Source organism: Crinia signifera, chromosome 2 (genome assembly GCF_055691185.1).
Source record: "Crinia signifera chromosome 2, ASM5569118v1, whole genome shotgun sequence".
Classification (NCBI taxonomy): domain Eukaryota; kingdom Metazoa; phylum Chordata; class Amphibia; order Anura; family Myobatrachidae; genus Crinia; species Crinia signifera.
In genome coordinates this window covers 196,715,460-196,841,589 of record NC_139218.1, presented here as the reverse complement: position 1 = coordinate 196,841,589, position 126,130 = coordinate 196,715,460, and the positions used below count along the sequence as shown (strand labels likewise).

The 126,130-nt window shown below is 43.8% G+C and overlaps 1 protein-coding gene across 1 annotated transcript; it reads right to left on the bottom strand.

Moving 5' to 3' along the window:
- Window positions 1-26,467: 26,467 nt before the first annotated feature.
- On the bottom strand, window positions 26,468-124,881 carry CSF3R (colony stimulating factor 3 receptor). The gene is made up of 16 exons (XM_083173535.1): window positions 124,704-124,881; window positions 82,375-82,458; window positions 79,313-79,591; window positions 74,978-75,101; window positions 74,692-74,891; window positions 62,830-62,981; window positions 56,544-56,697; window positions 55,740-55,822; window positions 54,212-54,419; window positions 53,734-53,913; window positions 46,594-46,695; window positions 38,796-38,942; window positions 36,318-36,458; window positions 36,114-36,207; window positions 34,850-34,928; window positions 26,468-32,665 (listed from the first exon to the last, which is right to left on the bottom strand). The coding sequence occupies exons 2-16, from the start codon at window positions 82,433-82,435 to the stop codon at window positions 32,195-32,197; spliced, it is 2,475 nt and encodes an 824-aa protein (XP_083029661.1). The 5' UTR covers window positions 82,436-82,458; window positions 124,704-124,881; the 3' UTR covers window positions 26,468-32,194.
- Window positions 124,882-126,130: the final 1,249 nt, after the last annotated feature.

Below are 126,130 nucleotides of genomic sequence, written 5' to 3'. Positions count from 1 at the left end.
ACATCTAAGGTTACCAGTATGCAATTTTTGATTGGCTGACCAAAATTCTTCAACTTATTCAAAAAATCAGTGGTGTCCTTTAAAAAATAAGGACTTGCTTGAACCACTGGTTGTAGGAAAAAATCGATATACTGTGAAATAGGTTGGCTCAATGAGCCTATGGATGAAATTATTGGTCTCCCAGGTGGGGAGACCAAAGATTTATGCACTTTGGGCAGACAGTATATCAGGGGCGTGATCGGGTAATCCTGTACAAGAAATTTCATGGTTGTCTCATCTAGCCATGAATTATCAACCCCCATTTTTATTATAGAGTCAAACTCTTTTTTATATTTTTGTGTGGGGTCATAGGTCAACTTCAGGTAGCAGTCTGAATCCGCTAGCTGACCTTCAATCTCTTGTACATAATATGTGCGATCCAGTATCACAATCCCCCCACCTTTGTCGGCGGGGCGGATTATGATATCTGGATTCTCACGTAAAGACCTGACCGCCTGTGACTCAAGTTTTGTTAAATTAGAGTAAAATCTCTCAGGTTTTTTCAAGACGGGCTGCCCGTCTTGAAAAAACCTGAGAGATTTTACTCTAATTTAACAAAACTTGAGTCACAGGCGGTCAGGTCTTTACGTGAGAATCCAGATATCATAATCCGCCCCGCCGACAAAGGTGGGGGGATTGTGATACTGGATCGCACATATTATGTACAAGAGATTGAAGGTCAGCTAGCGGATTCAGACTGCTACCTGAAGTTGACCTATGACCCCACACAAAAATATAAAAAAGAGTTTGACTCTATAATAAAAATGGGGGTTGATAATTCATGGCTAGATGAGACAACCATGAAATTTCTTGTACAGGATTACCCGATCACGCCCCTGATATACTGTCTGCCCAAAGTGCATAAATCTTTGGTCTCCCCACCTGGGAGACCAATAATTTCATCCATAGGCTCAATGAGCCGGATTCAGTATTGAATCCCGGCGGTCGGGATCCCGGCGTTCAGAATCCCGACGCCGGAATCCCGACAGCCGAAATGCCGACAAGGGGGGGACGTGGATCGCCCCCCCTTGCGGGCTCGCTGCGCTCGCCACGCAGCGGGCCCGGTGCCTCGCTACGCTCGGCACACTAATTTATTCTCCCTCCAGGGGTGTCGTGGACACCCCAGGAGGGAGAATGTGTCGGCATTTCGGCGGTCGGGATTCCGGCGTCGGGATTCTGAACGCCGGGATCCCGACCGCCGGGATTTTAACTGCATCCCCATTGAGCCAACCTATTTCACAGTATATCGATTTTTTCCTACAACCAGTGGTTCAAGCAAGTCCTTATTTTTTAAAGGACACCACTGATTTTTTGAATAAGTTGAAGAATTTTGGTCAGCCAATCAAAAATTGCATACTGGTAACCTTAGATGTTACCAGTTTGTATACCAATATTGTGCATGAGGAGGGTATCAGTGCAGTGCGCAGTATTCTCAGTGCCAGTCCAATATACAAGGGTCCACCTATTGAGTTTTTATGTTTAGTGTTGGAATTGGTTCTTAACAAAAAAAAATTTTTGTTTGACAACGCATTTTTTCTACAACGCCGTGGTACTGCGATGGGGTCTAATATGGCCCCATCGTATGCCAATTTATTTATGTACCAGTTTGAAACCTAGCATATCATATCCCATCCTATTTTTTCGCCCTTTGTTAACTGCTACGTGAGTTTTATTGATGATCTGTTTTTTGTTTGGACTGGCACTGAGGAAATGCTTATGGAGTTTGTAGATTACTTAAATTCCATCCCAGGTAAAATAAGGTTTACCATGAACGCAAGTTTTGCCAGCATACATTATTTGGACGTTTTGATCAGTATTGACCAGGGTGAATTTAAGACATCACTATTTAAAAAAAACAACAGACAGAAATACGTTGCTATTGGCAACAAGCTTTCATCCCCAGCCACTCAAACGTGGTCTTCCATATTCGCAGCTTTTAAGAGCAGTCCGTATTACTTCTAGTCCTGAGGATGTCGACACGGTGCTTGACAGGATGTGTAAGGAATTTCTGGACAGGCTGTATGATCCAAAGGAGGTGCGAGAAGCCAGGGACAGGTGTAAAAACTTGTCTAGAGAAGCATTGCTGATACCCAGGCAAAAAGAGGAAAGCAGCACGAGGCTGCACTTTGCCAGCACCTTTTCTGTGGCATCAAAAGCAATAATAATAATCATATAATCAAAAGCAATAATATACTTAAACACTGGCACATACTAAGCACCGACACTGTTTTAGGTGCAGTATGCAGCATCCCACCTCTATTCTGCTACAAACGCAGCAATAACTTAAAACAGCAACTTACATACTCTGACATCAGCCCTAAAGGTGACAAAACCAAACACTGGTTAACCAGACAAGCCGGGGCTCATCGATGTCCAGGATGTGTCAACTGTCGACATATGATTGTTTCAGACAAATTCCAACACCCAATAACAGGCAGAAGCTATACTATAAGACATCATATGGACTGCAATACTAAATTCATTGTATATCTTATTAGATGTCCTTGCAATAGGATCTACATCGGGAAGACCATGCGCATGCTCAAAGAGCGCATAGGGGAACACAGATCATCTATTAAGAAAGCTTGCACCAAAATTGATGCCAATACGCCTCCAGTGGCACGTCATTTCGTCCAGTGTGGACACTCCCTGAATGACTTCCAGTTCATGCCCATTGAACATGTGCCCCCATTAAAAAGAGGTGGGGATCGACACAAAATTCTCCTTAAAAATGAGAGCTATTGGATATATGAATTGGAAGCAATGAGTTTAATTGGCCTCAATGAAGAGTTCACCCTGGTACCTTTTCTATGATCAATTTACCTTAGCATAGTCGCACTGCACTGAATGCCTCTATTTATTATAGATTGCTTATATATACCCTGTATCTCTTATGTGTTGTTTGTCTCTTCGTGTTTGTAATTGTATTTTTTGCATTTGTATTGTTAACATGGTGTGCGCAACATATTCACATGTTGTTGTTTTAGGTCGCCATGGCAACCCTGTCACTGATGACGCGCACTTCCGGGTTGGTGGAACCTTTCTTCCTTCCCCTGCATTCCGGCCGGCACTTTGGTTCCGTTTCTGGCGTCACTTCCGGTGCGGCGATTCCGAGATGACGGCGGGAGGCGGAGAGGCGGGAGAATAGGTGAACCATGACGGTGAGTGGCGCTGATTACAGCAGGTGAGTGCTAATGCTGAGACCCTATTTAATGCCTGTCCTCTGTGCATGTTTTGAACGACCCCTCTTGATGAAGGTGCTGCATAGCACCGAAACGGCCGTCGAGGATGACGATGTGTTTCTGGCGTATGATGTAATGTATAGCCTGTTGGGTGTCTACTAATACCTCTTTGCTATGAGGATGTGAAGTATTTTGAAAAGATTAAATGGATTATTTAATTTATCTGGACTGGTGCTGGTTTCTCTGTTACAAGGGACACTGAGAATATCTGATTGATTTACCGTGCACAGTCAACTATCAACTTTGTGGAGTGTCTGCTGCTATATATATATATATATATATATATATATATATATATATATATAAAGAGCAAAAAGAAGAGGGCACTCACCAATTGTAGAATGTAGTTTGAAGAGAAAAATTTATTTATGCTTACATGACAGGGCTAACGTTTCGGTCTTGTTCAGACCTTTGTCAAAGCCAAGCAATACAGAGAGCAGGTCCTTCCACCATGAACACCCAATGCATACTGGCCACCACAGCAGTATATATACCTGTTGCACATCACATGGTATAACAAACAGCCAATCAACATAACCTGGTATTAAACTCATATTCTAGCAAAACTGTATAATTGCTACACAAGTTATATGGCACATAAGCCTAGCGTTATGCTAATCAAGGTAATCTTAAATGAAAACAAGGAAAGAATAATGTAACCAGGGAAAAACAAACTCACATCGTATTAGCCGGAAGTTGTGTGTGCTCCATGTTACTGGAACGCACATCAGATCCCGGAAATGCCCATAAACAATGTGGTGTGGGTACTGGAAATAAGCTAACAGGCAACCTAAATAATGCAGATAGCGTCTTACCTCAGGCGCTATTGGAATAACATACAACTTTGCAGAGAAAACAGGGGACAAGCAGTATCTTGTAAACTGCCTCGTATAACCAGGAAGTGGCATGCGCTCCACGCTGTTGGAACGCATGCCGGAAACCAGGAAGTGACGATAGCGCTGTCAGCGCAACCCTGGTAACCTGACCAGCCTCAGGGGGAACTAAAGAAATAGCGCAAAGAAGCGCATGAGGACATGTTACAAATATAAGCATGTAACTTACTAAGGGAGTCGCTGGAAACACATTTAAAAACTAAATATACACTGGGCAATATGTTGAATTAATAATATAACCTTTGATTAGCAAACGCTGCTATGTTGCCAAGACAGCCAATAAAGACATAATATATGATAAACAGGCTAAATACTGTTATAATGGTGGTCAGAAAAATCTCATGATATGCACAAAAAAACAATTTATACAAAAATACAGACAAGACACACAAATAACACATATATATATATATATAAAGAAGGCAGATGTCGACGATGTCGACCATAGCCCTCCACTCAACAGGAGTGGGTAAAATGTAACATAGGATGCCTCATCAGTATCCTATCTGACTCTACCAAAACCAGCCAAAGTTCACAAAAAAACATTCAAGGAGTTGTATTCGTTCAATCCCTTCGGGGTAACCGTCCCCAACGTAGCAATCCATTTTGCCTCTCGTTGCTTTAATTTTCGTTCCCGATCGCCTCCTCTCGGGAGTGGGGGTATATGGTCGATGACCATACACTTAAGACTTGAGATGGAATGTCCCATACGGAGGAAATGTAATGCCACTGGCTTGTCACTTTTGTTTGTATCGAGCGCTTGTCGAATTGAGTGGCGATGGTTCGCCATGCGCTCTCTAAAACTACGTGTCGTCATGCCGACGTACATCTGGCCGCACGGGCACGTTAATGTGTAGATCACATGATTGGATGTACAAGTCAGCCTGTGACGTATCTGTATTGACTTGCCACTATGAGGGTGGGCAAATGTCGCACCCGAGGACATTGACCTGCAAGTCGTGCAGTCAGCACACCGGAAGCAGCCCTTACGGCCAGGAGTGAGCCAGGTTGATGCCCCCTTCTCAGGTTGTAGGGTTGGTCTCATAAGAAGTTGTTTAAGGTTAGGACCCCTGCGATAAGACAACATAGGAGGCTTCTTGCTGATGTTCCGAAACTTGGCGTCGGACGTAATCACAGGCCAATGTTTTCTGACCACTTTTTCAAGGTGGTGGGAATCGGTGTTAAAGGTGGATGTGTAGATCATACGATCCTGGTCAAACACACGCTTTGTATCCGTGGCATCGAACCTTGCTCTCGCTTTAGTCAGACAACGCTGGATAGTATGGGGTGAGTACCCTCTTTCAAGAAAGCGATGTCCCATCTCAGTCAGCTGTTCTTCCGCTAGAATATCAGAGCTATTATTTCTCATAACCCTGAGAAACTGAGAGATCGGAAGGCTCTCTTTGAGAGAGGGGGGGTGGTGACTCGTGGCGTAAAGGACCGTATTCCGGTCAGTCTCTTTCCGAAAAAGGGTGGAACTTAGTGTGTGGCCATCCTTGTACACGGTGACATCAAGGAAGTTCATTTTTTCACTGTCGATGTTGTATGTGAACTTTATCGGGTTGTCTAGCTGGTTAAGAGACTGTACCATCTCAAAAAATTCTGCCTTGGTGCCATCCCACAATAAAAACACATCGTCTATAAAACGTTTATAGAACCGTATTTTAGAACCAAAGCGTGGTAACAGAATAGTACTCTCGTACTGACCCATATAAATGTTGGCATATGCGGGTGCCAGGTTGGAGCCCATGGCGGTGCCCGTCCGTTGGATATAGTAATCCTTACCATAACAAAAGTGGTTTCTGCTCAGTATCACTGATGCTAGTGCCAACAAAAATTCGGACGGGGGACCACCATGAGCACCAACCTGGAGTGCCATGCGTAAGGCCTCAACACCTCCCTGATGTGGAATTACAGTATACAGAGAGTTGACATCCATTGATGCCAACCACACACCCTCAGGGACAGGCCCCAAGTCCTTGATTTTAGATAAAAAGTCAGATGTATCTTTGATAAAGCTTGGAAGTTGACATACCAGAGGCTGAAGGAAAGTATCAACAAAAACCGCTAGAGGCTGCAGTATCGAACCCATGGCCGATATAATGGGCCTACCGGGGGGTGCCTCTAGCGATTTGTGCACCTTTGGGAGCGTATATATGATCGGGCAGATGGGGTTATCCACTTTAAGATAGAGGGCGATTTTTTCATCTATCCACCGATGTGTCACCGCTTCGTCAACAAGTTTATCAACCTCTTTTTTGATCATGGGCATCGGGTTAGGGGACACCAGTTCATATGTGCCCTGGTCGTTCAATTGCCTTCGGATCTCACAGTCGTATTGGGACCAGTCTTGAACGACTATGGCCCCACCCTTGTCAGCCTGTCTAAAAACGATCTGGTCGTTTTTCATCAACCCTGATAGTGCATCTCTCTGACCAGGTGTCAAATTGTCAAAGGTTTTTGTAGGGGTTTTTTTACTCATGTCATGTTCAACCAAGTGTAGGAAATTTCTAATACTTGGGTTGTAGGATTGCGGATCAAACCTACTCGGTCTATGGAGATCAGAGAGTGTCACTGTTTCATCCATTTTCTCACTGAAAAATTCACGCAGACGCAATTTGCGCCCAAATTTATAATTATCAATGGTGAGGTCAAAATGATCCGGCCTCACTGTCGGAACAAAAGAAAAACCTAGAGCCAAAACCTCACACTGAACCGGAGTTAGGGGGGTACTCGAGAGGTTGAAGATTACTTCGCTGCTTTCCTGTCTCTTGTTCTTTTTCCACCCCCTACCACCGCATCTTGTTGGGTATTTCCTGGCCCGGGCTGTGGGTGGCCTGATGACTTCTGAGTGCCACGGCCTAAAAAAGGAACCCTGGGTGGCCTAGTAGAGATGGAGTCACTATCAGAGTTGGAATAGTTGCTCTCCGAGTCCTTGTTTGATCTATAACTATGAAAAGCTGCAGTACGTCGGGGATAAGAGGGTCTTGTGTCTCCCTTTAGCCACCGATATACTTGGTGATTAGCGTAATCAGCGTTTACAGTACTTAGCTTTTTTCTCTTAAATGTGACCAAGTCTGCCTGATACTTGCTAACTTGTTCCCCAAGTTTGAGTAACCAATCCTCAGATTTTTCGGTTTTGAGTCGGGTCAGGTGTACTGTATTAAATTCAGTAATCTCAAGTCGGACCTTGGCTAATTCAGTACCGACCTCTTCAATAACTAATAAAACTAAATCCAGGGAACACTTATTCAGCACACCACACCAACGGGTGCAGAATGCCAAATTGTTCCTACCCAGAGTGGGTATGTTCGACACTCTAAAACCCCTAGGGATTTTTTTATTTCTATAGTACTCGGACAAAAATTGCCCGTGTAACGTTAAGTCAATTTCCCTACGTCTTAATTTAAGAATTTTATGATAAAGATCAATAGGGGTATCAGCCGGCAATCGACCGAACTCAGTCAGGTCAAACAACACTTTATCGGCGTCGTCGTCAGTGAGAGACACCAAATTCTCCTGTGCACGATTCAATGTAAGTACATCAAGGAATTGGCTCTCCTGAGACATAGCCTACTCAGTAGATAGAACAAAAAACAAAGGTACAGATAAACACCAAGGCAGAGGCTTACAGAGACAGATGGAACTTCCAAACAGTGATCCTTTGAAAAGTTGGTAGAGTCAGGCAAAGAAACAATTAAAAAAAGTCCAAAAAACAACTCAAAGAATTTTCTGAGAGATTTCTAGAACAAAAAGTGTCCTGGTGTGTATGGTTTCCTGTATGTTATAGGTAGTCGTCCAACCAACAAGGGTATTTATAGAAGTATAGTGCTGGAACAAGGGGCTCACACAATGTCGTAAAACAGTATCACAGTCCCGTATGTAAATTCCAGGCAGTTCCGCACCTATCACCAAAAGAGTCACCACGGCGGTGCTCACTCCAAGGATAAATATCCAAACAATAAAGAGCAAAAAGAAGAGGGCACTCACCAATTGTAGAATGTAGTTTGAAGAGAAAAATTTATTTATGCTTACATGACAGGGCTAACGTTTCGGTCTTGTTCAGACCTTTGTCAAAGCCAAGCAATACAGAGAGCAGGTCCTTCCACCATGAACACCCAATGCATACTGGCCACCACAGCAGTATATATACCTGTTGCACATCACATGGTATAACAAACAGCCAATCAACATAACCTGGTATTAAACTCATATTCTAGCAAAACTGTATAATTGCTACACAAGTTATATGGCACATAAGCCTAGCGTTATGCTAATCAAGGTAATCTTAAATGAAAACAAGGAAAGAATAATGTAACCAGGGAAAAACAAACTCACATCGTATTAGCCGGAAGTTGTGTGTGCTCCATGTTACTGGAACGCACATCAGATCCCGGAAATGCCCATAAACAATGTGGTGTGGGTACTGGAAATAAGCTAACAGGCAACCTAAATAATGCAGATAGCGTCTTACCTCAGGCGCTATTGGAATAACATACAACTTTGCAGAGAAAACAGGGGACAAGCAGTATCTTGTAAACTGCCTCGTATAACCAGGAAGTGGCATGCGCTCCACGCTGTTGGAACGCATGCCGGAAACCAGGAAGTGACGATAGCGCTGTCAGCGCAACCCTGGTAACCTGACCAGCCTCAGGGGGAACTAAAGAAATAGCGCAAAGAAGCGCATGAGGACATGTTACAAATATAAGCATGTAACTTACTAAGGGAGTCGCTGGAAACACATTTAAAAACTAAATATACACTGGGCAATATGTTGAATTAATAATATAACCTTTGATTAGCAAACGCTGCTATGTTGCCAAGACAGCCAATAAAGACATAATATATGATAAACAGGCTAAATACTGTTATAATGGTGGTCAGAAAAATCTCATGATATGCACAAAAAAACAATTTATACAAAAATACAGACAAGACACACAAATAACACATATATATATATAAAGAAGGCAGATGTCGACGATGTCGACCATAGCCCTCCACTCAACAGGAGTGGGTAAAATGTAACATAGGATGCCTCATCAGTATCCTATCTGACTCTACCAAAACCAGCCAAAGTTCACAAAAAAACATTCAAGGAGTTGTATTCGTTCAATCCCTTCGGGGTAACCGTCCCCAACGTAGCAATCCATTTTGCCTCTCGTTGCTTTAATTTTCGTTCCCGATCGCCTCCTCTCGGGAGTGGGGGTATATGGTCGATGACCATACACTTAAGACTTGAGATGGAATGTCCCATACGGAGGAAATGTAATGCCACTGGCTTGTCACTTTTGTTTGTATCGAGCGCTTGTCGAATTGAGTGGCGATGGTTCGCCATGCGCTCTCTAAAACTACGTGTCGTCATGCCGACGTACATCTGGCCGCACGGGCACGTTAATGTGTAGATCACATGATTGGATGTACAAGTCAGCCTGTGACGTATCTGTATTGACTTGCCACTATGAGGGTGGGCAAATGTCGCACCCGAGGACATTGACCTGCAAGTCGTGCAGTCAGCACACCGGAAGCAGCCCTTACGGCCAGGAGTGAGCCAGGTTGATGCCCCCTTCTCAGGTTGTAGGGTTGGTCTCATAAGAAGTTGTTTAAGGTTAGGACCCCTGCGATAAGACAACATAGGAGGCTTCTTGCTGATGTTCCGAAACTTGGCGTCGGACGTAATCACAGGCCAATGTTTTCTGACCACTTTTTCAAGGTGGTGGGAATCGGTGTTAAAGGTGGATGTGTAGATCATACGATCCTGGTCAAACACACGCTTTGTATCCGTGGCATCGAACCTTGCTCTCGCTTTAGTCAGACAATGCTGGATAGTATGGGGTGAGTACCCTCTTTCAAGAAAGCGATGTCCCATCTCAGTCAGCTGTTCTTCCGCTAGAATATCAGAGCTATTATTTCTCATAACCCTGAGAAACTGAGAGATCGGAAGGCTCTCTTTGAGAGAGGGGGGGTGGTGACTCGTGGCGTAAAGGACCGTATTCCGGTCAGTCTCTTTCCGAAAAAGGGTGGAACTTAGTGTGTGGCCATCCTTGTACACGGTGACATCAAGGAAGTTCATTTTTTCACTGTCGATGTTGTATGTGAACTTTATCGGGTTGTCTAGCTGGTTAAGAGACTGTACCATCTCAAAAAATTCTGCCTTGGTGCCATCCCACAATAAAAACACATCGTCTATAAAACGTTTATAGAACCGTATTTTAGAACCAAAGCGTGGTAACAGAATAGTACTCTCGTACTGACCCATATAAATGTTGGCATATGCGGGTGCCAGGTTGGAGCCCATGGCGGTGCCCGTCCGTTGGATATAGTAATAGTAAGTGATATTCTAGCGGAAGAACAGCTGACTGAGATGGGACATCGCTTTCTTGAAAGAGGGTACTCACCCCATACTATCCAGCGTTGTCTGACTAAAGCGAGAGCAAGGTTCAATGCCACGGATACAAAGCGTGTGTTTGACCAGGATCGTATGATCTACACATCCACCTTTAACACCGATTCCCACCACCTTGAAAAAGTGGTCAGAAAACATTGGCCTGTGATTACGTCCGACGCCAAGTTTCGGAACATCAGCAAGAAGCCTCCTATGTTGTCTTATCGCAGGGGTCCTAACCTTAAACAACTTCTTATGAGACCAACCCTACAACCTGAGAAGGGGGCATCAACCTGGCTCACTCCTGGCCGTAAGGGCTGCTTCCGGTGTGCTGACTGCACGACTTGCAGGTCAATGTCCTCGGGTGCGACACTTGCCCACCCTCATAGTGGCAAGTCAATACAGATACGTCACAGGCTGACTTGTACATCCAATCATGTGATCTACACATTAACGTGCCCGTGCGGCCAGATGTACGTTGGCATGACGACACGTAGTTTTAGAGAGCGCATGGCGAACCATCGCCACTCAATTCGACAAGCGCTCGATACAAACAAAAGTGACAAGCCAGTGGCATTACATTTCCTCCATATGGGACATTCCATCTCAAGTCTTAAGTGTATGGTCATCGACCATATACCCCCACTCCCGAGAGGAGGCGATCGGGAACGAAAATTAAAGCAACGAGAGGCAAAATGGATTGCTACGTTGGGGACGGTTACCCCGAAGGGATTGAACGAATACAACTCCTTGAATGTTTTTTTGTGAACTTTGGCTGGTTTTGGTAGAGTCAGATAGGATACTGATGAGGCATCCTATGTTACATTTTACCCACTCCTGTTGAGTGGAGGGCTATGGTCGACATCGTCGACATCTGCCTTCTTTATATATATATATGTGTTATTTGTGTGTCTTGTCTGTATTTTTGTATAAATTGTTTTTTTGTGCATATCATGAGATTTTTCTGACCACCATTATAACAGTATTTAGCCTGTTTATCATATATTATGTCTTTATTGGCTGTCTTGGCAACATAGCAGCGTTTGCTAATCAAAGGTTATATTATTAATTCAACATATTGCCCAGTGTATATTTAGTTTTTAAATGTGTTTCCAGCGACTCCCTTAGTAAGTTACATGCTTATATTTGTAACATGTCCTCATGCGCTTCTTTGCGCTATTTCTTTAGTTCCCCCTGAGGCTGGTCAGGTTACCAGGGTTGCGCTGACAGCGCTATCGTCACTTCCTGGTTTCCGGCATGCGTTCCAACAGCGTGGAGCGCATGCCACTTCCTGGTTATACGAGGCAGTTTACAAGATACTGCTTGTCCCCTGTTTTCTCTGCAAAGTTGTATGTTATTCCAATAGCGCCTGAGGTAAGACGCTATCTGCATTATTTAGGTTGCCTGTTAGCTTATTTCCAGTACCCACACCACATTGTTTATGGGCATTTCCGGGATCTGATGTGCGTTCCAGTAACATGGAGCACACACAACTTCCGGCTAATACGATGTGAGTTTGTTTTTCCCTGGTTACATTATTCTTTCCTTGTTTTCATTTAAGATTACCTTGATTAGCATAACGCTAGGCTTATGTGCCATATAACTTGTGTAGCAATTATACAGTTTTGCTAGAATATGAGTTTAATACCAGGTTATGTTGATTGGCTGTTTGTTATACCATGTGATGTGCAACAGGTATATATACTGCTGTGGTGGCCAGTATGCATTGGGTGTTCATGGTGGAAGGACCTGCTCTCTGTATTGCTTGGCTTTGACAAAGGTCTGAACAAGACCGAAACGTTAGCCCTGTCATGTAAGCATAAATAAATTTTTCTCTTCAAACTACATTCTACAATTGGTGAGTGCCCTCTTCTTTTTGCTCTTTATTGTTTGGATATTTATCCTTGGAGTGAGCACCGCCGTGGTGACTCTTTTGGTGATAGGTGCGGAACTGCCTGGAATTTACATACGGGACTGTGATACTGTTTTACAACATTGTGTGAGCCCCTTGTTCCAGCACTATACTTCTATAAATACCCTTGTTGGTTGGACGACTACCTATAACATACAGGAAACCATACACACCAGGACACTTTTTGTTCTAGAAATCTCTCAGAAAATTCTTTGAGTTGTTTTTTGGACTTTTTTTAATTGTTTCTTTGCCTGACTCTACCAACTTTTCAAAGGATCACTGTTTGGAAGTTCCATCTGTCTCTGTAAGCCTCTGCCTTGGTGTTTATCTGTACCTTTGTTTTTTGTTCTATCTACTGAGTAGGCTATGTCTCAGGAGAGCCAATTCCTTGATGTACTTACATTGAATCGTGCACAGGAGAATTTGGTGTCTCTCACTGACGACGACGCCGATAAAGTGTTGTTTGACCTGACTGAGTTCGGTCGATTGCCGGCTGATACCCCTATTGATCTTTATCATAAAATTCTTAAATTAAGACGTAGGGAAATTGACTTAACGTTACACGGGCAATTTTTGTCCGAGTACTATAGAAATAAAAAAATCCCTAGGGGTTTTAGAGTGTCGAACATACCCACTCTGGGTAGGAACAATTTGGCATTCTGCACCCGTTGGTGTGGTGTGCTGAATAAGTGTTCCCTGGATTTAGTTTTATTAGTTATTGAAGAGGTCGGTACTGAATTAGCCAAGGTCCGACTTGAGATTACTGAATTTAATACAGTACACCTCACCCGACTCAAAACCGAAAAATCTGAGGATTGGTTACTCAAACTTGGGGAACAAGTTAGCAAGTATCAGGCAGACTTGGTCACATTTAAGAGAAAAAAGCTAAGTACTGTAAACGCTGATTACGCTAATCACCAAGTATATCGGTGGCTAAAGGGAGACACAAGACCCTCTTATCCCCGACGTACTGCAGCTTTTCATAGTTATAGATCAAACAAGGACTCGGAGAGCAACTATTCCAACTCTGATAGTGACTCCATCTCTACTAGGCCACCCAGGGTTCCTTTTTTAGGCCGTGGCACTCAGAAGTCATCAGGCCACCCACAGCCCGGGCCAGGAAATACCCAACAAGATGCGGTGGTAGGGGGTGGAAAAAGAACAAGAGACAGGAAAGCAGCGAAGTAATCTTCAACCTCTCGAGTACCCCCCTAACTCCGGTTCAGTGTGAGGTTTTGGCTCTAGGTTTTTCTTTTGTTCCGACAGTGAGGCCGGATCATTTTGACCTCACCATTGATAATTATAAATTTGGGCGCAAATTGCGTCTGCGTGAATTTTTCAGTGAGAAAATGGATGAAACAGTGACACTCTCTGATCTCCATAGACCGAGTAGGTTTGATCCGCAATCCTACAACCCAAGTATTAGAAATTTCCTACACTTGGTTGAACATGACATGAGTAAAAAACCCCCTACAAAAACCTTTGACAATTTGACACCTGGTCAGAGAGATGCACTATCAGGGTTGATGAAAAACGACCAGATCGTTTTTAGACAGGCTGACAAGGGTGGGGCCATAGTCGTTCAAGACTGGTCCCAATACGACTGTGAGATCCGAAGGCAATTGAACGACCAGGGCACATATGAACTGGTGTCCCCTAACCCGATGCCCATGATCAAAAAAGAGGTTGATAAACTTGTTGACGAAGCGGTGACACATCGGTGGATAGATGAAAAAATCGCCCTCTATCTTAAAGTGGATAACCCCATCTGCCCGATCATATATACGCTCCCAAAGGTGCACAAATCGCTAGAGGCACCCCCCGGTAGGCCCATTATATCGTCCATGGGTTCGATACTGCAGCCTCTAGCGGTTTTTGTTGATACTTTCCTTCAGCCTCTGGTATGTCAACTTCCAAGCTTTATCAAAGATACATCTGACTTTTTATCTAAAATCAAGGACTTGGGGCCTGTCCCTGAGGGTGTGTGGTTGGCATCAATGGATGTCAACTCTCTGTATACCGTAATTCCACATCAGGGAGGTGTTGAGGCCTTACGCATGGCACTCCAGGTTGGTGCTCATGGTGGTCCCCCGTCCGAATTTTTGTTGGCACTAGCATCAGTGATACTGAGCAGAAACCACTTTTGTTATGGTAAGGATTACTATATCCAACGGACGGGCACCGCCATGGGCTCCAACCTGGCACCCGCATATGCCAACATTTATATGGGTCAGTACGAGAGTACTATTCTGTTACCACGCTTTGGTTCTAAAATACGGTTCTATAAACGTTTTATAGACGATGTGTTTTTATTGTGGGATGGCACCAAGGCAGAATTTTTTGAGATGGTACAGTCTCTTAACCAGCTAGACAACCCGATAAAGTTCACATACAACATCGACAGTGAAAAAATGAACTTCCTTGATGTCACCGTGTACAAGGATGGCCACACACTAAGTTCCACCCTTTTTCGGAAAGAGACTGACCGGAATACGGTCCTTTACGCCACGAGTCACCACCCCCCCTCTCTCAAAGAGAGCCTTCCGATCTCTCAGTTTCTCAGGGTTATGAGAAATAATAGCTCTGATATTCTAGCGGAAGAACAGCTGACTGAGATGGGACATCGCTTTCTTGAAAGAGGGTACTCACCCCATACTATCCAGCGTTGTCTGACTAAAGCGAGAGCAAGGTTCGATGCCACGGATACAAAGCGTGTGTTTGACCAGGATCGTATGATCTACACATCCACCTTTAACACCGATTCCCACCACCTTGAAAAAGTGGTCAGAAAACATTGGCCTGTGATTACGTCCGACGCCAAGTTTCGGAACATCAGCAAGAAGCCTCCTATGTTGTCTTATCGCAGGGGTCCTAACCTTAAACAACTTCTTATGAGACCAACCCTACAACCTGAGAAGGGGGCATCAACCTGGCTCACTCCTGGCCGTAAGGGCTGCTTCCGGTGTGCTGACTGCACGACTTGCAGGTCAATGTCCTCGGGTGCGACATTTGCCCACCCTCATAGTGGCAAGTCAATACAGATACGTCACAGGCTGACTTGTACATCCAATCATGTGATCTACACATTAACGTGCCCGTGCGGCCAGATGTACGTCGGCATGACGACACGTAGTTTTAGAGAGCGCATGGCGAACCATCGCCACTCAATTCGACAAGCGCTCGATACAAACAAAAGTGACAAGCCAGTGGCATTACATTTCCTCCGTATGGGACATTCCATCTCAAGTCTTAAGTGTATGGTCATCGACCATATACCCCGCCCGAGAGGAGGCGATCGGGAACGAAAATTAAAGCAACGAGAGGCAAAATGGATTGCTACGTTGGGGACGGTTACCCCGAAGGGATTGAACGAATACAACTCCTTGAATGTTTTTTTGTGAACTTTGGCTGGTTTTGGTAGAGTCAGATAGGATACTGATGAGGCATCCTATGTTACATTTTACCCACTCCTGTTGAGTGGAGGGCTATGGTCGACATCGTCGACATCTGCCTTCTTTATATATATATATATATGTGTTATTTGTGTGTCTTGTCTGTATTTTTGTATAAATTGTTTTTTTGTGCATATCATGAGATTTTTCTGACCACCATTATAACAGTATTTAGCCTGTTTATCATATATTATGTCTTTATTGGCTGTCTTGGCAACATAGCAGCGTTTGCTAATCAAAGGTTATATTATTAATTCAACATATTGCCCAGTGTATATTTAGTTTTTAAATGTGTTTCCAGCGACTCCCTTAGTAAGTTACATGCTTATATTTGTAACATGTCCTCATGCGCTTCTTTGCGCTATTTCTTTAGTTCCCCCTGAGGCTGGTCAGGTTACCAGGGTTGCGCTGACAGCGCTATCGTCACTTCCTGGTTTCCGGCATGTGTTCCAACAGCGTGGAGCGCATGCCACTTCCTGGTTATACGAGGCAGTTTACAAGATACTGCTTGTCCCCTGTTTTCTCTGCAAAGTTGTATGTTATTCCAATAGCGCCTGAGGTAAGACGCTATCTGCATTATTTAGGTTGCCTGTTAGCTTATTTCCAGTACCCACACCACATTGTTTATGGGCATTTCCGGGATCTGATGTGCGTTCCAGTAACATGGAGCACACACAATTTCCGGCTAATACGATGTGAGTTTGTTTTTCCCTGGTTACATTATTCTTTCCTTGTTTTCATTTAAGATTACCTTGATTAGCATAACGCTAGGCTTATGTGCCATATAACTTGTGTAGCAATTATACAGTTTTGCTAGAATATGAGTTTAATACCAGGTTATGTTGATTGGCTGTTTGTTATACCATGTGATGTGCAACAGGTATATATACTGCTGTGGTGGCCAGTATGCATTGGGTGTTCATGGTGGAAGGACCTGCTCTCTGTATTGCTTGGCTTTGACAAAGGTCTGAACAAGACCGAAACGTTAGCCCTGTCATGTAAGCATAAATAAATTTTTCTCTTCAAACTACATTCTACAATTGGTGAGTGCCCTCTTCTTTTTGCTCTTTATTGTTTGGATATTTATCCTTGGAGTGAGCACCGCCGTGGTGACTCTTTTGGTGATAGGTGCGGAACTGCCTGGAATTTATATATATATATATATATATATATATATATATATATATTTTTTTTTTTTCTGATTTTACCTTGATTCTTATTTTTATTGTTATTTTCCTTTAAGCAGTCAAAACATGGTAATGGCACGACAGATGTTTTGGTGCTAAAAAGCACCTTAGTCATGTGCTTCTGACCAAGTGTGAGCGCTGTTGTATTTTTACAGGAAGTAGGTGCCTCCAAACAGGGTGCACATGTGAAAAATGCGGCAAATCCCGTACCGGGAGTGCCGTGTTGCACATAAGCTGGAAGTTCCCAGACGCTCACTTCCGCCGGACATTTGGGACTCCATGGGTGGAAGCACAGCAACAGTATACAAACAACCAATTTGGCTATAAACATTACCAATGCATTATCAATGCATCAATATCTTCCAGAAATACTAAAGCAGCCATTTTGGAAAGTTCACAATCCTAATAACCATGGTAACAGATAAGCATAGCAAATTACAATATTAAGCCCTGTCACAGATGGACCTCTGTTCCCAGGACAAAAGTGTGTAAATATTGCAAGAAAGCCCTGTATCACTGGAAATCTACATGTACAATACAGCAGAGAATAGTATACAATGAAAAGCACCAAAGGACAAGAAAAGAAAAAGTGAAGAAAAGCACTGAAATATTACAATCATGACTATATAAATTATGGAACCTAATTTTGAAGCAAATACAGAGTATATATAATAGGGGTACCACCATTTGAATCACCTGCTGTAGATAAAACAAGTGATTGTTCCACATTCAAACAAAAAGGAGAAATGTTGTCTGTTTATCTCTTCGGAGGAGTAATTTATTCCTATTACCTCCACGTCTTATTGGTGAAATGTGGTCTATCGGCATAAACCTATATATATAGTGTGTTTCTTTAACAAAAAATGCCATGCAACAAGTGGAGTATTACAGTCCACAGACATCATTGCTTTTTTGATCGAAGATCTGTACAGCTTTATGTTCCTTCAGTAAATGAATGTTTTTTTTCTGACATAGACAAGTTTACAGGGACAGATAATGACATATATTACAAAGCATGTCTCACAAGTGAGATTAAAAGGATTGTTGTAACTTTTTCCTTTCATAGGATCAATAAATGTATCCCCCGAGCAGATAAGCTGACAATTGACACCGCCGTGGCACTTAGATGCGCTGATTTTAGATGACAACCATGTTGAATTTTTGATTGGTCCAATATCAGATTTTGCCAGCATATCCCTGTTGTTATGAGCCACTGCAGTGGCTCATTCCTGTTACATATTTATGTCTGTTTGCATACCATGTTTTCTGGTATATGGTTTTGGCACACTGGAGCTGCAGCCTGACTCCTATGCCCTCAATGTGTAATTCATCTGCTGTATATTTAGATCATTAGCTCTGGGCCTTGTGTGTCAGGCTGCTCACCCATAGTAAGTTTCATCTTTAAGGGAGCTTGTCATCCTTAGCTTTTCTGCCTTAGCTATTCTGATTGGGAATGGTCCCTTTATCTCCCATGCTTCCTTTCACCAAGATGCCGGTGATATCAGATTGTAAGCTATTCAGCTAGCCCCTGGTGTGCCTGGTTTGTTTGCTCCTGTTGTCCCAGTGTCTTTTACCCTATCTTCCAGCTCCAGGAGTTTCTGGATTCTGTGTAAACCCTGAATACCCTGCCTGGATTAGTATTGCCTGCCAAGATTCAGATAAGTGCATTCATTCCCCTGGTGCTTCTCAGTATATTCTCAGTATATCAGTATCTCTCCTACAGGCCAAAAGGTCTTCAAGGGGTATGGTGTTTTCATATTGTTGCATTAACTAACATGCCATTTGTGTATTTGTTTCGGTTTACACATTCATGCAATGTTGCATTCGGAAGCGCTGCACAGATGCATTTATTCCTGCATTAACATCTTCATATATGGTTGTATTGATAAGCGCTACACAGGTGTATATAGTCTTTAAATAACATCTTCATGCATTGTTGCATTTCTGTATTGGGTTCAGTTCTGATCTCCCAAGTAACACTTGTGCATTATTGCACCTGTGGGGTCTGTCACCCAATATTGGTAGACTGAGTGTGTCCATATAATTACCCCCAACTTGCAGTGTTTCCAACCTCCTGTCCCCCTAGCGGCATCGGTCCTCGGCCGGAACTAATCTGGCCCCACAAATGTGGCAATTATAGGTGAAGCCTTAGTCCGCAGGAGGCCAGCAGGACAGTTGGATCACTGCAATCGGGTCCTCTCACTCAGTCCTCCCTAACACCTGGTATTGTTACTTCTTTTATAACAGAAGAGTGGTGTATGACCTATATTCTCATCGGTCTGCTCTATATGCCAATGTTTGAGTATTGTATTCCGTATGTGTTTCGACGTGATGGAATAGGTTGAGGAAAAGATTAGTCTCTCTTTATCAGAGCCGCTATAGTTCTTCACAAAGGACTGCTCTCTTGGCAAGTACATACAGTCGACAATCACTTCCATGATCTCTTTAAAATGATATCCTCTCTGGATGAAACAAGAGCACATTTCTTCTGCTTGAGGTAGTTCATCCTCCTCAGATGTTATTCAAACCACCTCGACAGTTGCCGGGCATAAAAAGAGTGTTTTCGTAAGTATCTTTTCTGTAAACTTTGGTTTAAAGTTTATCCAAATTTTTAAAGACACATACTGTACATGGAGGTAGTGAATAGTTGTTTCACTAAAAGATAAGGTGAATCTAATGGTGGTAGGTAACACATTCAGAGCATCAATAAATTTGGTAAGTAGCTCGACCCCCCCCCCCCCCAGTCCACACCAGAAATAAGTCATCAATATAATAAACATAAAAATTAATAAAGCAGGAGAAAATAGGATGGGACATAATGTGTTCGGTTTTATATACATGAATAAATATATTTGCATAAGAAGAGGCCATGTTTGACCCCCATGGCTGTCCCTTGTAACTGTAAGAAATTTTATTAATTTTTTTTCAAAACAAAATCCAATAACAGAAACAAAAACTCAATTGTAGGACCCTGATAGTGTGGACTGGAGGAGATCGAGGCAGGAACCAAGTCATGTCCTCTTCATTTGTAATGTTCATACACAGACTTGTAATATCGAGGTTGACAAACAGGCTTGATGTGGGTAAAGTGCCAAGTGCATTAATCTTAGATATGAAATCAGTTGTATCTTTCAGAAAATATTTCATAGTATGTACTACCGGCTGTAGCCAGTAATAAATGAACTGCGGCACAGTTTGGCATAAGGATTCACAAGCCAATATAATTGGCCTCACTGGAGGTTTAACAAGAGTCTTGTGGACTATATATATTAAGGGGATTCTGGGGTGACTCTGTGCGAGGAATTGAGAAGCAGGTTCATCAATCCACCTATTGTATCTATTACAAGAATGCTTGTAAGCATATGCATGGGGTCATATGCTTGTTTTATAACAACCCTCATCAGCTAGCTATTTTATTAACATAATCATCCCTAATACAACAATACCTCCCCTCTTATCAGAGGAGCAGGTGATAATGTCGTTATTGTCCTTGAGGAAATTGAGTGCCATATTCTCTTCTCTGGTAAGGTTAGAGAAAGAGACTTTTTGATTGTTATAGCAATAGCAAAAGTAAATTTAACTGGACTATTATGCTGTTTCAGTATATAGATCAATTCCTGGTCAAGACTCGTCCAGAAGATCAAAAGGTCATCTATATAATTTAGGTACAATAACACTTTTTCACAGTGTGATTCCCAGTAGAACAAATCCTACTCAACCTGATTAAAAGCATTGGTGTACTATGGGGCCACATTCGAACCCATCAACCAAGCCTCTGCAGGTTTCTATGCCCATCAAATAGGAAATAATTCCTTGTTAATACTAGTTTTAGTAATTGTATGTACAGCGAGATAGGTGGACCATCATAGTATGTACTGTCAAAAATCAATGTCCGCACAGCCTCTATATCCTCCAAATGGGGTATACAGGTGTACAGACCAGTTATGTCTGAGCTGCATAAAATAACATTCTCAGGAAGAACCAGTGGCATAACTACTGTAAGGCAGCCGCACTTGCCGCTTGGCGGAGCAAGCCACAGTGGGGTCTGTGTGGGTGCCGGCACCCGCTCAACGCACTGATATGCTGCTGCCTGTTGCTGCACACTGGCTGAGCACCGGAGGCTAGACAGCCACAGCGCGGGTGCGGCCATGGCAGAGATGACAAATCCCTCCACTGATTCAGTTGACTGTACACAGAGCTGGCTATTGGCTACTGTGTACAGGATGGGCGGGCGGATGGACGTGCTAGGGCGGCCTGGGATGCATCGGAGCCAAGGGAAGAAGCATTGTTCTGCTGGTCTCTCTTCCTCTATCCTGCTTCAGCTTCTCCGTTATGCGCCACAATTTTTTTGGCTAGGGCAGGGGCGGATCCAGGATAAAATGACAGGGGGGGGCACCATGATAAAAGAGGGTTTGGGTGAGGGAGGGGCGGTGTTAGTGGTGCCAGTGTACATGCTAAGAGAGCGGCAGAGAGAGGGTGGGAATGGGATTAAAAATAGGCCCTGGCATTTAAAGTGCGCAGGCCCACCATGGCGACAAAAGTGAAGGATGTAGTTGTGCTCGCGCCGAAGGCGCACTTTGGAAAAGGGGGTGTGGTCACTCAACAGGGGGCGTGTCCTTGAGTGTAGTGTACAACACCATATACAACTTCTACACATTATGCAACAAAATACTAGACCCCATTATACTTGCCCCTTACACATGATGCCAAATGTAATGAGCCAAAATTCACATACTGCCACTCGGATTGAGCCAAAATTCACATAATGCCACATGGATTGTCACAAAATTCACATAATGCCACACGGATTGAGCCAGAATTCACATAATGCCACAAGGATTGAGCCAGAATTCACATAATGCCACACAGATTAAGCCAAAATTCACAATATGCTTCATAAACAGGGACATTGTCCACCAAATGCGCGCATTAAACATAATGTCCATTACATGAATACATGCTCTCAGTAAATGGGGGACAGCCGCCGCCAGGCAGAAGTGATAGCCACTGAAAGTGGCATAGCCTGGCTGTATTCAGAGCACTGCAGGTATAGGCTATTTGAAATAATACCCCTTTCACAGCAGAAAATGCATTCCAAGGTTGGCCCCTTTTACACCAGCCTAGTCCCTGCATTTTCTGGTGTGAGGGTGAGAGAAAACCACCCCTCCCCCCCTTTAACCAGTTATCTCATTTAACCGGCTATATCTTCGGAACTAACTGACCCATTTACATGAGACAAGTATCATATTGAAGAACTTTTGAGTGGGCTTTGAATGATTTTGGTCCAGTGAAACTGGAACGTTTGGTCCCAGAGTAATCTGCCCTCAAAGAACATGAACAGCATTAAATTACATTTAAAAAATAAAAAAATTGGTTTACATGCAATATCTCTGGAACCGATTGACCGATATGGACCAGCCTGGTATCATATTGAAGGCCCAGCGATTTGGAATTGAATGAGATCAAGTATAAGCTTTTGTGATGCCAGGGGGGGAACTGTCAGCCGTCGGAACCGGGTGGGGGTCGGAATTAACGGATCCCATATTATCCTATGGGGAAAAACGTTACAGCTTTGCCAGGTGATATCTCCGGTTCCTGGGGGGCTAGAGACACAGGGCTGGGCTCGTTGGAAAGCCCTGGTCCTTAGCTACAAAATGCCCGGGTGCCCCCCCCCCCTGAATCTGCCACTGAGCAGAAGGAGGGGGGAGCAAAATTTATAGTTACGCTACTGGGAAGAACCCCAAGTGCATAATGCTGTTTTATGAGCATATAATTGTAGCTTTAAGATAATATTTAGTCTGTTGCACACAAGGGTTCAAAAAGGTATCAATCAGGGTAAAGATTTTACAAAATTGCCCTACACTGTCATTTAAATCTGAGCTGGATAACATTATCACATGCACTCAGTATGGGACAGATTTCAGCTGATCTGGCTAAGGCTTTATTTGCTAAAAATTCGTTGACCCCTATATTTTATACCTTACCTAAGGTTCATAACAGCTTGGAGTGTCCCCCTGGCAGGCCTATCATTTCTGCCATTGGGTCACTTTACCAACCAGTTTCTACTCTGCTTGATGCCTTTTTGAGCCCTTGTGTGCAACAGACTAAATTGTATCTTAAAAATACAAATATGCTCATAAAACAGCTTGATGGGGTTCTTTCTGAGAATGTTGAGAATCATGTGCAGCGCAGACGTAACTAGTCTGTTCACCCCATTTGGAGGGTATAGAGCAGTAGTTGCCAACTTGTCGCTCGCAAGATACCGTTAGCTCATCTGAGCAAAACAGTTGGCTCGACCACTGCTCTCTGCCCGGTCCGCCTGCCCGCTGCTGCTGCCTTGCCTCGCTGCCCTCTGCTGCTGCCTTGGCCTGCACTCCTTGTTCCGGGGACTGGAGTAGACAGGCGCTAGAAGTCATATTTGACCTCTAGCGTCTGACAGGGAGCACTTCCGGGTAACGCTGCAGCGCTGTGTCAGATGCTAGAAATCAAATATGACTTCTAGCGTCATGTGGGGGAATACAACGGAGAACAGACTCCTTAAGCCAGCAGGGGGATGATGGAGCTGAGCTCCGAACACTGCAGAAGCCAGCAGCGACGAGTTTATTATGAAGGAATTTATTATGGTGCAATTGCCCACTATGCCCATATAAAAAAAACGGACATAGTGGAGGGGGCAAGATGGAGGGGGGAAAACAGTGCCCCTCTTGGCAACGAGCATTACCCCTGGTAATGAAAATGAACCCCAGGCAACAAAATGTAACCCCTGGCAGCAAGCATTGACCCCTGGCAATAAGCAGTTAATTTACATTCTATTTTAATAGAAGCCTTACTGTGGGACATTGTGTGCAGAATCTTGTGTTAGGGGCATTGCGGTGCATGGCATCATGTGTCAGGTATTGTGCTGTGTAGCATAATGCATTTTTGGGGGCTGTTCTGCATCCCACCTGTGTCCTGCGGTGAATAGGCTTTGTGTACATGTGCACAGCGTCTATTCAGAGAGGCTGCGGGCATGGCCAGCAGCTCTCGGAGCGCTGGCCATGGCCCCATAGTAAAAAAATGGGGGACGTGGCCTCGCAGTAGTACCACGGTAGTAGGTCATCCCCCCCTGCATGCGCAGTCTAATCCAGAAATCCCGGAATTGGAGTTACAATCCTGGGATTTCTGGATTAGACTGCGCATGCAGGGGGGATGACCTACTACCGTGGTACTACTGCGAGGCCACGTCCCCCATTTTTACACTATGGGGCCATGGCCAGCACTCCGAGAGCTGAAATTGGTAGTGGCCACCTTAATTGTGAAAGCGATATTTATACTTAATGACATAAGAAGTGACAACATATTTTTTAATTTGCTAAATATAAACACAGCACTAGATCTATAAAAAAAAGATCTTGCTATCAAACAATTTAGGACCACGCAAACCTGGCCTAAACTAGAATAAAAAAATATCACAGAGCAAGTTATTAATTGCAGCCGATAATTAAATGAATATATGATTGTGATTATTTATATGATCTTGTAAAATTAATTAGCTGCTACAAGGCTTTGGGCTACATTAAGGTTCTTATATTTTTAGATCAATTTTCTCATGATGCCTTATGTTGTGATATTTGCTATGTGCAACAGTTGTTGCCAACTCAGTTACATACAGAGCTAGTGATATCTTTTGGAGTTCAAGGTCTCATTATTTAGATAACATAAGTGGGAAAAAATGTATATTGCCACAATCAATTTGATACAACAGCAGGCAGCTTAATAAGTACAATTTAAAAGTTTTATCTAAAATAAATATAAATCCTCCTAACTTGTTTGCTGGGAAGCAACTACACTATACTTTTGAAACTCATTGATTAAGATAAAAGGAATGAGACAGCAGGAGTGATTAAATAAAGAAATAAGCACATATTGGCATTTTTAATCACATCCCGCTGTGTTTGTTCTACCTACGTACCTGTTGTGTGTGTTTTTATACTTCACATTTTTATTTACAACTTAATTAAAGTTATATTTTATGTGTATTGTTTTCTTTTGGTGCATCACACCTTGACAATTCTTTCTCTTTCTATATTCACTGTTCCAAACGTTTTCCAGTGATAGCACACCCCCATAAACCCACAAAAAGGACCAATTTAGAAATCAATATCTAAGGGGTGCTGTCCAATCAATTCAATTTATTTTGCTAAACTTTCAGTCCTGTGCGATTGACCTTTCTGTTACTATTTCTCCCAATAATTATCAGCCCAGGGACAACTCCGGGCTTCATCTCTCCCTTTATTGGGGGGGGGGGGGGGGGTCCCCACTCCCCCATGTACCCTGTCCAGGGCTGACCAGCCAGAGTGTTCATGTGACGGCTGGGGGATCTTATGCAAATAGTGTCCCCCGGCTGTGGCATGACACCGCTGGCTGTTAGAGCCTGATGCTGGTTCCAAAATACCCCATTAATACCCCATTATTCCCCCCCCCCCTTATTTGGGAAACCAGGATGGCTCAGTGAGCCCAGGGCTGGTTACTTTTAGACACTTTTTTTGGGATAGAACCACTCAAAGATCTCACTGATCTGTGTAAGGTTCTTTCAAACTCGCCAGCCTAGAACTAAAATATATTTTTTGTTTTTGCAATTTTTGGTAATGTTTAGAATGCGATTTGAAAATTATCAATTTTGATGTTTTCTATGAGAAAACATCAGGATGCAATGTTTTTGGTCACGGCAAAACATGTGATGTTAACTGCAAATCGCATGCTACTCTACATTTGCGATTTTGGGGGGGGGGGGAAAGTGCAAATTTGCGAGTTTTTGACCAAATAATTGCACTTGTCTAAAAATCGCACCCTAATACCCCCCCCCCCCCCGTATTCTCCATAAAACAATTCCAAAGACTCACTGTTTGTAAATATATTTTATTGAAAGGATAGCAAGATGCAATACAGAACACTTTTCCTGGTGATGTTGTGTCGGCCGACACAATGAATTCGTTCAAAATAAGGTTGGACAAACACTTACTGGTTAAAAACAGCCATGGTTACAAATAAGAATTATAATATGTCTCTAAACAACCTAGGTTGAACTAGATGGACGCAAGTCTTTTTTCAGCCTTATTCTAGTTCACTCTTAGAGGCAAATTCCTTCTCAGATGGACAAAACCATGTGCACTGCAGGGGGGGCAGATGTAACAGGTGCAGAGAGAATTAGATTTGGGTGAGTTATTTTGTTTCTGTGCAGGGAAAATACTGACTGCTTTATATTTACATTGCAATATTGATCTCAATTTGAAGAAAAAACCCACCCAAATCTAACTCTCTCTGCACATGTTATATCTGCCCCACCTGCAGCGCACATGGTTTTGTCCATTTGAGAAGGAATTTGCCTCTAAGAGTAAACTAGAATAAGGCCCTATGTAACTATGTAACACAATGTTATAACAATGCACAAGAGTTGGACAGTAAGGTATAGGGTGGGCCAACCACACAGAAGTGAAATGATAGCACTAAAATAAGCTAAAATATTTAAGATTTGTGACCTAACACCCCAGTAAAGTGAGAACAAACATTAGGTAATACAAAAATAACCATGTCCCTCCCATATATCTCTCCCGCCTACATATATATGTTTCTGTATGCAGTATGCCCAGTTTTACAAGTAGTCCGACACTGCAGAGCATTCTGGTGCCTTTCACAGACTATAGTTTTCAAATAAATGGTATGGTTTAGAAGTTATATTTTATTTTTGTACAAGCACTAATTCTCAATATATTTATATAGATAAAAAAAAGAAATTCATATAAGTACAATATAACATACAATTGATTTCTCATCCGTAATAGAACATACACTTTTAGCAAGAAACTGAAAATACTTAGCTTATACTGTGGATACTGTAATTATTTAATATATAAGTTTAGTAAACATAAAAGCAGCAAAAGTTTAATACAAACAGAAGTTTTGCTGACAGTTAACAACTACTAATAGAAAAATATATAAGCTATATAATTGCATTGCAAACATAGGTGCTGATGCAGAGATGAACGTTAATCAACCTTAATTGCTCCCACATAAAGGCCTTTATTCAGCGGTATTTTGCTGCTTTGTGAGCCATGTAACGCTGCCCGCTGGGCGTGCGAATGCCTGCCCCCGCTAGTTGCCAATTTTCCCTGCAGGCCTGTGAATGGATGTTTTGAATAAACATCCATTCGCAGGCTTGCGTGTGTGGCCGAAATCATCCGATGAACAGTGATCAATGAATGATTTCTGAAGCGCTCACTAATCTGTCACTCCCTGGTGACCTAGATTAGCGGCACCCTGCTCCGAGAACAGGAGGGGCAGCTGACATCCGGTGATGTCATCCCCCAGAAGGCAGGCGGCCGCCCCCGTTCACATGGGGACACCCAGCGTTTTCCTGGGCTCACCCAGCGTTTTTGTGGGTATGCAAATGCCCAAAGCACGCCTAATGCATGCTGCATGCCCCCCTGCGAGCGCCACAGAGACTATGCAAGTCTCCGAAGGCTCCCGCAAGACCTACACAGCAATTATGCTCACGTGCAGGCATAAAACATTGGTTGCCGTTGCGAATCCGCAATGTAGCGACCAAACCAGAATAACCACCTAAGTGCACAGACCATTGCAGACCGCCCAATTTATATGCTTGGTTTCCTAGTTTTTTTTTACTAAGATGGGAGTTCTATTGAAGATGGGATGTTGCTATGGGAAACCAATCAGAATGTATTTCTTATTTATGTAGCACCTTCTGCGAATGCCCGCCACCCTATCTCCACCCCCCACCCCCCCACGCTAGTCACCAAAGCAACATCCCCTCTTCAATAGAACTCTCATCTTAGTAATAAACAACATAGTCACAACCTTTGGCTGGTTGCTGAAGATCCATTTATTCATGCTGTATGTCTGCAGGAATCTACCAGTTTCCAATCCTCTGAACTTGCCTATGTGAGAATACTCTACATACACACTTAGGGGTCAGTCATATTACCAGTAAATCCATCCATGAGTCTGGGGTGAGATTGGGCCACGAGTGGGGTGAATTTGAGTGCTGTTGCTGGAATTTGCACTCAGCAGCAATAACAGCTCACACCCTTAGTGGGTAGCTTCCATTCAACTCTGCATCAGCAGTTAAATATCATGAAAGTACAGTATAAAGTGCACAGCAGCATTATTTTGTTGTATTCACTAAATTACTTAAAAAAAAAAAGTATGTGTATGTAATATCAGATATACAAAAAAAATCTAAATCGATGAAGTTTGACAGATGGGAACCTTCACTTTCTTCAGATGGGAAGAAACAGAGTCAAGAATAAGTGCCGTGAAGAAGATTCCGATTGTCAAGCTTCATCGGCTTTGCATTTTTTGTATATGTACGGTCACAGTTTTTAAGAGTGATCCTTTTGCATCCCTTTCCCCCTGTTTGGCATCCTCTGTGGATCTGCTATTATCACCGTATCAGCTCTCTCAGAACCTGAGCGAGGTTAGAATACTCCGGTATTTTATATCCACCACTGATGCTTACAAACATTTGAATACTTAGTTATCAAGAGCAACCCAGCCACTGATAATGACTAGGCACTTTAACTTTCTCTCACCTCCTCCCCCAGCAGACTGAATCTAGTATTCATCATGATGGATGCTGCCTTGATTTTCTTTTCTTCTTATTTTGTTTATTCTTTAACACTGGTTTCCTTTACGAGACCACTATTGATCATCTGCAATCTCCATGTTAACCAAGTCTACAAATACCAGCAAAAATCTCACTTGTATTCACTTTCCACTTTTAATTGCACATACCACATTCTCTTACTTACTGTACTTCTACATTCTCCTAGCAGTCACATAACATAATCAAAACTTTGTAACTTTGATGATTACTTGAATATGTTTCCATATATTCTCAACCAGTGGCATCACAAGATGGGTGTGGGAGGGTCACCCTTGGAGGCTTTTCTGCAGTCATAGGAGATGTATCCTCAGGGGATTTCTGATAGGCCACTCCCTTTGGTTTCAACCCTTCCACAGCACTACCTCCATCACTGCCCAAGCTCTGTGCCTTAATATTTTAAGGACATGATTGATAACATCTGGCATTCTCTACAATAAGCAACAACTTGCCACATCCTTTGCCACCTTATATTCATTTCAGCAAAAGTGAAATGGGCCTGATTCACTAGTATAAGCGTACACATCCTTGCTTCCGAGGGGACTCGTTCGTTTGATCAGCATTAAGCCACTTTCTAAGCAGGTACTGAATCAGGCCCAATATGCTGGCTATTTGTGTTTGTTAATATCAGCATATCTTATTTGTGTTTTTTCCAATCGTAAGGCGCTGCAGAGTATGTTGGTGCTATATAAATAAATGTTATTAATTATATTTGTATATACAGTTTATCATACCTTATTACATTTTTATTCAATATACTTTGCAAACTTGTAAACAATGGTGACTGTTGTTATTGCAGTCACCCAGGAGGTTTAACGGTACTTATATGTTAGTTGGGCAACCACTATAGTTAGTACGCTCATACCCCCACTATCCATGTCGGCATGGAGTTGATTTTATATAGCGAGCGCCACACTACACTATACGAAGCATGGCGAGCATAAAATGAAGCAAATAGTTAGTGGGGGCCCAACTAACATATAGGTACCGGTTTAACCCATGACTAAGCATTGGAATAAAGCATCAGATAAAGTAGCCGCATTTACAGTTGGATATATTTGCACTTTCATTGCATCCAGGAAATGACGCGCAATCCTATCTGTCAGGCACAACTCCAACTACCATATTATGAACCATAAATCTGTTGTTTTACATTTTACTGAAATGTGATTCTTCTTTCCTGCTGCAGTGTATATGGATTTCAATCAAGTAATTTATTTATTATCTATTAACAGTTTCTTATATAGCGCATACATATTACGCAGCGCTTTACAGACAATATTTGAACATTCACAGCAGTCCCTGCCCCAGTGGAGCTTACAATCTATATTCCCTACCTCATATACACACAAACACAGATATTCTAGGGTTAATTTTGTTGGAGCCAATTAACCTACCAGTATATTTTTGGATTGTGTGAGGAAACTGGAATACCCGCAGGAAACCCACGCAAGTACGGGGAGAATATACAAACTCCGCACAGTTAGGGCCATGGTGGAAATCGAACCCATGACCTCAGTGCTGTGAGGCAGTAATGCTAACCATTACACCACCCGTACTGCTCTAAGTAATGCAAATACTTTGCAACTTAATTATCATCGTGACTATATTATATTAAGAATTGTCATTCTGCAAACAGCCTATCAGAAACTGCTAGCTAGTACTGCTGATAGTTATCATTATTGAATATATTTTCACAAGCCCACGTACACTTGCAAGAAATGTGCCCATTGAAAAGCATACATGCATATGTATCCATGTCTAAGGGGGATATTCAATCCCGGGTCACGACTGTCGGGCTGGCCCGGCAGCTGTAACCCTGTCCGGTTTTTGGCTGGTTTAATGAAGAATCAGCAGGCGGAATTCAGTGTCCTGCTGCCGAACACCAAAAAGGGGTCATGGCCACGAGATATGGATGTGGATCATCGAGCTGCAACCGGGAGCTCGACAATCCACGACCATTCTAGGCAGAACGGGCCCGACTGCTTCTAAAGTTGGGCCCGTTCTGCCGAGATCCCTGTTCAATGCTGTCAGGAAAGACAGCATTGAATATGGCCCCGCATTATTTCCTCCATGGGGAATAGTGGCGGGAGATTGAATACCCCCTTTAATAAGTCTGCTTTCAGTAAACATATACTGACTATACTCAGCCCACACCTATCAATCTCCCCACTTCATTCTCTCTGTATAAAGGGGAGCAATTCATTGATACACACAGACAAAAATATGTTATGCATCAAAAAATGAGTCCCAGTATAATCAAAAGTAGCAAGATTTTCTAAGGAGATCAATTTCAAAGTTTAGTGATTTGTGTTAGTTCCCTGCTTATACCATGAGAGGTCAAAAACTGTCAAACCTTATCTTGGCCTGTGACAACATTTTGCATAATCTTTGGGATTATGCAGCAGCCAGCATGAGCTATGCACTCATAAATATGGACCTGTCACAGTTTCACTCACTTTTCGTTAACCCTTTGAGTGTCATTTTTGTGAGAGGTGCAAAATATCCTCTACAAATGCCAGTGTCACTCACATTTGTTATATTAATTCAAATAAAAAATGTTGTGTAAACAAAGATAATATTTCCTATAGAAGGTAAACATTACAGGTCATTATGATGAATACAAATATTTGCATAGCGCCCCAGTCCTACATGGGGGAGAATCCGTATCAGTGAACATAATGTGCGCTGATACCCTTTCTCCCCCATATCACCCGGTCATACAGTACATCTGCCCCACTGTATGCTATCAAACCCAGGATAGCACTATGGTATGCTTCTAGCTAATGCTCCGTACACAGGGAGCAATATATTGCTCAGAAGTATATTGCTTAGTGTCCTGTTTTCATCAGTGACCAGAGATGGTCGCAGATAAAAAGGGGACTCTCTGCTGGGGGAAACAGCTGATCACAGAAGCATGCTCCTCTGACCAGCAACCACCCCAGAGCCCCGTACACACAGGGATATGACCGATTAGCGACCATATCCCCAGCGATATAGACTAAAATCACCCCATGTGTATGGGACTTTAGTGTGATGGAGTGCCAGCAAAATCTAAATTTGTATTTATTTTTCAGCACAATATAATCTGTATGTTTACATGGAATGTTGTAGCTTTATAAATAACACTGCAAGTGAATGAAAGAAAATCCAGTGTGGGCAAGGATAGCTATCAGAATTACCTTTAGGTAATTGCATGACTTAGCATAGCTCAGCACATACAATTCTGAGTGGTTTGATATGCATTTTTGTGACACTGCTGTACTACTAACACTACAACTTAAGCAATCCCTTGATGATCAGCTGATGCTTTCAACTTCTGTTCATTAAGGACTGATGCAATGCACATGTGCATTACAGTTATGGTGCGCACTTAGACATGTTTTGCAGTATTATAAGGAAAAGCCATTTGTCTTTGCAATTATTTAGTTGAGCAAACTTAATGCTTCTCCATTCTCCTGGATTTGCAAAGCCTGGAGAAAAGGGAAGTTCGTCAAGTTTTTCTCTTCCACCAAAAAAACACTGTCTTCCTGGTTGTTGCAGTGAAACCACAGGTTCTCATAATTCTGAGGGGTGGGAGACACATCATAGAGAAGAGGTTGTGTGGAGTCAGATCTCACATACATAAAAGCTGGCGGGCTTTGTTCACGGTAGCCTTCTATAATCACCTTGGCATACTGAACAGTGTCAACATTGATGTAAGACGTCCCCATATTTGTATCTTGCATGGAAGGTGTTTGTTTATTGCATGTAAGGAAATAATCTTGAAAGAAGTTTGAATTGCCTTTTGTTTCACTTTCTGCCGGTGGTTTCTTTCCTTGACCCTCCTCCAAAATCACGATATCACTTGTAGTGGTAAGAGCAACTTCCTCGCTGGTAAATATCATCCTAGGTTTCTGCAAAGAAACCATAATTCAGTATATTGCCATTTAAAATAAGGGGTGAAAACTTTTTCTAATTAGACCAACATTTTCTAAATTGATATATCTACAAACTCAGCACAGTACATGGAGGTGGTACTTAAGGGTGTAACTATTCAGTTTGCTTACAAGAAACAATGCCATCTTCACATGGCACTGAATTTCAGAGCATTGTTTCTTCCTATTGAAAGGAGGCTTGTGGGATCCCTCCGCCACCTCCATAGAGCAACCTATGGCTGTACACATCAGAGACCTCAGATTACACATGCACAGTCAGTTACTAAGTAAAGAAGAATCAATAGAGGATAATCTAGAGGAAGCGTCAGTCAGCACAATGGGGATACCTTGCTATTATTTGTTACTTCTGAACTGTCCTAAAGCTAGCAGTTCTGTGGGCCTGTCATGTTGTTCCATGAGTCAGTTATGCACCCCTTTGTCCATCTAAAGCAGAGTCACATTAAGGCAGTGCAGAAACCAGTGATATGCATGAATGTAGGGTCTGGGAGGGAACTGGAGGAGGGATTGGGATTTCTTAAGCACAACCCAAGTCAGTAAAAGGCATACATCCCTATGTACCCAAGTAACTTCAATCTATGAATCTGAACTGACAGAAAAAACCTTCCTGTGAATGCCCATGTAAGAACATGTAAGGGTGTACGCTTTATGTATCTTTATGTTTCAAAGTAAAGACTTCTATCAAGTGTATTATAGCCAAGCTGAAGCAACAATAATTTTCTCACATCCATTACAAATGGTATATTATTGGGTAACACCAGGGGCATAACTAGACCTGTCTGGGCCCCATAATAGTTTTGAAAGGGCCTACAGCACAAGGGGTTCAGGGTGACTGATGGTGGGTGCCACTGGGCTAGAGATGGGGGATGGTAGTTTAGATGAGGGAACTGGGTTGGGGAGGGTAGGTTAGATGGGGTGCACTAAGCTGGGGACAGGGGATGGTTGATTAGAGGGGGGGCAATAGTCTTGAGATGGGGGATGGTTGGTTAGATGAGGGGTACTGGACCGGGGACAGGGGATGGCAGCACTGACCTGGGGATTGCGGCCCAGGCACAATGCAGCTTCTCAGCTCTGGCTGCTGCTGCTTGAAGCTCCTCCATGATCAGTGCCAGTGCCGGAGGGGGGGGGGAGTCGCCAAGAAGCTCCGTGCAGGGTCTCATAAACAGTCCTAGCACCGAGGGAGGGAGAAGCCGCCCATGGCAGTTCCCCCTGCCTGGTCTCATGATCTGCGCTGGAGCCTGCATGCTGGTGACGGAGCAGGGTGATGTCTCCCACTCATATATTCCAGCATTAGGAAAGGAGTGGAGACCACAGCCTCTGCCGGAGGGGGCAAACTTTTAAAAAAGTATTCCGAAACTTGGCTCCTGATTGGCTTATGAGCTGCCAATCGCACAACTTGGGGGGGGGGGGGGGGGGTAGCATTGCCCTGCTGGTTCTTTGGGCCTGGTGCTGGTTGTCAAAATACAGGGGACCCATGGTCACATTGTCCTCCATATTTTGGGAACCAGGACCAGCCCTTGAGCCTGGTGCTGGTTTTAGAAATTATGGGGAACCCCTAAGTTTGATCCCAGAATAGGCTTATTCATAGCCATTTCAGCTTAGTATATTTCCCCCTACAGCTTATCAGGGCTAATTGGATATTAACTAGTAAGCCAATTAGCCACAATCAACAATTGTGGCTAATTGGATACTGCTCTTATTTGGAGACCATCAGTGAAAACACAATAGTAAGGAATAATACATGCCATTTCAATTGCAAACAAATTCACATCATAGAAAACTGTAGAAAGGATTTAGGTAGGCTGTTGTATTCAGTGATTGTCACATAGATGCAAGAAGATTTCTGTTATATAAAATAAGTCTGATGTGTTCTACAGTCTTTCTTTTAAGTGAGAAGAAAAACAGGACCTTCTGCCACAATGATTTTGGTTGTTTCTTTTAATAGCTGAATTGAGACAAAGCAAATAACGTGGGGGTGAGGTTTATTGTAACGATACTGATATATTGTATTTATTACCTGTCACAATGTGTATTACTTCCCATAAAGTTCTCTTATTTACTGAAATATTAATATCTGTTTCTGTTGGGCACATGCAATTCACTACCTAAATCTCTGGGTCAGCATTTACCACATACATTTATTACCTCTTCTATAAGGGAAGCCCATTGCACCATTTGGCTTTTGGCTGGGTCAGGTACAGAAGGCCAGAAACGATTCTTTAGTCTGTTGACAAATGAAAACATTTAATAAACAGTTTTTAGTCATAGGGCAGTTATATAGGGCGGGATGCACTAAAGGAAAAAAATGAGTATGCACTAAAATCCGCACGACCGGTTTCCACTGTGTGTGTGTGTGTGTGTGTGTGTGTGTGTGTGTGTGGGGGGGGGGGGGGGTTATGGGCTCCTAGAAGCCTATGGGCTCCATAGAAACCTATGGGCATTCCAAACTGCCCCGCATGACCCACACTGCCCTGCGCCGCCCCCCTCATCTCATCTGATGTCCGGGCAGCCTCCTGTTGTGCTGCCCAGACCAGTGACTTCCTCCTCCTGCAGTCCCTGCAGCCATCTGAGCAGGGGGCTGCTGGGAAGATGAGGAGGGGGAGAGCACCTGGGACCCCCCCCCCTGCTGCTTCGCAAAGGGCAGATCTTATCGCAAGAGCTGCCCTTTGCGATGCTAATTGCATATGTTAGAGCATATGCGATGAGTATCACTACGGTTGCCACTGGAGGGGGGCAGTAACGGGATAGTGCATCCTGCCCATAGAGAGATAGGAGGGTTATATGGAGCAGTTATATGGAGAGATACAAGGTGTAATATTGAGCAGTTATATGGAGAGATAGGATAAGTCATATATAGAGCAGTTATATGGAGAGATAGGAGGCATTATATGGAGCAGTTATATGGAGAGATAGGAGGCATTATATAGAGCAGTTATATGGAGAGATAGGAGGGTTATATGGAGCAGTTATATGGAGAGACAGGATAAGTCATATAGAGCAGTTATATGGAGGAATAGAAGTCATAGAGCAGTTATATGGAGAGATATAGATGGAGAGATAGGATGTATTATGTGAAGCGATTATATGGAGGAATAGTAGGTGTCACATAGAGCAGTTATACAGTATGGAGAGATAGAAGCCACAGAGCAGGTAAATGGAGATATGGTAGGCATTATATGGAGCACTTATATCTAGAGATCGCAGAAGTCATAGAGCAGTTATATATATAGAGAGAGAAGCCATAGAGCAGATATATGGAGCGATAGGAGGCTACATGGAGCAATTATATGAATGTTTGTGGCAAAATTGAAAGAAAGGAATGGTACGGTATACCTGTCCAGGGCAACGCCACATTTATAGTATTACTACTGTGATTTGGGGGCCCTGCTATAGAAATTGCTGGATTTACCTTTTATGTTTCATGATGCAGATCACACACACAACAATGATCATCAGGGAGCATAGCAGGAAGGAAACCAGGAGTATCAGATTCAGGTCTTCATCTAGATAATATAGAATTCTTGTTGAAACTATGTGAATATGGCAGTCTCTCTACTTGTTTGACTACTTACATGCCCTGATCTAATTCCTCTGTCGACAACATGTTGCTTACCTACACTGTTGGTGTGAATCATTAGAGCCGTCCCATTAGCAGAGCCTCCAGCAGTTGAGCTGCTAAGAAACACTTGATATGTAGTTGAAGGGAGCAGATTTTTCATCTCAAATTTTGTTGATGATCCATCAACAGAAGAAGCTAATAAAGAGACAACAATCATTTATGTCAGACAATTCTTTTTTTTTTTGTCTTAATATGTGATCATGATATTTTACACTTTATCAACATTTTTACATTAAGGTGGTCTGAGTACAAGGCATAAGAACAAATCCTTATTTAGAACTGATCTTACAGTATACTAAATATTTTGGATAAATGTAATTGTGCAGACCACTTGCAGAGTTGCCAAGACAAAAATGATTTGCCACTGACAGCAATCTAAAAAGTACTCTAGGGCATAGACAAATCTAAGGGGTGGTCCGGGGGTGCACCGGACCACCCATTAGACCACCAGCACAAAGCAGAAGAAAGCAGGTCTGCCGCTTTTTTCATTTTTCATGCTTGACCGTGGTCCAGCAGTCAATCAGGAGTGGCATTGGTGGCTGATGGACCGCAAGCTCCTATTGGCTTGCGGTCCAGTGGGAGAGTTGAAAATAATGGTGGATGGGCCTGCTTTGACTATACAGCCGGGCAGCGCACCACTCTCTCTGCCTGGCTGTTGGGAGTGGGCCGCGGCAGCATTTCACCCTTCCCTTGGCAACGAGCAATATCAGTCCCTCTTGGCAACGAGCCTACAATCAGAAAGCATACTCCAATACTGTACACTTTTGATGCACCAGAGAGTCGCTTTATACTCTCCAGTATGTAGTCATTAGGTCGACATTAACAAATGTTGACAATCTTAATCTAAAAATGTATATCTCTCAGCATTTAGAAGTCTTGCAGCGTGTGGTCTTTTGATAAAGCGGCTTTGGTTTTGCATAATGCGGCATTCACAAGGCCACGCCTTCCTTTTTGTCTGTGAGCTGCTGCCCATTCCCACTCCATGCCCACTGCCTGACAGGGGGGACTCTCAACTGCCCCCACACACATACACATCACAGGACACTTACGGTCAAGGGTGAGCTGTGGGACAGTTCCAAAAAACCAGGACTGTCCCACGAAAATAGGGACAGTTGCTCAAATCTGGGCTTGAAAAGATCTCTGTACTTCCTAATGCCAGTCTGGCCCCCTAAACCCATGACATCATGGCGACAGGCCTAGGAGGCAGATTGTCAGTTCTACAAAGTAGAGGTTGCTCCTGGAAGCTCCACAGGCTTCATTATACCTGCCCTGAGTGCCAAAAGATCCATTCCAGTCAACCAGCAAGCCACATGAAGCTGCCGTGGGGCAGAATGCCCTGCTCCCTATGTGATAACACTGCTCGCACACCTCTAGTTATGTGCCTGCCCAGCGCTATTTTTCACCAGGAACCAGCAGGAACTCTGCTCTAAACCTCTTATTAAATATGACATCATCAGGAACTAAGGGCACCATTCAGATCTGCTCATTAGACTACAGAATGTATATTCTCTGCCTAGCAAGCAGGTAAATGCCACCCCGCCGATTGCACGCCTCCCGCTACCCGAATCTCCACATTAGGCTGCAAGCACATCCACTCGCATGCGCCTGCACTGAGGAAACATTATATGATGGTTGCTTACCAGCAAAGAATTTTTCCTCTGTTCGTTATGAGTATAAGTATGCCAGGACTTGCATGTCATTTAGACACTTTCCACCAAATTTGGGCCAGGCACTCCCCCGCATCGCAGCAGGCAGGGGCACTCCTGTGTTTGCCAGGGTCTTCCCAGCTTTTCTATGGCCACCGATTTTGAAATGCTGGGCGCACCACAGTGGGTGGCCTCTGCCTGCCACTGAGGCAGCGAGTATCTGATGGAAGTGCTCGCTGCAGGGATGAATTCGGACCTAAATAGGCCCCTAAGTGACTGAACCTGTTCTGGGCCAAAAATTTATTTTACAGAAAATATATTTGTTTTAAAGTTCTTTTTGAGTGTCTTTTTTTCTAAATAATATATATTTGGGCCTCCCAAACCCAAGTTCACAGTATTCAACATGGCAGTAGGTGACAGTGAGAGGCAGGAGGAGGCAAAATGTGACAGTGAAAAACAGTGGGTGACAGGAGGAGGGTGACATGGGCAGCAGTGAGTCCTCAGGGACCCTGGGTCACTGCACCTGCTGCACCAATGGTAATTCCATCACTGCATACAACATTACATGTATGTTTATATGTGTTAACTGGCCCCCCTCAGCATGCAATGTGTGGTGGGCAGCCGCCAACGCTGATTACATCTTATTTCGGGGACTTGCTTATCAGATTCATTAAATAATTGGGTCACACTGTGTGCCAGCAGAAAAATACTTCAAGTAAGAGAGCAGAGTCATTTGTGTATTACAATTGCAATGCCAGTTTATTAGACAAGTGCTCATATTTTTTTTTTTTGTATTGTTTACATAAAGGCATGAGCTAACACTTACAGTATTCTCTTCCAAGGGTATCAGTCCAGAAAATGGTGTATCTAGTAACAAACCCATTGCATTCCTCCAAGGGAATTGGCTTCCAGTGCACCTCTGCCTTTGATTTGCTAACTGCTGCTAATTTTAGTTTTGGAGAAAAATTTGGTGCTGTGGAGACAGAGTTTAAAGTAATATAGCATATATAAATACCCATTTCTTTCAAGGCCGCTGTAAAATTTGTAAAAAAATAAACATTAAAATATCTTAACCTTAATAGTTAATTACAGAAAACATTGTATTATTCTGTTAAACTGGTTTCTATTTTAATCACAGTAGTAGATAGGGACCCATGTTCCGTCAAACTAAAAGTGACAGGTACCACGCCCACACCACACCCACAAACACTCCCCTTTCACTCCCATTTTCACTCCCCATTATACGCCCACTTTTAATAGTTTTTTAAATAAATAAGCTTGCAAAGTTATAAACTGTGTTTAAACATTGAAATTTATTCCAAAGTTAACCCTTTGAAGAAGCATTAGTAAATATGCCCAGTGAAATTATGCGTTAGAGTTGCTTGATTTTAATAAGACTACAATATAGGAATATTGTTTATTTGTTTCAAGCTTGATATAAGCCTCCACGCTTGCAATCTGCTATGGCTGCGAACAAAAGATCCACGATGTTACGAAGTACGGATAACCGAAAAAAACGGATGAAGAGTGCGTATTACACGGTATTAAACCCGGGCAGTTATAGCGGCGTTGAAAAGTTTTATGCGTCGAATAAAGATGCTTTTAAACTAAAGGATATTAAAGAATGGCTACAAAATCAAGATACATATACATTACATAAGCCGGCCAGGAAAAACTATAAAAGGAACATGATCTGCGTATCGGATATAAATCAACAATGGCAATGCGACTTGGTGTCACTCATAGATCTTGCAAAGTACAACGATGGTTTTAAGTACATACTAACCATTATTGATATTTTCAGTAAGAGAGCATGGGCTGAAAGCCTAGCGGCTAAGAACGCTACATCGGTCGCTAGTGCTTTTGAAAAAATATTCCAGCAGGGTTGCATGCCAAAGAAGCTACAAACCGATCGCGGTAAAGAGTTTTTAAACAAAACCCTAAAAAAAGTCTTAGAAAAATATGATATACATAATTTTACGACAAATAACGACGTAAAGGCAGCTGTCATAGAACGATTCAATAGAACTTTAAAAACACGAATGTGGCGCTATTTCACGGCGATGAACACTCACAGATATATAGATGTTTTACAAGACTTCATAAGCAGCTATAATAACACTTACCATAGAACGATTAAGTGTACGCCGTGTGAAGTAAATCCCTCTAACGCTTTGAGAATTTTCAAGACGATGTACGGCAAATACTTTAATGCTGGCAAACATTAGCCGCGTTTAGCGGTCGGTGAACACGTACGCATCTCCAAATATAAGGATATATTCCAGAAAGGTTACGAACAGAATTTTTCTGAGGAAATATTTGTCATACAGAGTGTGAACACTAAAGGTCTTAAACCGCTTTACACGTTGGAGGATCTCTACGGTGAGACTATATCAGGCAGTTTTTACCCCGAAGAGGTTCAAAGCATACCAAAAAATTATAACAGGATTTATAAAGTGGAAACGATTTAAAAAAATAAGACGGTCAGAGGTCGGAAATACGCGTTAGTCAAATGGCGCGGATATCCCACAAAATTTAATAGTTGGGTCGACGCGACGGAGATAAAAGACATATAATCAAAGAGGAAGATGGATGACAAATCGTTCTACATATTGCTGCCGAGTAATGCTTCAGCCGCGACATTTCCGCAAAATAAGATTTCTAACTATACGACAAAGTTGGCTAAGCCGATAGACTTAAACGGTGAATGGGAAGTTGCGCTTACAGAAATACAATATCCACACACCTGGAATACAATCGATGTATGCGATTGTGTGTTGAAAGTAACAAGATGGGATAGTTCGAATGATGCTGTGATACGGGTTTGTGTGAAACCAGGTTTTTATGAAACTATCGAAGCGCTAATTGATGTATTTAATGCTGAAATTGACCGTCATAAACCGGATGGTGGATTAAAACTATGGTACGACCCGCTTGAACGTGCTGTATCCATCGACAATAAGATGATGTACCATATCACAGCCACCCCTAAGCTGACAAGAATACTGGGTTTACAACCAAAAACTAATTCTTTAAAACCGTGCGCAGACATCAACGGCGGACAATATACACTATACGTGTACACAGACATTATCGAGCACCAGAGGGTCGGTGACAGTTAGGTACCGCTGCTGCGGACTGTTGTAATAAAGGGTCGTAACAACGAGATGGTCACTATACGGTACGAGAAGCCCGATTACGTACCGTTGTGCAAAGCGCATTTTGACACCATATCCATAGAGATAAAGAACGACCAGAATGAGAACATCTCATTTAAGTTTGGGAAAGCGATCGTGAAACTACACTTTAGACGTTGCAAAAAAGATATTTATTAACTAAACAGAATGGTCGTTCTTTATCTCTATGGATATGGTGTCAAAATGCGCTTTGCACAACGGTACGTAATCGGGCTTCTCGTACTGTATAGTGACCATCTCGTTGTTACGACCCTTTATTACAACAGTCCGCAGCAGCGGTACATAACTGTCACCGACCCTCTGGTGCTCGATAATGTCTGTGTACACGTATAGTGTATATTGTCCGCCGTTGATGTCTGCGCACGGTTTTAAAGAATTAGTTTTTGGTTGTAAACCCAGTATTCTTGTCAGCTTAGGGGTGGCTGTGATATGGTACATCATCTTATTGTCGATGGATACGGCACGTTCAAGCGGGTCGTACCATAGTTTTAATCCACCATCCGGTTTATGACGGTCAATTTCAGCATTAAATACATCAATTAGCGCTTCGATAGTTTCATAAAAACCTGGTTTCACACACACCCGTATCACAGCATCGTTCGAACTATCCCATCTTGTTATTTTCAACACACAATCGCGTACATCGATTGTATTCCAGGTGTGTGGATATTGTATTTCTGTAAGCGCAACTTCCCATTCACTGTTTAAGTCTATCGGCTTAGCCAACTTTGTCGTATAGTTAGAAATCTTATTTTGCGGAAATGTCGCGGCTGAAGCATTACTCGGCAGCAATATGTAGAACGATTTGTCATCCATCTTCCTCTTTGATTATATGTCTTTTATCTCCGTCGCGTCGACTCAACTATTAAATTTTGTGGGATATCCGCACCATTTGACTAACGCGTATTTCCGACCTCTGACCGTCTTATTTTTTAAAATCGTTTCCACTTTATAAATCCTGTTATAATTTTTTGGTATGCTTTGAACCTCTTCGGGGTAAAAACTGCCTGATATAGTCTCACCGTAGAGATCCTCCAACGTGTAAAGCGGTTTAAGACCTTTAGTGTTCACACTCTGTATGACAAATATTTCCTCAGAAAAATTCTGTTCGTAACCTTTCTGGAATATATCCTTATATTTGGAGATGCGTACGTGTTCACCGACCGCTAAACGTGGCTAATGTTTGCCAGCATTAAAGTATTTGCCGTACATCGTCTTGAAAATTCTCAAAGCGTTAGAGGGATTTACTTCACACGGCGTACACTTAATCGTTCTATGGTAAGTGTTATTATAGCTGCTTATGAAGTCTTGTAAAACATCTATATATCTGTAAGTGTTCATAGCCGTGAAATAGCGCCACATTCGTGTTTTTAAAGTTCTATTGAATCGTTCTATGACAGCTGCCTTTACGTCGTTATTTGTCGTAAAATGATGTATATCATATTTTTCTAAGACTTTTTTTAGGGTTTTGTTTAAAAACTCTTTACCGCGATCGGTTTGTAGCTTCTTTGGCATGCAACCCTGCTGGAATATTTTTTCAAAAGCATTAGCGACCGATGTAGCGTTCTTAGCTGCTAGGCTTTCAGCCCATGCTCTCTTACTGAAAATATCAATAATGGTTAGTATGTACTTAAAACCATCGTTGTACTTTGCAAGATCTATGAGTGACACCAAGTCGCATTGCCATTGTTGATTTATATCCGATACGCAGATCATGTTCCTTTTATAGTTTTTCCTGGCCGGCTTATGTAATGTATATGTATCTTGATTTTGTAGCCATTCTTTAATATCCTTTAGTTTAAAAGCATCTTTATTCGACGCATAAAACTTTTCAACGCCACTATAACTGCCCGGGTTTAATACCGTGTAATACGAACTCTTCATCCGTTTTTTTCGGTTATCTGTACTTCGTAACATCGTGGATCTTTTGTTCGCAGCCATAGCAGATTGCAAGCGTGGAGGCTTATATCAAGCTTGAAACAAATAAACAATATTCCTATATTGTAGTCTTATTAAAATCAAGCAACTCTAACGTATAATTTCACTGGGCATATTTACTAATGCTTCTTCAAAGGGTTAACTTTGGAATAAATTTCAATGTTTAAACACAGTTTATAACTTTGCAAGCTTATTTATATAAAAAACTATTAAAAGTGGGCGTATAATGGGGAGTGAAAATGGGAGTGAAAGGGGAGTGTTTGTGGGTGTGGTGTGGGTGTGTTTGTGGGTGTGGGCGTGGTACCTGTCACTTTTAGTTTGACGGAACATGGGTCCCTATCTACTCACAGTAAATACAGTTGCACAGTGCAGTATGGCACCTATGCTGTACAGTAGATATGTTGATACATTCTAAATGTTTGGCTAGTTGAGAATGGATAAAGGGCCTTATTCTTGTTCACTCTTTCTGACAAAATCCTTCTTAGATGGACAAAACCATCTGTACTGCAGGTGGGGAAGATGTTACTTGTGAAGAGAGAATTAGATTTGGGTGGGGTTTTACTTCAAGTGAGATCTATATTGCAGTGTAAAAATAAAGCAGTCAGTATTTACCCTGCACAGAAACAAAATAACTCACCCAAATCTAATTCTCTCTGCACATTTTACATCTGCCCCCCTGAAGTGCACATGGTTTGTCAGAAAGAGTGAACTAGAATAAGGCCCAAAGTGTCTGATGACGTGGACGTAATGTCCATGTTGTACTCCACTGCGCATATGTATCAATTGCACTGCGCATGTGCCAAGATAGTCTTGTGACTGCGTTCACAGTGAGTATTTATTTACAAAGTGAGAGACCTACAGGGAGCTTTTGAAGAAGGTAAATCGGGGAGTACTAGCAAAAATGCAGACAAGTCATATCTTGCAACTTCGATCACATATGCAGTTACAATGGCCCTGGACAGGGGCATAACTAGTTTGTAAAGGCCCTTATATACCAACCAGTGGTGATAAATGTATATAACACATGTCACTTACACAGGTAAGAGCGGCCCCTCCCAGCTCTGAGCCCCATAGCAGCCAGAATCCCTTCACCTATGGTAGTTACACCATTGGCTTGGGAGTCTTAAGGTGCTGATAAATCGGCAAACACAATTTATTGTTTCACAGATCCAGAGACTTTCCCCCCCCCATATATACTGGGGAAAATGTACTTATAAAAATGAAAAACAGGAGATGTTGCTTATAGCAACCAATCAGTTATGTCTATCATTTATCTATTGACTCATAGGGCAGTATTCAATGAGAAAGTTCTCCGTGCATGGAGAGCGTTTTATTTCGCTCTCCATGCACTCTCCATGTTCCGGAGCCTCCTGCTCCCACTATTCAATGTATTTAAGACTCGCCGCCACTCGCGGCGAGTCTTAACCCCTGCAGCGGACGAGCGTCTGCGGCAGGGAGCTGGCAGGGAGCCGGGGGACGGAAGCAGCCAGAGAGATTAAAGTCTCCCTGGCTGCTCCAGAGGAATGTGGAGGGGAGGGGGGCTCTCCGGGACCCAGGCAGCACAGGCTGCCCCCCCCCCTATAGCCAGCTGGGGACCCAGTATTCACTGCACCCGATCGTGCATATTAACGATCGGGTGCAGTGAATATATGAATATCTAATGAGCGGCTCGAGCGCTCCGGCCCCCTGCTGGCTGTACTGTGTAAAAAAAAAAAAAATTAAAAAATATATTTTTCTTAAAATTAAATATATATTCATGTGCTATAAGCACATGAATAAAAATAACATGCCCCTTCACAGAAAAAAAAACCTGATTTTTTTACACCAAAATTAAAAAAAAAACCTTTTAGTTTCAAAGTTCACATTCCAGCTCCCCATCAAAAGATGGAGAATTGCTACACAGAGAGACACGGAGAAAATCACTTAGAAAGACGGAGAATATTTCACATTGAATAGGGTTGCTCGCTTTTGGAGAGCAAAATGCTCCGTCCAAGGCGAAAAAAGCAAAAATTCTCCATAAAACACAGAGAATTTTCTCATTGAATACTGCCCATAGAAGATGCTATGAGCAACTTCACCTTTTTTAATTTTTAGCAGCTTTAGTAAATTGACCCCATTGTTTCTACAACCACCGTCTTTGCCCATACAATACAGGATTGTTTCAGTGATCTGAAGATTTTTTTTCCTTCCTAGATTGCATCTTTAAATAATGAAAGTGCCCATACATCACCTCAATCCATTGTCTCTTTAAGTGTCACTTGTGGAAATTGAAATAGTGCTACTACTTCTATCCACAGCCTCCACCGGGTTAATTAAAAGGTTGATTAACGACTGATGTGCGTCTGATGTCTGTGTTTTTGTACACGGATCTATGACACCTCTAGCGCAACATTTTCATATTTTTTTACAGCAACTGCTAACTAATGTACATCTGCAACAGCATTTGTGTACATATCTGATACAACACATTGTGTACATATCTAAATCAAATACGATGGAAATTGATTTAGTGGCTGAGACATTTTTTTAACTCCCACAGTGCCAGTTGTTTGTTATTCAATTAAAGGACAGGCAAAACCATCTGAGGTCGTTGGCAGTGAGACTAATTGTACCTGCCATAAGGGCCCTTATTCTGATCTAAGCGGTAACGGCCGCTTGCGGCCGTTCCGCCGATGTTTTCGCTCTGCGCATGTGCAGAGGGCACTCTGCGCATGTGCAGGCGAAATCGCCACACATTTTATTTTACCGCCGCAAAGGGGGTGGATAGGGGCGTGAGGGGCTACCTAGCCTCATTTACCTATGCATACGCCCCGCGTTTCATGGGCGTTCCCATGCAAACGCGGGGCGTACGCATGGAAATGAGGCTGTGACGCATGTGTTGGGGGCGGGCATCTGACATCGCCGGATGTCAGCTGCCCGCCCCCATACATGCTTTCACACGGACAAGTGTCCGTGAGGTCTATGGGTGCGGGAGCTGGTGGAGCGTGCGGCCCTGCCTTCGATGGTCGGCGACCATCGAATGCAGGGGGCTGCTCCAAGATGGTGGAGGCGTATCCCCCGCCATTTTCATGCGGACCGCCACATGTCCGCGTACGGATGGCCGTGGCGATCCGTATGGAAGGAGGGGATTCGCCTGCACGGTCGGAGCCGCATATGCGGCTCCGGCCGCACCAACCAGAATAAGGGCCAAGGTTGGTGCAATTTTCAATGATGTGAAGGATGGTGAGATACCAGTTTTACAGTGTACACAGGTGATTAGAAAGAGCGTTTCAGTCCTTGCACATTTAGCCACACAGATGTACACAAAGTAGGCGTAAACATGCAGAGAGATGACCAACCCATGCTACAGTGTCTGCCTTTGCACAAGATTCAGTATCAGAGTATCAGGCCCTGAGTACTGAGTACTAGAGGTAGTAGCTGGGATCACCACATGCAATGATGGCACATTACAGGTGGGATTAAAATGAAATATACACAACTGTCACTTACCACCTTCTCTGGAGTAGACTTGAGTCTGTACTGGCAGCCCTATACCGTCTTCATACAGAGCATACAGACTGACAATATACAACTTGAATGGTTGGATATTATCTGAAATAATGATATAAGAAAAAAGTGTTACGTATGTACTCTAAATAAGGTGCTAGCATTTCCATGACTTTAAGGAGTACAAAAGGGCAAAAGTGAGGCACTGAGGACTTGTGTATTAATCTTAGCATTTCATTATCAGATTATTTTGAAACTAAAAGTAAATCTACTAGATAGATATATTGCATGTTTTTATTTCTTACCTTTTTATGCAGTATATTGAAATTTTATGCATGAGTGTGTTGAAACATTCTAGCCAGGTTTTTTTTTTTAGCAAATTTATTTTGACACGACTTGATATAAATATCCATGTGTTTAGTGATCAATGGTTAACCATCAATGCTTAACATTATGGCATGACACAGAGAACAATCAATGGCTAATGGTTGGCACTATGAAGGGCCATGCCTATGGTGTGCACCTGGTTAATCAGGTTTGGAGGTGAGGCCTAACTGCACAATAGTAGTAATTCTAAGCTACGTACTTCTTACATCCGCAAAAAAAGCCTCAGATTCTAACAAAAAAAAACCCGTAGAATAAAGGGAGACTGAAGAAAAAAGCAATATGATATAAGAAATACACATTAATATCAAATAGGTAATTCTAAAAAGAGAGACAGGTTATCTTTTGCACTTTTAGCTGAATGGTGTCCTCCATTATCGCATTTGGTGCAAAATATGGTTAGTGCTTGGGAGGTTAATACAGACGGACGACGATGAGATGCCAGCAGTCTTAAGACCGGCAGCGCCTTCCCAATGGAGAGAATACCAACATGAGCCAGTAAGTGTACTTACCTTCCCCCTGCTCCTCCTGATTCTAACCCTCCCTTCATGCAGCCTAACCCAACCCCCCCCCACTGCCTTACCTTAATACTCCCAGTTAGAGCCTAACCTTCCTACCCTGTGCAGTGACTCTACTCCTCCCCCCCCATAGCCTAAACCCCTTTACTTATTGCCTAACCCCCCCCCCCCCAGACTAGCCTTCCTCCACCTTAAACCAATCCCCTGGTGCCTAGACATACCTCCCCCTCGCCTATGCATGTGGCCTAACTGTAACCTGCCATGCCATACTTAAGATCGGGATGCCGACAGATGGTATTACAGTGTTGTCATCCTTACCATTGTCTGTATTCTGACGCTGGCTGCAAGTCGGGGTTTAGGTGACAGTATTTTGAATGCCGGTACCCCAAACATTGGGATGCCTACTGCATCCCCTTGGGAGATCTTGCTAAGAACATGTGATCCATCTCCATGTGCAACTGCAAAAACTAGAGGTAGGTTGTGTGCACTAAGTCTGCAAATATACATTTCTGTGCCCTTGGGTCAGATGCAATAAGCTTCAAAAGTGATAAAATGGAGAGTGATACATCACCAACCAATCAGCTCCTGCATAACTTTTCAAACACGGTCTCTGACATAGCATGTAGGAGCTGATTGACTGGCTGTTTATCACTCTCCATGTTATCACTTTTTGAAGCTTAGTACACCTGGCCCCGAATCTGATTTGTTGTACAGACCATAACCAAAATTGTGTGAAAGTCAAAGTGTAAACTATGTATCCCAGAAATATTAGTCACCAATTTAGATTCAGCGTAGAATCTTTGATGGCAACATCCATAAGTTTCATTAAGGGCAGTATTCAAATATACAAAGATAATCTCCCTATTCACATGATTGCAAGTGTGTAATAGGGAGATATAGAACGAAAAGATAGTGCACATACAGTACCTTCTATAATAACAAAGAAAAGACAGTGGTGTAACCTGGGTTACCAATTAGGGCGCTTGGTATGATATGTTTCTCTTAAAATAGCTGCTGCTTTAATTTAGAGGGTAGTCAGTCCTCTTAGAAGGAAATAATAGAAACATTTACTGATGTGTGGGTCACATCGGTATATATAAAGCAACGTGAACAATGTTAATTTAAAAATTGACAATATTTAATACAATATTTCATACAATTAAAACACACTATAAGATTGGCAATAACTAAGAAAGCATAAAAAAAGTGGACTTGAGGTACATTTACTACCACGATTTGGGGACATGTGATAAAGCCATGATGTTCCGTATATAGGGAGATGTAGGTGGTGTCTCCGGAGAGTTATAATATTAACCAAGCCGATCGCCACAGATGTAATGGGTGGATACTCCTTAGATAGCAGGCAGTCCCAAATACTCCTTGTGAGATTCCGCAATCGGCTCCTTTGGTAACAAATGCAAGTTCTCTAACAGAGACAGTCCTCCTTACAAACGTCCTCCTAATGATGTAAATTGTGGCTGGACCCAAAGATAAAGTTGTCCTCAGTCCAATAACACCATTTTATATTTAACATTGTTCAGCGCTGCTTTATATATACACCAATGTGACCCACACATCAGTACATTTTTCTATTTATTACCTTCTATAATAAAAATGTTTTTAATATATAAAAGCACTCACAATAAATGAGGGTTTAAAAACAGCATTAGACAAATTCCCACAGGCAAAAGCAGAAACAGGCCAAAGGATGAAGAAAGGTCCACAGCAAAAATCCAGCTTCTGGTCCAGAACAGGTGGTGAACTAGCGGTGACGACCCATACAATCGGCAATCATCAAGGGAATAGTTCAAGGCACATTTAACGCACTTCGGTAAGTCCTTCATCAGGAGTGGGAATAGTGGTTGTAATGATCCCATATTTATACCCCTATATCATAAAATAACAGTTGGTTCACATCCGCCGGTAATCAGTGTTTCCAATCAACTATGCATGCGCAGTGTAACCGGAAACAAGATGGCTCTGCGATCCACGGCCATCTATATCCGGACACATCACTTTCCGCAGTACTAAAATGGAAACCAAGATGGTCGTGCATTCCATGGCAATGCTACATTGGGCACACCAGTTTCCACATTGATAATGAGATGGCCATGCATTCCACGGCCCTCTTCCATAATATTGGGATCAAAATAAAAATGAACACCAATGGTCATAATCTATATTCTCCTGCTTTTCTGTGTGGTGGATTGAACATAATAATGCAATTACAAGTATATATAAAATCAGTGATACAATATAAAAAGGAATTCTGCAAAATTAAAAAAAATATATAAGAAATATATTAATACAACAAGTTACTACAATACATTAAGATATATACACCAAGAGGGGAAAACTAAAGTTAAGTGACAGTTCATCATGTATTATGGGTTTTTAAAAGTACAAGAAACTACAAAAGCTTTAACTAATATAAAAGAGGAATACTATGCAGCAAGTACTATAAAATGCTATGAAATAGTAGGGTCATATTAAAGATGGTTTGAGTTCGAATTCAATGTTGATTCCACCTGCTATTAGAGTCACCCAAAAAATTGATTAAACCACATTTCCTTGACTCATGATGCAGACAGTTTGAGCCATTAAAGATTTCCTAATATTATATAAATGCTCTACAAGTCATATTTTCAACTGTCTAGAGGTTTTCCACACGTCTGCAAGGCATTCCAGAACATAAATAATTTTCTTGCAATGACTCGTAATGATTAACAAAGTTTTTTTATTCACAACAAATTTAGTGAGATTTCTACTTGGGGATTTAACTGTTCTACACATCAAGCAAAAGCTGCAGTTATGAAAACCATTAGTTCTATCACTGCTGTGGGTCTCTAATGCAGAGGAACTTTGTACAATATGATTATTTAAGGATGGAGCCTTTCTACAAATAAACTGAGGTTCACTTGGCAATAATGTTCCAATTACTGGATCATTTAGTAATAATTTCCAATTAGTTTTAAAAATATTTTATATTTATCTATGTTTTAAATTAAACTAACTAATAAAAGTCCACTTAACTTTGTCATCATTATTATCCATTATACTCTTAATTTTCAATAAATTAGACCTATCCACCTTTTCAATTCTCGACCTAGACATTTGTTATAGGTTCTTATGTATCTTTTAGCAGATAGGTGCTGTGAAACTTCATCTAACTGTTAATTACATACAGTATCTTCCATATAATTATGTTTCATATGGGTAAATTGACCATAAGGAATGGCGTTAAACCAATTATTGTGATGCTGGCTGGTTTTATCAATAAAACTGTTAATATTATACTGTTAATATAGTTAATATTCGGAAAGTGTTTGTTATTATTTGGCCTTGATCTATATACATTTTCAAATCTAAAAGTGCTAGAAAGGTAATACATGAAAAACATAATGCTTTTCCACATAGATGTACTGGATTAAATTAATTACATGAATGATAAGGTGATGATTCTTCTTTTTTGGAGTGGGACCAATGGACTCTAAGAAGGAGTCGATATTAATTTATAATATTAAGACCAGGAGAGGTAAAAGATCTGGTGTTAAAATAAATAGAAATAAAAGTAAAAATAATAAGAATAATAAATCATCTACTAATGAGTGGTTGATAAAGATCTCCCTTCTACACCAGTAAGAGAGAACTCAAATTTTTAATTACCCTCTACTCTTAATCACACTTGTAGAGGTCCTTTTCTAGATTGTTATAATAAGGTTGTGTGTGAGGAAATTGACAACATTTTACATAAACAAAATACTAGAAAAATAAATCTAAGTAAAAATGAAGTTACTGCCCTTAAAGTTTATAAAGAGCATATGTCTATAGTTATAAAGCTGGCTGACATGGGGGGTTGTTATTATGACCAGATACTCTTATTTAATTGAGATAGATAAACAGTTAAAAGCTGATGGGACCTACGAATAAATTAAGACATAACCCACACAAAAGATTAGCACTATTGAATCTCACTATTAGACTATTAGAACCTTGGAAAATACCCCTATATCATAAAATAACAGCTGGTTCACATTAATTCCGAAAAAGGATTATGACTTTTTAAATATTGGGACTCCATCTATTCCATGTATTTGCGTACTAAAGGTTCACAAGAACCCCCTGAACCCCCCTGGAAGGCCTATAATTTTCGGATGCAATAGCATTACTAGCAACCTTTCAGTGATGGTTCATGTTGCACGCATGAAGTGTGATCTTGTGCGGCAGGGCTGCCCGCCTTCTCACGTCCCTGTCTCCGCCAGCGTCAGGTACGGGTGCTCAGCAACCAGGGACACCAGGGGAAGACGTGGCCAGACACAGCCTCCGGCGGAAGCTGCTGGGGTTGCCCGGCAACAGGGGATGCCGGCAGGAGCACGTGGCGGAAGTAATCTTCCCTGCTTCAGCGTTGCTGGGCAGCGTACAGGATGCTGTCTAGCGCGCACTTCCCAGCTGGGGGCAATTAGGCTAGGCTGGGGCTTCATTGTGATTGGGCACACTTCCTTTTTAAGAAAGTCAGCCCAGCTGAGCCCCGCCGGTGATAGCTTCTGTGCTAGCGCTATTCACCTGCTTGATCCTTCTGTCCCAGTGCCTGTCAGCTTCTGGAAATCCATCTCGGTGGTCGCTGCCTGCATAGCAGTCTGTCCTGGTTACGTAAGTTCCCCTGTTAGGGGACCTGGTTCTTTAATATTTCTGGTTGACCTCCTGGGCATTTGCCTTCCCTCCTTTTTTATAAGGGTTTTTTTCCAGCGTTATGCTGAATCCTTATTTGTCTCTGCCTGCGTGCTACTCAGCGGCGGTATATTTAGTGTTTATTGTCTAGTGTGTCGAGTTGTTGTGTGCCTTTGGTGTGGTGTATTTTCTCTTGTGTATGCAACTTGGTCGCTGGTGGTTGGCAAGTTGCCTTCTTTTTTATTTTCTAGTCAGGCCCTCTTAGCCATATTTCCTCTTGACCGGCTTTACTGATACTGTATGTGTTTATTGAATGCCACTAAAGATGTTCTTATTAAGAAACATACAGTATTGTTAGGGTTAACACACATCCAGGATTTCTGCAGACAGTCTGGTAATTAAGCCATTTGTCCAGAGTCCGGGTGGGTGGCGTCCCCGTACTATACATTTCCCGGGAACAGAGCACAGAGGGAGAGTCAGGCAGCTGCACTGCCGGCAGAGATAATAGCCACTAGCCCAATGAAGATAGAAGAAAATGGGCCAGATGCACTAAGCTTCAAAAGTGATAAAATAGAGAGTGATAAACAACCAACCAATCAGTTCCTGCCTGACATTTTTCAATCACTGTCTGTGATATGGCAGGTAGGAGCTGATTGGCTGGCTGTTTATCATTCTCCATTTTATCACTTTTGAAGCTTATTGCATCTGGCCCCAGGTCTGCAGACAATTTAATTCTCGCTGGTTCGAGATTCAACTAGTGCTGATGCGGGCTGCACTTCCTTCAGTTCTCTGCCCAGCTGCCTGCCTCACCGCTCAACCTGCCTGGTTCACCGCTCTATCCCTATTTACTTTGTCTGGCTCCTACATTTGAAAAACAATTGCCAAGCCCTGGCATAACATGTAATGGCCATGTGTGGTGTAACGTGTAATGGGCATCGCAGTGTATGGCAAAACATGTAATGAGCATCGCAGTGTGTATCAAAATGTGTAATGGGTATCGCAGGTGTGTGGCAAAATGTGTAAATGGTATTACGGTGTGCAAAATCAAGAAAAAAAGTAGAGCAAAAAAAATCTGTGATAAGGCAGGTCAAGGGGCAGAGCTGGGGGTGGGTCAATGGGTGGGTTGTGGGTGATCAAGGGGCAGGCCACTGTCTGGGAATCTCTCAACAAAAAGGTGGTAACCCTAAGTATTGTGTTTTATCTTGGATAAAGAGCAAATCCGAAACTTACATTTCTAAACACTCTTGAATTTGGTCCTAACAGTAATATCAATTCTCATCCTGCACGTGGCATTTGTTGTTAATAGGGGAGGTTGTTTAAATCAGTGGATCCCGAAGTGACCAGTGCTGCCACCCCTGGAGGACGTGGGTGTTACCTAGGATGACTATGTGTATTTGAATAATGTCAAATGCATTATTACTGTTTTGTGTTATTATTTTTTCAGTGGGTAGGTGGTGCTGGGGAGTTTACACATCAAAGTGTCTGGAGGCCCCAAAAAGATACAATGCATTATATTGATGGATGCATATAAAAGTTGACAGAGATGTGTAAGAAAATACTCCATTACACCTACCATGCAAGATTGAAGAGTTGCTTCCTTCCTGCTCAGCGTTCCAGTTTATTTCATCATTTGTCTGCTCAGTACTGTTACACCACACCACAACATAGCCCTTAGCTGAAGCCTGTGGATCCCATACTACTCGCAGGCTGTAGTCACCATTGGAAGATACTTTCATCCCAGACAATGGAGTTCCTTTAATTGCAAAACATAGTCTTAAGCCAACACAGAGGAAAAGTGATTTGAATAGTGAATCAAATTATTTATTTTACTTTATATTCCCCAGTCTGACTTGCTCATACATTACAGATTTGCGTGAAGCAAAAAGGTGTGCAGGTCCCATTTTATTAAAGTGCCTCTCCAGTACAGAGGCAGTGGGAGACCTCTAATATTCATGTGGATTATTAAGTTTTAAAATTGCTTTTTGGGAATATTTATTTCATGATCACACAGTGGACACCAAGTTCTTTGGATGTTTGGTCCATTCTCTTACCATTCCTGGCAGACAAAGATATCTCTGTTGCTGGAGAAGCACCAGCTGTATTGTAAGCACGTAAATATAATCTTTTCATTCCATGTGCCAGGAAGACAGTGCAATTGAGAGCAGTCGTGTTGCACATAATAGCATCTCTCTGTAGATCGGAGGAGTACCCCACAATGTACCACATGTGATTCGCATTGGCCTCTTCTCTCTTTAGTGGCTATGGAAATGAATGCACCTTATTGAGACAGTCTTCTAAATTAGCAATGGGATATGTATTATTATTATTATTATTATTATTATTATAACATTTTATTAATAAGGCACCACAAGTGGTTTGCAGAGCTGTACACAGGGCACACATGAGAACAGTACAGGGCACATAGAACTAAACATAACAGTAATTGAAGAACAAAAACAGAGCAATTATCAGCACAATTCTTAGTACATATACAGCTGAGATGTAGGGAAGCAGAGGTACAGTCTGCATGTTACCAGGGGCAAGTTGTCTGTGGTCAAAATGAATGAACACAAGAGATGTGGGTATAGATGGTAGGTGAGTAGGAGCTGTACACCATAATGAGGACTTTGATATGCAGGTAAAAGCCATAAATCCTGCAAAAATAATTACAGGATTCCTGACTTTATGCCTTTAATACTTATAGACACCAACATATCTTAATAGTAAAATATAGATATAGATAAATCATCATCCCCACATTAGATATTTGTATAAAGGGAACTCAGTTTTATTTAAGTCCTGGCAGAAATTAAGATGTTTTATAGGGGAATATTTAATTACTTGCAGTGTTTATTGCAAGGGTAAAGCTCTTGATGTGATGCCCAAAGCTATTCAATTAATTGTCTGTTTCACTACACAGTAAACCCACGGGTAGTGACCAATAGATTCTAGGTTAGTATATGATTGCCTTTTTGTAGCTTTCCAAAGGCATGCAACTGTGCACTATCTACCATACTTTCTGACTTTTAAACTCTCCTCTCCAGGAGAAGCCTGGAGAGGAGAATGTCAGCATCACGTCTGGGGGCGAGGCCTGATGTAAATGTCATCAAGCACCGTCCTCAGCACTGGAAATCCCCGATTTGCGGGGCCTCGAGGAGGGAGTGGGGCTAAATGGCGCTATTTGCATATTTAGCCCCTCCCACGCGAGAAGCCGTAATTCTACGAGGCGGCCGGGCAGCTGCTGGTGTGATGCAGAGGGTGAGGCAGAATCCAGGAGGATTGCCCACCTCTTCGTGGGCCCGGGAGGGGGATCAGAATTCCGGAACCCTCCTGGCCAATCCGGGAGGGTAGGCAATCTTGCTATGTACAGTATATATGTATGTATAAACCCATTTTCTCCTAAATATGATTCTGTAAAAAAACATTTTGTTTCTTCATGATGAATCCAAATACAAAAACTGCAAGCCCTTCAGGTTTTCTCATTTTAAATCCACTTTGCACATTTTATTATTATAGAGATATGGTCAACTTTTTTTGTGGGAGGGAGGGGGGCAATTTGTCTTCGGGCTTGTGCAGTACCTTCCACAGTAGTTGAATTTGCTTTGCAGTGACAGATGTAGTCTCCAGCGTCCTCCACCAGGCCACTAATTTACCGGTTGGAACTAAAACAAGAACATAGTGTCATATTAAAAACATTTGTACTTCTGTAGGATAGATTACAGTGTCTGAATAGCATCATTGCATCCTCAGCAGGAGCCAGAAGAACTCAAATATGGATAGACATACAAGATTTACCAAATACTGGTGGTTGTTCATACTCGACCAGTGCTGTACAAGTTCGCACAGGCGGCCAATTATGGAACGACTGCACATGCATAGGGATCGTAGCGCGCATGCATGAGGCCAAACAGCTACAAAATTCAGCATTTATTGTGATCTCTAACTGTTCGCAATTTGATTGACAGGAGGCCAGCATTAGTGGGTGTCACCCGGATTGTTTTCTGGGAGTGTCAGAAAAATGCAGTTTTCAGGGAGGGTCTGTGACATTAGCTCTGGCCTCGATCAGCCTGTTTATATGATACAGGCAGAGTAGGTTCTGGGTTACGCACAGACTAAACACACTGGGAAAATCAGTAGACGGTGAGCAAGATGTGTATGGATTAGCAGATAGCCGCAGATTAGCGTGATTATCGCCAGCCATTTGTATACTTGCACGGTTGGGGGCGGCAACTATCTGAATGCAAGATTCTGCTTAATCGCCCAGCAACCATCCTGACTGATTATAAGATAACCCCACTGACTGATTATAAGATAATAATCTTTTATTTTTTCATGCTCCCTTGTATTCTTTCCGGAGATTTCCAGTTTATACAATATACTTACCTCTGTCTAAAGTGGTCACGTTGGTTGTTGGTCCCCACTCATTCCATTCGCCTGTTAGTGCTTTATGAATGCATCGAATTTGGAAGTTGTACATTGTAGCACTTAACAGGCCACACTGATTCCTCTCCATCACACCAATAGTTGCTTCTTCCGCCTAAGAATGGAGAGTGACATTTTAATAATCCAATACAATAAAAGTCTTTGTCCTTCACCCCTACTGGAGACTAATAATCTTTTTATCTTTAGAGCTGGATCTGGATTTCTATGCAGGAAACTCATGTAATAGGGATTATTTTACTTGCCATGTCTAACTCAAGTCATCCCTGATGCCAATTGATGGAACAGGACAAGTTTGTGCTGGATTACATGTATAGCAGCTCCCCCGGCGGGGGATGCTTACAGCATCCCAAAATGCGGTAAAAACCCAGATAACCAGGTTTTTTCCGCATTTTTAGCTTAGAGAATCTCCCCCATGGTGAGATTGTGAACTTGGCACCTAGAAGTGTGGGTGTATGCTGCTACTCTTGAGAGGAATCTTTTAAAATCACAAATCCAAATGTAGATGAGCCCCAAAGCAGTTAGTAAGAGTTGCTATACTTGCTAAAGAAAAGTCACTGATACGTGTCAGGGATTGTTCCATATATATAGCCACAAGAAATGCATGTAGCCTTCATTGTGGGATCACTGGGGCATATGTATTAATCCAAGAGATAAATACAAGGGTGATAAAGAGAGATAAACGTCCAGCCAATCAGCTCCTTACTGACTTGGATGTGATTGGCTGGACGTTTATCTCTCTTTGGGCGGGATGTATTAAGGGGAAAATGCGGTAAAACCCCTGTTTTACCGCATTTTCCTATGTATTAAAACCCCGCCGCCACGTCACCGCATTGTAGGGTATCGCCACCTTTGGGTGACGATATCCTATAGAAGCCGACTCCTCCGCCGAAAACCCGCTGACCCCCCCCCTCTCCCCTCCTTCTTGCTCACCTTAGTCCAGGTCCTCCTGGACCTGGAAGGTAAGCCCTTCCTCCCCCTAGTAACGCAGCAGGACGTCCGTCCGGCTGCAGGGGGGAGGAGGAGGCGCCGGGGATGGCCTGCTTTGCTGTCCCCGGCGTGAGGGGAGAGGCAGGCGGCAGGGAGATGATGGAGACCACCCGCACACCACCGTACAGGTATCAAGGGGGTTCTCCATCACCACATCGCAATACCAGCCGCATATGTTAGTACATATGTGCTGGCATTGCGGCGGGCAGGCAGCGATGGGCGGCGATGTATTTTAATACATCCCACCCCTTATCACCCTTGCATTTATCTGTTGTTAAGGCTTAATACATCTGCCCCATTGTGTTTTACCACCAATGCTAGGAATTGGTGCTGATGATTCAATATAAATGTACAGTATCTATCTCTCATTAATTTTTTCCCAAAAAACAGCTACATAATGACCCATATTCAATGCGGCCGGCAAGGGGGTTAAGAGGCGGGGATCGCAGAAAACAAGTAATCCTTGCTATTTAACGCCTGCGCCGGCCGCTCACTGTATTCAACGCCGCAGGGAAATCCTCACTGTTAGGACGGCGAGGATTCCTCCAAACCGCAAGGCTCGCAGCAAATGCAGGGAGTCTGCTGCATTTAGCCGCAAGTCTTGCTGTTTCAGCGGCCGCATACGCCGTTTCCCCCTCGCTCCGAAAACGAGCGAGGGGGAGACACTGTATGCAGGGGGGTCAATTGAATACTGACCCTGCGAGCTGTGACAGCGAGCAGGCAGCCCTGCAAGCTGTCACAGCTCGTCCGCAGCATTGAATACACTCCAATGTCTGCTAGGTGAAATGAGGGAGATTGCTAGACTAATCAGGGTAAGAGGGAGATTGCTGCTATTTTAGGGAGTCATAGGTAACTATGATAGCAGGGAAGGTTCCAGAGGGGGGCGAAAGGGGCGATACCCCCCCCCCCCCCAGGGTCCTCCCGCCTCATGCTAGCCGCTGGTCCTGTCACTCAGTGTACCTACAGCCTGATGTCTGTTGCTGCAGGTCCGAGCACAGCACAGGCATGACGCTGGTGCAGGCTGCTTGTGTTCTCCGGGGCTGCAGACAGAGCTCACAGGCAGCCGCTCACAGTCCCGGGGAAGCAGCTCAGGTCTGGAACTTCTCACCTGCCAGCTCCGGCAGCCAGCGTCTCCCTCCTGTACTGTAAAATATGACCTTTAACCTTTGACTTGTGCACACACATCAGCTGACCCCCCCCCCCCCTGTTATTGGCACTGAAGAGTGCACACAGATGGGAGGGAGAGGGGGGGGGGGGGGTGGGGAGGAAGCTACAAAGCTCTGTCCCTAATATTAAGGTAAGCATTCCCCCAAATACAGAGGGAAGAGACACAGGATAACAGGATAATGTGGCGGTGTTATCATCACTAGGCTGCCTTCTAAATTATCGGATGGAATACAGAGCCGGCCCTAGCCTAAATGACGCCCTAGGCAAGATTTTGGCTGGTGCCCCCTAGCACCGCCACTAGTTCCACCTCTGACCCTGCTCCCCTTTCCCAGCACCATCAACCCTCATCATAGCAGTCATCATTTTGGTGCTCCTACCCGCAATATTTTAAATAGAAAAAGTGCACACATTCGGTGCGCAGCCCAAACAGAGGTGTGTTCTTGCTGGGAAGGGACATGGCCAAACAATAGTACCCCTAATTCAAATTATGCCACACAGTAGTGCAACTTTATTCCCATTATATCATGTGATGGTGTCCCTTATTCACGTTACATCACACAGTAGTACCACTTTACCTTATGTACATTACTCCTCACATTATTCACATTATACCCTTAGAAAAAAAACCTGAGAAAATATTGTATTTTAAGCACCTCCATGGCCACACTGCAACCCAGCACAAAGCAGTGTGTGCTGGGCAGAGGATAAGAGCTGCAGCTGCTCTGTCACTTAAGGGGAGGGGGCCCGGGGCCCCCACTATGCCCTTCCATCAGACTTTGGCCTGGGTAATTTGTACCCCCTACCCCTTTCTCTTGGCATCGCTGATAATACCACACAGTAATGCCCCTTACACATGACACACATTATTAATGTCCTTATAAACATAATGCCCGTTACACATTATGCCAACCTTTATTAATGCCCTTCATACACATAATGACACACATAATGCCCCTTACACGTATGTTGCACATTATTAATGGCCTTATACACATGACACACATAATGCCCATTACACATATGTTGCACATTATTAATGCCCTTATACACATGACACACATAATGCCTGTTACACGTCACACATTTTTTATGAATTTATACATGACACACATAATGCCCCTTACACATATGCAGAACACTGTTGCACAACCAACCCACCCGCAGACAGCACTCGCACAGCCGCTAACACTGTGACCTCTGCCTCTGCTTGGATACAGATGTTTCCTTATTCATCTTGCCTCAATAGGCCATGCAGCTCCTGGCCAGTTCTGCTAACGTTGGGTGCCTTTTTTTGATAAAAATTTGTCTTATTTGCATTGTTATGACCAGCACACACAAGTAGCTTCCGATGATAAAAATGATATGCAGCATGCCTATATTCTGCGTGCGACTGGCTGTACCTGCATACGGAATGCTATGTTACAGTGATTTCCATGAACACACTATTTCATATGCAGATACAGCCTCACTCACACACAGAATATAGGCATGCTGCATATCATTTTAATCAGTAGAAACTGCTGATGCCCCTGGGCATTCCAAATGCCCTATGCAATTGCCTAGTTTGCCTATGCTGGCTCTGGATGGAAACACTGGCCATTACCAGGTGACTGCTGTCCCTAGGGTTGCCACCTCTCCCGTTTTTCTGGGAATGTCCCGTTTTGGGTGGCAACCGTCCAGGAGGCTTTTCCAGTATCCCTGATTCCGGGATTCTCCCGGAATCCGGGTGTCTGAAAAAGCCCCATCCTCTCCCCAGTGCCCAGTACCTTATACTCATAGAACACTTTTCCCTAGGGGGGCGGGTTTGTGTATCCTGTTGGGGTCCGCAAATCGCGGGGGGGGGGGGCGGGGGGTGGTGGCTAGAATCGCGGGAGGGGGGCGCGAATTGTATGAGGGGGTTCGCAAATCGCAGTAGGGGGGGTGCCGTGAAATCGCGGGGGGGGGGGGCGGTGGTCCACAAATCGCGGGAGGGGGGATCGCGGGGGTCCTTTGAATCGCGAAAGGGGGATCGCAGAGGTCCTGCGAATCGCGGGAGGGGGGTCGCAAAGGTCCCGCAAATCGCGCGGGGGGGGTCTCGGGGGTCCCGCGAATCGTAAGAGGGGGGGCATTAATGGAGGGGTGGGGAAAGTCTCCAGGAATCCATGATGAGTGAGGTGGCAACCCTAGCTGTCCCTGGTCTCAGTGCCCCTCCATGCTATGTTTTTATTACATACATGTTTATCTTTGTGCATACATGTACATTTACAGCATGTACACTTTGTATATACCCCCTGGTATCAATCTCCTTTATATACCTCAATACCTTCCATACTGTACATCTTGCCACTGTGTATATACCTCCTATCCCCCGTCTATGTATACTCCAATACCTTCCCTGTTACCCACTGTGTATATACGGGTGTGCTGGTGACGTGTGCAATGTGATTAGGGAGGCAACTGAAGACAAATCCAACAACGCCATGGACACTGTGGACGTCTGAGGATCACACGGGTTCAGGTGAGTATGTAAAAAAAACCTATTCCTGAGATCTGGAAAAATCCCTCATCTAAAATGCTTGTGGTCTCAAGCATTTTGGATAAAGGATACTTAACCTGTACCCCAATAACTACTTCCCTACTACCCACTGTGCATATACCCCCTGTTAGGACTGGGAAGGGAAGGAGTCAGGACTGGGAAGGGGAGGAGTCTGGGGAGGGTCAAGATTATATAGTAAATTGCCCCCCCTAGAAGTGAAGTCTAGATCCGCCCCTGTATTATAGTCAGGGCTATTTTTCAGCAGGCTCCAGCAGGAACTGAGGCCCTTATTCTAGTTCACTCTTTCTGACAAAATATTTCTTAGATGGACAAAACCATGTGCACTGCAGGTGAGGCAGGTGTTACTTGTGCAGAGATAATTAGATTTGGGTGGGGTTTTACAGCTGCCTCGCCTGCAGTGCACATGGTTTTGTCCATCTAAGAAATATTTTGTCAGAAAGAGTGAACTAGAATAAGGGCCTCAGTTCCTGCTGGAGCCTACTGAAAAATAGCCCTGTTTATAGTGATATTTGTTTGAACATGGATTATGACACTTTTATAACAATACATTTGTAGGTACTTGTGTAATAGCACAGTGCCGTTACGTAGTTAATGTAGTGTCCCTGTCAGAATCAGTGTAGTGTTCGCACGGCAGGCGTAGTCAGTCAGAAGTAGCGTAGTTTTCCCGCTAGCGTAGTAAGCGTAGTCAGCGTCCCTGTCAGAAGTAGCGATCCCGCGTCCAGCGTAGTCAGCACCCCTGTCAGATATGTGTTCCTGAAACACCCCCACTATCCACGCCAGCCTGGCAAGTGCAGCGAGCCCTGTGAGGGGACGCTTTACGAGTCCCCCCAACCTGTTCATACCCCCACTATCCACGTCAGCGTGGACTTGACTTTATAAAGTGTGGCGAGCGTAGTAAGCCACCGAGCCCGAAGCGTGGCGAGTGAAATTACATGTAAAGTAATTTGTCCCCTCACGGGGTTCGCTGCGCTCTCTGCGCTTCGGGCTCGGTGGATCCCTGCGTTCGCCACAGTTTATAAACTCAACTCCACGCCGACGTGGATAGTGGGGGTATGAACAGGTCGGGGGGACGCATAACTCATCCGCTCGCCACGCTTCGGGCTGGCGTGGATAGTGGGGGTTTGAAAAGGAGGCTCTCCCTGAAGCGGATACGGGCAGGGTTGCCGTACCCTGCCGCAATAATACTGAGACGCAGGAGCATCTGAGACGCACCTGCACCTCAGACAGATGGAGCGCCTCTCCGCCGGCGCCCGCATGATCCCCTCTCTTCGCCGACGTCCCCCAGTGCAGGAGACCTGGCGGTTCCCAGCACTGTGTGAGAGGTGCTCACTAGGCCTGCCATGGATGCCGGGGACAGAGCCATGGACGCCGGGCACAGAGCTGGGCTGCCGTGAAGTCACTACGCTAAGTAGGCTAGGCAGCCGTTGGGCTTCGCTGACACCGTAGCTAAGCCTACGCTGAAAACGTAGCGTAGCCGGGCACCATGCTATTACACAAGTACCCATTTGTATTGTATTGCAAGATCCTATGACATACCTTGACCCATTCCATCTGAAATTCACTTTTGTAGCGCATCTCATATAACAACAATCCTCTTAGAAATCCTTTTTTCTTTCCAGTTGTCCATTTCAATCGAACACAGTCTTCATAAGGTTCTGCTTCTATGATGACGATGGGATCGATTTTCACTGAAATACACAAAACACCACTACTTGTCAAGATTTCAGTTATTGTTGCATTTCCAACAGTGTGTATGTTTTGTATTTTTGTTTCCTAAAATGGGCTGCAGTAAGTCTCTGTTGATATTAATATCTTGCAGCTATGAGCGCTGTACTCTGCACTATGGTCAGTACTCTGCAGTATTGGCCAGAGGACCAATGAAACCTGTTGTATGTGTCATTTGATGTATTCCGACACCAAACCATTGAATGTTGACATTGAATGAAATATTGTAGTCAAATTACTCAATAGGACCACAAGTAAACTCCTTAAGATTACAATTACTTAATTTATCCTGATAGAGTAATGCATAATCTTTCATACAGTACCTTTGAATCAGTATAAAAAGTAGGGGTGTACATCAGGCATTTTTCGTATTTTGTATTTTGGTTTTACATCTGGATGTCCCATTGTGTTTTTGATCTGGATTTGTTTTGGCAAAACCACCCTTTCGGGTTTTGGGTTTGAAATTTTTGAAAAAAATAAAAATAAAAACAGCTATAATCACAGAATTTGGGTGTTTTTTTGTTCCTACCCTATAATTATGCTCAATAACATTCAAAATCACAGAATTTGGGTGTTTCTTTTTGTTCCTACCCTATTTTTAACATCAATAACAGTGCTGCTAAGTCTCATGTATAAGCCCAGTGGTGCTACTAAGTCTGTTGTAGAAGACCAGAAGTGCTGCTAAGTCTCATGTATTAGCCCAGGGTGCCCTGTTTGCTGTATAAGCCCTGGGGCACTGTTAAGTCTGGTGTAAAAGTCTAGGGGTGCTTTGTATTGATAGAGGACAAACAATAGAGATTAGGTAAAAATTCCTACTACAGGTTGAGTATCCCGTATCCAAAATGCTCGGGACCAGGAGAATTTTGGATAACGGATTATTCCGTATTTCGGAATATTTTAATATTTCAATGATGTATTTTGAAGTATCTTGCATTTATGCTGTATAAACACATAATATACACACAAATATATTTTATTACCACATAAAATACACACAAACATAAAAATTTGTGTACTATCTCAGATATTGAATTTGAATGCCAAGCAATCATTGTCTTGCACATATATAGTGCCAGTTACATATCATGTCCCCAGTGATGCTGTTACATATGTCCCCAGTGAGTTTTTAGCAAAAAATAATTTTTTTTCCACTTTCTGGAATGTCCGTATTTCGGAATAATTCGGATAACGGATATTCGGATACGGGATACTCGACCTGTACAAGTGCTGAAGCCCCTGGCACCAGTCATCTGCTCAGGCCAATGCCCAATGTCATAAACTGCATGTAAAATCCAAAAACCTAAACTTAAAAACCCAAAACAATTTAAAATATTTGATGAGAAATGTAAAATTGGAAACAGGCTATTTACATGAAGTGGCAAGGAAAGGCTAAGTCCTTGACCTATGTTCATGACTGGTGGTTCAGCTTCTCATGAAGATAAAAGTCATCCTCCCTCTCTAAAAATTAAAAAAACCTACAGCTTGTTAAAGCACAGGAACTAACTGTCCATTCAGATATCACAAATCCCCAAGCAGAGTCCAAGTGTGTCCACGGTTCACGATGTCTAGGCCTGACCCTACCAATACTGTACAGTAACTACACTTGGCTGGTGGGAAAATAATTATTTCTGTTTTGGACATGTTGAGTTTGAGGTGGCGAGAATGTCACTGTAGAAGTTCACCAGCATGAGGAATAAATTGGTAAAGCTGATGCTAATGAGAATGTTGACAATGAGGATTCTGATGATTGGGATGTAAGTAAGTTTAATAGCGCATTGTTTCCAACAGAACTCAAGGTGCTTTACAGACATGAAAACAATGCAGCTCCATCATTGTGTGAGTGACAGCAATTTCACTCTGTGAGAGTGTGTAATCTGCACTTACCCACAGGCTGTGATGGCGTACCATATCTGCCATTAAGGTGCCAGCCTTAATGATCGGAATTTCATTGCTTTTTGGAGTTTGAGTGGAAGAGTTACAACAGGTTTCTAAAATGTCAGATCATGTGTAAGAAGCCTTAGTGGGACATGTGAAACCATAAGGTTTTTTTGTCTATGGAATATATTCAAATAATGTCAAAGATATAGACTAGTTCCTCTAAGTGATATATTAGCATTTTTATTGTAGTCTCTTTTTTATGATCGTGTATAATTTTTTTGAAAATTTTTGATATGTAGTACTAGACTTTTGTATTGTGAATATTTGTGAATAAAAAATTATCGGTGTAAGAAATAGCACATAGTTAAGTCTAAATTATTGCACTATTTAGCCTAGTGAGCCTTAATTAGCCCGATCAGCTGTGATGTAAGTGTACAGGCTATATATACGGACCCATGACACCAACAGACACGCCTCCTGATAAAGTCCATTGGACGAAACGCGTTGAGGGCTTGTCCAGAGTGACGGTGAACTGGCAGGTCTGCTTCCTGAGTCACAGGGAAATACTGCTGTGCTGCTGTATGCTGCTAAAACCGCTGAACCATTACCCTGTGTCTACGAACATTCGGACGCTGGTGACAGAATTGAGCATCTTTTAAAACCCCTATGTATGTGAGCTTTTATATTTGAGTAAAGTGTTTATTACTTATTGCTTACAAGCGCGCCTCCTCCATTCCTTTTTTACATGTGCATCGAATTGAAGGTGGGAGAGAGCCTTCACTTGGAGATGTGGCTGCGCTACATCTGGGATCTTGTACATGTTGCAGACCGCATCTTTATAAAATGGACTGATCGCACATCAGAGTCTCTGTTTGTATGATATATATATATATACGTATAAATATGTAAGGGGAATTACAGTGTGTGACGTATAGTGTAAGGGACATTAAGTTTTTGGATGTATAGTGTAAAGGGATTATAGTGTGCGGCGTATAGTGTAAGGAGCATTATGGTGTGCTGCATACAGTGTAAGGGGCATTAAAGTGTAGGGCGCATTGTGTAAGAAACGGAAACGCGTTGACAAACGTCACTTCCGCCATACGTCTGCACGCTTGTATTCTCCGTGGATTCAGCTTCTGAGCCATCAGCTGTTCTGCCACGTCTCCCGATACATGAGACGCCGGGGCTTGCCAGCAGCCCGCACCTAAACCCAGCGGTAACGACAATCATTCGCCTACCTACATCCCCGCAGGCAAACCCACCCTGGGATATCTCTCAAAACCTGGCGGGTTGAGAAGTCCCCCGCTTCACTGCAACTTTGCAGGTTCATCTATTTGAGACATCTATTGCTACTCACAGGGTTGAGCCGTCAATCCATCGGGATCCCCATCCTCCAACAGCCAACAACATTTGTTCTGGAGGGTGAGCAAAAACAAACTTTGCTTTATGCGCTAATTGGCTTTGCGTATGTTACTGGCTTCTTTTATTCTATTAACCCGTTTGGCTCTGCAACATGTCCTTACTAATATTGACTGGCATTGACCCCCAACTTATCATATCCCATCTATACACGGAGATCCCTGTGCAAACGTGCCAGTTTCACATTATTGGTGTTTTATTCAGTTTTATTTATTTTTATATTTTATAAGTGTATTATTTCCATAACTTGTATTGCTCCTTATTTTATGTGAATTTATATAAATAATAATTTTTCTTACGGTGTGTCCAGTGTACATTTGTTCAAGGGTATCTTCTCAGAGCACTAAATCCACTTAGCAGCGCAAGGTGTTTAAAGCTCTGTGCATTGTGTAAGAGGCATTAAGGTTTGGGGTGTATAGTTTAAGGGGCATTATAGTGTAAGGCATATAGTGTAAGTGGCATTACGGTGTTCGGCGTATAGTGTAACTGGCAATTCATTTTGCAGTGTATAGTGTAAATTGCATTACGGTGTGTGGCGTACAGTGTAAGTGGCATTAACTTGCAACATGGTGTGTTTCTTATAGTGTAATTGGCATTATGGGGGGGTGGGCACCAGAAACTATTGTGGCGGTGGGGGGGGGGGGGGGGGGGAGAGGCAAAATTTATAGTTATACCACTGCTTAAGCCTTTGCTATTATTTTAAGCCCTTTATTGACTGTGCCATTTCTAAAAAAAAAAAAAAAGATGGCTCTGCATCGATTATTGAAGACCCCACAAGGTCTTACAAGGACTCCACAAGGTCATAACCAAGAACTTGTACCCTCTGCCATTGATTACTGTCCTGTTTTACTAACTTTAGGATGCTTTAGTGTTCTCTAAAATCTATCTGCATGGGGCTTATAATCGAATTCATACAGTATTAAAGAAGGGGATCAGTGGAAGATGACCTTTAATACTCATTCAGGATACTACGAATATCTGGTCATTCCATTTGGTCTATTAATTGTCCCTGCAGTAATCCAAGACCTGAATAATAATGTTCTTTGAGAATTTCTTAGAAAACTTGTTGTAGTGTACATCAATGATATACTAATCTACTTTTGGTCTGTGGAGGAGCGCGGTCTTCACATAACATTAGTTCTCCAGAAAGTTAGAGAATAATCTGTATGTCAAGTTGGAAAGGTGTAAGTTTGAAATGGGGAAGATCTAAGGGTACATTATCACTCCCAAAATTATTCTTCATGGACCCCAGTAAGATTTGAGTAGTCCTCAGCTGAGTTTGTCCTTCCAACTTAAAGACAATTCAGCATTTCCTAAGCTTTGCCAATTATTATAGAAGATTTATTCATTCCTTTGCTACCATTGTTGCCCCAAAAGTTGACTTGACCACAAAAGGAGCTGACACCTACCACTTGTAGCCTCAAGTGATTTAGACTCCTTTGTCATCCAAATCCAGTGCTGCCTTTTCTGGTGGAAGTGGAATCATCAGTGGTGTTTGTGCTATGTTATGAAAGAGAGATTGTGTACTTGTGATTTGTGTGATTTTATTTCCCCTAAATTCTATTCTGATGAGGTAAACCGAGAACCTCTGATCATGAAGAATGGAGGCACTGGTTAGAAGGAACTAGACATACCATCACAGTCTGCACAGATCACAAGAATTTATCTTATATTGAGTCTGCAAAAGTAATCATCAGGTACTGTGGGCTTTGTTCTTTGCCATATTCAGGGTCTAAGAATATTAAGGCTTATAGCTTATCTTGGAGCTTTCAACCAGTCGAAGATTCTTTCATATCTTCTCACCAATTGTTCATGCTACATATATTCTTAGCAGAATCGCAAATAGACTGGGCTAGGGGGTAACAATCCCCTGGTGCTGGATGTAATACCCATACATGCAAGCATCCAAGAGCAGGGAAGATTAAGTGGAGCCAAATAACTGCCTTGCCCCAAGTGACGACAAGCATAGCTTTAGCCCCGTCCTTGCCAGTTTGACTTAATATCTTGCAATTCAGATCTAAACTTTACAGGTACCGCCTGAAACACCCACTAGAACAGGCTGTCCCCAGCTCAAGGCACGCTAACAACAGTGCAGGTTTAGTGACATCTAGGCTTCAGCACAGATGGGTAAATCAAAAGAACTCCGCTAATTAAGTCACCTGTGCTCAAGCCTGGATATCACTAAAACCTGCACTGTTGGTGTGCCTTGGGGACCGTGGTTAGCTGCTCCAGAATATTATTTGTTCCTAGAAGGGCAGTTTTTACTGACTTTCATTCCAACAGGGTGTCTGGACATCCGGGGGTTTCCAAATCTTTTGAACAGTTTTCTCATTATTTTCCATCTCTCAGGAAGAGTGAGAATTTATCTAATCCTGTGAAACCTGAACCAGGAATAAGACTACAAGAGTATCACCCTTTGGATATCTGATACAATTGACTGTGCCTTCCAAGCCATGGACCCATATCTCTATGGATTTTTTTGTGGACCTTCCTGTGTCTTCCAAATGCACAACCATTTGTGTGGTAGCAGATTGCTTCAGTAAGATGGCCCATTTTATCTTTCTGTCGAAATTACCTTGTGCTAAAGCCCTGGCAACACTGTGTATCCAGCATGTTTTAAAATTATATGGGTTACCTTGTGACACTGTTTCTGATAGAGGCACCCATTTTATTGCTCACTTTTGGAGCCCCTCCTGCTCTAAGCTGGGCATCAGTCTTAGCCTTGCTTCTGGTTATCACCTTCCTGTGTCTCATCTTGGTAAGATCTGGAGGAGGTTACATCAAGCACTAAGTAAAGCCTCATTCCACTTACATTTTTATAAACATAGAAGAATATGTACCTTCACAGTAGGTGATATGATGTCCATTTGATGGACAGATGGAACGTGCAAACCAGTCTCTGGAACAATATATTTGTTTCTAAAGTGTCATAAAGACTGCTTACAACAATTCTTGCCCTCCTCTTCTTCCGTATGCCTTTTTGTTTGTATTTTTGGATACCATTCTAGGTAAATGCTTTTGATCCAGTTCAACAACAATACTCTACTTCCAGTCTTGTGCCTCATCTTGGTAAGATCTGGAGAAGGTTACATCAAGCACTAAGTAAAGCCTCATTCCACTTAAATTTTTCTTTTTATAAACATAGAAGAATATATACTTTCAAAGTAGGTGATATGTTGTGGCTTCTTTTCTTGCTGATATGTTGTGGCTATCTGCCCAATGTATCATACTTCTTTAGCCTTCTCAGAAGTTGGGTTCCCGGTATATCAGTCCTTTTTAGATAATTAAGCAAATTCATCCTGTGTAGGAGCTCCAGTTACCCGTCACTGAAGATCAACAACACACCTCACTAAAATAATAAAGAGTGGTCACTCTAGAAAACCTTTTAGAGTGTTGATCCAAGGTTGCCAGGAATTTGTGTTTGAGAAGATCCTGGACTCCAAGTTTCTCCAAGGGCAGGTTATTTTCCAACTCCTTATATAGGTCACAATCGGGCACAAAAAGATTTAAACATTTTAAAGCTCACAGTCGGGCGCAAAAAAAGATTAATTCAACTGGAAAGGCTACTGAGCTAAAGAAAGAGTAGTAGTAGTAGTAGTAGTACGTTTATTTATAAGGCGCCGCAAAGTGTCCGCAGCGCCGTACATAGCAAACAAAAAAAAACAAATTACAAGGTAACGTACAGGGTGTGTTGAAAGATACAGTATAAATAGGGGTATAGCTGGTAGAACTAAAATCAGCATCAGTTCAGAAGTAGGTGTCAAAATTGTCAAGGAGACTGAAGATGAAGTAGAGGAAGGGAAGAACAGGACAGGAGCACAGGTGAGGTAATGAGGTAGGGTGAGTACGTGAGGAAGGAGGGCCCTGCTCATAAGAGTTAACATACTAAAAATAGGTGGGTGGATGAACGAAATACAATAGGATAAGTAGGAACGGAGGGGAACGGAGGCAGGATAGGAGGATCAAAAGAGGTTAGGAGGAGGGATAGGCTAGTCGAAAAAAGTGGGTTTTGAGGGAGCGCTTGAAGGAGGTAAGGGAATCAGATAGCCTGATGGGTGGCGGGAGGTTGTTCCAGTGCAGGGGGGCAGCGCGAGAGAAATCTTGGACATGGGAGTGGGAGGAGGTGATTAGGTGAGAGGTCAGTCGGCGGTCAGCGATGGAGCGAAGAGGACGGGAGGGAGTGTGGATAGAGATCAGTGAAGAGAGGTAGGGAGCTGTGGAGGAGGAGAGAGCCTTGTAGGTGGTGGTGAGGAGTTTAAAGAGAACTCGGAAAGGAATGGGGAGCCAGTGAAGAGATAGACAGAGGGGGGAGGCGGAGGTAGAGCGGCGGGAGAGGAAGATGAGCCTAGCAGCAGCATTAAGAATGGATTGGAGAGGTGCGAGGCGGGTGAGAGGTAGCCCAGAGAGAAGGATGTTGCAGTAGTCAAGGCGGGTGATGACAAGAGAGTGAATGAGAATTTTGGTCGCGTCAGTGGAGAGGAATGGTCTGATGCGTGAGATGTTGCGTAGGTGAAAGCGGCAAGACTGTGAGAGAGCACGAATGTGGGGGGTGAAAGAGAGGGAGGAGTCAATGATGACACCGAGGCAGCGCGTTTGGTCGGTGGACGTGATCTCGGTTTCACCAATGCTGATGGAGATAGTGGGAGAAGAGGGGATGTTCGGGGGATGGAAGATTAGAAGTTCAGTTTTAGCCATGTTTAGTTTCAGGAAGCGTTGGGTCATCCAGGCTGAGATGGCCGTGAGGCATTCGGAGACCTTGGACAGGAGTGATGAAAGAGCTTAGATGTCCTGAAAGACTTCTCCAAAAATCTTTCTTTAGACAATTTCTTGATATGGATTCTATGGATTATTTAACCCTTTCTCAAAAAGGTGTGTTTTGTGGGGGTGTACTGTTATGAGCCACTGTGGCTCGTCTTGACTATAGGTCCCAGTCATTGCTAGAGAAGCGGGACTTCACATCACATCTGCTCGGTGTTCTAGATCGCTAAGTGATGGGGATGCCGAGTGGGTGCTAAGGATACTGGTGCTTTCTCCAGCTTTCTGCAGTGCTGGAGCTACACAGGATTGGTTATTAGGAGTTCCTCTATTCAACACTGCTGATTTGTCCTGGTTGCTTTAGGAATCAGTCAGACAATTTATAGTTCCTGCCTTGGGGTGAACTACTGGTCCATGTTCAAGGTGCCTGCACCCCTGCTCTGCCTGTGGATACTCTGTCCATGGATGTTCTGTCTGTGCTTACCTTGTCTGGCAAATTCTCTGTCAGAACCATGCCTGGATTCCTGCCTTACTCTGGTTTGCCCATTACCTCATCTGCCTCCCTTGTGCACCTCCAAGCTCAGACTCCAGTTGTTTTCTTATCTACACTGTGCCATATATAAACTCACAGCACTCTCTCTCTCTGTTTGCGCTGCTGAGATCCAGACGTGTCATTGTATCAAGCCATGTATTTCAGTCTAGCCCTCAATTCTTCAGTTAACCATCTGCTGGAGGTATAGATCCTGGTGACCACTTAGGTACTGTCAGGACCGGGCTGACAATCTGGCACTTCTGGCAAATGTCTGATGGGCCGGTTTGTCACTCAAGGGTGGAAGCTCCTCCTCCCAATCAGCACACAGAGAGCTGCTGGACTTGCAGTGGGTCCAGCGGCTCTCTCTCTCTGTGCCGAACGGGTCCAGGAGAGAGGGGGACATCACATATGTGTGCTTCCGCATGCCTGGCATGTGCACGCACATGACTTCTCGTTGCGTGTGTGCACAAATGCCAGGGCCAATTCGGAGGCCAGTCCGTCCCTGGGTAGGAAGCCCATAGTGTCACAAAAGAGTGGAACATAGAAGTCACATAAAATGTATATTAATGAATGTATATGATATCAATGTGGTTTCTCTTTAGTTTCAGTACAGTGTAGCTGCACAGAGTTACATAGGAAATGCACGCTGTGCAAATGCAAAGAATCACAGTCATCAAACAGCCACAGAGGTGCAGCAGCCTTCCCGGCCACATTGCAGCTGTTACTGCAATACAATAAAATGTTGGGGGACAGCTGTGACCAGGAAGAGTTTTAAGTGATGTGACTTCTAAGGTTTCTGAGGAAAGATTTTGCTTTGTTTTCAGAATTTGATTTGCCAGGAGACACTGGTGGTGGCTCAGTTCTACTGGTGGTGACATTATTAGCTTTATGTTTAATGAAAGTTCTGAATTACATGCTTTATTTTGCTTGGAATAATGATTTGCTTAAAATTTTGGAGGATCTCGGAAATAGTAGTAGTAGAAACACACTGCATCAACTGCCCAAGCAAATTCCTAATTATCGGGAATCTGCAAAGACCCAGGACCCATTCTGCACATAAATGCAATAAATGCAAAATGGGTCCTAAATGATTGCATGCCGTCCATCTTGTGACACACATTGTTTTTTGGGGGGCAGTGTGGGGACTGCTGATATTTTTAGAGTGTCAAGGCCAGGTCTGCTCCTCTGGAGTCAAACTTCCTGGCCTAGCAAAGTACCCTGTGACGGCAAACTTGTGTAAGCTGACCATCAGTAGCAATTTTAATCCCAGACTGTGAGTTCCGACATCTCCTTCTGCATTTTCATTAGCAAGCTGCGTCTGCAAATCCATCTACTGTTGAATCAGGCCCAGAGTATGACCAGTATCCTGCATAGATAAACATACCTTGCTAGACTATCCCACTGAAACTGACATCCCAATATATTGGAGAAGCCCAGAGGGCAATTAGCCGGTTTGTCTGGGGAGGTAGGAGACCCCGATTTAAGCACTGTTATTTATACCACAGAAAATCTCGGGGAGGCCAGCAACTCTCCATGCTATTGGCCTACTACCAGGCCTCGGTTTTACATAGAATCTTGGACTGGTCGAGAGCTGACACATGTTCTAAACAATGGGTTGACCTGGAGATACATTCCTCGTCCTTGAGGCTCCAGGTGGTCCCGTGGCTCCCGAATATAATACGGTCCAAACATCCTACGGTTGAACCTGCCTTAGCTATCTGAAAACCATCCGATATAAGCTGGGCCTTTCCTCCACCGACTCCCTGCTACTCCCTTGTTCTCCCTCCCTGCTAACCCAGAGTTCTCCCCGGGGACTGCAGGGCGTTTAGCCGCCAGCTGGCAGAGTAAAGGTCTAACTAGGGTGATACATTTGATATCGGGAGGAAATGTTAAACCTTTTACAGAAATAAAATCAGAAAAGAACTTGCCTCAGACAGACTCTTGGTTCTATTTCCAGATACAACATTATATCCACTCGAAGAGAGGTATTGCTGCACTAAAAAAGGAACCTACGCCATTTGAAGTATTGTGCTCCCACTCCTCAGATCCAGTCCATGTGGTCTCAACGATCTATAAGATTGTATTGCAAAGTCACTTTACTGATCTCCCTTCCTTCTGCAAGGCATGGGATTTAGATCTCTCCTCATGAGGAATAAATATAAATTGGGAGAAACACTGTGACAACGTGGCTCAGTGTTCCACGAGTCTAGAGGTAGTGGAAACGCAATACAAATTACTAACCAGGTGGTATAGATGCCCTCCTCTGATACACAAATTCTTCCCCTTGATGTCCCCTCTTTGTTAGCGCTGTGGTTCACAAAGGGGAACTTTGATTCATATATGGTGGGATTGTCCCAAGATTATGACCTATTAGAAAATGGTTATTCAACTCTCCTCTGTCATCCTGGGTTTCCAAATTCCCGATGGACCCGATTTCTGGTTGCTCTCCCACACCACTATATACTTGGCAAAATATAAAGTTTGGTTTTAAAACATCTTAACAATGCAGCAAGGGCAGTGATCCCGGTCCATTGGAGGTCCACAGATCCTCCTACTACATGGGAATGGTTTAAGAGGATAGATTTTTATGGTGCCATGGAGGACATCTACTATTCAGCTCTAGACAAACAATCTGACTACGTAGCTACGTGGTTACCTTGGCTTGAATTTAAGTAATCCGCAATGTACAAAAACCATGTGCCGGCTGACGTACTCAATTTGACCTCTGTACAAATACACCTCCCAATATAGGGACTGAGACATAATGGAACAAATAGACTCACCCAAGCTAAATTACACCACTCTCACTTCCCCCTTCCTCCCCCCCCCATCCCAAATCTCTCCTACCTCTCTTAACCCCCTGTCTTGTCCCCTTTCAGATACCCCCTTTTTTTGGTAGAGTACGCTAGAAGTTAGAGAAAATAGACTAGATTGAATGGCGATGACAAAGATCATTACTTTCTTGTTATTTAAGCGGATTAGCCATTCTCAAGATTTATTGAATTGTTACTGTTCATTCTTGTTTTTTCTTTATCTTTATTCAAAACCAAAATAAAGAATATATATATTTATTTAAAAAAAAAACATACCTTGCTGCATTGGGATCACACAAAGAGGTTCAGAGGTAGCAGATCCTAGCTGGTTTTCCACAGTAACCCATACTGCAATAGACTTATAGAGATCAAAGTGTTCGCGGGTGATGTTGCATGAATTCTGACTCATTGTGAGACTGCAGATTATATTACTCTGTTTAGAGATTTTGCAATGTTCTTTGGAAGAATGTTTCAACCTACACAGGAAAAAAGACAAGTAGTGTTATAAGCCGGTGTTGTTTGATAGAAGTGGAGTTTTTCAGACTCTCGGAATATCACTTGCCTGGAACTGAATAGTGTGACGTTGGTGGGTAAACCTGAGTCTCTACCAAGTTGCCATGTGCAGCGCAGAATATCAGCTGTAACATTGAAGACGCAGCTGAGGTTGGTGGGTGGAGTTGGTAAAGCTGTAAAATGATATATGGATTATTAGGGTTCTGTTTTATGACATAAGTGAATGAAACTTCTAATAATAAAATTCTGTAGTGTTTAGTAATAGTAGAATCAGCACACCACTGCATACTTCCCAATTTTCACGGGACCGTCTTGGTATTTTGGGACAGTCTCGCATTCTGCACGGGGCTGGCAGTGGCCCGGGGTGGTGGGGGGCAGTTGGGAGACCCCCCCCCCCCCATTGCTGCTCTGCTGTGAATGGATGCTGTGTGCATATGTCCATCCCTAGGGACAGTGGGGCTAGGGGCATGGCCAGCTCACGGAGCGGCTGGCCATGCCCCCACAGTGGTGAAAATAGGGAAAGGCCTCATCGAAGTGACGTGAATATAGACCATGTCCCATTGCCGCTAGGCTCATAAAACAATTTTTTAGACGCGCGCCTTTGGCGCAAACAGTGTCCCACTTCTGGGACATCGGATGTTGGGAGGTATGCACCACTGCATACGTTTGCACAAAATAAGTAACGGTACTCTTTACCTAGAAGGGCGCCCACGATTTTGATCATGGGCATCGCAAGTAAAAAAATCGTGTCGGCCGCATCGCATGCGACCAAAAAATTTTACATAGGCAACAATGTTAAATGGGTCAATTGACCCGATTTAACATTGGGAACAATGTTAAATGGCCCACAGACCCCAAATAGCCACCCTGTGCCCCCCCAATTGTTAACGCCACCCCACGTTCAATGTGAACCCGAAGCGTGGCGAGCGCAGCGGTACGCGTCCTCCGACTTTTTCATACCCCCACTATCCACGTCGGCGTGGAGTTGAGAATAGATAGTGTGGCGAGAGCAACGAGTCACCGAGCCCGAAGCGTGGTGAGTGCAGCGAGCCCCGCGAGGGGACGCGGATACCTGTGAAGCCCGCGAAGGGACGCAGATACCTGTGAAGGTATCCGCGTCCCCTCGCCACGCTTCGGGCTCGGTGGCTCGCTGCGCTCGCCACACTATCTATTCTCAACTCCACGCCGACGTGGATAGTGGGGTATGAAAAGGTCGGAGGACGCGTACCACCGCCCCTCGCGGGCTCGCTGCGCTCGCCACGCTTCGGGTTCACGTTGATCGTGGGGTGGCGTTAACAATTGGGGGGGCCCAGGGTAGCTATTTGGGGTCTGTGGGCCATTTAACATTGTTCCCTATGTTAAATTGGGTCAATTGACCCATTTAACATTGTTCCCTATGTAAAATCACGGTAATCGCGTCGGTCGCATCGCATGCGGTTTTTTGGCCGCATGCGATGCGACCGACGCGATTTACATTTTAACATGGTTTTCTATGTAAAATCGCGGGCATCGCATCGGTCACATCGGTTACCATTATAATGGGATGCGATTTACATGCGATGCCCGCGATGGGCGCCCTTCTAGGTAAAGAGTACCTAAGTAACTTACAATATTTGGAATCATAGCTGCTAATTTAAAACATTTTCTTTTGATAGTAACCATGAAAAAGTTTCATTTATTCAAATACTGATAAAGCATGCATAGCTCGTTAGTGGTTCATTGATAACAATAACTATTTACTATTATCTTTGCTATTATGTGACCAATATTATTTTTGCTGCTTTATACTCATAGGGGTTATTCAGACCTGCTGGCTGCTCTTAATTTCAGATAGCCACCGCCCCGACAGAGTGGAAACCTTCCCTGTGAATATCTTGCAAAAATCATGCCGATCCGCTGCAAATCTATTCGCGACTCAGTCACCATGGAATAAATTCCTCAGTGTGTGCAGTCGGTGTGTAAAATCAACTCTGCCTGTGCGATAGAAACAGGCTGACCAGGGCTGCAGCTCACATCATACACCCTCCCTGAAAATTCACGTCTGTGTTTTCCCTGACACTTCCAGAAAATGGACATTTACCATCCCCAAATGACAGCTTCCTGGCAATCAACTTGTGTACGGCCAGTGATCAGAAAATACGCTGGATTTTTTTTCTGAATGAGAAAATAATGAGATCAACCCTCCAAAATGAGGGGTGGGCACAAGGGGGCGCTAATCACAAGTTTATAAAGCTACCTGGAGTAGCGAAATGCATCAGTGACTTGCTGCTTTGCACTGTTTTTACCCCTTTATCCTGGATTCCAGTCCCAAAGACTTTTGCCTACACCAAAGATGCTGGTCTAACGGAGACGTTACCAATAAACAACACCCATCTTCCCATTGATAACAAGATTTCAGGCACTGTTCCACACTTGCACAGCTTTCAGTGGACTATCAGTTCTATCTACATTTACTGACCATGTGGAGACATATATTGGATAGAAACGCCATCTACTGTACAAGATACATCTCCACCCTAGCATCTTTATTGCCTACTAGAGGCATACAAACTGTAGGAACAGACTATCCAGTTGTTACAAGCTTTTGAGGGCATCCAGTGCATTAATTACTTCTGTGTATTGTTTTAATGTGTGTGTTTTTTTTATTACTATCAGGGCTTTTTTATGTAAATAAAAAAAAAAAACTGTAAAGACAATCCAATCTTTTAGTAATTGTTAATAGCGCTGCTTTACCTTTGTATGTTTTGCTTTTTTTGCTGAATGGCCTCATGCATGCTAGCTATGAACCATACACATGCACAGTTGTTCAATATCCGTCTGCCTTGTGAAAGTGCAGGGCTACGATCAGGTCTCAATAACCCCCACTGTCCAGCTTTATTTTATGCCCCACCAAGCTTCACCATCAGTGCCAGGGATGCAACTCCCAGAGGCAATGGAGTCCCCATACCTCGGGTTGCCAAGCTCTTAAGGGGCAACTGCGTGTATAGCAGCACTTGGCTGGTTCACAGTGGGATCCATGTGTGACCACTGCTCTTCCAATGGAGCTCTGCGGCACATCCGCAACTGCACGCTTAATTTACTCTGATTACACTGATAGGGGAGAGAGTGGCCCCCACCTGGTTCCACTGAGCCTACATGGCAACAAGCAACACACGCACTCACATTCACACACATTCCCTTTTTCTTAATCTCCAACTTTCCTCAGGATTACTGGGATGAATTTACTCCTCTGATCAACGCATTCTTACTGAGTAAAAGCTGGTCCCAAAGGTAAAGTTCTGTGGGTTATAAAATACAGAATAAGATAGTATGATATTATTATTACTTCCCCAGAGAGGATGACTTCACCATCATGTGACCTACTCCATTTAACGTGGTAACCACCCAAGGACAAATAGTAGCCGCAAGGGGTCAGCAGCACATTCCGGTGATTTTCATTAAAGTACAGCCAAGAATTACATGTTATTGGCATGGCTGCCATCAGCTCCTGGAGCTGCACACCCACCTGCCCCCAACTGCCACTTTATGCATTTGCACTTTATTTGGGATCCAACCAGCTACTTTATTGGAGGACTTTTCCACAATATCCAGATCTACAGTGGACATTCGTTCTGTCTTCACCAGCAAAGGAGTATATTGCTGTAATGCAATCCTAACAGGATATAAAAATCCCCAAGTGAACTACAGTACATAGGTGAACTGCATTGGTAACTATACCTCCCTCACAAAGTTTCTACCTATATGGAAAGTGTACCAATCTCTGTTATCTGACTGGTCCTTCTCCCCATTTTACCATCTTTTGGTAAAAGAAGGCAGTGCACATGTTCTTAATACATTTTTCTAATTGTTTGTCAATGTATGTGTACCATTAATTGTTATTTTTATTCTAATACTCCTCATTTGTTTAGGCGCTACTTTATCTCTCTCCTTTTTGTTTATGTTATTGGGATCTACTCAGTCCCATTAGTAGATGCTTGACTTAGCACCCCTTACCAGTGCCCATTTAGCTACCCAAGTAGTCTCCTCTCCCTTGCCATTTTTGAGCTTGGGACTGACAAAATAGTCAGCCCCTCTCCTCCCATGCACAGTGGAAGCAGACGATCTGTGGGATGAAGCTCTACTCTTGAAAAAGTCCATAAGGTCAATAAAAACTGAAGAACAAACTGTTCATTAATGAACAGCAGTTTAAAATCTTATGAATGCTGGTTAGCCCACATGACATCACTAAGGGGGTTATTATGCCCGCCTAAACACTGGTCAATGGTTCAAAAATAATAAAAATAATAATAATCTGACGTCAATAAAGCTTTAGGAATTTGATTTACTTGAAACATTAAGTTATATTTCAGAAAATAAAAAATAGAGAAAAAAAAATAAGACTCACCGTGAGCGTTGATTTGAATTGCATCAACCAATTGTGGTCCATCGCTACTGTCGGCAAAACACTCAAGCAATCCTGTAGACTTGTTGAAGCTACTAAAGTTTACAGAAGACATGTTTTCCGAATCATTGCTGTACTGAGCGTTTGGAACAATATCACCATCCAGTTTCCATATCACCTGGAATTTTCCGATGTTGGGGCAATAGGAAGGACAGGAAGCCAGTACAGGAGAACCAATCTCAATGGTGGAAGAATCTACAATAATGCGACAGGATTGTATACCTGTCAAAAAAAATGCGTGAGATTAATAAAATCAGTAAAATAAAAATAATTCAGCAAAGTTTGTGTTTATCCATGAAATACACAGTGGTCCTGATTCAGATGTGGTTGGAGGTGCTATTGCTGCTACTTACATGGAAGCAGCACTGATAGCACTAATATGATCATGTAGCAGTAGATGTCACTGAAAGCATTACTGATCCGTGCTGCCTCTTAGGATGCAGCGTGGCATCCACTGTGACCAGGGCCACCATTAGGGGGTGCTGTGGGTACAGCTATCCCTGGCCCGGCCTCTTTGAGAGAAAGGGAAGGGCCTGGGCAACTCCTTTTGCCCACCCAACTCCTGCCACTGCCTCCGTTGTGCTGCTGCAATCACAATGCGCTGAACGAAGCATTGATAAGTCACAGAGGCTTTGACACCTCAGTACTCCAGCAGCCAATCAGAGATTGCGTACCGGCAGCCAATCTGATTGACTAACAGTTCGCGAGCTCTGATTGGCTCACCAGCCATGCCAAATTTTAATTGGCCGTCAGCCTGCACTCCGGAAGCAGGGCTTTCTTCGGCCTCAGCGCACTGAGCAGGAGGCAGCACATCGGAAGGGGGTTGGGACCCGGAGAAGGGTTGTAAGTGAGGGGGCCCAGACTAAGAATCAGTCCCGGCCCCAAAATTCCTAGCGGCTGCCCTGACTATGACACCATTGGCTGGCTGTGTGGAGCAGGTCCGGAGAAGAGGCCAGGATATCTTCTCACAGATATCCCTGTCTAGTCCTTCCTCGTCCTCAACAAACCTCACTTTTTTCAAATTGCATCACTACATCCATAGGCATAATTATAAAGGGTTTAAGCCAGTGGTTCCCAAACTTTGTGCCGTGGCTCCCTGGGGTGCCTCGGGACACTTGCAGGGGTGCCCCGGGTTGGTGGTCCAAAACCAATTCAAATCATTTAAGGCTAATTATTTATGAGCAAAACCAGTGCTGGTGGCTGCCAATCATAAAATGTGTACAAACAGAAGCAAATCCTGCCCTTTACCACATAACTGACCCTTAGGACCACATATAAACCCAATCTATTTAATATTTGCATTCTGGGTTTTTTGTTTGTTTGTTTTTTTGGCCTAGGGGTGCCGTGAAAAAATTCTGATACTGTAGGGTGCCGTGATTCAAAAAAGATTGGAAACCCCTGGTTTAAGCAGTGGAATTGCTTTGGGACTAAGAGGTTTAAGGGGACCTGGTTTTAAAGTTGCTTACCAATTTCCCAGATTCCCCTGTGTCTTAAAAAATTTCCAGTCTGTATAGTGTGATATTACATTTAAGTGAGAAGTGTGTGTAGTGGATGTTCTAATGGTAAGGGGGCACTGTACTATGGCACGATATGTACTGGAGGGCACTGTCATTTGTCATAATCTGATCTGCTTGTTGTAATGTGGAGGGTACTATAATGTTACATACTAGAAACAAGGTTACTGTAATGTGGCACAATATGAAATGCAATCACCATTTATGCTCCCTGCCCACAGGGTTAATGAGCTGAAATACTGGAGAAAACCTAAATACCGCCTCCTATGTGACCATGTAAACTAAGGAACTACAGTACAATTGTGAATAAAATAAACTAGGCCACTACTATGGGGTATAACATTACCTACAGTAGGCCAAAGCATGGGGAACACAGTGAGCCATGCAAGGGGACATGGTTCTACGTTTCAGTGTCCATGTCGACTGTGTCGACATTTGGGACAAAAAAATATGAAAACCCCCATGTCTACCTTTTGACTGTCGACCTTCCCCATGTTGACCTAATGCTTGTGTCGACCTACTGACGCTGTTGACCTAACCCATGTCAACCTTCAGTCATGTTGACCTTCCTGCATGTCAACCTTCAGTCATGTCGACCTAGTGGTGTCGACCTAGTTGCTGTCTATCCAATGATCCATGCCCAAACCTATTTGAATAGAGCACATCTCTGAATCAGGTCCTTGCTGTGTAGTTTAGTGGTGGGAGGTTGTGTAATACTGAAGCATACTCTGTAATATTTATTTGTCATTAAATAAATGCAGCAAAATATTTACTTTCACTGGTGAGATTCAGTTTACATTATCTAAACATGATGGAAAATTCTACATAGAAATCAAGATTCCTGTTCCATGCTTAGCCGTATGTAGTAAGTATCAAATTAAATAGTGGACAGTGACAACATACCCTCCAACATGTCCCGTTCCATTACGTACAAAACGCTTTGCTCCTAGAAATCCCTCTTAATTTATGATTGGGATCACTGGTGTTGAAACACCCTTGTCATCAATTATCCAGTTCGACAAAGGTGATGGCATACAGTATAGAGAGATGTTCAGGAGCAGAGAATTTTGTACCATGGAATGGGTCATGTTGGAGGATACAGTATGTGATAAATGACCAACCAACCAGCTCCTGTCATTTTTCAAACCCAGCCTGTAACATGGCAGTCATTGGGGTATATTCAATGCCCTTTGGCGAGCTGTGATGGAGAGCAGTGCCGATAGCTTGCTGTCACAGCTCGCGGGTCAGTATTCAACTGACCCCCTGCACTTGCCATTTCCACCTCACTGGGTTTTTCCAGTAAGGTGGAAATGGGGGGTGCGGCCGTCAAAATGGTGAGGGTCGCCGTTATATGCAGATTCCCCCGGAATATAGAATAGGGTGAGTGGCCAGCGGCATTGAATACCACCCATTGGCTGGTAATTTATCACTCTCCGTTTTTCACTTTTCAAGGTTTAGTACATCTCAAACTAAATGCATAAACTGACTTACCTTCAGAATGAAATAAAAGTAGGAGAACTTCAACCAGCAGGGCACCCTGGTAATTCTCCATGTCTTCTTCTTTTACTCCATAAACTGTCAGAGAGTAACATTAAACAACTATCACTAGATGATGTGAAACCACCTAAAATTAATGCATAAAGAGGCCCAGAATGAAAAGTAGAATGAAAAAAACAAATACTGTAATAGATGTTACATTTACTGCAGTTCTAATGGCATTGAAGCAGGGCTGACCTCCACCACCTCATAGTCGGCAGATAATTACTGCCAATAGTATCAATACCATACGTAGGCTTCACTCCACCTATCTCCCTCTCCCTATATACATTCACATATATATTTGTGAGATGTTTATATGTCAGATTTAGCACACATACAGATTATCAGATTATCAGCAGGGCGATCACATATACTGTGCTCGCTGAAAAAAGAGAGCGGCACAAGATCACCAGGTCGGCAATTGAAGAGTTAAAGGAAGCTACTAGCCCAATGGCTACAACACACTGCTACAGTGATGAGGACATATCTTGAGGGACATTCCTTCCCCTACTGCTTTTGTCTTGTACTCACTTCCGATATCATCTCACTGTTGCTGCTGTTGATGATTGTGGGTATTAAGGTGAGTAAAGGGGCAATATGGGGGTAAATTAGTGGGCATGAATTGGCATGTTATGAAAATGATGCTGGTCAAAACAGTATTCTTGTGAAAAGCTAATGGTCAAGAGGTCATGTTAGGAACAAGCTGGAGGGCAGAGGGCATTGAGGAAAATATTGGCAAACAGATGAAGGTATAGGTAAAGATGGTGACGGATGAAGGTATAGGTATAGGGTGACGGATGGCTGACAGACAGTCGGGATTCCGACAGTCATTACACCGACATCGGAATCCCGACTGTTAAAACCCCGACACTCGGGATCCTGACGGCCACCGGCTATTCTCCCTCGTGGGGGTCCCTGACCCTGTGCCAGCAGCGAGCCTGTAATGGGCATCATTGCGCTCCCCCTACTGTCTGAGTCCAGGCAGTCGGGATCCCTATATTGGGCTAATGACTGTTGGGATCCTATGCCACACCCAGGCAATAAGGCATGTATTTATTATTATTTATTTATTAACAGTTTCTTATATAGCGCACACAGATTCCGCAGCGCTTTACAGAGAATATTTGAACATTCACATCAGTCCCTGCCCCAGTGGAGCTTACAATCTATATTCCCTACCACATGTACACACACATTCATTCTAGGGTTCATTTTGTTAGGAGCCAAATATCCTACCAGTATATTTTTAGATTGTGGGAGGAAACCGGAGTACCCGGAGGAAACTCATACAAGTACGGGGAGAATATACAAACTCTGCACAGTTAGGGCCATGGAGCGAATCGAACCCATGACCTCAGTGCTGTGAGGCAGTAATGCTAACCATTACACCGTCCGTACTGCGTACTGAGGGAAAAACTAGTGAGAAGTGGGGGAGCATGTAAGGAAAGAGGTGAAAGAAATGTACAGTAAAATGTTTTCACTATTTTTTGGTACTCTTTACCTAGAACGGCGCCCGTCGCGGCCATCGCGGGTACATTTATGGCTACCCGCGACGCGACCGACGCGATGCCCGCGATTTTCCCATTGAAAACCATGTTAAACCTGAAAAATCGCGTCGGTCGCGTCGCGGCCGGCCATAAATGTACCCGCGATGCCCGCGACGCGATGCCCGCGATTTCCCATAGGGAACAATGTTAAAAGGCAGATTGACCGCGATTTTACCGTTAAATGCCTCAATGACCGCGATTTTGACATAGGAAACAATGTTAAATGGGCCACAGAGCCAAAATAGTCCCCCTGAAGTCTTAAATGGCCCCCAAAATTTTTAACGCCACCCCACGATCAACGTGAACCCGAAGCGTGGCGAGCGCAGCGAGCCCCGCGAGGGGCGGCGGTACGCGTCCTACGACCTTTTCATGCCCTACTATCCACGTCGGCGTGGAGTTGAGAATAGAATAGTGTGGCGAGCGCAGCGAGCCACCGAGCCCGAAGCGTGGCGAGCGCAGCGAGCCCCGCGAGGGGACGCGGATACCTTCACAGGTAAACGCGTCCCCTCGCGGGCTTCACAGGTGTCCGTGGCGACGCGGACACCTGTGAAGCCCGCGAAGGGACGCGTTTACCTGTGAAGGTATCCGCGTCCCCTCGCGGGGCTCGCTGCGCTCGCCACGCTTCGGGCTCGGTGGCTCGCTGCGCTCGCCACACTATTCTATTCTCAACTCCACGCCGACGTGGATAGTAGGGCATGAAAAGGTCGTAGGACGCGTACCGCCGCCCCTCGCGGGCTCGCTGCGCTCGCCACGCTTCGGGTTCACGTTGATCGTGGGGTGGCGTTAAAAATTGTGGGGGCCATTTAACAATTCAGGGGGACTATTAGGGCTCTGTGGCCCATTTAACATTGTTTCCTATGTAAAAATCGCGGGCATTGAGGCATTTAACGCTAAAATCGCGGTCAATCTGCCTTTTTAACATTGTTCCCTATGGGAAAATCGCGGTAATCGCGGGTACCCGATTTTGATGTACCCGCGATTTACCCGCGATTACCGCGATTGCCGCGATTTTACCCGCGATCCCGCGATTTCAATCGTGGGCGCCGTTCTAGGTAAAGAGTACCTATTTTTTTTCTGATTTGGGGTACTTTGGAAGTCATTCAGGTTGCCTCGCAAAGCTTCAAATTTCACCAATTAAACACCGCCCACCATTAAGCCTGGTGAAGTGATAAAGTAGTGATAAAGTTTAAGGTGATAACGCAGCAGTCATTTAACTCCTAAAGACCCCCACATACATACAGTAGCTGAGGTATGTGCTATTATAAAAAGCCACAAATGTTATTGCAATTTATTTGTAGATCACTTATACTTACAGAAATATAAATACAAAATACTGTAGGTATCTTCAAAGTAAATTGGGTATCAGCAATGTCACAATCATATATTGTGCTCACATATTTGAATTCAGAGTCGGATGCAACAGTTTTATTAAGCCCGGTGAAGTGATAAAGTGGCCAGTGATAATGCATCAACCAAATCAGCTCCTGCCCAACCTGTAGCCTTACCTACCCTTGGAGCAAAATCAAGACAGGTCTCTGCTTACCCTCACATCTGAGTAGCCCACAACTCTGTATACACACCCATGGCACACTTTCTTCATGCAAATAACCTGTTTCTGCCAAGTTACACCCACTAAACCGCAGAATTCTTCTTTTTTTTTTTTTTTTTTTAATATGTTTATTGAAATTTTCCAGACATATAACATAAAATCGGTGTATAAAATAATATGTATAAAGTAATATGTCACATAGTACTGATAATACAGATATACATCATCAGGTAAGTCTTTTCCAGACATTCAAATGACACTTATTTTTTCGTATATCAGAACAAAAATAATGATAAAGATAAACCAGGGCGTAGTCTAATAAATTTTTCTCAGTCTTAGTATAGTCGTTGATATGGGATCAGTTATAAATGTAGCCGATTAAAGAGGGCAAATACAGGAAAGAAAAGTTCTTTACTGTTAATTCGACCCCACCAAATATATTTTTCTTTGCAGAGATTGTTATTAACCTCAAACTACACACCCTACTAATAGTACACTATTACTTTACCTTAGTCTCTATTCTATATATACATCTAAACATATACACGAAGACAGGAAGGGGATAGGAAAACTAAGGGGGGGGGGGGGGGTTTGGGGGAGTGCAAGTTGTTCCGATCTAGAAGCAAGGTCCTATGTACATATTACTTTTGCCATAGTCATGTTAATATCATTATCCATATCAGAGACAATTAAATACATTTTAAAACATAAACAAATCATAAACAGAACATAAACAGAAAGGAGGAATGAAAAACTCTCGAGGGTTAGGGTAAGCTTGAATCATCATTTTAAATTGGATAAACCAGATATCAAGAGTCTTTCATTTCTGAAATAATACTTTGCCTAGTTTTGTCCTCTAAAGTATTAATAAATAACAGCCATTTAGAGAAAAATTTGCGGAGTCCATTTAATTGGTCTAAGCGAGCATATTTTCTTTCGAAATACATGAATTGCAGGAGTTTCTGTTGAACATGGGCTAAATTTGGTGCAGCTTTTTTTGTCCAATAAATTAAAATACATTTGCGGGCTGTTGTAACTATAGTTATAAGGAGAGGGACAGCGCTGGTGTCAATCCTTTCTAATTGCCACTCATGGAATGATAAACCCATACATGCTATGGGGGACATTGGCCACTTAACTGAAAACATCAAATTTATAAAATTCAAGACTTTACACCAAAATCTTTTAATTTTGAAGCAGTCCCACATACAGTGAGCAAAATCAGCCTTGAAAGATCCACATTTACAACAGTTGCCCAACTCCTCGGTGTTCATATGTCTTCTTTGGTAGGGCGTGATGTAAGCTCTGTGTAGGGTTTGAATAAAAACTTCCTGCAAGTATGCCGATTTTAAAGCTTTCATTGAGGACATTTGTAGATGAGTAATCTGGTCTAATCTAGTAATATATGGTAAATCAGCGTGCCATCTCTCGAGCAGTCCAGCCCATTGTGGAGTATCAGAAAACAAATTCTTAGTTAACAGATTATATAGACACTTCAATTTATATTTCTTTACAGTGATAAACCTCAACAAAGAGTCTATCGAGTGAATCTGTGAAAAAATTATTACTTGAGTATGTGTGGAGATGTTGGGGCTGGTATGGGTCGAGAAATGCCTCGCTTGATAGTACATAAATAGGTGAGATTTTTCCAAGTCGTACCTTTCTGAGAGGTCAGGAAAGGATAAAAGTTGGCCTCCCGGATCATACATCTTACTAGCCATATCTAGTCCCTTTCGCCTCCAGATGTTAAATCTCTTGTCTAATAGGGAGGGTGGGAAGGCTGGGTTTCCCCATAGGGGTATATATGAAGTCTTTTGGGGGTAAACCGCAGAATTCTTCTTAAACCAAAGCAGATCAGCAAAGTCCAAACCTAATACTTTTTAGTATTCATCAGTTAAGGCTCTTATTAGAACCAGTCCCATTATCTCTCTCTTGATAAAGCCCTCTCCCCCCAAAAAAAATTGCTGCATTAAAGCACTGAATAAAAGTTAAGGGCTTTAATGCTATATTTGATAAATATGCCCCAGATTATGGATACAGTATTAACCACATTATATCAGCATGGTTTCATGTCATATAACCCAAATAAAGTGGTTTTATTAAAAAAAAAAAACTAATTTTGGATTATTTTTGTTGGTACTTGTTTCCTAGCACGGCGCCTGCGATTTTGATTGTACCCATCGGGTCCTAAAAAAATCACGATGCATTGCATGCAACCAAATCGCATGCGATGCGATCGACGCGATCAATGCAATTACATCGGAACCAATGTAAAATGGTCCCTGAGACCCAATTTTACATTGGACCCAATGTTAAATGCCCCCCAGACCCCAATTTTCATTGTATACCCACCCTGATGGGTCAAATGCCACCCCACGATGAATGCCAACCCAAAGCATGGCGAGCGCAGCGAGCCCGCGAGGGGCGGCGGTACGCGTCCTCCGACCTTTTCATACCCCCACTATCCACGTTGACGTGGAGTTGATTTTATATAGTTTGGCGAGCCCCGCGAGGGGACGTGCATTACTTCACAGGTATTCCGCGTCCCCTCGCGGGGCTCGCCAAGCTTTGGCCTCGGTGGCTCGCTGCGCTCGCCACACTATATAAAATCAACTCCACGCCGACGTGGATAGTGGGGGTATGAAAAGGTCGGAGGACGTGTACCGCCGCCCCTCGCGGGGTCGCTGCGCTCGCCACTCTTCCGGTTGGCGTTCATCGTGGGGTGGCGTTAACAATGGGGGGGGGGCATTTCACATGTAAAATACCCATAAGGGTGGGTATGCAATGAAAAACCGGGTCCATTGGTCCATTTAACATTGTTCCCAATGTAAAATCGCATCCATCGCATCGGTCGCATCGCATGCCTTAACTTAAGGCATGCGATGGACGCGATTTTTTAATTGTCGGGGTAAAGGCTAAAAATAGCCCTGAAATCGCGTCGGTCGTGTCCATCGCATACCTTAAGTTAAGGTATCCGATCACCTGCGACGGGCGCCGTGCTAGGAAACAAGTACCTTTTTGTTCCCCTGGAATATTTGTGAGAACCGGTAACATAAATAATGTTTGTGTTTCTTTTGTCTATGCCAATAACACAATCCACCAATATCCATATTATGAAACAATATTGGGCACTGTTTTTGCTTTACACATATGAATAAAAAATCATTTGGATACTGAAATTTATATAGTGTATATTACAATATGTTATGCAAAACAGTTCACCCTTTTTGGTAAGGAAACGAAAAGAAATATCTCAAATACTCAGTGTATTCACTTGAATTATTTGTAAGCCTTGAATGCTCAGGAAAAGGGAAACAGGAAAGTACCTTTGAATGGAGAATAACACATTATCAAAATATCCCCCACTGTGACTAAACAATGCATCAGCTAAGATGTTATGGACCTCAGAAGAGTTTTGTAGAATTATGTTTTGTTTCAGTTTTAAAATTCACCTGTCACTATAACTTCATTAGTATACAAAACACACATTTGTGATGGGAATGCTATACAGTATTTACTTTCTTCTCTTACCAGCTTAATACCAGGAGCATTAATTTCACTTAATACCGTAACCTCCCACAGCCTAACCCTAACCCTCCCTAGTGCTTAACGCTAAGCCCCCATACTTATCAGTGGGATTTGATTGGATCCCCCAAATGTCACTACAATACCCCTTAGGGAGGCAGAAGAAAGAGTAAAGGATATTAGAGACAAAGATGGTGTCGGGAGAGAGGTCAGAGGGGTGGTCAGGGATAGATAGCACTTCATGGAGGGAAAAAGAGGGGATCAAGAGAGTGAGAGGGTCAGCTAGATGGATAGGGGAAAGGGGGTGCCTAGGACAGAAATAGCAGCACCATGTGAGGAGAGAGGGGAAAAGACAATGTGATGGGGGCACTGGGCAGTGAGACAGAGGGAGCGAGAGAGGGTTGATAGAATGACAAGTGTGCAGGGTGAAAGACAGAGAGCAGGAGAAAGCAAAACATCAGTTTTGCTGTGCCATTGCTGCTTCTCCCCCGTCGATGGCAAAAGTATTCAACATCGGTCGTAAACCATCGATAGTGTTGAATCTTCGATGGTCGATGGCCACCCCTACCGCTCTGGGGATGGAGATCCTCCTTTACATGTAGCTCTGGCCTGGGTCTCCCACACAGCTTCCACACCTAGCTGCACCTAACGGCGGGGGGGCGCCCAAAACGAAGCTACGCCACTGAGCCAAGCCCCGGCAGCATCAGAGAGGGGAGGCTGGATCAGCTGGACCACCTTCCACTTCATTATGTAAAGCATTGCCGTGTGTGGGGGAGGGGGCATGTTATGGTACTACTGACACTGCCAGTGGGACTCTGGCACTTCTTAAGAAAGAGGTTGCTTTCTGAGCTATGCCCCCCTGAATAAGGGGGGCAGCAGCACTCAGACGATGGGGAATTGTAATCATCCCGTATTTGGATGACCTTTTGTCAGCAGAGAAGCTGCAGGAGAATCTGGCAGCTGCAATTCATTTTCTGCAGAGCCATGGGTGGATATTAAATCTGCCAAAGTCCCAGCAGTGCCCCACTCAGAGGCATCAGTTTCTGGGAGTCATTCTGGATACACATCTTCATCGTGTATTTCTTCCAGAATCAATGGGCAGAGACAGTGTGAAAGATAAAGAGTTCACACCTCTAGATTTAAAGTTTCAAGACTTAGCTTGTTCCTCTAGTGTCGGTGTCTGGGAGACCCAATACAAATTGCTATCGCGTTGGTACAGGTGTCCAGATGATCTCTGTAAGATGGGCATCGGGGTTCCTAATATTTACTGGCGGTGCTCTGGGGATCCAGATAACCCATTTCACATATGATAGCAGTGCCCCTGAATGCTTCCATTCTGGTCTGAGGTTCTCAAACTCTCTGCGATTATTATGGGGGAACCGGTCCCTACTGACCCACTGTTTTGGTTGTTCCATCTTTCCCCTGCACCTCTCTTGAGATATAAAAATTCCCTATTATGCCATCTCAATAATGCCGCTGTCGGTCATCCCAGTAAGATGGAGCTCTTCCTCCCCTCCAACGGTTAAAGACTGGTTCAGCAAAATAGACTTTTATATGGAAATGGAAGATATTTTGTCCTCTGCGGACAACAATAATGCAGTATTCAGAGACACATGGTTCCGCTGGATGGACTTCAAAGACTCCAAAACCTTTAAGGACATTATTGCACCCCAACCCTCTTAACCCCCCCACCACCCTGCAGACCATCTTCTTGGGCTTATTGTCCCTTTGTCCAGCCTAGCCCGGAGCTTCTCCCTTCTTCTCTCTCCTCTTTCTTTGTTATTTTCTCTCACTCTTTCTCCCCCAATACTTCTCTTTTACACCCCCCTCTTTTTTTTCCTCTACTTCTTACACCCTGTGGGTTCACTTTTTGTATGTTAATAAGTGAATTGATATATGCATATAACAAAGGTTACTTATGTACTTTAACTACTTTAAACCAATAAACTCAATTTGCACTAAGGTTTCAAGACTTCTGGAGTTTCTCCAAGATGGATTTTCCTCGGGCCTAAGTCTTCAGTTATTGAAGGTGCAGTTGTCGGCCTTGTCCATATTCTTTCAGGGGGTTACCCAGCTTAAGCCTCCGTATAAACAACCATTAGCACCTTGGGATTTATCTCTGGTGTTGTCTGTTCTCCAGAAACCACATTTTGAACCCTTAAGGTCCACTGACCTTAAGTTTCTGACTTGGAAACTGGCAGTTTTGTTCGTGATCGCATCTGCAAGACGTGTATCGAATTGGGTGCCTTGTCTTGCAAGTCTATGTTTTTGGTGTTCCATGATGATAGGGCTGTGTTGAGAACAGTTCCTAAGTTTAAATTTAAACCAGGAAATTGTGATTCCGGTGTTTAGTCCTCCAGAGGAGGGCAGAAATAGGGACAAATTAAAGAAATTGGCTGTTGTTTGCGCTTTGCGCATCTACGTGGACAGAGTGAAGAAGTTTCGAAAAACTGACTTTTTATTAGTTTTGTATGATGTACATAAAAGAGGCCGGCCAGCTTCTAAACAGGCCATAGCTAGATGGTTATGGTCGGTTATTGCTTTTGCCTACACTGAAGTGGGCAGACCAGAATTAATGCTCATACCACCAGGTCGGATGCTGCATCTTGGGCTGTGAGCCACGGGGCTACAGCGGAGCAAGTATTCAGGGCTGCCACTTGGTCCTCTGTTCACACTTTCACCAAATTCTACTGGTTCCAGTAGTTTGCGTTGGAGGACGCTTCATTTGGGTGAACAGTGATGAGAACTGCGGGCCTGAGCATACCCTCCCAAAGAAACGGCTCTTGAACGTCCCATGGTTGAGCTGTGTCACCAGGATGGATGAAAGAGAAAAGGGGATTTTTGTAAGAACTTACCATTCGAATCTCTTTCTCTGAATCCATCCTGGTGACACAGTGATCCCTCCCTTACGCTTAGTAAGTTATACTGTTTCATTTGTTGTTATGTTATATGGTTATTATGGGGGAAATTTACTAAAGGAAATTTGTAAAATATAGGTGTATTTGTATCCAGAAATACACTTATTTTTGACATTTACTATCCCGAAAATACGGCAATTCGTATTCGTATTGATGTGCTATCAATACGAATACGAATTGCCATATTTTCGGGATAGAAAATGTCAAAAATAAGTGTATTTCTGGGTACAAATACACCTATGTTTACACCTATTTTTTACACATTTCCTTTAGTTAATTTCCCCCTAAATGTCAAAAATAAGTGTATTTCTGGATACAAATACACCTATATTTTACAAATTTCCTTTAGTAAATTTCCCCCTATGTGTTTGTGCATATTACTATGTTAAGGCGTTATACTGAGATAATGTATCCTAATGTGCTCTGGAAGTTGAACTGGGGAATGCTGGGATGCAGAAGGGAGGAGCCTGCCTCTCTAAAAGCTTAGCATAGGTGCCTGGCTCCTTTGGACCCTCCTACATCCCATGGTTGAGCTGTGTCACCAGGATGAAATCAGAGAAAGGGATTTGAATGGTAAGTTCTTACAAAAATCCCCTTATCGTTATCGTACATATCGTTAACGAAAATTGTATAGTGTGTACCCAACTTACCTAGATGATGGAGGTAATATGCAAAAGTAATAGGCAGCTGAACTTTGAGCCAAGTACTTAAGTTTGGGAAACATTGTACAGTTGATACAGTAATAAAAAATATGCAATTGTCACAGAAAAAGTTTACACAGATGGCCAATAAGTCTGCTGTTCAGTATATGTACACAGTAATCTCAGATATTATACTATAGCCATGACTGTGCATTAAGCAAATATGCAGCAATAATATATTGTAGCTGCTTTAAGGGCCTCTTCTAACTCATGTTTCCACTATGTTTAAGCAATTTGTCACTCTTACCCCACAATGCAGCATACATCATATAGCAAAATACAACCTGTAATGCAACAGACATGCCTGACCGGTAATGGATGGCACATCTGAACTACTTACTTCCACATGCAAAGGCCGCAACAACACCACCCCGTCATACATCTCAAAATACACCTGACCTGTGCTCTTGCCTCTCTTACATAAATGCCTCTCACTACCGCCTCAAAGAATTCTCCATTTATTGTATTACCTACTGCTTGATCCGATTCTTTCCCATTTTCAAATCTTTAAATGCTCTCTGAACATTTCTTTACAACACTGTACTCACAAGGGTGCCGCAGTCGGGTGTATAGACTGGGTCTAAATCAAATGAACCAATTTTTTTCTTCTCCATCTATGTAAGTAGTGAGTCTTCTCATCCCTTACCTACGCTTAACTCCATACCCCCCCCCCCCCCCGTCCCATCCTCTGTCTGTGTCTCGGAACCCCCTCTCTGCAGGTGAAACCAGCTTCCTGTCTTCTTAACCTACAGTATATGCATACCTCCCAACTGTCACGATTTCCGCGGGAACGTCCCGATATTCGGGGACATTCCCGCGTCCCGCCCGGGGCCGCCATTGTCCCGCGGTGGGGGGGACAGTTGGGAGCCCCCCAGCTTGCCGAGAATAGACGCTGTGCGCATGCGCACAGCATCTATTCAGCGCCGACGAGCGGCGAAAACGGGGGCGTGGCCGGAGTCCGCGTCACCCCATGAGGCCACGCCCCCTTTTCTCGAGGCCACGCCCCCTTTTGGGACGTCCCGACCTCCCAACTTCAAAAGTTGGGAGGTATGGTATATGTATACCTGTTTCTCGGTCTGCCTACCTGTGTGTGCCTCTCGGTCAACTCCTTTGTTTGTATGGATCTCCTTCCTTTTTCTTATTTCTGGTCCAGCATCATACTATAAACTAGCACCACACCTTCACTCTATCATCTTCCATGCATCCCCTTTGGGTTTTTGATCATTTGGTCTACAACATGATGGTCGACAGTCGTTCGATCGGCACCATTAGGTCGACATGGGAAAAGGTTGAAAGATCATTAGTTTGACAGGTCATTAGTTCGACAGTGTAAAAGGTCGACATGCGGTTTTTCACCTTTTTTTTTGCCCAAATGTCAACACAGTCGACATGGACACAGTTTATAGTGCACCGCATCGCTCGCTGCACTCACCATGCTTCTGGCATGGTGCCTCGCTATGCTCGGCACACTATTTTATTCTCCCTCCATGCCCTAGTGCATGGGTCCTCAAACTGCGGCCCTCCAGATGTTGTGAAACTACAAATCCCAGCATGCCTTGCCACAGTTTTGCTATAAGGGAGTGTTAAAACTGTGGCAAGGCATGCTGGGATTTGTAGTTTCACAACATATGGACGGCCGCAGTTTGAGGACCCATGCCCTAGTGGATGGTAGGGCATGAAATACCGCCTGTTGGCACATGTCGGCTCAAAAAACAGTGAAAAATCCCATGTCGACCTTTTGACTGTCGACCTAGACACTGTCAAACTAATAACCTGTCGAACTAATGACCTTTCAACCTAGAACCATGTCGACCTAGACCCACGTCGACCCAATGGTGTCGATCTAATGACTGTCAACCATCATGCTGTAGACCAAATGACTGCATCCCTCCCCTTTTATCCCTTTTTTCCCCTCCTCGCCTACTATGTGAAAGGCAATACCAATGCTAGTGGCTTGTACCCCTGTAGGCTTCAAGCAAATGTAAGCAAGGCTTCTATGCCGGGTTACTCTTATTGTAATTACATATGATGCTCCAATGGAACCTCGCGGCTAAATGAATCTCTTCTTAGCCTATGGGTATTGTGAAAATACTGCTAGGTGTGCTGTGAATGGTGAAAGCTTGAAAACCTCTGATCAACTCCCATTAATACTACTCAGAATCAAGCTAACTGGAAACTTCTTTTTTGGTGCTCATACTGAAACAACAATTGCAATGACATTTGACTAAACTAATGGGCTATAAAAAGATCTATTTTGCACAATGAAATATATTTAATTTAGATTAAATACAGTTTAATCAAAAAACTTCTGCAGTTCCCCTCCTATAGCTACACCTCTCCCTGTAGCTGTAACAGGGGCGGATCCAGGATAAAAGGACTTTATGGTTTGGGTGGGGGAGAGGCGGTGTTAGTGGTGCCAGTGTACATGCTAAAATAGCGGCAGAGAGAGGGTGGGAATGGGATTAAAAATAGGCCCTGGTATTTAAAGTGCGCAGGCCCACCATGGCGACAAAAGTGAAGGATGTAGTTGTGCACACGCTGAAGGAGCGCTTTAAAAAAGTTGGTGTGGCCACTCAACTGGAGGTGTGTTCTTGAGTGTAGTGTACCCACACCATATACAGCTTCTACATATTATGCAACAAAATACTAGACCCCATTATACTTGCCCCTTACACATGATGCCAAATGGATTGAGACAAAATTCAAATAATGCCACATGGATTGAGCCAAAATTCACATAATAACACACGGATTGAGCCAAATTTCACATAATGCCAAATGGATTGAGCCAAAATTCACATAATGCCACATGGATTGAGACAAAATTCATAAAATGCCATACTGCTTGAGCCAAAATTCACATAATGCCACACGGATTGAGCCAAAATTCACATAATGCCACACGGATTGAGCCAAAATTCACATAATGCCACACGGATTGAGACAAAATTCACATAATGCCACATGGTTGAGACAAAATTCACATAATGCCAAACGGATTGAGCCAGAATTCACAATACGCTTCATAAACAGTGACATTGTCCGCCAAAAGGTGTGCATTAAACATTTACACCATAATGTCCATTACACGTTAAGTTACACACCATTATGTCTATTATGTATTATGCCAAACACCATAATGCCTATTAAAAATTATGCTACATAAAAGTGCTGCTTATCTACATGCTCATTGCCAAGGGTTCCATGCTCATTGCCAGAGGTTCCATGCTCGTTGCCATGTGGGATTACATGCTCATTGCCAAGGGGGAATACATGCTCATGGTAAATGGGGAACAGCCGCCGCCAGGCAGAAGTGATTGCCACTGACAGTGGCAGAGCCTGGCTGTATTCAGAGCATTGCAGGTCCCGGCTATTTGAAATAATACCCCTTTCACACCAGAAAATGCATTCCCAGGTTGCCCCCTTTACATCAGCCTAGTCCCTGCATTTTCTGGTGTGAGGGGGAGAGAAAACCACCCCTCCCCCCCTTAACCAGTTATCTCATTTAACCGGTTATATCTTATACCAACTGACCCATTTACATGAGAAAGTATCATATTGAAGAACTTTTGAGTGGGCGTTGATTGATTTTGGTCCAGTGAAACTGGAACGTTTGGTTGTGCGTTGTGCCCTCAAAGAACATGAACAGCCATGAAATTACATTTCAAAAATAAAAAAATCGGTTTATCCGCAATATCTCTGAAACCAATTGACCGATATGGACCAGCCTGGTATATTGAAGGTCCAGCGATTTGGAAATGAATGAGATCAAACACAAGCTTCTGTGATTGCGTTTTTTTTTTTAAGGCCCAATGTGCACAAATAATGTAAGAAAATTGTCATTATGGAAGTATGGATAACCTGATTTGGTACTTGATTCCTAGCACGGCGCCCAAGATTTCCATCTTATGGCATCTTATGCCATTGCATGCATCGCATGCCATATAGCCGTATACGATGCATGCGATGCAATGCAATGCGATGCAATGCAATGCGATTTGCATGGGTGCTTACAATGTTAAATGCACCCTCAATACGATTTTTAATTGTATAAGCACCCTGATGGGTGCTTACAATGTTAAATGCACCCCCACTATCAATGCGAACCCGAAGCGTGGCGAGCGCAGCGAGCCCGCGAGAGGCGATGGTACGCGTCCTCCGACCTTTTCATACCCCCACTATCCACGTCAGCGTGGAGTTCATTTTAGATAGTGTGGCGAGCGCAGAGAGCCACCGAGCCCGAAGCGGGAGGACGCATATTACTTTACATGTATTCCGCGTCCCCTCGCGAGGCTCACTGCGCTCGCCACGCTTTGCACTCGCCACACTATCTGAAATCAACTCCACGCCGACGTGGATAGTGGGGGTATGAAAAGGTCGGAGGACACATACCGCCGCCCCTCGCAGGCTCGCTGCGCTCGCTGCCCATTGGGTTGGTGTTGACAGTGGGGGGGCATATAACATTGTAAGGACCCATCAGGGTGCTTGTACAATAAAAAATTGTATACCATCGCATTGTATGCCATTGTATGGCATACGATGCCATACAATTTTTTACTGTACAACATTGTGTCGCATCGCGTCGCATCGCGTCGCATCGCGTCGCATCGCGTCGCATCGCGTCGCATCGCATTGCATACCATCGTATGCCTTATTTAGTCTTATGGTATACGATGCGATGGGCGCCGTGCTAGGAAACAAGTACCCCTGATTTTTTTCATATTTGTGAAAAAATAACATTTGTGCATATTGCAACGTATTGCACGATTTTTTCCTTTTTTTCTGTTTTAAGTATCAATATATACAAAAGCCTGATATAGGCGAAGAAGTATGGCACTGATTCTAATTGACTCGGTAAGCTTCGAGTCCTTGTACTGCTGCCCTGTGATTACAAGTCCCCCCCCCCCTACTGTATACACTCGCATGTGCCCGCCGACTGATGCATCATTCGATGGTCGCCGACCATCAAATTATTTCTCCAGGGCTCACAAATATATGTCAGTGGAGATTGACTTATATTTGCGGGCTTCCAGCTGAAGACAGGGCTGGTGGCTGATGTCATGTGACGTCAGGTGCGTGCCCCCTCCCATGGGAATGCCGGGTGTTTTCATGGGGAAGCCCATGAACTGCTGGTCGTTCCCACGGGTGACACCCATTCTGCCTGCCGCACGTCCCCGGCCCGCACCGCTCTGTGCAAACAGACCGGTGACACTGTAAATCACCCTGGCCATTCTATTTAAACTAATGGGCTGTTTAGGTGCCCATAGAGAGGAGATTTCGCACATTTCAGTTTATCACCTCCAGGTGTTGTCTAGAGTTAAGACAAGTATTGGCAGCACTCAGGCATACTGATTCTGCAACACCAATGTTCCTGGTATCATAAGATTAACTGGCTCAGCAGTGTCTTTGTCGCATTCAAGCGCTGATTTATGAAGTCGGGATTCAGTTCCAGAAAGAATGGCGGATCTACAGCACTGCTGTGCTGGGCTGTCTGACAAGCCAAAGAAGGTACAGGCTTAACCTTTGTTACAAAAAGCCAGCACTGACGCAGTTGGCTAGACTGACACATTTCTTTATACAGTGGGGGAGGATCATGCGGATCCAGAAAACACTAATGAGAAAGTCTGATGAAATGCTTGTTTGTAAAGAATGTGATCATTGACAGGTATGGTGTCAACATAGCTATATGAAGACCAATTAAATTATCTAGTCACATGCTGTTAACTCAAATAGCTTGCCAAAAAATTTGAATATGGCATCATTAAAATTGGTCTAATTAGAAAGAAGATTGTGGCATTTGCATTGAAACAACATGCACGAGATTGTTGTACAATACAGAGCTTACACTCAAGACTGCTTTACTGTACAGATACTGTATAGGAAATGGCACAAATTGCCTCCGAGTGCCGCCTGTGAACTTTGAAAAAAAAATGTATTTATATTATTTCTTTTAATACCCCCCTCTACTTTAAAGGGGGGGGGGGGTACATCTTTTGTACTGGGTTCCAAGACCTTGGTGCTGGCTTTGCTTGCTCCCCCCCATAAAAGGTAAGCACAGTAGAGGCCACCCTCATCCACTGCTATAAACAGTAAGCTCAGCAGGGCCACCATCATCACCAAAAATTTGTCAGCAGCATGATAAATCAACGACCAGGGGGGTTTCTAGGTACCCGCAGATCTACTTGCCTGTGCTTATGGAAGAGGGGGTCGGATGGCTGACGCAGAGAGAGAAAGAAGGAGCACTGAAGGTGAAGAAAGCAGTGGCAAACGCAGTATTTTCATGGGGGTTCCATAGCTTGCTCCCCCCCCCGACATACATAAAACCCTGCCCCCATGTTCTGACTGGCCCAATATCGATGGTCATCCATCACATAAGATATTACTATCGATGGCTGGTTGCAGTATTGCCATCAATGACTGCACCGATGGCCATCCCTACTGGTCATCAGGTCAGACAGATTAGGGAGGTTCAGGTAGTCAGAGCCCCCAACCCACCCACCCCCTAACCGAGTGCGCTTGTGCCCGGTGCCCTTCTCTCTGTGGTGCCTCACTCGGCCGCATACCCTGCTTTGTAATGGTCGGGATGGCCCTGCTTGCTAGGCAATTTTGTCTATATAGTCAAAATTGCCTAGAACATATATAGCACCGTGTGTACTCGGATTTAAAAAAGCTAAGTGACCCTGTGGGGGGGATGTGTATGAAATCCTAACAGTCCCAACAGCGGGATCTATAAGTCAAGAAAGAAAGTATGTTTAAAAAAAAAAAAAAATGTTAATAGTTTATCAATTACCAAAATGCAGCATTAATTAACAGAAAAGGAATTCATATCAAATCAATATTTGGTGTGACCACCCCTTTAAAACAAAATCCATTCTTCTAGGTACACTTGTACACAGATTGTAAAGGAACTTGGCAGGGAGATTGTTCCAGACATCTTGCAGCACTAACCACAGTGAATTAAGGCTTGCTCAAATCCTTATTTTGGGGGTTATTCTGGTTGACTCGCAGGGCTGCAAATTCACAGCCTTGTGAGTCCACCAAACCTCGCCCGGTGATGTCAGCTGTGCCCCCCACGTCACCGGGCGATTTGCATGGGAACGCCCAGTGTTCTCTTCGGAATGCCCATGATATGCTGGGCATTCCCATCATGAAATCGCCTGGCCTACCACCGCACCCCCCCTCCCCCGCAATCCTGGCTGCGTTCTCTAATGCAAAAATGCAGTAAAAACCCTGTTATCTGGGTTTTTACTGCATTTCTGTATGCTCTGTCCCCCCTCCGCAGTGGCAGCGCTGCGGAGGGAATCGCCAGCAAAAGCTGGCAATTCCCTGCAGAAGCCTATAGGCTTCTTACCGCAGCGCTGTGTGAGGTACCCGTCACGGATCCCTCCCAGCATGCCCTCCAGCTGGCGCCGTGCTCTGCACATGCGCAGATGGACTCCCGGGTCTCAGACCCGGAAGTCCAGCGCCGGAGCCGCATCGCAAGGAACAGCTCTTATCGCAAGAGCTGTCCCTTGCCTTAATTATCGAATATGTTACAGCATATGCGATCATTAAGAATGCGGTGGCCGGCGAAGGGGGGCAAAACAGGGATGCGGATGTTAGAACTCTGTCCAGTCCTTTGGCAAAAAGTTGCCTTCTGTTACAGCCAAATATTTCATATTTTTACTAATCAGTCCAGAGCACCTTTTTGCACCCAATATTCTATGATCGCATGCATAGTTGAGTTGCTTAAACTTGTTTCCACGTTGAAGGTATGGCTTTTTTTGCACAGCACATGGAAAACACTGGCAATATGGTCCCTTCAGCGACCATATTGTTAGCAATATGTAATTAAAATCACCCGTGTGTACACAGCTTTATAGCCTTAAACACAGCTGTTTCTATGTTTGAACCTACTTCATATGAAAATAATGATATATTACTGTATGGACATACACCTTACTATAATTCTACAAAATCCCCTAACTTTCTCCAAGTGTACCTAAAAGAACTTAATGCAATTTTGAAGGCAATTTTTGGTCACATCAAATGTCGATTTCATTTAGATTTCCCTTCTGTGTTATTCACTTTTCATTTTAACAAGTGTTGAAAAAAGTAACTACATGTTGAGTATCCCTTATCCAAAATGCTCGGGACCAGAAGAATTTTGGATAACGGATTATTCCGTATTTCAGAATATTATTATATTTCAATTATGTATCTTGAGGTATCTTGCATTTATGTTGTATAAACATATCAAACACATGAAATACACACAAATAAATCTTATGTCTGCATACAATAAGGTTTCAAAACATGGAACAAAGTTTGTGTACGATCTCAGGTACTGAATTTGAATGCCAAGCAATCATTGTCTTGAACATATTTTGTGCTGGTCAACTTTGTTCCTTAGATCGTGGCTCACCATGGCTATAATACTGTATTATAGAACAATACAGTAGGGGATTAGCATAGTAATCCGATTACCAGGGCCGTTTCTACCATTAGGCAGCTGCCTAGGGCGCCTGGATCTAGGGGGGTGCCACCACATCTGCAAATCAAAAAATCAAGGATGTCTATGAGGATCCTTGTTGTACTTAATGCAGGTGGCAGCTGTGGAACTGCTAAGACCTCACCTCCATACTTTCCCTTGAGACATACTTCCCTACTGCCCCCTCCTCCTTGCACTCTGTTATGGGTGGCAAATGAGAGGGTGCAGAAGGCCTCCAGTGAAATCAGGGGACTTGCTAGTTTTGCCTAGGGTGCTGAGAAGCCTTACACCGGCCCTGCCTATTACTCACTTAGGGGGGAATTTACTAATATGAATTCGTAAAAAGTAGGTGTATTCGTAGGCAGAAATACACCTATTTTTTACACATTCGTATTTTCGGGATTTACTATCCTGAAAATACGGCAATTCGTATTCCTAAAGATGGCACATTCGTATTTGTATTTACAAATATGAATGTCTACACCATCGACAGGAATCACCATTCAATAGAATGGTGGTTCCTGATTTACTAAGCAGCTATATTGAAAATACGGCTGCTAATTGGCGTGAAACGGCCACGAAAATATGGCAGGAAAATACACCTTATTTTCCTGTCGTATTTGCTTTGTGTAAAAAAAATGGAAAATGAAATAAATAAATGAAAAATCGGCGTAGGGTCCCCCCCACAGCTGTAACCAGCACCAGGCTGAAGGAGCCGGGGCCGTTAGTTAAATAAACAGAGATTTTTTCTAGATAGAAAAAAAGAAAAGTATGCCTCTTTGTGGTGCACCAAATGAAAGATACATAAGATATAACTTTTATTAAAGTCTAGATAAAATAAGGCGAAAATAAAAACAGACACAATACGTATACAAACAGACATGTACATTTATATTAAAAAGGATAATGAATCCTCACGACGTGGGACCCCCTGCCCAAATTTGATTTCAATTAAGCTTTATTAGTACCGTACACTTCGTGGCTTCACCCCCTGATCCCCCTCCCCACATACAATGCATTTTGATCTGTAATTAACAAAAAAAAATTTTCAGCGACTTGGTGAGCAGCTCCCCGCACTCGCGGGTGTATTTGGCAGAGACGCGTGGTACATGCCGGCTGCACCACGTATATCTAACCCTTATTTGAGCTGACTACAACTCGGCACTCTGTTGCCCCAGGAGCGTGCTGCCTGAAAGTATAGCAAACAGTTTGCCCCTCTACACATGAGGCAATCTGCGAGCATACTAGATTGGTCAGTTACACCACTTCTGCATAGACCTAGCGAAACCACGCAATATCTGTGGTGAGCGCGGTAAATCTTCTAGTGCCGTCACCTTCTTCATTAACATCTATAGCAAGTATACCTTGCTCCTAGATCGGTCGCAAATATATGCACACTAATCCTATGTGCATTTCTCTAGATTTATGTGCTAATTAACTAATGAAATTTCTGCGCATTTGAGAACGTTATTATTTGAAGGTCAGACTACTCTACTATATAGAGAGCAATCTGTGATTAATTGCAAAATTGCCCAGGAGAGTCTGACGGACCGACTAGGAATAACTAATTTGTGTGTACACATTAACCACGGCACAATTATGAAAGCCGCCATTTAAGGTCGCATATGCATACCAAATTTCAGGTGTATACTCCAGAAAGATATGTGTGCCAATTATTTGTAAATGCACGTAGTCATACGTATCTGGACACTGCATGAGACAGCACGGCTCTATGACTATATTATTCTCCCTTTGCACGCAATAAAGGGATTCTCACCTCTATGTCGCACCCATAAAGGGTCATTACTGTTAAAACACACTGATCAAAAGCCTATTCATCTGTACTAATAAAGCTTAATTGAAATCAAATTTGGGCAGGGGGTCCCACGTCCTTTTTAATATAAATGTACATGTCTGTTTGTATACGTATTGTGTCTGTTTTTATTTTCGCCTTATTTTATCTAGACTTTAATAAAAGTTATATCTTATGTATCTTTCATTTGGTGCACCACAAAGAGGCATACTTTTCTTTTTTTCTATCTAGAAAAAATCTCTGTTTGTTCCAAAATCCATGCCCAGTGGTGGCACACCCTTATTCATTATATTAACTATTTCAGATTGATTATTCAAGGGGTCTACTTAAACTTATACCCACGTTATCTCCCTGTGCGATCAACATTTTCTCTTTTTGTGTTAACCGTTAGTTAAATATCAGGAAACCCGACAAATAGAGGTTCCCCGATTTTTAACAACCAGCCCCAGGCTCCAGGTCCGGGGCTGGTTCCCAAAATACGGGGGGGACAAAATGAGTAGGGGTCCCCCGTATTTTAAGAACCAGCCCCAGGCCATTCCAGCCAGCAGGGTAATGCCACAGCCGGAGGGAGAATTTTTATACAAGTCCCCCTGGCCAAAGCATTCATCCCTACCGACCAGTCAGCCTGGCCAGGGGTCCTGGGGGAGTGGAGACTCCCTCAATAAAGAATGATTCTATTGGCCGCTAGGCGGCCAATCAGGAGCCGACTTTCTCAGCTCCTGATTGGCCGCCTAACGGTCAATAGAATCATTCTATGGAGAGGCGCGGAAGATGAAGGATCTCTGCGCCTCTCTGACAGTCCGATGCGGGGAGCTGATGGAGTCGCCGGAGTGTCACAGAAGGTGACAGAAGTCCAGGACTACTGCGGATCAAGGCTACAGATCTTCACAGGAGGACCTGGGTGAGTAGGGTTTCCTTCCACAGGTCCTCCATGGATTTCTTCGGACCCGGATGGACACAGCCGACATGGAGCCGACCGCCGACATGGAGCAGGACAAGGCACCGGACCAAGACCCAGGGACCTACCTATGGGCTCAAGATAGGTAAGTATCAGTATGTATGGGCTTTGGATGTATTAAAGTTTTATTTTTATTGTGTGTCAGTGTGTGTTTATTTCACTATTTTTTTTACTGTGGAACTACAAGTGCCAGCGGGCCCTTTAGTGCCCCGCAGGCTGGGACTTGTGGTTCTCCAAGTCCCAGCTTACGGGGGAGGCTTGCTGGGACTCATAGTTCCACAGTTAAAAACAATAGTTTTATCTATTTTTTTACACTCAATCAGCCCGGTGGCCACCGCTCCAGGGCCACCGGAGACAGCACCAGGCTTCAGCCTGGTCAGGTAAGTCCTGGAGGTGGGGGGGCCTTCATTGGGGGGGTCCCCACTACCCCAGGGCCCCTGGCCAGGCTGACTGGTCAGTAGGGTGATGTTTTGGCCGCGGGAACTTATATAATAAGTGTCCCCCGGCTGTGGCATTACCCTGCTGGCTGGTTTGGCCTGGGGCTGGTTCTTAAAATATGGGGACCCCTACTCATTTTGTCCCCCGTATTTTGGGAACCAGCCCCGGACCTGGAGCCTGGGGCTGGATGTTAAAAATCAGGGAACCCCTATTTGTCGGGTTCCCTGATTTTTAATTACCGGTCCCGGCTCTGTCAGCTTGGTGCTGGTTACGGCTGTAGGGGGGGGTGCCACGCTGTTTTTTTAAATTAATTTATTTATTTTACAATTTTTTTTACACCTTGCAGCCTGCACGGATCTAACTGATCCGTGCAGACTGCCTCCACTAATTCGTATTAGCGGCCGTATATATGTGCCGCTAATACGAATTACTACGACATCGGAGGGTTACAAAGCAGTCGTATATGACTGCTTTGTAAATTCCCCTCCGGAACATGACTTTGCATACGGCTGAAACAGCCGTATGCAGTCGTAGTCAAAATACAAATACGAAATTTTAGTTTTTCCATTTTAGTAAATTTCCCCCTTAATCCAATTAAAAGGCTAAATGAGGAGGGCTCCATCTGTATCATGTCCTCAGTAGTGTCAGCTACATATCATGTCCTCAGTAGTGCCAGTTACATATCATGTCCTCAGTAGTGCCAGTTACATATCATGTCCTCAGTAGTGCCAGTTACAGATGCAGTGTTTGGATAAGGGATACTCAACCTGTATTAACACTTCTATTTCTAAAAGCATACTTTCTTTGCAGCATTTTTTACCCATCTGGCTAAAACTTTTGCATATTACTGTATATTATTAATTTAAGGAGTTTTGTCTTTTTAAATATTCCAAATGATCATATTGTGTGATTATTCAGTAATATCTGCATCGGATTAGAGGGATTTAAGGATTATACATCAGGCTTGGGTTCAGTAACGCTGTCACTATTTAGGGGGTTTACTTATTAGATTTTGACCTTTTCCATTTGGCCGAGTGTGTTTTAATTGGTGTCAAATATACTTATCTGGGGGGAATACATAAACATGCATTCAAAATGGAATTACAAAATGTTCTCATATGTCATTTCAAAAGATGTGTTTAACTACACAGGATAAACCTGGGTAGAATAGGTCATGCCCAGAAGAGATGACACACAATGGGTGGGTACAGCATCCTACAGCTCGGGGTAGTGTTCCAATATGACTGTCAGATCCATGTCTTTTCCATTGTATCCACGAGCATGCCAGGTGAGGCAGCCATGTTGGGCCCACTACAAAGGTTATGCTGTGGGAGATAAGCCATACACAGACCCAAGGCATATATGGGAAATTTGTTATCTAATGCGCACTGCGTAGGTTTCTATAGAAATCACTGCATCTTTATTTTGTTTATATTAAGCAATACGAAGGTTGCAATTAGCTTAATTAGACAGTTACAATGACACCATAACAGCATTTAATAAATGCTTATATTTGACACCTTTGAAAATAGGTTGACAGGCCTAAGGCCGACAGGGGCGGAAGGTCAACAGAAGCATTAAGTTGACAATAGGAAGGTTGAAAGTCAAAAGGTTGACATGAGTTTTTCACTTTTTTTTGTGCCGATGGGGGGTATTTCATACCCTACCATCCACTAGGGCGTGGATGGAGAATATAATAGTTTGCCAAGTGCAGCGAGACACCGTGCCCAAAGTGAGGGGACGCGATATACTGATATGGTGTCCATGTTGACTTATGTCAACATTAGGCACCAAAAAATTCAAAAAACTCATATCCACCTTTTGAATGTCGGCCTTCCCATTGTTCACCTTTAGTGGTTGACCTTATGTACACCTTCATACTGTCCACCAGGGGTTAAATTGAGGGGGAACAGGGTGGAACTGAGTTCCACCACATCTAATGGTAGGGTGAACTGAGTTCCACCTCTACCATAGTCCTGAACAGTAATTCCAACAGAAAAGCCTGTCCCAGCGACTTCTTTCAGCATACTGCATATGTGATGTCATGTCATCACCACCGCTGAAGTGAAGAAGAGCTACTAAGAGGAGCAGACTCTGTGCATGTTGAAGACAGGGTGAGAAGGGGCTGGAGGGACTCAGAGGTTTGGAAGCTGCTTGAAGAACACAATGCATGAAGCTGCTGAGGGACATGGACAGTGAGCTGCTAGAGTGGCAGAGACAGATGGGTATAAGCAGCACAACTGTGAACATTATGTTCATAAGGGGCACTACTGTGTGATTTAATGTGAATCAAGGGCACTACAGGCAGTGTAATGTGTATATGATTGTGCTACTCTGTGTTGTCATTTCAATTGGTTACTATTGTGTGACCAAACCTCTACCTTGTGGGACCATAATCCCTTCATGGGAGGTAGGGCACAAATTCCCCGGCACTGGTCTAGGCTCTACCTAATGAGGTGTGTATGTGTGGGGGAGTTGGTTTTAGGGGAAAGGAATTTCACCACCTCTCTAGGACCACTTTAAGCCCTGCTGTCCACCCTATGACCCAGACCCCCTTACCATATGCAGAAATACAGTCACTTCCTGGGCCTTCTAACTTACTCTGACCATTGCTACCACTCTGCTCAGCCTCCTTCTGTTGTTGCTTCAGCAAGCAGTTGCCTTGAACCTTCCCTCTTTTTGGCTCCTGTATTACGTCTTTGCCAGTCCAATTCCTCAGCCCAGTATCTGGATCTGCATTATCTTCTTCACCATCTACATTCTTTATTATTATCTTCAGTATACTTTTCTCAAGTTAGTATATTCACCAGAGGACATTTCTCAAAGACTTTATTTGTGAACTTGCATTCTACACTTTCTTTAAAGTTTTATTTATGTACAAAAGTGTGATAAAACCTGTACGATTTAACTCTCAATCCTCTGGGTCTGCGGTTGTCTCTGGCACTCACGCGCAGAGCCAGCCCTAGGCATAGGCATACTAGGCAACTGCCTAGGGTGGCAGCCTATGCTTAGGGGCGACCTTGTTTGAGAGGAGGAGTTAACTGTGACCTGACCCGCTGCTGTATGTCCGGACTGTACTCCCTCCTCGTGATGCGCCCCACACTCCTTCCATGGGACCTGCCACCGCAGGCTTCTCTGCGGGGATCCACTGCCTCAGCCTCCACTAGACCCACCACTGCAGCCTCCTCTGTGGGATCTGCTGCCTCATCCTCCATGGGACACGCTGCCTCAGGCTCCATGGGACCGCCCTGCCGCAACCTCTGCCATGGGACCTGGCCATATGGAACCCTGCTGCCACTCTTCTGCCTTAGGTACAATTGTAGTGAAGAAGGGGAGGGTGCAGGGTTCAGCACAACAAGCATGGGTGGGGGGGACACATACGTGTCTATACCCTCTCCTCTCCCTTTCCCCCACACTCTCTCTCTCCACTCTCCTTCTCTCTCTTTCTCTCTGCGCTCTCCTCCTCTCTTTCTCTGCGCTCTCTTTCTACTTCTCTCTCTCTCTCTCTGCGCTCTCCTCCTCTCTATCTCTGCGCTTTCCTTCTATCTCTTTGTGCTCTCCTCCTCTCTCACTCTGTGCTCTCCTCCTCTCACTCTGTGCTCTCCTCTTTCCTTCTCTCTCTCTGCGCTCTCCTCTCTCTGCGCTCTCCTCCTCTCTCTCTCTCTTTGATTTCCTCCTATCTCTCTGCACTCTCCTCCTCTCTCTCTGCACTTTCCTCCTATCTATCTCTGTGCTCTCCTCCTCTCTCACTTTGTGCTCTCCTCTTTCCTTCTCTCTCTCTCTGCGCTCTCCTTCTCTCTCTCTGCACTCTCCTCTCTCTCTCTCTCTCTCTCTGTGACCCTTTCATCCCAATACTAAGAATCCCATCTGGGCTCTATAGGTTCACTAACCTCTTTCTATGAAACTCTCATTATGAGCAGGATCGCATTGGACCTTGGCGCATGTGCAGGGTTAGTATTGTAAGGGGGTATAGAGGGGTTAGTAGTACAGAGACAGGTGTAGAGGCAATTATAGAGGGGTCAATAATGTAGTTATGAATTTAGAGGGGTCAGTAATGTAGCTGCAGATATAATGGGGTCAGTAGTGTAGAGTAGAACTAACGCCACTGCTAGGGGGCACCAACCAAAATCTTGCCTATGACATCAAATTGGCTAGGGCCGGCTCTGCTTAAGCGAAACCATCTGCAAAACAACCGCTGACAGGGACTTCTTTGCACTTGCCTCGCTGTCTGAGTACCAGCAATCCGGAACTCCAATATCAGACTACTGACGGTGGGTATTGTGTCTACCTAGACCTGGCACAGTGTGTCCAAAGGGCTCTTCCTGGGGCCATGTGTCTTAGGGGCTCTACCTGGCATAAAGTGCCTAAGGAGCCCAACTTTGCACAATATGTACAAGTGACACTGTGTTGTGTAATGTGAATAATGGACACTACTGCCTGGTGTACTGTGAATTGGTACTATTATGTGACCGTGCCCCTACATTTTTGACGTGCACCTTTGGTGCGCACTATTCATCTTTTAGGTATGGGGAGGTGCCTTTTTTTGGCACATGCCACCACAATGTTTAGTTATGGCACTGCCCGGCACTGGAAAATTGGTTTTATTGGGGCTCCAGATTCCAACACGTTGTATACATCTGAACATCACAGATTCAGATAACTTAATATAAGCTTTAGAATGATATAGTAATACATACTGCTATCTATAGAAGATTAATTTTACTATTAATCTTAGCAAAGCCACAGTATTTTTTGGGACTGTCCCATGTCCCGTCTGGGGCCAGTAGTGTCCTGCAGTGGGAGGGGGCAGTTGGGAGTCCCCTCTGTCTAGCAGAGCAGAGGAGAATAGCTTATATGTTGTGTATGGTGCCTGACGACAGGCAATAAAGCCCCAAACGTTGCAGTACAATAGTCCATGCATGATTCATTTATATTTATGGATCAAGTTCAGTCTGTGTGTGTAAATATATATATACATATATATATATATATATATATACATATATATATATGCACAATTTTATACAGACACATGTGCTCGTAAATAACTTTTTTGAATATGCTATGCAGGCTCCGAAGGTGTGACTTCACACAGTGGCGTAACTAGCTTTTTTGCGCCCCCTCCCCCCCACCCCCGCCGCACATTTTTTTGGTGGTGGGTGCATCCAGGAAAATGCTGGGCATCCCCATGCGAACGCAGGTGGGCAGCTGCCTGCCAGGGGTGGGTGGTTGATATCACAGGACGTCAGCACCTACCATGTAGGTGTTGTAAGACAAAAACTGCAAATTCCAAAAAGTCCCATGTTTTTCTGACACCATTTATTTGATAGCAGAGACTAATTTTTTTCCATAAATTGACAGGGGCATGCAGGAGATGCTGTCGGCGGCCCGAAAAGGGTGGTCAGTCTGTTGAAATCAGATCACTATATTTTGGCAACTGTACTTAGGGCCTTATTCTGATCTGATCGGTGAAACGTGCGTACGGACGTGCACACCAAGCGTTTTCCGCACTCTCATGGTGAGCGTGAGTCCGCCCACAGAACAGCCGCACACGGACGGTCACAGACACAGACAAAGGGGAGTGGCGTACATTTGAGCATGCGCCAACCTGCACGGATGGATCTCAGCCCTTTACCCACCGTCACCTGGCGTACATATGAGTGTACGCCAACGTGCACGGACGGATCTCAGCCTTTTTCGCTCGGAGACTCAGCGTGTCCATGAGCATAAGACATTTAACAAACATTGCAAGTAGAAAAGGTGACCCAAACAAGGATTCGGTATGAAATCCCGAAGATCAAAATCCCGAATGGGTCATAATACCGACAAGGACAAAATCCAGACAAGGACAAAATCCTGACATTTAAAATACCGACAAGGACAAAATCCCGACATTTAAAATCCCGACACGGTCAAAATACCGACATATAGAATGTGCAGGTGAAACTGTCAACATGGCTTTGGGTCAACAGGTCGCGAGGTCAACATGGGTTTTTTCACTGTTTTTTTTTACCAGAATGACACAGTCGACATGGACACAGTTGGAGGTGAACCGCAGCCCCTCGCATCACTCGCTTCGCTCGCAATGCTTCGGGCATGGTGCATCGCTGCACTCGGCACACTATTTTATTCTCCCACCATGCCCTAGTGGATGGTAGGGCATGAAATACCGCCTTTCGGCACATGTCGGGTCAAAAAACAGTGAAAAAACCCATGTCGACCTCTCGACCTGTCGACCCAAAGTCATGTTGACAGTTTCACCTGTACATTCTATATGTCGTATTTTCACCTTGTCGGGATTTTAAATGTCGGGATTTTGTCCTTGTCGGTATTTTAAATGTCAGGATTTTGTCCTTGTCTGGATTTTGCCCTTGTCGGTATTATGACCCATTTGGGATTTTGACCCTGTTGAGGTTTTGACCATCGGGATTTTGACTGCATCCCCCCAAAAACACATTGTTGGTGACTTGTATGTTTGTGTCGCAGTGAAAAAGTTGACACATGACTCCTATGATTTGTGGGTCCTGTTTTCAAAATATGGGAAACACACTTGCATTAAGGGTGTAGATATATACAAATAAATACATGTACATATTGAAACATGTTTAATTGGATTAATACTACATAAAAAGAACCTTCCAAAGTATTTCAGGGCTGTGTCTGGCTTGCAGGTACTGACATGAGGCATTTCACTTAATAGCCTGCAGCATTGCTTAATATTGCAGTCAGGTGTATGCAAATTACTTGTAATTGGCGTTAATTAGCAGACCAGGGAGTCCGCACTCAGGCGGAATCTCTAAGAGTGGTATTGAGCACTCTTTGAGCACTCTTTGGAGTCCGACTGTCCACCCAAAATGCACGTTGCGCTCACCGAGCTAGTCGGTTGTCCCTCCGTGCAGTGTGAGTGCACACCCCTGTGTACGCCCAGGTATACGCCCAGTTTTGCCCAGTTCTCTAGCCTCTACCCTAAAAATGTCTACATCACGCCCACTGTCAACGTGCGATTGCGGATAGGATTTTTCGCTCGGGACAGTCCATTTGTCAGCGGTATGCTGAAGCCGCACATGCGCATAGCGCATGATACGCATGCGCAGTAGAAAAAACATCCAGACCGTGCGAACACGGTCCGCCTGCACCAACCAGGATAACCCCCTTAATCCCAGGCATTGTAAACCTGTATCTTTGTTTCTGATGGACACAAATCTGCAGAGGCGCAAAGAGTCGGTGAGAAAATGGTCAACTCAAGCAGAACGTGACATGGCAACATCTCCTTCTTTCATTTTTCTGGCAACTGCCGGAGAAAACGGTACTTCTTTACTTTCACGGCTCCACTAGAAATTGCGGGCATCGCGGCCATTGAATGCACTAAAAATCGGGTGCGACGCGATGCCCGCGATGCCCGCGATTTCCCATAGGGACCAATGTTAAATTTCTCAATTGACCCGATTTTACTGTTCAATGCCTCAATTGACACGATTTTTCCATAGGAATCAATGTTAAATGGCCCACAGAGGCCAAATAGGCACCCTGAAGTGTGAAATGGCCCCCACAATTGTTAACGCCACCCCTCGATCAACGTGAACCCGAAGCGTGGCGAGTGCAGCGAGCCCGCGAGGGGCGGCGGTACGCGTCCTCCGACCTTTTCATACCCCCACTATCCACGTCGGCGTGGAGTTGAGAATAGAATAGTGTGGCGAGCGCAGCGAGCCACCGAGCCCGAAGCGTGGCGAGCGCAGCGAGCCCCGCGAGGGGACGCGGATACCTTCACAGGTAAACGCGTCCCTTCGCGGGCTTCACAGGTATCCTCGTCCCCTCGCGGGGCTCGCTGCGCTCGCCACGCTTCGGGCTCGGTGGCTCGCTGCGCTCGCCACACTATTCTATTCTCAACTCCACGCCGACGTGGATAGTGGGGGTATGAAAAGGTCGGAGGACGCGTACCGCCGCCCCTCGCGGGCTCGCTGCACTCGCCACGCTTCGGGTTCACGTTGATCGTGGGGTGGCGTTAACAATTGTGGGGGCCATTTCACACTTCAGGGTGCCTATTTGGCCTCTGTGGGCCATTTAACATTGATTCCTATGGAAAAATCGTGTCAATTGAGGCATTGAACAGTAAAATCGGGTCAATTGAGAAATTTAACATTGGTCCCTATGGGAAATCGCGGGCATCGCGGGCATCGCGTCGCACCCGATTTTTAGTGCATTCAATGCCCGCGATGACGCGATATCCTATCTGTCCTAATCTAGTGGCGCCGTGAAAGTAAAGAAGTACCGAGAAAACTATATTTTCAAAACACACCCGCTACAATGACGGACATGTCTACTGTCACTGCATATGATGCCGTCTCCATTGAAAGAAAGGTAGAGGATTATATTTATTTCTTCAGTGACATCATCCAAGTAGACATGTCAGACAGTCCCTTTATTATTTACAGTTTCTTATATAGCGCAGCATATTCTGTTGTGCATTACAATTGGAACAACAGTGATAAAACAAACAAGGTAGTACTAGTAACAGATCAATATAGAGGTAGGAGGGCCCTGCATGCAAGCTTACAATCATGTAATAACATAGGCCCTTATTCTGATCGGTGCGGCCGGATCCGATTATGCGGCCAGGAGCGTGCGTGCGAAACCCCGCCTTCCATACGGATCGCAAACTCCGTCCGTACGCGGTAAGAAGCTGGCCGAACGGACCGCACGTGTATTTTTCACGGAATACGCTTCCTCCATCTAAGGGAACCTCCCCCATCATTCGATGGTCGCAGACCATCGAATGCAGGACCGAGTGCTCCATCAGCTCCCGCACCTCAGACCACACGGACATTTTTCCGTGCAAAAGCAGGGATCTGGACGGGCAGCTGACATCCGGCGATGTCATATGTCCGCCCCCTACACGTGCGTCACAGCTGCATTACCATACGTACGCCCAGCGTTTGCATGGGAACGCCCATGAAACGCGGGGCGTATGCATATGGTAATGAGCCCAAATAGCCCTTCACACCCCTCTCCACCCCCTGTTCGGAGTGTTCACATATCATGCGGGATTTGGCCGTACGCCCCGCTCGCACATGCGCAGAGACGCCTCTGCACATGCGCAGACACAAAACATCAGCGGGCCGAACGCACGCAGATATATCCGCACCGACCAGAATAAGGGCCATAGTTGCCTACCCTCCTGCATTCTGCAAGAGACTCCCTGAAATAGCAGCAATCTCCCTCTCTCCCTCATTACTCTAGCAATCTCCCTCATTTCACCTAGCCCATATTACACTGTTATATTTTTTGGGGGAAAAAGGAATAAGAGACAGATACATTTACATTGAATCATCAGCACCATTTCCCTTCACTTTAGCAAGTATAGTAGCTCTTACTAACTGTTTTGGGGGTCATCTACATTTGGATACAAATCATTTTAACCCCTTCATGACAGAGCCAGTTTGTGCCTTCATGACAGAGCCCTTTTTTTCAAATCTGACATGTCTCACTTAAGTGGGGATAACTTTTTTTTGCTTTTACTTATCCCAGTGATTTTGAGATTGTTTTCTCGTGACACATTGTACTTCAAGTTAGTGGTAAATTTTGGTCGATACAGTCTGTGTTTTTTTGTGAAAAATACCAAAATATCGTGAAAAAATGGAAAATTTAGCAATATGCAAAATGTTAAATTTTCTGCTTGTGAGACAAATAATCATACCACTCAAAATAGTTAATAACTAACACAGACCATATGTCTACTTTATGTTGCCATCATTATTTCAACCCCCTTTTCATTTTTTTGGACACTAGGAGGCTTCAAATATGACTAGCAAATTCTCAAATTTTCAAGAAAATTTCAAACACTGATTTTTATAGGGACCAGTTCAGTTCTGATGTGACTTTGAGGGACTTGTATGTGAGACACCCCCATAAATGATGCCATTTCAAAAACTGCACCCCTCACAGTATTCAAAACAGCATTTTGGAAGTTTGTTAACCCTTTAGGTGTTTCACAGGAATTAAAACAAAGTGTAGGTGAAATTTCAAAATTTCTTTTTTTTTGCAGAGTTTCAATTTTAATACATTTTTCTAACAAATACAGTAGATTTTACTAGAGAAATGTGACTAAAAATTGATTCCCCCAATTCTTGTGTTTTCAAAAATATCCTATATGTGGCCCTAGTGTGCACGTTGACCAAACCACAGGCTTCATAATAGAAGGAGCACCTACTTGATTTTGGAGCCTCCTTTTTATGAGATTTTTTTTTAGGCACCATGTAGGTTTCTAGGCACCATAAGTGCTAAAAGTTAGGAACCTTCCCCACAAGTCACCCCATTTTGCAATCTACACCCCTCAGGGAATTCATCTAGGGGTATAGTGTACATTTCAAACCCCCAGGGGTTTCACCAATTTTGGTACAACTGGGATGTGAAAATGGAAAATTACATTTTTTTACACAAACATGCAGTTCTGGCTCAAAATTTTTCATTTTCACAAGGAATGAAGGAGACAAAGCACCCCAAAATCTGTGCCCCAATTTCTCCCGAGTACGGCAATGCCTCACATGTGACCAAAAAATACCAGTGGGGCGCATAGCAGGACTCAGAAGGGAAGGAGTGATTTTTGGATTTGGCAGCACAGATTTTGGTGGAATGAATGGTGGGTGCCATGTTGCATTAGCAAGACTCCCAAAGCACCAATACAGTGGAACCCCCCCACAAGTCACCCCATTTTGCAAAGTACACCCCTCAGGGAATTCATCTAGGGGTATAGTGTACATTTCAAACCCCCAGGGGTTTCACCAATTTTGATACAACTGGGATGTGAAAATGGAAAATTACATTTTTTTACACAAACATGCAGTTATGGCTCAAAATTTTTCATTTTCACAAGGAATGAAGGAGACAAAGCACCCCAAAATCTGTGCCCCAATTTCTCCCGAGTACGGCAATGCCTCACATGTGACCAAAAAATACCAGTTGGGTGCATGGCAGGACTCAGAAGGGAAGGAGTGATTTTCGGATTTTGCAGCACAGATTTTGGTGGAATGAATGGTGGGTGCTATGTTGCACCAATACAGTGGAACCCCCCCACAAGTCACCCCATTTTGCAAAGTACACCCCTCAGGGAATTCATCTAGGGGTATAGTGTACATTTCAAACCCCCAGGGGTTTCACCAATTTTGGTACAACTGGGATGTGAAAATGGAAAATTACATTTTTTTACACAAACATGCAGTTCTGGCTCAAAATTTTTCATTTTCACAAGGAATGAAGGAGACAAAGCACCCCAAAATCTGTGCCCCAATTTCTCCCGAGTACGGCAATGCCTCACATGTGACCAAAAAATACCAGTGGGGCGCATGGCAGGACTCAGAAGGGAAGGAGTGATTTTTGGATTTGGCAGCACAGATTTTGGTGGAATGAATGGTGGGTGCCATGTTGCATTAGCAAGACTCCCAAAGCACCAATACAGTGGAACCCCCCCACAAGTCACCCCATTTTGCAAAGTACACCCCTCAGGGAATTCATCTAGGGGTATAGTGTACATTTCAAACCCCCAGGGGTTTCACCAATTTTGGTACAACTGGGATGTGAAAATGGAAAATTACATTTTTTTACACAAACATGCAGTTCTGGCTCAAAATTTTTCATTTTCACAAGGAATGAAGAAGACAAAGCACCCCAAAATCTGTGCCCCAATTTCTCCCGAGTACGGCAATGCCTCACATGTGACCAAAAAATACCAGTGGGGCGCATGGCAGGACTCAGAAGGGAAGGAGTGATTTTTGGACTTGGCAGCACAGATTTTGGTGGAATGAATGGTGGGTGCCATGTTGCATTAGCAAGACTCCCAAAGCACCAATACAGTGGAACCCCCCCACAAGTCACCCCATTTTGCAAAGTACACCCCTCAGGGAATTCATCTAGGGGTATAGTGTACATTTCAAACCCCCAGGGGTTTCACCAATTTTGGTACAACTGGGATGTGAAAATGGAAAATTACATTTTTTTACACAAACATGCAGTTCTGGCTCAAAATTTTTCATTTTCACAAGGAATGAAGGAGACAAAGCACCCCAAAATCTGTGCCCCAATTTCTCCCGAGTACGGCAATGCCTCACATGTGACCAAAAAATACCAGTGGGGCGCATGGCAGGACTCAGAAGGGAAGGAGTGATTTTTGGATTTGGCAGCACAGATTTTGGTGGAATGAATGGTGGGTGCCATGTTGCATTAGCAAGACTCCCAAAGCACCAATACAGTGGAACCCCCCCACAAGTCACCCCATTTTGCAAAGTACACCCCTCAGGTAATTCATCTAGGGGTATAGTGTACATTTCAAACCCCCAGGGGTTTCACCAATTTTGATACAACTGGGCAGTGAAAATGAAAAATTACATTTTTTTACACAAAAATGCAGTTCTGGCTCAAAATTTTTCATTTTCACAAGGAATGAAGGAGACAAAGCACCCCAAAATCTGTGCCCCAATTTCTTCCGAGTACGGCAATGCCTCACATGTGACCAAAAAATACCAGTTGGGCGCATGGCAGGACTCAGAAGGGAAGGAGTGATTTTTGGATTTGGCAGCACAGATTTTGGTGGAATGAATGGTGGGTGCCATGTTGCATTAGCAAGACTCCCAAAGCACCAATAGAGTGGAACCCCCCCACAAGTCACCCCATTTTGCAAAGTACACCCCTCAGGGAATTCATCTAGGGGTATAGTGTACATTTCAAACCCCCAGGGGTTTCACCAATTTTGATACAACTGGGCAGTGAAAATGAAAAATTACATTTTTTTACACAAAAATGCAGTTCTGGCTCAAAATTTTTCATTTTCACAAGGAATGAAGGAGACAAAGCACCCCAAAATCTGTGCCCCAATTTCTCCCGAGTACGGCAATGCCTCACATGTGACCAAAAAATACCAGTTGGGCGCATGGCAGGACTCAGAAGGGAAGGAGTGATTTTTGGATTTGGCAGCACAGATTTTGGTGGAATGAATGGTGGGTGCCATGTTGCATTAGCAAGACTCCCAAAGCACCAATAGAGTGGAACCCCCCCACAAGTCACCCCATTTTGCAAAGTACACCCCTCAGGGAATTCATCTAGGGGTATAGTGTACATTTCAAACCCCCAGGGGTTTCACCAATTTTGATACAACTGGGCAGTGAAAATGAAAAATTACATTTTTTTACACAAAAATGCAGTTCTGGCTCAAAATTTTTCATTTTCACAAGGAATGAAGGAGACAAAGCACCCCAAAATCTGTGCCCCAATTTCTCCCGAGTACGGCAATGCCTCACATGTGACCAAAAAATACCAGTTGGGCGCATGGCAGGACTCAGAAGGGAAGGAGTGATTTTTGGATTTGGCAGCACAGATTTTGGTGGAATGAATGGTGGGTGCTATGTTGCATTACCAATACAGTGGAACCCCCCACAAGTGACCCCATTTTGCAAACTACACCCCTCAGGGAATTCATCTAGGGGTATAGTGTACATTTCAAACCCCCAGGGGTTTCACCAATTTTGGTACAACTGGGCTGTGAAAATGAAAAATTACATTTTTTTACACAAAAATGCAGTTCTGGCTCAAAATTTTTCATTTTCACAAGGAATGAAGGAGACAAAGCACCCCAAAATCTGTGCCCCAATTTCTCCCGAGTACGGCAATGCCTCACATGTGACCAAAAAATACCAGTTGGGCGCATGGCAGGACTCAGAAGGGAAGGAGTGATTTTTGGATTTGGCAGCACAGATTTTGGTGGAATGAATGGTGGGTGCTATGTTGCATTACCAATACAGTGGAACCCCCCCACAAGTGACCCCATTTTGCAAACTACACCCCTCAGGGAATTCATCTAGGGGTATAGTGTACATTTCAAACCCCCAGGGGTTTCACCAATTTTGGTACAACTGGGCTGTGAAAATGAAAAATTACATTTTTTTACACAAAAATGTACTTCTGGCTCAAAATTTTTCATTTTCACAAGGAATGAAGGAGACAAAGCACCCCAAAATCTGTGCCCCCATTTCTCCAGAGTACGGCAATGCCTCACATGTGACCAAAAAATACCAGTTGGGTGCATGGCAGGACTCAGAAGGGAAGGAGTGATTTTTGGATTTTGCAGCTCAGATTCTGGTGGAATGAATGGTGGGTGCTATGTGGCATTAGCAAGACCCCCGATGCACGGTGAAATGATGAACCTAATAATCCATCGATGTGTGGTATATTTTGAAACACTCCTTTATACATAGGCCGGGTTTGTCGGGGCAAGTTTCACAGTGGAAAATAGTTTCCTTTCTTATTCCCTTTTTATAGCAAACTTTGCACCTTTTTTGTGTCCTGCCCTTTCTTGCAGTGGAGGGGATTTCGTTGGGAAAATGCTGCCCTGGTACAATACGGGGGCCAGTACTAGAAGTACTGGGGCCCTCTGCCTGCTGGTTCCCAAATATTAGGCCCTTTATGACTTCCTCTTGAAAGTGCATAAATGTCCCCCTCTGGCCGGTAGAACGGAATAGCACGTAAGCGTTATACAGTGCCATCTGGATGATATACACGGCCAGCTTCTTGTACCAGATATTTGTTTTCCGCAGGGCACTGTACGGCTTCAGTACCTGATCTGAAAGATCCACTCCGCCCATGTACTTATTGTAATCTAGGATACAATTTGGTTTTGAGGTGTGGGTACTGGTACCTCGTACAGGGATGGAGGTGGTACTGTCTCCATGAATTGTTGTCAGTATAAGGACATCCCTCTTGTCCTTATATTTGACCAACAACATATTTTCGGTGCATATTCCCCTGCTTTCACCCCTTCTCATTACTTGGGCAATGTGCGTTTTGGGGAGGCCTCTTTGGTTCTTGCGCACAGTACCGCAAGCTGCTGTACCTCTTGAACCAAGGGCCTTAAACAGGGGGATGCTGGTGTAAAAGTTATCCACATAGAGGTGATAACCCTTATCCAGGAAGGGGTGCATTAAATCCCAGACAATTTTGCCACTAACACCTACGAGGGAGGGGGGGCATTCTGGCGGTTCAATTCTTGAATCCTTCCCTTCATATACCCTAAACTTGTGGGTGTACCCTGTGGTGCTTTCACACAGCTTATACATTTTTATGCCATACCTTGCCCTCTTACTGGGAAGGTACTGGCGGAATTTAACCCTTCCTTTAAAATGTATAAGGGACTCGTCAATACAAATACATTTTTCAGGGATGTATAGCTCTGCAAATTTGGCACTGAAATGATCAATGACCGGCCTGACTTTGAATAGCCGGTCAAAGGTGGGATCATCTCTGGGTGGGCACTGTGCATTATCGGTGTAATGTATAAATTTATGGATTGCCTCAAAACGAGTCCGAGTCATGGCCATACGGTAAAATGGGGTGCTGTACAGAACATCTGTACTCCAATATTGCCTAATTTGTGGCTTTTTTACTATGCCCATATGAAACACCAGACCCCAAAACGTCATCATCTCTACTGCATCTACAGGGGTCCACCTAGCAAATGATGACGTGGGGTTTTGAGCAATAAACTGCTGGGCATATAAATTAGTTTGGTCCACCATTAAATTTATAAAATCATCAGAGAAAAATAATTTGAAAAAGTCAATTTCTCTGAGACCTGTGGAATCAAATTGGATTCCTGGCATGGCCAAAAACTCAGGAACCTGGGGCTCAAAATTGTCTGGTGGTGGGGTCCATACGAGATCAATTATTGGGGGGGGGTCTCAGCTGCTCTACGGGGGCGTCTTTGAGGGGGTCCCTCATCACCAGAGGAGGAAGAGGAGCTTAAGACGAATCCTTCAAATTCCCCGCTTGCCTCACTGGCTGTGTCAGAATCAGAGGCAAGCATGGCATATGCCTCCTCCACTGAATACATTCTTCTGGATGACTGGGATGACATTTGGGATGACATTTGGGATGACATTTTTATTTTTGTGTTACTGGTAGTGAAATGTTTCAACACGTGTATAGTGTAGGGGGGGGTACAAACTTTATTTCAACCCGGGGGGTATGTAGTGTGTTGTGTGTATGTAGTGCAGAACAAAAAAAATACTTTATACAAAAAAAAAAAAATGAAGGGGTTAAAAAAAAAAAAAATTGAAGGGGTTAAAAAAAAAAAAAATTGAAGGGGGTTAAAAAAACAAAAAAAAAGGTCCTGCGCCAAAAATTGAGCACAGATGTTGGTCAGTAACGTCTGTCACTGAACAGCGCTCAAAGGCAACAGGAATTTGATCAAAAAAAAAAAAAATAGATCAACCCTGTGCCGAAAAAGCTGATCAGTGATGTACGTCACTGATCAGCGCACAGTGGCCACAGGACACCCACAAAATCACAGTGTGTGTAAAAAAAAAATTAAAAAAAGACCACACAGCACCCACAAAAAAAAAAAAAAAGGTGATCAGTGATGCGACACTGATTACCAGTGAGGGGCAGCAGGTGCACAACCTTTGGTGCAACTGGCAGCAACTGACAGGTATATATAAAAAAAAAAAACCTCTGCACCCCCAAAAAGTTGCTGATCACCTCAGATATAGTGATCAGCACAAAAGGCGGGGGTAGCAGACACAAAATATACACTCTCTATCACTCTCTGTCACTATCTCTCTCTATCTCTCACTATCTATCACTATCTATCACTATCTATCACACTGCAGCAGCAGCACTGACAGTTATATGTATAAAAAAAAACCTGCACCCCCAAAAAGGGGGGGTAGCAGACACAAAATATACACTCTCTATCACTCTCTGTCACTATCTCTCTCTATCTCTCTATCTCTCACTATCTATCACTATCTATCACTATGACACTGCAGCAGCAGCACTGACAGTTATATATATAAAAAAAAAACCTGCACCCCCAAAAAAGGGGGGGTAGCAGACACAAATCTCTCTATCTCTCACTATCTATTACTATCTATCACTATCTCTCACTATCTATAACTATCTATCACTATGACACTGCAGCAGCAGCGACAGTTATTTATATATAAAAAAACCCTGCACCCCCAAAAAGGGGGGGTAGCAGACACAAAATATAGCTCTCTCTGTCACTATCTCTCTATCTCTCTCTATCTCTCTCTCTCTATCTCTCTATCTCTCTATCACACTGCAGCAGCAGCAGGAAGTCTCAGGAAGTCAGATCCAGGAAGCGTCCAGCACGCTACAAGCAGTGATCAAGTGATCAGGTAAGGTATTTGCAAGGATCAGGTAAGTATTAGCAAGGATCAGGTCAGTATCACGGCAGATAGGCACGGTGACCGCTCTGCACGCTACTCCAGACCGGAATGGCGTCTGCAGCGCAGTCACCGTTAGTTTAAATGTCGCGCCTTGGCTGTGATTGGTCCGTGGGTCCCACGGACCAATCACAGCCTTGGGGGCAGGTGGGGTGAGGGTGGGGTGAGGTGTCATCGTCACCGATGACCCCCTCATGCCCCCTGACGCCCGGCGGTGATTGACACCTGTGTTACCAAGCGTCTGATTCGCTGGTAACACAGGAAAACGCTGTGAATGGCTGTTCACACTGAACAGCCAATCACAGCGATCGCCGACGGGGGGGCGACATCGCAGCCCCCCCTGGGCATGCAGGGACATGTCTGCTGTCAGGGACAGCAGACATCGTCCCTCTGTCACTGCGTCTCGAGACGCAGTGACAGTTTAAAGTCATGACGTATATATACGTCATGTGTCGGGAAGTACTTCCCGGCCATGACGTATATATACGTCAAATGTCGTGAAGGGGTTAAAAGATTCCTCTCAGATATAGCAGTGCATACCCACGCTTCTAGGTGTCATGTTCCAAATGTCTTTTCACAATCTCTCCATATATGGAACTAAACACGCCCTTTGGGAGGAGCATGACATGCCCCCTCAAAGGCCCGCTGTGCAAAATTCGATTTCCAACCATAATCTCCCTGATACTAGTTTTCAAAAGTAGGTAAGTATGTGTAGTCAGAGGCTCCACCCAGCGTTATAGACACACTCACACATTTTGAGTGACAGATGTAGCCAAATATATAAGAGATATATTGGCAGGAAAAAAATTCACTGTTTCAGTTGGGTCTTGCACAAACTACTTTTGTTTTACTTGTGTGTCTACTCTTCATTGCAATTTAATATTTGATACAGAACTCCAGGACAGCAGCACCCCTCTCCCACAGTGCCTGCATAACTCGCCAGTGTGTCGTCACTCGGTACCTTGAAGCACAATTTACATTGGCACCCCTCTCCCACAGGACTGGACTTATGCAGCAGTATCACTGGACTGGATTTATGCAGCAGTATCACTGGACTGGACTTATGCAGCAGTATCATTGGACTAAACTTATGCAGCAGTATCACTGGACTGAACTTATGCAGCAGTATCACTGGACTGGGTTTATGCAGCAGTATCCCTGGATTGGACTTATTCAGCAATATCACTGGACTGAATTTATACAGCAGTATCACTGGGCTGGACTTATACAGCAGCACCAATGGACTTATGGCACCACTAGGCTTTACAGAACACCAGCACTAGGCAGCACAGCACCACAGGACTGGACTTACAGATGAAGCCGCTGTGATTCAGCTGGGGCTGGCAATAGAGTCTCCAGCTGCCTGCCTTCGCCAGCCCCCTCCATACGCCGGAAGGGGATGCGTGCGCACGAGATGCACACGTGCCCCGTTCAGACTGAGCTCTCCGTCGCCTCCCCGCCGGTCCCCATCAGTCCCTGCCACCTCCCCGCATCCCCCCTAACCCTGCCCATCTACCTGAAGCAGAGATGGGTAGGGTTTCTGCTCACTGCCACCGAGTGCCTGAGACGCGTTTGTGTGCATCCCAGTCAAATGGAGCATCTCTCTGCCAGCAGAGGGGATCTGGCAAACTCTGTAGCTGCAGGAGAGGTCTGTATGGCAGCACAGCACCACAGAACACTAGCACTAGGCAGCACAGGACACCACCACAGAACAGCACCAGGTCGCCACCCCAGGTCGCCACCCCATGTGCTCAACACCAGACCACCAGTACCACGGACCCTTCCTCCAAGTTCCCTCTCCAATGCCGGAGTGAAGATGGTGGCAAACCTCCCGGACTTTATAAATGCTGTCCGGATCTTGCAAGATCTGACGCGTGATGAGGACCTTTTGCACGAGTAGTGCTTGGGTCCGGGCTCTTATCGGGGGTGCTCGGAGGCGTTCGGGTTCCCAGACTCCAAACTCACTCATCGCTAGGACCAGATATAATATTTTTATAAGCAAAATGAACTATGTCCAATTCTATAGTACATTCTATAGAACAGTCAGAGAAGAGTGGATAGGCAACAATACAGACAGTAGAGTTGAGTTTTAGCAATAACAGAAGATTCAATTACATATTTTTAAACCTGAAAAATTCTAATTGTCACAAGAATGTCACAAAAATTCTAAATACCGCCCTGATGCTCCCTTTCTGCCACATGCAAGGGGACGTTTTCTCGTACACACCACCTCGCTAACTGTGGGTGGCATGGGGGAAGGGGGGAGGACGGCGGGCAGTGCTGACCTGTTTGCTGGGCGCTCACACACAGCGGCTGCACATGCGCATAAAAAACCTATGCGCATGTGGAGTCGCAAACAATCGGTCCTCCGTGCGAATGCGTGGGGGACTAATTGAATCTGAATGAATCCCCCATATACGTATACAACTTTCCCTTGCATGGCTCAATGAGCTCACTATGCATTGTCTACACTATTATAATGTAACTCTATGCCCACTTGGAGCGTGAAGTATGAACAAATCCCTGTTTAAAAAAAAAATCATGAATAAATCATGTTGACATTTTGACTGTGTCGACATTTTGTCAATGTCGATCTAAAGCCTGTTGACCTTTTTCATGTGCCAATAGTGGTCCACCTATTTACTGTCGATAAATTAACCGGATCCATATCTAAACATGGTTATACATAGCTTTTTTTACATTTGAATGTAAATGCATCTTTTGTTCCTAGAATCCTAAAGGTAAACCAGTCAGACACAGAAGCATACAGTGTATATATTTACGTTTGGCACCCAGCCAGTTCTTTACCATCCAGCTAGGTGGTAATTGGACTTTGTGTCAATATAATTCACTGCTGGAACACTCAGAACAGGACAGTCAGTATTGTTTCCTAGAAAAGATGGCTATGCCAGTTATGCCACCTGTGGACTATTTGCACAATGATAAAAACTGCACATATTAAAGATAACAAAATATCAAAAGCCCCCATCTGAGAAGAAAGATGTATAAACTGTACAATGCAGATTTTATTATTATTATTATTATTATTATTATTATTATTATTATTATTATTATTAATCTACAGAATATAATTGAATGCAATAATTTGCTTTAAAAAAAGTACTTGTACTCACCAAGTGGTTTATCACCTGCCGTACTATGTACTAAACTTCTACTTCAATATACATGTGACTTCTTAGCCAGCACGTTGGTTTCCCCGCAGCTTGCATGGAGCTTTGTAGCAGCTGTTCCCAGTGTAATGATGCCGTTACTGTCTCTCCAACCCACTGGAAATTGCAAAACACTTCCCTGAGCATTGAGCATACATGAGTGAGCAGGAGGAGGGGAGCTATGAAACACACAGGAACCCACAAGTTAGACCTACTGTCCAGAGACATATGATGGTATCAGTTCACATCCAAAAGGGTTCATTTCCCTGTAACAAATACATGTTTCACTGCCTTGTCATTGCCATAATGTAATGGACTTTAGAATGCAACTTGTTAATTAAAAATAAATGAATACTTATCATTTACTAATAAATAGCGACAAACTTAATTGTTTCTGGGAAGGACAGGGGAAGTATGGCATCACAACGCAGTGATGTACTTGAGATTATCTGTGTGTGACATCATTGTTTGCTCATGTTGAGGTACTGTACAGTGTTGCCATTCAGTAGCCAGCTATATCTCATTGACAAGCCAATAAACTAAAGCAGTGGTTCCCAACCTTTTTTCTCTCCCGTACCCCTTGATTAGGCTTTTCATTGATGAGTACCCCCTCCTCTCAATTTAATATAAAGACAGTACTTACGAGTGGAGTGGAAGTGAGCGGTATGCGTATCCTTATGCATTATTTTATTTATTTATTTATTTATTAACAGTTTCTTATATAGCGCACACAAATTCCGCAGCGCTTTACAGAGCATAGTTATTAGCAAAAACACATAACAAATTACAGCACAAGACCATTTAGGACAAGTACATGGTTAATATGGATAGTTGCATCAGGGGACAGGACACTGAAGCAATCATCAGGGTGGCAGTGGTTTATATATTCTAAGAAAGGCACATGAGGAGAGAGGGCCCTGCTCGTGAGAGCTTACATTCTAAAGGGGAGGGTTAGACAGACAGGGGTGACACAGAAGGGAAAGAAGTGGGCATAAACAGGTTAGTATGAGAGATGGTCAGGTTTTATGCAGGAGGGTGGGAAGGGGTCAGCTTAGTCCTTGATATTTTAAGTCTAAAAAAGAGCTGGGTCATCCAAGAGTAAACAGCAGAGAGACAGTTGGAGATATGAGTGAGGATACAGGGAGAGCGATTAGGAAAGGAGTGGTAGATTTCAGTGTTATCAGCATAGATGTGATAGTGGAAGTCGAGTGAGCACATAAGCTCACCCAGAGAGGACGTATAGAGAAAGAGAAGAAGAGGGCCAAGAATAAAATTTTGGGGGACACCTAAAATCAATGGAAGAGCAGGAGAGGTGAGGTCATTAGAGGTACAGCTTGGCATTTTCAAAACTGACAGTGCAAATACAAGCATTAACAGTGATAGTAAAAGTT

Excerpts from the sequence above, each read along its gene's own strand:
- CSF3R (XM_083173535.1), bottom strand. The coding sequence starts at position 82,435 with ATGGAGAATTACCAGGGTGCCCTGCTGGTTGAAGTTCTCCTACTTTTA. Across the intron at positions 36,459-38,795 it reads TACCCTTGGAAGAGAATACT|CTTCTTCTGTTGATGGATCA; the intron begins GTAAGTGTTAGC and ends TCTCTTTATTAG. Across the intron at positions 36,208-36,317 it reads GATTCACACCAACAGTGTAG|ATGAAGACCTGAATCTGATA; the intron begins GTAAGCAACATG and ends TATATTATCTAG.